The 144,179-nt window shown below is 34.6% G+C and overlaps 3 protein-coding genes across 18 annotated transcripts in view; 1 reads left to right on the forward strand and 2 right to left on the reverse strand.

Moving 5' to 3' along the window:
- Nucleotides 1–14,962: 14,962 nt before the first annotated feature.
- On the reverse strand, nucleotides 14,963–20,666 carry LOC106879035 (large ribosomal subunit protein uL1). Its single transcript, XM_014928440.3, has 5 exons — nucleotides 18,376–20,666; nucleotides 17,954–18,109; nucleotides 16,672–16,820; nucleotides 16,034–16,206; nucleotides 14,963–15,172 (listed from the first exon to the last, which is right to left on the reverse strand). The coding sequence occupies exons 1-5, from the start codon at nucleotides 18,378–18,380 to the stop codon at nucleotides 15,002–15,004; spliced, it is 654 nt and encodes a 217-aa protein (XP_014783926.1). The 5' UTR covers nucleotides 18,381–20,666; the 3' UTR covers nucleotides 14,963–15,001.
- Nucleotides 19,558–107,597, forward strand: LOC106879034 (ubiquitin carboxyl-terminal hydrolase 47). Of its 4 annotated transcripts, XM_014928438.3 has the most exons (35): nucleotides 19,558–19,718; nucleotides 20,788–21,042; nucleotides 53,226–53,438; nucleotides 63,559–63,702; nucleotides 65,761–65,956; nucleotides 67,794–67,890; nucleotides 68,035–68,113; nucleotides 69,387–69,453; nucleotides 69,656–69,795; nucleotides 70,892–70,981; nucleotides 75,279–75,374; nucleotides 75,463–75,560; nucleotides 76,330–76,493; nucleotides 77,754–77,875; nucleotides 79,296–79,375; nucleotides 79,779–79,830; nucleotides 81,861–81,937; nucleotides 82,200–82,255; nucleotides 83,495–83,607; nucleotides 84,572–84,676; nucleotides 85,457–85,664; nucleotides 86,303–86,418; nucleotides 87,564–87,680; nucleotides 88,921–89,041; nucleotides 89,149–90,024; nucleotides 93,106–93,197; nucleotides 94,576–94,656; nucleotides 95,965–96,045; nucleotides 97,254–97,369; nucleotides 99,591–99,709; nucleotides 102,191–102,321; nucleotides 102,923–102,970; nucleotides 104,106–104,236; nucleotides 105,358–105,426; nucleotides 106,345–107,597. In XM_014928438.3, the coding sequence occupies exons 2-35, from the start codon at nucleotides 21,004–21,006 to the stop codon at nucleotides 106,487–106,489; spliced, it is 4,479 nt and encodes a 1,492-aa protein (XP_014783924.1). In that variant the 5' UTR covers nucleotides 19,558–19,718; nucleotides 20,788–21,003; the 3' UTR covers nucleotides 106,490–107,597. The 4 variants fall into 4 exon arrangements, with proteins under 4 accessions (XP_014783924.1, XP_089208274.1, XP_014783925.1 ...); XM_089352148.1 differs by having other exon boundaries at nucleotides 19,558–21,042; XM_014928439.3 differs by lacking the exon at nucleotides 20,788–21,042.
- A 16,838-nt stretch (nucleotides 107,598–124,435) lies between these two features.
- LOC106879036 (uncharacterized) overlaps nucleotides 124,436–144,179 on the reverse strand; it is a 232,079-nt gene continuing 212,335 nt past the window's right edge. For 7 of the 13 annotated variants that reach the window (XM_014928443.3, XM_014928441.3, XM_014928442.3 and 4 more), the window contains one exon: nucleotides 124,436–132,363. In XM_014928443.3, coding sequence (XP_014783929.2) covers nucleotides 126,412–132,363 — 5,952 coding nt within the window. In that variant the 3' untranslated portion in view covers nucleotides 124,436–126,411. The remainder of the gene's footprint in view (nucleotides 132,364–144,179) is intronic. The other 6 variants (XM_089352240.1, XM_014928444.3, XM_089352231.1 and 3 more) reach the window with 1 other exon arrangement.

Raw genomic sequence — 144,179 nt, forward strand, 5'->3', positions numbered from 1 at the left:
AACACAGTGATTACTACAAAACTTAATTGATATTTTTAAAGTGGGCATCTAGTCAGTAAATCTATAGGAGAATGAAATTACATCACATTTATACCTTTCGTTATACAAGTTAATATCCCTTCACTATTTTTGCACTTGAACGAAAGTAATTTACGTTAGATCGAATCCTATGGGCTTTTACGGCTATCAGTATCGATCCTTTCAAGTTTATGACATTGAAGCTTGCGTTCGAAGTTAAAACTAATGGTACTTTTACTATAGATTAACAGAAATTAATTTCTAGGAAGAATAAAATTGATAAATTTACCAATTTATTTTACTGAAAAGTCATGGACTTAATAATATTCGTGGGGTATCACATCCGTATTCTGAAGGGATTATTCTAACTAGGTATTAGTCATCATGTATTAACATAATTTCAATGCCGGTTTTAGTTATGAAACAAAAGAGAGAGAAACATTTGTTCACACACATAAACACCTAATATATATGCGTGTGTGTGTGTGTGTGTCTAAGTCGTCTAAAAGTACATAAGTCAGGGAAAAATGCACTCGTATATGTCAATAGAGTGAGTATATTCTTTTCTAGTCTGGGTACAAGGCCCGAAATTTTGTGGGAGGGGGGCAGTAGTTTAGATCGATGCCAGTACGCAACTGGTACTTAATTTATCGACCCCGAAAGGATGAAAGGCAAAGTCGACCTTGGCAGAATTTGAACTCAGAACATAAAGACAGACGAAATACCGCTAAGCATTTCGCCTGGTGTGCTAACATTTCTGCTAGCTCTCCGCCTTAATAGAGTGGATATATTATCCGAAAACAGACATATAATACTGTACATTTCGGATAATATATATAAATATATCGTCAGTAGTTCTTATAACCGTAAAGAGAAGCACACTCTAGTACAAAAGAGCAGTGATACATTATATATATTTAGTAGACTGTTATGGTTGGTCAGAGGGTGACTATTGATTTTGTACCTATAGCGCTTTATAAGCGCGAAACCAATGGTCATTCTCTGACTGGACGTGACTGTGCGGTAGGAAGCTTGCTTCCCAACCGCATGGATCCAGGTTCAGTCCCACTGCATGGCACCTTGGGCAACAGCCTTCTACTATAGCCTCGGGTCGACCAAAGCCTTGTGAGTGGATTTGGCAGACGGAAACTGAAACAAAAGATTACACACTCACCACTCACATCTATATATACTATCCGAAGTGTACAATATTATATATCCACTACGGATGATTTTACCAATCGCTTTCGCGCTAGGGTTACCACGGAATGTTAGGTAACAATACGATTATATTATCGTACGCTCATCAGAGGCAGCCGATATGGAACGAAATATAACCATTCCATATAGGCTACCTTTGATGAGCATAGGGTTATATAATCGGATTGTTACATAATACTCCGTTGTATTCCTAGCTTGAAACCGATTGGTAATATTATCCGTAATAGATATGTAAAAACTAACGCTTCCTTTTTCCGAGATGAGATTCGAAACCGAATCTAAGGATTTTCGCTTGTCTGATCCACTACTAGCCAAACAGGCGCGAAAGAAATTTGTCTTGTCAAAAAGTGATGGATGGATTTCCCTTCGACCTATGACCTGAGCCGTGTCATTTAAGGTTCAAGTGGACAGGAGACGACTTACATAAGTAATCTGTCCTTCTAGCTGTCATGACCATTATAAATACAGCAATCCGTCAAGGGACTACGGAGAGAGCCATCACTAAGCAGACAGCCAGCAAGTAACTTGCGCTAGTCAAGCAGCCAACATAGAAGCACGAAAAAGGAAAGGCGATCTTTTGAAGTGAGCTTCGAATGAAGACACATGGACAGTTTTGTGACTGAACTTCTTTTGAAGTTGTAGTGAGAGGGGAGAATTGATGTGCGTGCGTATGTCTATGTGTGTGTGAGTGTGTATGTTTGATGGGGTGTGGCTAGCATTGTCTTTGAATTTGTATAGTAGAAACGTTGTGAATTTGGGAAATTTGTTGTAAGCACATTCGTCGATGTGCTGGTTGAGAGGTATTTTCCTGTTTTCTGGGATCCTAATTTGAGATTTGTGCACCACCATCCTCTGACGTAGGCTGTTTTTTGTGTGTCCACTATATTGCCGTTTGCATCCAGAGCATGTAATTAGGTAGATCAAGTTCTCCGATGCACATGTAAAATTAGTTTTTATTGTGGAATTATGGCCTTATTCTAATCGGTGTTCTGATCCTTCTATTACGTTGACACAAATTCCACAGTTGGGTCTCCCGCATTTTTTTTTATTGTTGGCTTAGTGGTTATTGTTGAGTGTAATTTGGCCTGGGTTAAAATCTTTTTCATTGATTTTGATTGCATCCTACTTTTGGTGATTGTATGTGTTTTGAGGATTTGGTTCATCTTTAGGTCTTTCTTGAGCAGAGCTGGGCTGTGGAGTATATTGTTGAAGGCCTCATTGTTATGTGGGTTGTGTGTGGAGATGTAAGGCAAGGTTTTTAATTGTTCTTCCTTCTTGGGTCTTGGTTGTCTAAGTTCTTGTGTATTTAATTTAAGTACTCTTTGGATCGTATTTTCGATTAAGGGTTGTGGATAATTTCTATTTATGAGTGTGGTTTTCAATTCCTGGAGTCGTGTATAACGGGTGCCTGCATCTGATACTATAGTGCATATTCTTTTGGCTAAACAAAATGGGATATTAATCCTGGTGTGTCTCGGGTGGCAAGAATCAAATGGCCGGTACTGTTTCGAATCAGTGGGTTTATTAATAGATATCTGTCTCTATCTTATTCCCGACTTTATGAGGATATCTAAAAACGGTAGTTGTTGATTGTTGTATTCCATCGTAAATTGGAGGTTTTCATTTATTCCATTTAGAAGTGTTTGGAATTCGTTGAGTTTTTCTATACTTTCATTCCAGAGGATGAAGCAGTCATCGAGATATCTTTTCCAGTTGTTTTGTATGTAGGTGGAAAAGGAATTTCCATATTTCTCGAGTGTTCTCTGGCATAGTTTAATCTCGAGATAGCCCATTACCAAGTTCGTAAAAGAAGGTGCAGTTCGTGTTCCCATTGCAGTCCCCGATTACTGTCGGAAGTAGTCATTGTTAAATATAAAATAATTATTTTCTAGGATAAATCTTAGTCCTTCTATTATGAGTTCTTTTTTAATGCGAGAGGGGAGTTCATAGGTGAAATTGTCTAACCAGAATGTGATGGCTACTATTCCTAGAGTGTGTGGGATGTTTGAATATAGGTTGACTACGTCGAAGGATACTAGTAGTGTTTTCTCATTGACCGTTTTTGGGCGGTGGTTTAGCATGTCCAGGTCATCCCTTATAAAGCTCTTGATGTGTTTTAGGAAGGGTTTCAGTAGAGTGTCCAAGAAGCTGCTGAGGCGGTGGGTTTCACATGCTGGACCTGCTATTATTGGTCTTAGTTTCAGGTCATCAGGTGAGGGGACCTTGATAATTATGTCTGTAGCTCCTCACAGACAAGGAATACGACTACATTACCAATTTCAAGAGTAAATCAAGTTTATTCTACGGTATCCTCAAAATCCACAAAAGTAGAATAATAAGCGATGCATGCAAAGGAGCATGTGCAGTTATTTGTACTATTATTATTTTTATGTTTATATGTATTTAGTAGAAAGTGAGTTATACATCTTTAGATTGTATACCTGACTTTCTACTATAAAATTAATGAATATAACGGAACGCTGAACTCCAGACTATCAACTTAAACAACACTTTATTCAGGTGGTAAATATATAAACATCTTTAGTTCTTGTTGTTACAGCTTCTGTGTGTATGAGTATAGTTGTTGGGACGTTGTTCTGTAGTTGTGAGCGAGCTGTCGAGTGTAAGTCCGAAAGATGTAGAGAGACAGCTTAAAATACGTCCATGCTCAATCGCTGGCCAGCGAGAAAGAGAATGAATTGAGCGGGAAACGCTTGCTTGTTTAATTCTACGCATGCGCAGGCGTTACTACAGAGCTCCCTTGCCAGTGCGGAAACGCACGATAAATTAAATCTGTTAGAACGCCTGAGGCAGGATGGCCACTGAAAAACCACCCACAAGATGTGGTACAAACACACACAAAGAAAATTCAAAGAAATGAAATGTACACTTGTGAAATACATGCATGCAACGTATAAATGAAATGACAATGACAAAACAACCGTGATGACAACTGTCCAGGAAACTGGAATCACGCGATGTAAAAGTCTGAGTGTTTGTTTTCCCTGAAAGGAAAGAAAATGTATGAGTGCACAAGTGTGTGTGTGAGAAAAAACACAGAACAAGTGAAAGTGTCTGTAGTATAGACTGCGAAAAATCCCAAAACACCGAGATAGAGTACATTGATGAAGACGTCGGCGCAGGAACTGCTATAGCTGTGTTCTGTATGTGTGGTGGTTATGATCCAGTTGAAACTTGGCGACGTCGGGGGGAATGCTTGTAGTAATTGTTGTCGTCACGGTGGTAATCTTGGTTGGCGCACGACGCTGGTGGCGAAGACTGTTTGGTGATGAGTGTTTGAAAAGGTACGCTTTTACAGACAGTCGACAGACAAATTTCTGTACAACCATTAGCGAAAACCACGAAGAAAAATTTTCTTAACCCAAGATGAAAAAACGACCGTATGAAATGAATAACAAGAGTTATTGTGTGGCATAAAAGATGTATATGTAATGTGAGAGTGTGAAATGCGACATATAAAAACATAATAAAAAGCAGGCCGTAATTCCTGTCTGTTTATCGTGAGTGGAAAAAATCTACTCTAACAGAGGCGAGAATAAAAACCGCTCTTGTTGAGTCGTGTTGACTATGGTTGGAGATGTTGGTAATGTGTAGCTCAGTCTCCATTGCCGTATTTGTTCTTTAGTCGGTGTTCACCAGTTATAGGTTGGTAGTCCAGAGTCCATGCTGCGTTTTTCTTCGTCGGGGGTCATCACTTTAGTAGAAAGTGGGTTATACATCTTTAGATTGTATACCTGACTTTCTACTATAAAATTAATGAATATAACGGAACGCTGAACTCCAGACTATCAACTTAAACAACACTTTATTCAGGTGGTAAATATATAAACATCTTTAGTTCTTGTTGTTACAGCTTCTGTGTGTATGAGTATAGTTGTTGGGACGTTGTTCTGTAGTTGTGAGCGAGCTGTCGAGTGTAAGTCCGAAAGATGTAGAGAGACAGCTTAAAATACGTCCATGCTCAATCGCTGGCCAGCGAGAAAGAGAATGAATTGAGCGGGAAACGCTTGCTTGTTTAATTCTACGCATGCGTAAGACTACGCATGCGCAGGCGTTACTACATGTATATGTATGTGTATGTGTGTGTGTTTTCTGAATGATTGTGTTGTGTGTTTTCATCTATAAAACGGTATAGTTTGGGAATGGAAACCAAGTTTAAACACATTATCAATTTGCGTTTCAAAATGCAATTTATGCCATGAAAGTAGTTTTTTTTTAAATACAGATCTGATGCTAGTGCAGTTTTGCACATAGAATAGTTTCACGTTGTAAATGTTTCACCAAAATAAATACATAGATTACACTTGTCAACCACACGAAACAGCTACACGTCACTTCCCTTTTCAGACTTTTGTTTTATGGCTCATTTACACTTCCATTTAAAAAAATATAACTTTCTGAACAAGTTTTTATTATTTTGACCTTGCGGAATTTTCCCACACTCGTAAAACTTCGGGTTTTGAAAAGTTTTCAGAATTTTGGATAAAAACTCATCATACACGCAAACATACGTAATTATAATACATACACATCTGTTTATGCATACAAATCAGGTATGGTTTGGGTTTTTAGAACATACACGTATTTCACCAAAATACCATAATAATGACATAACAGTTGTATAAACATTATGCAATCTTGCACGCCATCATATCAGTGTTCCGCAATAAATGTTTTTATTGTGGAACACTGATGAGGTGAAGTGCAAGATAGAATAATGTTTCTGCAACTGTTATGTAATTACTACTGATGAGACCTGTATATGTTCTATCAGGCATTGAATACCATACTTGATATATTATTATTAATATTACTACTACTACTACTACTACTACTACTATTGAAGGCGGCGAACTGCCAGAATCGTTAGGATGCTGGGCAAAATTCTTGGCAGTATTCCGCCTGTCTTTACGTACTGAGTTCAAATTCTGCCGAGGTGGACTTTGCCTTTCATCCTTGTGAGGTCCATAAATTAAGTACCAGTGAAACACTGGGGTCGATGTAATCGACTTATCCCCTTCCCCAAAATGGCTGTCCTTGTGACAAAATAAGAAACCATTATTATTATGGCTATTTTTCGTTTGGCTCGTTTTAACCCAGCCTACCCTGACGTTGATGTCTCGTATCGTACTACACTGGATTGGAGTCTGGAACCCACTACTGAGCCTGATTTTCGTTTTGTGCAACACTTCATATGTATACGAACACACACTCACATATATATGTAGATGTATGTGTCTGCCTGTGTATGTCTACGTATATCTTGGTTGTTATTTTTAGATTTTAAACACTCCTAGAGGGTTATTTTATCTACTAATTGCACGAATAGTCTCAGTTAATTGAAGTTTTCAACATACTATACTAGTTATGCGAGACTTTACCGTATGTGTATTTAGTACACAGATCAAAACCCTGGGGCACTTTTCGTTAGTTTTGTTGTTGATATAGATAATCAACATCACTACACTTTTTCTATTTCTATATATACTGATCATTTCTGTCTTGCCAACTGAGCTGAATGCGATTTTTTGAGGTAATGTAATAAGATCGAAATGTTCGTTATTTTCACTAGTTAACCTTAAAAATACAGTGGCCAATGGTCAGATCATTTGCTTCGCAGATTTCCAAAAGTGTTTATCTCTTTTTGTGCATCATATCCATTGCTTTCATGCACAACATGGTCTTTATAGTCTCCAGTCGTGACAATGACATTGCTGTTGTAGCGGGGATCCAAACCCTAACTGCTAGGTACTTGGTCAGGCACTACGAGTGAGCCATCACAATTTCACAAGATTGATCTCTAAATCGACCAGTCAGCGTGAGGCTGTGGCATGATAGAGTTTTCTCGAATGTTCACCAATTTAATCTCCTGTCCCCAATAAAAACTGTTTTTGGCACTAAACTAATTGTAGAGTGTTGAAGGTGGCTGGTTGATTCATGAGCCTCCTCTCTTGCCATGCAGACGGATCTGGACATTTGTGCAGACAACACCAGGTTCTTGGACTGACCATTCTGAACATTCTTACAATGTCTTACAAATAACGTCTACGGATGCAGTGCAACATTTTTTTGCTACCCCAGTCGGAAATTATTAATATTGCTCATTGTAAATAGCCAAATTATGTCCAGCAATAAATAGCAAGTTAAATGTTTGTGAGTTTGCTTCAGTTATTATTCATGCAGCCAACAATGACATCTCCATTTACACTACACCATGTTAATAAAGCCATCCAATTTGGCAATGGTGACACATACTTCTGAAGTATATCAACATACTTCATGACCCAGTCAAATGACAAGTTGACCTTGCGACACTGTCATTCATTATCAATGTGTCCCATAAGAGCATCTCACAGAAATATGTACAGCAAATGTAAACTGAGATGTAGACGGGATCCCAGGTGGACAGACAGAATTTAAGTTTCATTGATATAGATGTATCCAGCTGGTTTGCTATACAAATTTATTTAGCGGATGAATAGTGTCGCAGTTCCTTGAAAACTCATTTTGTATTTCTTTCCACTACTTTATACAGAACCCATGGAACCAAGAACTTGTAATAATACAAGGGCCAGAAATATGCTTCACACCAGCTAGACTGAAATTATTTCATCTCTCTGTTTATATGTATTTAGTAGAAAGTGAGTTATACATCTTTAGATTGTATACCTGACTTTCTACTATAAAATTAATGAATATAACGGAACGCTGAACTCCAGACTATCAACTTAAACAACACTTTATTCAGGTGGTAAATATATAAACATCTTTAGTTCTTGTTGTTACAGCTTCGTTGAATCTCCCATCCAGCTTATCTTTTGAACACATAACTCACCCATTCTACCTTCATTCTAGTGTTTCTATGATCTTTCCAGATCATATCCACATTGACAGTCACCCCTTAAGTTTTGCAACCTGATAGAAAGTGGAGTATTTCAGATGATATTTTGGCTATCTGATGTCTGTTTTCTGGATCTGAAAGGAAGAGAGGTGGTGTGATTATTTGATATCAGTCGAGGGATGTTTATAATTAGTCAGATGTTCACACTCAACCATCCCACTTGTGTAGACCTGAATACAAAATTAGTTATTATGATTATCAAGATTTTATGGTTTTATTAGCTAAAGCCACTTGCTATAATCATTACTTTACAGCCTGTAGTGTGTACATTTTATTGTACCATAAGTACTAGAAAGGTTATCCAACTAGATTAAAGTGTCCTTTATACATTGTGTCATTTTTTTTATTCACAGTTACTGCTTTCTTTAGATAGCTTACGTTTGTCATGAGTTGCAGAGTTCACTTCTCCCTTGTGAGGATTTTATTCAGAGTTTTGACTCTCCTACTCAGGCTTCTTTCATAATGGCTGAAGAGCAACGTTTCTCTGTAGCATAGTATGTCAGTAGAAAGTGAAAGAGCTTTATACGATGTGGTTGTTTGGCTCTGGGTTAACCTCCATGAGCCAGTCAAGACCACATGCATGATCGCCTAGAAATTTTCTTGACAAGCTAGTTGAATTAATGACAACAGTTATACAAGGGGGTGCTGAAAAGTTCCTGGTTTTAAGAGTGTTGCAAAAGGTCTGGTTGGAGGCCCAACCTTCTGAGTCCTTTTACAGGGCTTAGAAAAACTGAAGGACTGCTGCAATAAGTATGTGAATCTGAGCAAGGAATTTGTTGAATAAAATCATAATCAACTGACACTCCTGTATTTTCTTTTACCCAAAGCTATGAACTTTACAGCATCCCCTTGTACTTGTCATCATGAGGAGTGAGGTAGGATAGTTATGTCTGTCATTCTACTGAGCAGACGTATTTACTAAACAGGAGGGAAATAAGTGAATTTCTTAGTAGCAGCAGTAAGAAATTATTTTTCTCTTAGCTTAATTTTATATCTCTTGTTTTTTTTTGTTTTTTTTGCTGTCCATAAAACCAGTACGAAGGATCGTCCTCTATCTTGGAGTGGCACTTTAGTATTTTTCCCAGTTAGCTGTGCAGAAATATAAATAAATTAACAAATAGTTCAATATGTCTTTTGTGGAGCTTCTTCATGGAGGTAGCCAATAAGAGAAGAGAAATTTTAAAGAAAGAATCTGGTCAATTTTTATAGTGATAGTAGTAATAAATAATCATCCTTAGTTTAATTTCAGGTCTATGAATATTGATAGGAATCACTTTAGATATTGTGAGCAGGAGGCAAGACAGCTGGGAGGGTAAGTATTGCATACAGAGGATGGCAGTTAACAAAACACATAAAAAAGCTATCCAAATGGAAGGAATTTGCAGAAGAAAAGGACTGAATATTATATGGAATGAAGTGGTGCAAGTGACTCTCAGAAGACTAAATCTCACAAAAGAGATGACAAAGGGCTGCAAAACGTAGAGAGTGACACTTTGCTAGAGAGGACCTGTTTAACACATGCAAGCATAGAAAACAGGCACATGACAACAAAGGTGGCAATGCAATGGCATCAATTGTGCACACATGTGACATCAAATTGGTTGAGTCATAAGAGAATCTAATAGAATGTCTTATGGTATTTGTTCCAGCTCTCTCCACTCTGAGTTCAAATAGGTAAACTTTGCTTTTCATCCATTTAAGGTTCATCATCATCATCGTTTAACGTCCAATTTCCATGCTAGCATGGGTGGGACGATTTGACTGAGGACTGGTGAAACCGGATGGCAACACCAGGCTCCAATCTGATTTGCCAGAGTTTCTACAGCTGGATGCCCTTCCTAACACCAACCACTCAGAGAGTGTAGTGGATGCTTTTACATGTCACCCGCACGAAGGCCAGTCAGGCGGTACTGGCATGACTAACCAAAGTATCAGTCCAGGAAAGAGGACAGTCTTCAACATGATCCCAACTAAACCAAGAGCCATGCATCTAATAATTAGTTAAGCTATGTACATTTGTGCTGAAGCAGTACATTATCTAAAATATTTGAAAGGAAGATGCCATTAGTAACTGGGAGCTTTTTACCCATCTCTGCAATATCTACAATGCTACCACCACAAAAACACAGAATGTCTTCATGCACAATCTAAGAGCTTCCCTGCATTCTTAAATTCCTTGCAAAACAAGTCTTTATCTACTTGTTGGCTCTCTTAGCTGTACTCCTGCTCAAAAAGCCTTTACATTTACTACCTTTGTCTACAATTCTACACAAGTCTTGGAAAAAAAACCCTTCTTTCACTACACAGTCTCACCTCTGTGCTTGAAAATTCCTCTGATCACTCCAAATCAAGAAAGTAACCATCACTCTCAAACAATGCACTTTAGTGCAACCTCCTTCCTACAGGAATCTATTCCAATCTTTAAAAACATGTCAGTGTTTCTAATCCCTAGAAAGAGAACCTCTCTGACTTTGCTAACCACCATGTCAATCTTAATCCAAACATCTGAAAACAGTTATTTAATAATTAGTCCATGTTCAGCTCTCTTCCGTCACGTTCAGTATAGTTATGAAATTTTATGTGAAAATGCATTAGAGAAATGATTGAAGAACAATATTTGCTTGATCATTTATTATGTCGATTACAAATATTAGTTGTTTCAATATATAAGATATATGATCGTTACCAGCGTCGCCTTCCTGGCACTTGTGCCGGTGGCATGTGAAAAGTCATTCAAGCGAGATCGTTGCCTGTGCCGCTGGACTGGCTCCTGTGCAGGTGACACGTAAAATACACCATTTTGAGCGTGGCCGTTGCCAGTACTGCCTGACTGGCCTTCGTGCCGGTGGCACGTAAAAGCACTCACTACACTCTTGGAGTGGTTGGCGTTAGGAAGGGCATCCAGCTGTAGAAACTCTGCCGAGTCGGATTGGAGCCTGGTGTAGCCATCTGGTTCACCAATCCTCAGTCAAATCGTCCAACCAATGCTAGCATGGAAAGTGGACGTTAAACGATGATGATGATGATACAACTTCAAGTTGTTTGTAGATCTCTGGTCCATTCTGTATAATTAGTAGTTTCATCTGTGATGCTAGTGAGAAAGACAGAGTAAAAGGAATGCATGCAGATAGAGTTGTGTTCTCATACTCATGACAGGACATACCCGAGGTGAAGGAGTAGCCATGCTTATATTAGTAGGCACTGAATTACCAAAAGAAATCAACTGATATTTATTTTACTTATTAAAAATGGCCAACTGAGAACCACAAGGTTCTTCACTGTATCAGTTTTGACCCATAAATGCATGGAAAAATCAACTCTAATCTCTAACACTCTAGTTATGCTTTTTTAACACTACAACAGCCTTTATTCTTTTGAAAAGCAGCTGCATCCCGTCTCTGTGAACTATTTTACCCAGGTTATGTAAGAACTGCAATTTTCTTCACCTGCCATTTTTACTATCTACAAGATGAACATTTGGTTTCAGATTTTGATAGAAGGCCAGCGATTTCAAGGGAAAGGGTAAGTCAATTATATCAACTGGTACTTATTTTATTGACCCTGAAAGGATGTAAAGCCAAGTCTACCTCAGCAGCATTTGAACTCAGAACATAAAGATGGATGAAATGCCATACTTCAAGCTGAATATTAGCCACATCAATATCACCGGTCTAGGTGGGGGTTACAATGGTCATAGATAATGCCCCAATTAAAAAAAAAAAAAATCAAGACTTCATATCCTTTAATCTTTAATTCCATCGAATTGTATTTGCTTAATCTTTATACTGTTTGAAGTAAGGAGATTATCTATTTTGATCCTTCCATCAGTTACACCTCATTTATTGAAGATAGTATTTGAGCTGTCAACATTATATTTTCCAATTCTTTTATGTTTTTTTTTTAACATTAGTAATATCATGGCATGATAAAAATAATAGTGGGTATTGTTATCTCAGAAATTACTTTATTGATCTGACTGTCCAAGTATTTATTAGATTAGTTTTTGTTTCCAATAGCTCATACTCTTTATTATTATATAGATCATGGTTCCAGGTTCAGTCCCTGAGTAGCAACTTGGGCAAGTGTCTTCTACTCCAGCATTGGGCCAACCAAAGCCTTGCAAATAGATGGAAACTGAAAGAAGCCCCATTGTCTCCAACCACTGCTTGACAACTGGTTTACATCCCCGTAACTTAGTTGGTTGATAGAATAATCATAAAGCTTAAAAGAATAAGTACTGGGGTGGATTCATTCGACTAAAACCTTTCAATGTGATGCCATGGCTTTGTAAAGGCATTCTTTTTCTCATGTGATGGTGTAAAAGCAAAAGATTTCAGTTACAACACATGCTGTTGCAAACAAGTCAAAGACAAAAGGCATCCACTAACATCATCATCATTTAACATCCACTTTCCATGCTGGTATGAGTTAGACTGGAACAAGTAAGGGGAGGGTTACACTTGGTTCCAGTGCAATTTGGCACGATTTCTATGGCTGGATGTCCCTCCTAACACCAACTACTCCGAGAAGGTAACAGGTGCTATTTACCTGACACTGGCAACAGCCATGACTAATTTCATTTGGCTTGACAAGTGTAGCATATTGCAAAAATGTATTTTCTGTTGATTCCATATAACACTGAAGTCAGTCAATAGCAAATGTTTATCAGTTTTACAGAATTCCATGCCACAGCAAAGTTTTCAGGAATGCAATACCTACTTTTATGAGGAATCTTTTTCACCTAGCATTTGTTTTCTATGCTGGCATGGGTTGGACACTTTGACAGGAGCTGCCTGTCGTGGCAGAGTCATACTGTTTTAATACACACATACATGCAACAGAATTTTAAACAGCTCTGATAATGGACGGAATCAACATCTATTGACAAGGTTGCAAAAGCAATGAAAAGTTTTCTAAGACAAAAAACAAAATGGAAATTGAACCGGTGAGTGTGTTAGATGCTGACCAAAGTATTCTTGTGGAATGTAACTAAATGAAGCTTGCTTTTCAACATAGTCCCCCTTGCAGTTCACACACTTCTTCCATAATTGTAATTTTTGGATCCCATTGGTGAAGAAGCTCTCATTCTGATGGACAAAAAAAAGCCATCAGCAGTAGATACATCATCGTCACTGCGATATTGGTTCTCAGCCAAGTGATTTTCCTATATTGAGAACAGATGATAGGGCCAAATCAGTACAGAGTGAACAATTAGTCTAAAACCAGAGTCACGCACAGTAGCCATTGAAACCAAGGACCTGTGTGTTGGGGCATTGTCCTCATGAAACAAGACCCCTTTCATCAATGGATGCCTGTATGAATACATATGGTTGAAAAAAAAAAAAAACAAAGGTGAAAGAGCAACAAATAAAAAGTATTAGTTTAATACTCAGGAAAAACAGAAGTTCTTAACATTTTGAACCTACACGAGCAGAAAAAAAAAAGTCTCTAAATTAAATGGTTTCAAGGGCATGCTGAAACAAACGGAAGATGGTTTGAGGAACAGGTGGCAAGGGAGACAACAATGACCTAAAAAAAATAACTATTGTTCAAAGCTGGAAATGGATTGGATGGTTTGATAGGATCCAACAGGTTCAAAGACTGCATCATGCTCCACTGTCTATGGTATGATTTCTACTGCCATCCATTTAACAGTATGTAGTGGGTACTGAGCTGCTAAATTATTGGGATGTAAACATACGAACACCAATTGTCAAGTAGCATTGAGGGACACAAGTATAAATATATATTTGAAGTCAGTAGGTTTTTCAATCAATATATTCTGATTACCTGTTATCTTCTGCAGGAGTTTGAGGGTCCTGAGATAAGCCCTTACCACCTTCTGCAAGCTCTATTCACATGTAAGAAATTATTAGTCATGACTGTATGACCAAAAGCTTATCTCCCCTACATGGTCTCTGCACAGTACATTGGATAAATACCCCCTTCAGTCAGGAATGACAATGGGACTGCACCTAGAAACATGTCTGTGCAAAGTTGTTTATGGAACAGTTGCCCATGCATACCAATAGTTATCTACGGAAAAGGAAGGTACAACTTGGCACCAGTGATGTAAACTAGTTTCTACAGCTTTGTGAACTGGGGCAACATGAAATAAAGTATCTTGCTCAAGAACACAACACAGCCTGGTCTGGAAATGAAACTCACTACCTCTTGATTGCAAGCCCTGTACTAACCTATCTACAACACAGGTTAACCAGTCTTCTGAGTGGATTTGGTAGTTAGAAAATGGAAAGAAGTCCAGTGTGTGTATATATATATATATATATATGTGTTAGGAAGGGCATTCAGCTGTAGAAACTCTGCCAAATTAGACTGGAGCCTGGTGTTGCCATCCGGTTTCACCAGTCCTCAGTCAAATCGTCCAACCCATGCTAGCATGGAAAGCGGACGTTAAACGATGATGATGATATGTATGCATGTGCTAAGAGTGCTTCTTTCCTTGTCCAGGAATCACTATTTTCTGTGGATGGCATCTAATCAACATAGTGATTCATTAAAATTTTTCATGCTCTCAAGTTAAATGATTGTCATCAACATAGTGTAGTTTGCTGTATAAAAGAACTTTAAGAAACATACATGGATGGTAAATGATATGCTTGCAACTCTTGTCAAGGCATTGCATACTAATTGTAAATAAGCTTCAGTAGTATACAAAGTGATGCTTGTTATGCATTTGACAATAATCTGAACGCGAAAGGATTAAACAATGGAAGTGTTTGATAAAACAGCCTGCTACCATTCAACAAAAAAAAAACAAAAAAAAAAAACCCAACAGAATTTCCGGAATTAACATTTATTCATCTATCTCAAGAATACCTAATAAAGTCTCTGAGATGGACCCATTGTTGATGTGATATACAGGGCTCGAACATTTTGCCAATTCTTCTTCAGTAACGACACCAAGAAATTGATAGCAAGACTGATGTTGGAATACAGCTGATCAGGCTTCATCTTCACATGACCAACGCACACAGATAGACAGAGCACCTAGTGGAGGGAAAAAAATAAACAATCAATATAGATTCAACAAAGCCAGTCACTTAAAACTGAGCAGCACATTTAAATATTGACTCATTTCAATATACAATAGCTATGAACAATGACTATACAAAAGAATTCGAGAAGGAAATCTAATATTCTATCCATGAAGTCATAAAATGAGTGAAGACAAAGCTGTTTAAATGGCAGTGATAACAATTTAGTAAAGAAAAAAAAAAACAAAAAAAAAAAAAAAAAACTGAAAGAAATGAGATATCATCATAGGAGAGGGGCAGGTTTTTTTTTTTTGCACATCCATAATCCCTGGCATATCAAACGTAGGAGTCCGAAAAAAAAAAAAAAAAATCCAAGGAAAGGTGAGAAACTGCATTAGCCCCAATGTGTAAATTAAATAGACATTTTATGAGAAACAAACAATATTTAATAAGGGGCCCAAATGTAACCCCTCCCCCAATTTTAAATTTTTTCATCCATTCATGTCTATTTATCCCATCCCTATCGGTTTATTCATAAAATATATTTGCCAACTAAATGTGGCGGTGTTGCTTTTAGCCCTAGGAAGGCATTCATATCTATCTTTTTTTTTTTTATACACCTATCTATATGCTTATTGAATTTAAAAGCTTCAAAACGTGGTTTCATGCATATCCGGAGTCTAATAAAAAATTTCGAAAAAATCCAAAATTTTAAATGGGAGAGTGGGGAAGGGGAGTGGCGGTTAAAATTTTTTTCTTTTTGCATATTCGTAATCTGACATCTAAAACGTAGGGATATGGAAAAAAAATCCGTTGCTTTTGTAATTTTAAAACTACAGAGTAATAATGAAGTGCTTAAGAAACACAAACTCACCTTCCTCATTTGGAATTTAATAGTAGCTTTGCAATCCTCCACCTTGTTAACTATAGACTCTCCATGGGAGATTGGTGTCGGGAATTTACCAGCTTTGTTCAAACCAGGACCAAGAATTCTTGGAATTTGTTTGATGAGCGAGTCGGAAGCAAGGAAAGCATCAAATTTTTTAGCTGAAAAATGAAAAGACACTAATTAAACCTTGGGAGAGGCATTATGCCGGTAATAAACACACGCACTGGTTCAGTCCTTTATTAATTCATATAGTTTTTTGTTAATTATTTCATTGCACTCTTCAGTAACTTGTCTCTCCACTTCCACCAATCGCCCTTGCAATGAAAACCAATAAACATGCCCTTGTAATATTGACACATCAACATCTAAAACAACAAAGAACAAAACTGATATACAGCCATAACCATCTAAAAACGAAAACTTATAAGCCTTTATGCCAACTGCTACAATTCAAATGTTTACTTCACAATGTAATTCCAAGATGTTTAAGTTCCCATACAAAGGATGCCAACAATACAGATTGTTTCGAAGTGAATAGCAATATTTTTTAAGATGCATACCCTCAATCCAATAGATCGAGGTTGGTTCAGCCACCTACTCTACAAGCAATGAATAAGACATACCCAATTTTTTAACAAGTTTCTTATTCTTGTTCAGTTTCTTCAAAGCGTCGGCATCCATACATTCAATGCTGTTTGCTTTAGCTTCATCAATATGCTGCTGATCACCCAAAAGGCATACCTTCAACTTGGGTCGTGGGATATACTTCAACCTGAAACAGGAAAATATAGCATAAGTAAAACATTCCAGATTAACCGATCACATTGCATGGGCTATGATAGCCCATTGCATGAACCTCCATATCAAACTCCCTTTGAGCACTAGACCACATATGCTTGAAAACTTTTTGCCAGGTGCCACAATACTTCCAAGTGACAAACTATTTCACTTTTCCTTCAACACCGACGTCCTTTGACATGTTTGCTTTACATTTACTCGAGGTGTCTAAAAGATTAGTCACAGAAATCCTTTTTCACCACCGGCTTTTTTTTTCTCAACATATAGACCACATCTAGTTTTAGTCCTGTTAATTTCTTAATCCGCAACAAGTATGGAAGCACCATGTTCTTCAACCGTCACCGATTTAACCGCGGTTAGATTGGGGAATTAAAATATTGGAATGCCGATTTTTCTTTGCAGATTCGTTACCTCTGCAGTAATTCTTTCACCTATGTCAACACGTGGCGTCCCAGATGGCAAACAAGTCCCTAACAGGGCGAAAACTTCTGGAATTAAGGTCACTAATTAGCATAGCATCATCCAGCGCAACGTAATGAGGTAACGTTACGCACTTGAACAGGTGCACTTTGAGCCCTCCGCTCACTTAATTTTTCTCTCCCATCTCACAAACAAGTAAAATCTACCATAGAGATATACATCATAGAAAGCATAAAACAAATATCAGCAAGACCAGAGTTGGCAGAGACGACTCAATTTTATGCCAGCAATAAAAAAATAACGAACATGGAAACGATTAAAGCTAGATAATGCGTCTACTCACCACAAGTACAAGTTCTGCTATACAGAGCGGTGCTATTTTTAAAAAAAAAATAGGACCTCCCCATTTAAATTTAAGACCCTGGGTAAAGGTCCGTAAGGTTTAGAAAAACCCAACTACCTAATAAGTGACTTATAGGAGGCGATATAACGACTTAAAAAAAAAAATTGACATGGTGGTGGGCATATGAAGGATTTTGCTAGCCTATACATTTTATCATACACATCACATATATATAGGCTAGCAATTTTTCTAAGAAATCAAAAAGGATAACTAAACTGTCGTATTGCCTGCCTCCTAGGAGTCTCTTTTATAGGTCGAATAAATAAAAAGATTGCTGTCCGTACTTTACTGTACCAGAAAACCTCTTATCTTTTTGAGGATCGTAGTTCTTCAGGGCGATTTGTAGATCTACGGATTCGGTAAACCGCCTCTTCTTTCTCTTAGAGAAGGCGAGCATCGCCGCAATAGCTTCCTGCAAAGTATCCTTCGTAATTTTACTACTGTAAAATAAAATAAAATATATACGTTCAGGTAGCTGTATCATTAATCCTACGTAATATGAACACAAAACTACGACAAATCAAAACGAGAAAATGAATTATGTTTAAGTTAAATTATGAAATATAGAAAATAAATTTTTATAATAAATATATATATATCTAAATTAAGAATAGATATATGAAAACTAAGCAATGAGAATTATAAAAAAATTAAGTATTTTTTAAACAAGATGCATGAAATTGGTAGAAGCGATAAATTAACGAACCTCATGGTGATAAAATGTAGTATCGGAAAGACTGATTTATGGTAAGACCGACGCAATGATGACTTCCTGTATTTTCGACAAAACTCGGTAAATTCCGGAAGCCGAGAATTATTGAATTCTCTAGAAATTTCTCATTTTGTTTACTTCATTCAATCTCGCATTAATTGGCGTGTTTTGCAATTAGTTTTCCTGATTGTAGTTATAGAGGGATTTCTAATGGGTGTTTGTTATATATATTTATATTTTTTTTACTTATAACAAAGGCGTGATGTAATTTCAAGAAAGTATTTCTTATATCTCGAGAAAATTTAAGTAATTTATGCAATTTAAAAAATAAATTCTGATATGTATATAATTTATAACTTATTGATACGAGTTACAAGTAAATAAGATAGACAGGATTTTGGTTTAATTTTTTAAATTTTGTATTGTTTAAATTAACGAAATTGTTTATTAACTTTGTACATGTAGTTACGTCCCTTTACCTTTTGAGTTCGAATCCCCCTGAATTAAGACTTTACTTTACGCTCTACAGGGGTCAGCAAAAAAAAAAATGTGGCGATTAATTTCGAACCCCACTAAAAATTCGGGTTTTGTGCCAGTGCTAAAACTTATTTGCGTGATCGAGTGGCAGGATTAGTTGAGCACCGGACAATGATTTGCGGTATTTAGTTATGTGGCCTGCCGTTTTAAATCCCTAAACTCTGCCGGGGTCGAGTTTTCATTATCGTATTTAGCAGTCGATTTGAAATTCTATTAGTCTGGTACTTGGATCGGTAAAATCTGACTGCCCTCGCACTCAAATATATAACCTTGTGTCTATTACTGTATACTACTTTTATCGTTATTGAATGTATGAGCAGAAAGCAGGAACTCATTTTTAATAATCTAAAATTTTACGTAAACCACATGTCATTTTCATTAATTATACAAATTGAATTTTTTCTGCAAATAATCAGTTTTTGTTACAGAATTAAATTATTTTGAAAATAATTTCTCGATTCATTTTTTCAAATTAATTTCCATTCATTTTTATCGAAAACAAAATTAAGGTTTTATTAATTATATAGAAAAAGGTCGCAGATATATGTAAAACATCCTCAAATGTCACTTCCGTATGTGTAATTGTGTGTACACATAAGTGTGTGTGTATACATAAGTGTGTGTATGTGTATCCACCACGAGATCTCGTAATTTATCGTTCACTGCATTAGCAGTAGAGTTGATCAGGGACTTAAATACTACTAAAATACCATGATACCTCTGCAAATTTGTCTTCAAACCTGTTTATTCGGGGGCGTTAATTTTCCCCTTACGTTCAAAATCTGTAAAATTGATCGAAGGTAGGAAACCTAGAATCTTTAACAGCTGACATTTCCAGCTGCATGTTACTTCAACCATGCTGCTATTTGGTAGTTTGTTAACCAGCGACTTTGTTGTTATTGCTTCTGCCTGTTCGTCCCTACAGCTCTTGCCCTCTTCGGAGCCACGGCTTCTGTCTTCTCTTTCTTTGAGTCTCCACCACCACTCATTTACTTCAATAACATCTTCCGAATATAAAGCAAACACTTTCTTTGATATTTCTTTGTCTTCGTGTGGTCACAGAAACAACAATTTGGTTGTATTACGTCTCTTAGAATAGTTTTCTCTGCTTTCATCTTAACGTTTCTTAGTAATTTAGGTACCTCCCACGACGCTAGACGATGCTCCGATGTTCCTTCGTAAATGTTGGCGAGAGAATTCATAAAATATATTGCTCACTAATCAAAACAAACCATTGCCCAAAACTGATACTCCTTATGTAAAATTGAATTTATATATTCCGTAATTGTTGTTGATTTTCTACCTTTATCGTTACTAATCGTGACTATATCTTTATCATGTTATCTTGTCCTATAATTCTACGAAAAGCGCTTTCATCCTTCAGTAAATAAACTTTGAATTCTGTTCGACAAAAAAGACAAAAAAGAAAAATTGAAAAAAATGTAATTTGGAGCCTTTTCATTTTCTAAAATTCCTGTGTAATTTAGTTTTCATTATATCCTGAATTATTAAATTGATAATCATTCTGCTGTCTTATCCCCATCCCTTTTCTTTGTAATTTACCCCCACAAATTACGTTTTTGTTCATTCTGTTACTATCGATTTTCCAATTTACCCTCATCTTTATATCATTTGTGTTATATTTACTGTTTCTTCCTAATTCTCCATGAATATGTAGTAGATTGTGCCATTCTTGGTAAACTTATCCTGGTTGTGTAGTCGAGTGTAATAATATGTGTAATAACGTCACTTGTAGCTAGCTACTGGTTTATTTGCCCAACATGTAATTACGAAAATTAAAATATGAAAATTCTAGGGGGGAAAAAAAAATTGCTATTGTTGTCAAATTTCTTCTTTTATAATTCTTAGAGACATGGAAAGATCTATTTTCATCAACTGCATACATTCTGTAAATTGTTTTACTAAAATATAACTATATTAAAAAGAAAGTGAAACAATATTGTGTAAGCATCAAACTAAAATAATACTCATCAGAAAGCAATTACATTCGATAAGCAACCACCCGATTACAGTGGTTTTACAAGTACAACTAAACGGGGAGACTAAACCTGGTACTAAACAACTATGGTGACTGGAGACAACAGGCAGCTCCTTCCAGCTGACGTGAGTTTATTTTCTGTTTTGTTTTCATTCTTTACTCTTTCTAGTTAATTCTTTTACTGTTTTTTTCCTATTAATTGTCAATATGGCGATATCTTATTTGACATTCTTTAGAATTGTCTAATTCTATGAAATTATTATTTTTAATGAATTGGAAATTATACCCATTATAATGCAAGAAATATGTAAATATAAAACAGATATTCACATGCATGTGCGTAAAGTTGTAGGTTTTCTTGTGTTTTTGCTCTGAGCTCTATTAACCTACGTATCAAGCTGAAATGTCAATAATCGTGTTTATTTATTTATTACTTAACTGACAATGGCATTGCATTTTATTCAGACCGCAACCATTCTTTTTGTATTTTATCGGTATCTTACCTATATTAAACTTAGTGTTTTCTTAAAAAACACAAAAACAGCCCCTTATTCTGAATATATTGTTGACAGTTCTCTTCCATTCACATGTGGTCATATATTTTACGACATTTTAAACTCTTAAGATCATACTCAAATCATAATTGTTACTGCACTCTATCTCTTGACCTATTAGTTTTCTCATATTACAGTTGCTGTTATTGCAAAGTTAATACTAACATGGCTGTGACTAGATTTCATTATATATATATATATATATATATATATATATATATATATATATATATATATATATATATGTATGCATGTATGTATGTATATATAGGTGTGTGTGTATGTATTAGTTTCAGTTCTTATAGTCTTTATTCCACCCCTCTTTTATATCGCAAACCTTTACGTCAATATCTGCGAAAATTTATGATGATCATCTTTATTGCCATAAATGGATGCATTCGTTTTAGTAATTTTTAAAAATGTATAAATACATTCATTTTGGTACGTATCTTTGGTTAAGCGCCTAGTACAAAATTGTCTGGTTAGAAAAACGCTTATATTATTCGATTTTATTCGTTTGTAATACTTTAATTTCAGTGGTAATATAGTTCCTGTTTTTTTTTTTTCATTTTATTTTGTTATCTAAGGCTTTTCATTAGGCCAGAACAAGCAGTATATTTTTGGTTGATGATATTTTAGTCAGCCGACTTTATGGCTATTTCTGTTTTAGAGAAAGTTCTAAGACCTACGAATTCAGCTTGATATGATGCAATGCGTATTTGGAGAGGAGTTGGCTAAGTCTGCAAATACGTAAAAAATCACGTCTTGGTTCAGGAGTTTCGTGGTCTCCTAGCAACAACACAAAGTACTCTTTTTTATACTTACTAAAGTGAACTTGTACACAATTATTGTGGCACTGTACAGATTTATTTTCATCAATTTATGCTATTTAAATTTTTAAATAATTAAAATTTTTATGTATTTCATTTATTCTGTTGGAATGTATACTTAGTTTATTAATCTAGTACAACAAACGAAACGTCTGGAGAGGATAGAATTATTTTTAGCATGAGCTGGATTATGATATTTTGTTGTGTCTGGGAAGAGTCATACAGTCTTAATGCCATATTAACACACCGGTTCGATTTCCACTCAATGAAAACATCCATTGACAAGGTTGCAAAAGCAACGAAAATTTTTGAAGAAAAAATATAGGTAATAAATGAGTGGAAATCGAACCGGTGAATGTGTTCGATAATGGCATTAAGGCAGTATGGCTCTCCCCAGACACAACAAAATTTGCTTCAGCACACGAATTCACATAAAGAACTTGCAAACCAGATACAAAAACGAAGTGGATTATGATATTTTCCTTATCAATTGAAAACTTTATACTGTTTTACTGAACTGCCAAATATCTACAATAACTATAATATATTCGAGAAAAATTAACATGAAACAGTAAAAATAATCTAAATGGCAAATTGTTTTTAAAATTTAGTCAGCAAATTTTGGTTTTCAGTTAAGATCTCAGATTCTAGCTTTCAAATTCAAGCTCTATAAGTTGATTGTCCAGTATTCAATCCAGTTGATCAGGTTAATCTGGTACACACTCAGCTATTCACATGAAATATTAGACTATGTATTGGTTGTTCTTTATAATGTTAACTGTTATAGAGTATGTAATATATATTTTACAGCAAAGATATACTTTATTTCTAATGGGATAAGAAACAACTAATGTTTAACCCTTTTGTTACCATATTTTTGTTTAGATGCTCTGTGTTTCTTTCAATTGATTTTAAATATAACAAAGAATTTAGCAAAATAATTTAGTTATCATTAAGCTAGTGTTAGGAACATAAATTGTGACTAAGGTTTGGTGGAAGATTTTAATTCAGAACTTTTGAAAACAAGATGTACTACAAATCCAGGGGTGGTTTCAGGTGGGTTGGTATTAAAAGGTTTAAACCTGTCTGCTTCTCTTAACTAGATGATAACTGTTACCTTAGTTTTCAAGTGATACCAAGTTATATGGTCTTGAGTTTTGAATCTGATTGAGTTCCATTATTTTAAATCTCAACGAGGTATATCATCATCATCATCATCATCGTTTAACGTCCGCTTTCCATGCTAGCATGGGTTGGACGATTTGACTGAGGACTGGTGAAACCAGATGGCAACACCAGGCTCCAATCTAATTTGGCATCCAAGCAAGCATAATCCGATGATAATTATGATATATGTAATAAAAAAAAACTATACTTAGTAACATATTGCTTCTTTTAGTTTCAAATATTAGTGCTTTATCATGCAAAATGTCTAATTCTTTTTTTGTATGATGTAGGTCTCTTCTGTGCAGATGCCTTTGTTCTCATTACAGAACCAATTTCTGAGGGGCAGGGCAATCTTTTTTGTCCAGTAGCTTGAAGAAAACAGATGTTTGATATCTTGAAAGGGAATAGGTCAGCAATTGATATATGTACAAGCTCTACTGCAATCAATAAATATGAAAGAGTTGTAGTGGAATTTCAGGTAGACTCAGTAAATTGACATTTAAGTACACCAAATGCCTTGATCAGTTAGTAGTATTAGCTAACCATGTACTGAAAACCATTGGCTACAATAATGGGTCAAGTCTGTTAACTAGGTGATATAATACAACATGAAAGAATAATAACTGGATGAATTTTCAAGATCTATTTCTTCAAATTCCAAGTAATTAGATACAACCTGAGAGAATTTTTACAGTTGGATTTGATAATAACAACTAAAGAGATACTAATTATCTCATCTAAACCATAAAAAATTATGCAAACTTAATTATATGTCTTGCTTAAAGAAGAAATATTATGTAATCAGTATACTTAGTCTTATAATTTCCTAATTATACTAATTATTTTTGACTGGATAAATTAATAACCTTCTTGACTTCTGTATTATTAGATTTTGGGATTGAAATATTTTCTAACACACATTCATTCTAGTAATGGAAGGAAAGTTTCCTTTTCAACCAAGTTAAATATTTATGTTGAACTAATGGTCTATTTCATTTTTGGATTTGGTTTGCAAGATTCTTTATGTGAGTTCATGTGTTGAAGCATATTCTGTTGTGTCTGGGGAGAGTCATTTTCTTTTTCTGCCTTATGATTTAACACACTCACCAGTAAAATTTCCACTTATTCCTTATTTTTATTTTCCTAAAATTTTCATTGCATCTTACAACCTTTTCAATAGCCTTGACTCTCAAGACTATTGAAAAGGTTGCAAGATGCAACGATAAGTTTAGGAAAATAAAAATAAGGAATAAGTGGAAATTTTACCGGTGCGTGTGTTAAATCATAAGGCACAAAAAGAAAATGACTCTCCCCAGACACAACAGAATAATGGTATATTTTTCCAGGCTAAATAGTTTCTCACATCTAATAAAATCCTCTCCATCATAGATATTTCACCAAACTATCAGTTACTGTTAATAGATGTGTATTTTCAGAACTAAAGTGATGTACAAGGTATTTTGTATTTCAAGCTTTAATTGAATATGAAGAGCATTTATCAAAATGTATCCCATTGTACCAGAAGCTCAATTCCATGCTTATACTATTTGGCTGGCTTAGAGGCCAAAAAATTTCCTGCACACATTTTCAACCACATCCACATTGTCGAACTTCTGTCCATGCAAGAAATGAGCTCAGAAAAGGTGGAAATCTAAAGTCTAGACTGTATGTAGGGTGGGGCAACACTCCCAACCCATCAATTTCCTCAAGTTTGAGCTTGGTCACGTTGGCAGTGTGTGCTGGGACATAGTCATGCTGTAAGAGTGCATACCTTCAACTGACCAATGGCGAGTAACAAGCTTACACTCCTTTGAAATTCCACCAAACACACAATATGATTTCCTGTTCGAACTGACCCTGTTTGACAAGTTCTGAAGTCTGGCTGGAATGAAACCGTTGATTTCTCTTAGGATTATGAAAATACATTCATTTTTCATCCTCAGTTACAATTTGATGCCAAAAATGGGCATCTCTAGGATTTGCCAGCAGTTGTTTGAAAATGTTCACACATTGTTGAGCCTGGTCATAGGTCAGTTGGTGATTAGCTTCTCGTCAGCCTCATGGAAATGTCGATTGATGGTGTTTTGTGAAGGACCAAGTTCTGCCAATAATGTATGAATGCTTGTGCTTGGCTGATGTTCAGCCATTTCAAGCAAGGTCTCATCATCCTCAGAAGGTTTCTCTGACCTTGACTTGTCTTTGAGGCTGTGGTCACTTTCCTTGAAATGTCTGAACTAGTTTTGTGCCACACATTCATTGACAGTTCCTGGGCCTTCCACATAAATAATTTCTTTTGCCAATGCCCTTGCACTAATTCTTTTTTTCCATAAGCAGTGTAAAATGGCACTAATTGCAATTTTTTTCACCACTTATCAAAGCTTTAAAATACTGAAGAAACAATCAATGTTTCTTATATTTGAAAATAAAGAGTAAATAATTCAGCATCAATTGGATAACAAGTATCAAATTAATGATATAACATGGAAATACAAGTTACCAAAAATCATCAGTGAAACCTTAAAAACTTTTGACTCAACCTGGTATGTATTTGTGTCCGATCTTTGCAACATTGACTGAGAGCTTGCTAAGAAATATATTAGTTCAGTTTTCAAAAAGAAAGCACTATTATTTCCAGGTAGAAGGCTTCTATTTCTATTTACTGCTATATTTATGTAATTATACGAACAACGTTTTTTTTTCACATTATTTTGTGATTTCATGATAAACCTGAAGGTTTCTTAAAGGTTAAAAGTTGTATTGAACTTGTTCTTCATCAAAGCTGGCAGGTTTTTCCTTTTATAGCTTTTTTTTTTTCCATATTTTTGATGAGCTTTTCCTTGTTGAAGAAAGGATTTGACATTTTCTTGATCTTGATAGTTAATTGTAAATGTGTAAGTTACCAGTTGTTGCCATGGCACTAGGTTAGTACTTTGCTTTTGTAATCACAGTCGATGCTTAGTTTAATTTTGAGGGTTAGTATTTATTTTCAGTGAGATTAAACAATTTTTTATTTTTTCATACAGTTACACTACTTGTACATCTGTAGTTTTATTGATACCTCTATAGCAATAAATACTAGGAGATTTGAACATTAAAAGTTATCATAGTCCAGTGATTCCCAGTTTTATCTATAGCCCACATCCTAAGAAAATATTTAATTGATTTTCACACTCCTACAAAAATTGTCACATTTGAAAATGAGATTGTTAATTTTCCTAATAGCTGATACATTTTTTAAACTGAACAACATAAATTTCTTTGGATGAACTAACCGAACTGAGAAAAATATCTTTTGGTTGACTACATAAAACGCATATGTAAACTAAGCAATTAGAAAAAGCTTTTAGTAGTGAAGGTAGTCACAATTGTCTACATAAAATTCAATGAAGCTACTTTGTTGTTGCTTCCCATTCATGACTTTATCAAAACTTGAGACTTCCTTGTTGGTTGTGGTCTACAGGTCTGTTTGTGGATTCTAAGATTTTGTCTTGATTGACAAAAGAAAACTGAATATAGATTCATACAAGTATGTCGTTCCATATAGAATGAGGACAAAGGTTTTGGTTAAATAAATCTGCATGTATTGAGTAATGGAATTCTTAGTTGCTGACAGAATTTCAAGTTATCTATAATATAATAGGAGGAAATGTTTCCAGTTCATTCTACTGATTACCTGGTTTATCCCTTTTCACTTTTATTAGCCTTTCAGTTCAACTTTCTGACTGCTCTGTCAGTTTTTGTAAACATTTATATCCAAATTTGTATGACATTGCTATCAGCTGTATTGAACAAACCAGGGAAGAAGGATGTCATGTAACTGATAAAATTTTGAGTTTTTTGAAGGAAGTTCTGTATATGTATTGTTTCCATTTATTTTGCAGTGTGGTAGGAAGTCTCAGAGATTATTGCACATTTCAATTAATCAATGATGAAGGCTTTCCTTTTGTTGATTTCAGTTTTAACAGTTTCTTCCTGTTTGCTATTATATACTTTGTCAGTATTTGAAACACTTAGTGCTGATATAAAATGAAGGGCAACAAATAGACACCTTTACATTTATTCTTTATTTTCCACAAAGGATTCAATATTTGTCCTGTCTTAAACTTTCCACTGTCAGTTTTGTCTGATGCTAACAGAATCTCTCTGCAGACATCAACTTTCAATATGAAGTTTTTTGGAATTGTCCTGTAGTGATGTCATAGCCTAAACGCTTTAGCATTCAGATTTTTCTGTCAACTGTAATGCTTATTCATTTATACTGTTTTGAATTAATTATGCATTATTTTGTAGCTTTGAGAGTTTGAGGATATGATAATCTGTTTTTAGAATGATTTTCTAGAGTAAGTGTGAGAGGCCAGATTTGACCAGTTTGAGCATAAAACAAGTAGAATATTTTGGCCAGATATTGCTAGTTTAAATGCTAAAAGGTTAAAATGTTAACATAGATTATATATGCATAAACTTAATTTTTGGGAAAAGGAACACTCAGTAACTTCTTGCATTCCAAACAGTTTCTGACACTCTACAGTGCTTTACAATTGAGTATTGTTCTTGTACTCATGATGGTAAACTAGTTTTGATAATTCAGATCTTGTACTGCATTCACAAGGTTATCTATCATTTATCTTACTGACTTTGTAAATGAATCAAATATTTACTGTACGCTGTTGCTCTTAAAAATTATTACTACATACACAGCTCAACACTTTGTGCTACCTGTTCTGTGTTTAAGTGCTAAATTTAATCTTTTTTTGAGAACTACTTCATTATTAACCCTTTAGCATTATTCTGTCAAAAGTAATGCTTTTTTATTCACATTGTTTTGAATTAATCATTCATTTTCTTGTAGCTTTGAGATTTTGATGAAGTAACTTAATTTTTTAGAATGAGATTGTAGGGTTGGTGTAAGAAACCAGACCTGGCCAGTTTGAACATCAAACAGGTAGAATATTTTGGCTGGATATGGCTGGTTTAAATGCTAAAGGGTTAAACTTCATACTATTACAAATCTCCAATGTATGTATTAACACAGGCATTTCTTTGTCTTCAACTTTCATTAACATTAACAAATACTTCAAAAATTTTCAGTGTATATCAAATACATATACAGGCACAAATGTGGCTATGTGGTTAAGAAATTTGCTTCCCAACACTGTAATCCTGGTTTCAGACCCACTATGTGACTCTTTGGATAAGTATCTTCTACTAAAATACTGGGTCAATCAAAGCCTTGTGAGTGGATTTGGTAGATGGAAACTGAAAGAAGCCCATTGTATAATAAATATGTGTGTATGTGCATGTGTTTGAGTGTACCCTTGTCTAGACATAATTTGAGAGTTATAAATGAACATCATTGTCATACAAGTGAGACTGTTCATTTTCCCCTGTAAATAATGTCTGTCCACAGGGGAATATAAATGCATGGACACAGGTGTTGGTTGGCAAGAGGAAAGGCATCCAACTGCAGAAAATCTGACTCATGCAAGCATCAAAAAGTGGACATTAAATGATAATAATGATATATATATATATATTGCTTATGAGCCTTTCAATCATTTCATAACTTACTCTCTTTTAAAATCGGTTTTGAAAGAAAATTGTCTTTGTCAGCAGAAGTAACAACCACTTGTTTCTCATTAATTATTGATATAAAAACCAAACTTCTATTCTAATTATGTCTTTATAAATACAGTCCATTTTCATATCACAATGCAGAGTATTGTGTTCTAAGAAAACCAGGAATTTGGACGATACTGTACTGTGCAGTAGACTGATAATATATTTGTATATTGGATGCTGATTTCATCTTAACTCGGTAGAGCTTTGTCAATGTGAAAGATGTTTTGCTCAAGAAACTTATTTCAGTTTCGTTATGAAATAGTATTTCTGTGAAAGAATACAAAATCAAATGGAGTTGTATTGTTTCACAGACAACAGTGTCATTTGCTTCTAAAGTGGTAAGGTTTTTTTTTTTAAATGTTTAAGTGTCTGTGGAAAATAATTTTTTTTAGAAATATCTTTTATATTTCCAGGATGTTAAGTTTTTAAAATCTGCAGATCACTTTATCATGTTTATGCTTGTATTGTTTGACATCATCATATGTCTGTTTTCCATGGGTCAGATGGTTTGACAGGACCTGAACCATGTTCCATTGTCTGTTTCAGCATGGTTTCTGCAGTTGGATGCCACTTCTAATCCCAATCCCATTACAGAGTGTACTGGGTGCTTTTTTTTAATGTGGCCCCAACAAATTGTAATGGGTCTTCATTTAGTGGCAAGTACAAGTAATATTATATTAATGACTCACTGTAGCAATATTTGTTGGGTATGTAGTGATATCTTGAGCCAAGTTTTTTTTATTTTTATATATAACCTTGAGTTGTCCCATCCATGCCTTGTGAATGAAACTGTATGGCTGTCCATCAGCTGGACTGTACCTGTAGTTCAAGGCCTTGTCTTGCTGATTCTGCTTGAGAATTATATTGAAGATATACATGCCTGTGGAATATTCAGTCACTTACTAATTCAATCAGCCTGGTAGTTCAGTTGATCAAACAACTGATAACATACAGTCTGACGAGAGCGATTATATAAACTGTTTATAAAACACTTAAAAAATTTTTAAAGAATTTTTTCTTTAGAAAGAAGTTAGAAATCATTGAAATATTGTTTACATTATTAAACTTGAGCCACTGCTGGTTTTAATTATCACTTCTATTCAGGTATATGTTAAGATTCTTTGATTCTATTATATATCGCTCTATTTATCTGATTATAGAAGCAGTGACTTGAGGTTTAAAATAATCTCCATATAGATTTTACTTTTGTTCTTTTATGTTGTGTTGTTTTATCAAATTGTTTTGGTGTCAGATAAAACATATACGAGTAGTGCATTGGCTTGTCTAGTAAAGCTTTCATGTCTTATTATAAAGTTGGTAACATTGCTGTTTAATTGTCTTATTTTTTTTTTATTTGATATTGCAATTAGTGAACAATAACATCATTGATTACAGGTTTCCAATGGGTTAGTTGCTGGTTCACTGTTTGTCTGATGGCGAGAGATACAAGGGTTGTCTAACTCAGCAAAACAAAACTCACACAGGGTAATTTTCTTTGAAAGCACCTGTTTTTCAGGTTTCCTCACCAATGTTTACACCTTTTGACCAAAAATACATATTTGGATGTCCATATTGATATGTGTGCCCCAATATATATTTTTGTCATTAGATTATTCTTTGTTTGCATTGAGTTCCTTCACATCTAACACATGGAAATGGATACTGTGGTATATGTTTTGAATGATATTAATATACACCCCAACACATGCACACATTTGTGACAGGTTTCTACAGTGTTTCCTTGTACAGAATGTCACGTTTAAAATGTTGGTCAACCTTCAACCATGTGATTGTAAAGTGAACTTCTTAGCCACATAGCTATTAATCATTCACCAAATGGAAAAACTTATCTAGTTGGTTAACTTATTGTTGACACAGATTTTGAGATGATTGTTCTATGTTGTCTGGATTGTACCTTTATGATCATTTTGACGTCTCTTTCTATCCTGTCATGGGATGAATGCATATAATAATTTTTCTTGGTCTTTCATCATCTCTTCTATGAAGAGATCTAAGATTATCACTTCTTCCTAAGTCTTCCTTTGCACTTCTTTTTTCATTGTCCATTCACATTACATGTTCATAAGTGTAATTGGCTTGTTTGAACACATTAGCTGATGTCTGTAATGCCTAGCAACTCTGATCTCACTTCTGTTTTCTCTTTCTCATGCAGTTCACTAGATGATGCTCATTTAGCCTCTTTCAGTCCTCCACTGATTAGCAACAATCAATGCTCAGGTCCTGTTGCTATCAGCATCATGTTTCATAGATGTGCTCCACATCATCTTTCACATCATCATTCATTGTTTTCATTTACTGTTTGTTTTTCATGCTGGCTTGGGTGGAACAGTTTGATAGGAGCTGGCAAGGCCAGGAGCTGCATCAGGTTCCATTGTTTGTTTTGGCATGGTCTTTAAAGCAGGATGCCCTTCCTCATGCCAATCACTATACAGTGTACTGGGTGCTTTTTCTGTGGCACCTACACAGAGAGACAAATTCTTTGTTGTCATTTGAGGTAACTGCTTTCTAAACATACACTATTTTCTTACTCTAACAGCTATCCTTTTCATTATAGTCATCTCCAGAAGTAATTAGACCACTTTTAACTCCATCTATTGATCCATCTTAAATTTCATGGTCTTCATTGGTGCTCTTACTTTTAAATACTATTGTACATATAATATATTAGTTCTTTGAAGGTATGCCACTGATTTTAGACCACGCTTTGCATAGTCATTTTTTACCATGACTATGCAGTATCAATGCCTACCTATTCCTTTCCTACATGTTAGGCAAAATCAGTTTCTTGATGACTCCCAAAGTTTTGTACTTTTCAATGAATAGTTCTGCAGCTCAATCTATCTATTTTGCATTGAGAACCATGTCGTCATCTTATGAAAATTTTGAATGACAAACAATCCTGATCTCTTGTTACCATCCCAAGGAATATAATGAAGAGGAAGCTGAGGGAAAAGACAAGGAAGTATTAGTTCAGTAAGATCTGTACTGAACTAACTGCTAACCCTAACATTGTTTACATCACCCTGGTAATAATGGCTTACACTATCTTACAAGTCTATCTACACTAGAACTACAATTTGGAGGGCTCTGTCAAAAGTGTTCTCAAGATTGACAAATGCAAAGTTGTTGTTCTCAAGAACTTCTTTTGCAATTATCTCATTAAAATCTAGCATGTTTTGAAATTTGAATTGTATCTTATCTAAGCTAACCATATCCTGTACTAACTTTGCTAAAACTCTCTCAGCTACTACCAAAATTTGTTGATCTGTTTGAGCTTTCTGTATTTTCACCCTTCTTCTTTACATTGCTTTTGCCCTTAAGATTTTTTTTCTAAGTTTAGTCTGGAGGAAAAATCTGTTTCCATGTCCATTACAAGTCTTTGGCGACCAACACTGTTTACATACCACTTGATGGATACCAAGAGAATGAGAGAAAAAGAAACATGGAAAAGAATTTCAGAGGGTTGACATTCTGATAGGAAAAGAGTGGGAATTGTGTTTAGTGCAGAGCCTAGGATACATTATACAGGTGACAAGAGGAAGGGAGGTGAATGAGTTGGGAGTATCTGGGTGGAGGCAGTATGTGACCAGTTAAATTTGAGAAGAGGTTGTCATGATCATAGATGTACTGTTGCCAGGTATAAATGTGCTGTCACCTCTGTCAAAGACAGGTGGTAACACTCTGCAGCTGGAGTATGTTTGTAAATAACTTCCCACTAATCAATCAAGTGGCCTTTTTATGTCTAGCAACAACATTCTATTGTTGGTCTTAGCTGAACTTTGTAGAGAGTAGTTGGAGGATGAGGTATGTTCTGTCTCTGAAGAAGGCCAAGCTTTGTGATACAGTTTTAGCTACATTGATGCACCTGAATATGAAGTATAGCATTTGTGGCAACTTTGAGGGTTTTGGTTGTGTGCTGTTTAGATTTATGAGTGGGATTGGATACTCTTTTCTTGATGTCTGGTGATTGCATCTTTGTGCTGTTGAATGAGACATGATTCCATTGAAAGATGTTTTTAAGGCTTCTGTTCATGGAGCTGATGAAAATGCGGTGTGAGGTATGTGGGTAGCCTGTAGATGACACTTAGGTGAGGCAGACTACAGGGAAGTAAAGGGTGGCATTATCTGTGCACATGATGGAAGTAGCAGGAGGAAGAGATTTCCCAGTGTGGGAAAACCAGTTGACAGAATGGCACAAATTGATTAGAAATCATTGATTTAAAAGGCAAGAGACAGGTGAAGTTGATAGATAGACTGTATTGTCAGTTGATTTGTATGCTAGATATAGTTGAAAGCTTTGCTGATGTTGAGGACAACAACAATTTTCTCTAAATTTCTGGTGTGTATAGGAGGAGAGTGGGTCTGTAGTAGATTTAGCTTTATGACAGTAATATTGGTGATCATTCAACCCATTACCTACCAGTGATCTCATATGAGATCACTTAAAAATTACAAATTTCGTAATTATCTATCAATATTTACACATATCTAACCTTTTTGCTATATCTACTAGGTATATTTCTCTGATATTCAAATGAGGTTTGCTAATTTTTCACCCAATATCTCGCTTAATTCTATTTAAAATGTTATTTTGATCATTCCAGCATGTTTTTAAAGCTGTTTTATGCTAGAAATCAAAGTTTCATAAAAAAAATTCCAGTTAATAGAATAATGGGAGGTAATGGGTTAAGAGGGAGAGAGAATGGAAATATTTGTCACCTGGTTAGGGCCTTGTTCCATCATTATGACTGGCCAGTGCTTTTGAAGCTGTTATAATTCTCTCTCCCTATCAAAATAAGCACCATGTAGTGCTATTTGGAAGTTTCACCTAACCTCTCTTAACTTCCACATCTTCCTTTTGAGGTTCTTCATCTCTCAGTCTCTGCTGAGAGAAACTTTCCATTTTTGCATTTACCAGAAAACAAAACAATGTTTAGTTTTCTGCTAAGTACAAAATCAATAAAGTTCTTGGCATTTGAGTGGCTAGTGTTTGTTTGGTTGACTGGCTTTCTGAAATTAGTGTTGCATTACAGTACTCCAAGAGTCCATATCTTGTACCATGGTTATAATCTCTGTGTTCACCAGTATACCAATCTTGATATTTTCGAATATAACTATTGAAATTGGCAACCTTGATGATGGTATCACTGCTGTTTGTTCTTAAGGCTGACGGAAAAAGAATGTCTTTGTTCATCTGTCAATCCTGTTCATTTGCATAAGTTGAGGTCATAAATTCTGTCATTTTAGCTGTTACTCATCTGAAACTTTTTAATTCTATCAATACTTCAACTATGAAGGCACATGGCTCAGTGGTTAGAGCATTAGGCTCAAAATAATGAGGTGAGTTTGATTCCCGGACCAGGATACGGATTGTGTTCTTGAGCAAGACACTTTATTTCATGTTGCTCTTGTTCACTCAGCTGTAGAAATGAGTTGTGACATCACTGGTGCTCAGCTGTATTGGCCTTTGCCTTGAATAACATTGGTGATGTGTAGAGAGGAGGCTGGTATGCATAGGCGACTGCTGGTCTTCCATAAACAACCTTGCCTGGACTTGTGCCTCAGAGGGGAACTTTCTAGGTGAAATCCCATGGTCAATCATGACTGAAGTGGGTATTTACCCTTTTACTTCAATTACATTATCTACCTATTTGTAAGAGAAAGCCTGCACCACTAATACTAAATACCAAATCGTCCAACCCATGCTAGCATGGAAAGCGGACGTTAAATGATGATGATGATGGATACAGTTGTTTCCCATCAAAAAGACTTTTTACATTTTTGCCTGAGATTTGTCTAGTTGAATCCCTCCCTTATTATACACACTACATTTCCATTCTCTGCTTTAACTCTAAAACAGTTCCTGTTAATATCTTCCTTCCTTAGTTTAGTAAACATTCCACTAAATTTTTTGTCATAGTTCTGTGCTATCACTACTCCTGATGAGCTACTTATTTCATAACATAAACTTTTACTCTTAGTGCTGTCCAGTAAGTTGTCTCAGGGCTAATTGTCCTTTCTCTAATATGAACTCTTTATTGTTGTTTCCTACTCTGAATAAGTAATTACTAGTGTAATAGAGAACTAGGTGCTTGTAGATGCATTTTTCAGTTTCTGTAACTTACCTCTATTTGATATTCTTCACCTTACTTTCAAGAGATAGTCTTTGTGTACACAAGATTTTTGTTTCCCTTTCTGGTCTAGAAGAAGTTTACATAGTTTTTGTATAGTTATGCTTAATTAATGGGGAACCAGTTTATTTATTTTTTTTTTTTTGCTCCCTGATTTTATTGCAGATAAATTCATTTCCATAACAGAACTTGAAGCTTTCCTTATATTTCATTATCATCATCATCGTTTAATGTCTGGTCTCCATGCTGGCATGGGTTGGACAGTTTGACAGGGAGCTGTCCGGACTCCAAGTGTCGTTTGTGGCATAGTTACTATGGCTGTATGCCCTTCCTAATGCCAACCACTTAACAGACTGCTTAGTGCTTTTTACATGTCACTGGTATGGGTACATTTAAACAGCACTGGCTCAGGTGTATTAATGCAACACCAACACCTGAAAGGACAAGCCTGTATCTGTGGAAGACAGTGATTTTTACTTCACTTGACGTGTCTTATCAAGTACAGCAAATTGTCACATCTCCAACATTTCATTCTGTACCACAACAAATCTTGAGATGATTTTAGTAACATATCAGTTGTTTTTTGACTAGAGGTTGCTAGCCCCTCTTTTAATGATTTTCATTTCAGGAGAAGGATGTTATGAGTAGTCTTCTATGACTTATCTCACAGTTCAGTTTTTGCTTATTCCGAGAGAGAGAAAAGAATTGACTCCTGTACTTAAATGGTAGTTTATCAACCCCAGAAATTATGAAAGGAAAAGTTGTCCTTGGTGAGATTTGAACTTGGAGAGCAAAGAACTGGAAATACCGTAAATCATTCTGCCCAACACTCTGAGTCTGCCAAATTACTTTCATTATGATCTGCACAGATGTTAACATGCCCTTTTATGGCGGAATAAATTTTCACTGAAATTTTAATGTACAAGAATTTTTGTATTGTGTATAGTGTTGTGTAAAAGCTGTTTCCTAGTTTTGGAATCATCACAATATTCTTCCTTGTACTTTTTCTGATATAATATAGAAGTGAAAAAAGTTAGGTTTAAGAGACATTTTCGTGGTTATGTATATCTTTATGTTTGTATTGAATCTATTGTTATTCGCTTATGTCATTAGCTTTTAAAGAAAAGACAAACAATAACAATTCCCTTTTCATTAGCTGTGGGGAATCCTCTATTTGCAAATGATGCTGATCAAATATTTAAATGGATCACTAATTGATTTAGTTATATATTTTATTTATTTATTATTTTTACATTTGAATTCGTCTACTTGAGAGAATTAACAACTTAGCGATCTTAGACTGAAATTAAAAAGTTTTGTTGATTAGGTGCTGTGAGCTACAACTACTGTATTTTCTCATATTTGAAATGATAGTGGATATTCAAACTACTGTTTATTTCACTTTCTCTCCTCCCTTGTCAAAAAACAAACAAACAAACAAACAAAACAATACAAATAACCTTGTAATATTCTATTATGGTAGAATTGGAGAACTCTGGTTATCAGATGGTTTTTGCTGTTATGCAAGTAATTTCACAAATGAACACTTTTTAACTTTAAGAATAGTTTTTAAAAAATTTTTAAACTTGGTTTTCATTTTGATAGTTAATGCAAATTTCTTGAATATATTTAGATTAACTTTATGACCTAATTTTCTCAATACTTTTAAATTCAGTTAACTTTGAGTGGACAGTGGCAATCAAACACTTGGAGATGACCCACATAACCAAATACACAAGAAGTATTTTAAGCTATGCAACAGTTGGTCATTTTATTGATTTTTAAATAATTTGATTGTCAAGTCAACACTAGCTACATCTGTACTCAAAATTGTAAGTTACTGGGATGATAACTATATTGCCCATGTTGATGCTTTATGACTGGATCACCATTCTTTTGATAGCTTCACCATTGCACATCATCATCATCATCCATATCATTTTATGTGTTTTTCCATGTTGGGTTGGGTCGGATGAACTTTTTCCAACGTGATGTTTTGCTACTTGTTGCTGTCCTTTGTCACCTTCTTCATGAAATTCAGCCTTCTCTGTTTTTACCTTCGTTTTTTGTTAATCTTCTTCAGGTTCCTTCCACTCAGATAACTTAGTGATTATTTATTCAACTATCATACTCTCTATATACATGTCTCTATCAGTTCATTCTTTTAGCACACTATATCTGGTTTTTGTTTTCTCTTAACTCATTTCTACCTTGTCATTCATGGAAATCCTTAGAGGTAGTAGGTAGTTTTTATTATCTAGGTGACCAAATTAGCAGTGGATGAGGTTGCTCTGAATGAGAACTGGCTGGACTAAGTTCTGAGTGTTGTTACCTTTGTTAGTAATAAAGAACCTCTTCCTCAGAGTGAAAGACAAATTGTATGATGCCTGTATATGAACAGTTATACTACATGGCAGTGAAACATGGGCTGTGACTACAGAGGACTTGAGAGGTCTTGAAAGAAAGGAAGCCAGCGTACTCTGCTGGTTATGCTAGGTCAGTGTGGATGTACAATAAAGTGTAAATGTTTTGAGAAAAAAATTGGGTATTAGAGGCATCATTTGTAGTGTGCAAGAGAAAAAATTGTGTAGGTATGGTCATATGATGCATATGAATGAGGACTATTATATGAAGAAGTGCTGATCTCTAAATGTAGAGGGAAGCTTTGGGAGGGGAAGACCCAAAAAGACATGGAATGTAATGGCAAGAAATAATCTTCAGATGTGGACTCTCCCAGAAGAGATGACAAAGGATCAAGACAGTTGGTGATTTGCTGTCTCCTCTCCCTCACAACACATCTACCTGACACTTCCCCCATGCACACCTCTGCTGTACTCCTCTCCATCTCCCTCATGTACCTACATGCACACAATATGTCCCTGTTGAATCCCTCCCCACAACATACCCTCCTAGTGCCCATTCATTACATCCCTCCATCAATTCCCACTCTCCTTTTGCAATCTTGTGAATTCACCCACCCACTCATCCTCTTCAATCCTCAGTCCGCTTCACAATTTCACTATATACATCTCCCTGTAACTTGGGTGTATAGCCCCTGTCCTTCCTTGTCACATATTTACCAGCTTCTCTCTGTCCATCTGAGGTAGCCATGCTACCTCAATACTCCCCAACTTCCTAGTTGAGGGGTTTTGTCCGGCAAGTTACTTGGTGACCTCACTGCTGCTGGTGCCATGTAAAAAGTCACCCAGTACACTCTGTAAAGTGGTTGGCATTAAGAAGGGCATCTAGCCATAGAAACCATACCAACGCAGACAGCAGAATTTGGTGCAGTATTCTAACTCATGCCAACATAGAAGATGGACGTTAAATAATAATGAGATACATACATACATATATATATTATAAAAGTATATGGCTGAAGGAGTGTTACTAAAATGTGCTTGAACAATATTATTATAATTATTTTGAGATAAGCATAATCCATATATTTGTATTCTTGTTATCTGCAATAATAATTAGTGAGATTATTCACAGACTAAAATTAAACACTATTTCCACATCTATTATACATGAAATTAGAACAACATTTGTGAATATTTACTTTTTCCCAAATATTCTAATATTTTTCGACATACTTGTTTAATTAGCTACAGGCTGGTCTTTTATTAACACCCTAAATTTCAGTCTAAAAATATAAATTCAAGGCTATAAACTTATTTTCTAAGAAATGTTTTAAGCTTATTGAAACTTTTAGCTTACACTGGTCTTTGTCTATCAGCTCTGCTTAGTTTTTCATCTCTTACAATTCTATTATAACATCTGGCCATGCATTTGTGTTGACTAAAAGTTAATACTTGAGAAGCCCACTTACTGGGCCCAGCATTTAGAAACCATGTAGAAAAAAAGATTCTAGAATACATATAGTGATTAATATAGTTTTTCTTTTTTCACACTAATAATTAATTAGATGACTGTTTTGAGTATAAAAACTGGTTTGCAGGTGAAACAGGTGGAGATGAATTTTGAGACAAAACACTGACTACATTTCAAATGTAGATTAAAAAAAAAAAAGAAAGACAAATTTTGAAAATAGATAAGACCCTCATATGTTGAGATCTCTGTAAAATTGAATTATTTATGCAAACATAAATAAGCAGGCTTTACTTAGAGAACAGGAACTGCAGTAAATGTGTAAATGTCTGAGATGAGTTGTTAATAAGATTAGAGTGTTTTGGATTATTAATCTCAAATATAGAGATAAAAACTTGGGAAGTTATTTACATCGACACTGTTTCATGTATCGGTTGCTTAGTGGATAAGAAAGAGCATTACTGTCCTTAGTTTAAATTTAAAAGTTTCTACTTCAAATTCAACCTATTACTACATACACATCCAGGCATAAGAAACTGGAAGATAATTGGTGATCAAACTAAAGATGAGGTTTAATAATAATTGCTTAGTTTTTTTTTTTTTCATACATAGGCTATTACTTACATTGCTATAAAATAAAATGTCTCCATATTCTCTTTTTTAGGGGATATAGTTACATTTTATATTTTATAATAAAATACTTTTCCTGTTTATAAAAAGAAATGAAATCTTAGATTTCAACTTTTTTTTGTTTGAAAGTTAGTTTCCTCCATTTTGAGATAATTTTTTTTGAATATATATTTTATTGAAGCAGATTTTTTTTTGTAATTTGATCTACTTCCCAATACATCTCACTGAATTCTTATAGCTTTGAGATTGTTAGAATAACACTGTTATACCTTGTTCAGGAATGTAGCAGAAATTCAACACATGGCCTCATTGGTCAGGAATCTATAATTATAATTAGTTCATATGAACATCCTGAATATATGTTTATTTATTACTCCTAAACACTAACCAAATTTTGGTGTCCAATGCAATCTATGAATGCCGATTTCAAAATTGACTTTGTTCAGTTTGAAATGGCAAATTCATAACATTTTTAACCCTATAACATTCCGATTACTCTTGTCAAATGTAATGCATATTATTTCTCATTTTGAATTAATCATGCATTATCTCATAACTTCGATATTTCAATGATGTTATTGTTTATTCTTAGAATAACATTACAGGGGAGGTGAAAGAGGCCATATCTGGCTGCTTTGAATATAAAACAGAATATCTGGGCCAGATATGGCCAGTTTGAATGCTAAAGGGCTAAAAGTTTCTTAAAAAAACAAAGTGCCTGATTCTTCAGAACTCAAAAGCATAATAATAATATTGTTTCCATACTAAGGTACAAGATCCATTGTTTCTTGGAATATGGTTTGTAGATAGGCAAAATTATTAGTATTGGGCAAAACTCCTTTTGGTATTTGTTCTGGATCTTCATATTCTGAGTTCAAATCCAGGCAAAGTCAACTTTGCCTCTCATCCTCTCAGGGTTAATAAAATAAAGTCAAGCTTTCAGGTTAGTTGTGTTGGGTACCCACTTCCCCCAAATTTCAGACGTAGTGCCTATGCTTGAAAAAACTTTATATTATTGGTCTGGGAAGGATGGGAAATAATGCAGACTCGGACAACTTAGGTCATCATCATCGTTGTTTAATGTCCACTTTTCATGCTGGCATGGTTTAGACAGTTTGACTGAGAACTGGCAGGCTGGGGGGATGCACCAGGCTCCAATCTGATTTGGTAAGGTTTCTACACTTGTATGCCTGCCCTTCCTAACGCCACCCACTCCGAGAGTGTAGTGGGTGCTTTTTACATGCCACCGGCATGGGAGCCAGTCAGATGGAACTGGCATTGGCCAAGCTCGAATGGTGCTATTTACATGCCACCGGCATGGGAGCCAGTCAGGCAGCACTGGCATTAACCACACTCAAATGGTGCTTTTTACGTTCCAGTGGCACAGGTGCCAGTCAGGCGGCACTGGCATTGGCCACAACTACAGTTTCATTCGGTTCAACAGGTCTTCACAAGCATGACCTGTTGGCCAACGATTGAAGAGTTCTTTTAAACAGGCCAGTTATGCAACACTGGCATCGGCTATGGCTATGATCTCACTTTGGCATGCCAGGTCTTCTCAAGCATGGCATATCTCCAGAGGTTTCTGTTGTGTATCATTGCCTCTGTGAACCCAGTGTTTGAAGGCTGTGCTTCACCACCTCATCCCATGTTTTCCTGGGTTTACCTCTTCCACAGGTTCCATTCACTGTTAGTGTGTGACGCTTCTTCACACAGTTGTCCTCATCCATGTGCATCACATGATCGTACAAGCACAGTCGTCTCTCCTGCATACCACATCTGATGCTTCTTATGTCCAACTTTTCTCTCATGATGAACAAGAGGGGCTGAGGACTGATCCTTGGTGAACCCCCTACTTCTACCCTGAATTCTTTGCTATACTCATTGCCAACCCTCACCTTACTGACAGCAACTCTGTATGTGGCTTGTACATCTCTCACCAACTACTCGTCTATCGCTAGTTTCCACATTGGCCACCAGATAAGGGATCAGGGTCCCTGTCAAAGGCTTTCTCTTTGTCAAAAGCCAAGTACAGGGGTTTATCTTTGGCTAGAAATGTCTCCTGCAGCTGTCTTACCAGAAATATAGCATCAGTGGTGCTTTTCACTGGCCTTAGAGTGAATCGAGCAAAAACCAAAGTTTTAATAAGTAGGAAGGCAGACAAATCACAAATCCCTTCAGGTAGATGGCCTTGCTTGATCTGCTGCAAAGGTGTAAGTAGAAACTCCATAAAATGTACCTGGTGTAAGCTATGGACACATAAGAGGAAGGTTAACTGGGAAGATAGATTTTATGCGTGGCAAATGCTCAGGGGTAATAAACACTGAAAATGTGCAGAAAACAGCTTCTGTAATATGCCAGGGGGAAAAACTAGAAGTAGTTGATAGCTTCCATTACCTACATGACCAAGTCAATAGTGATGTTGGATGCTTTGAGAGTGTAGCTGCTAAAATAAGAATCACCTAGACAAAGTTCAGAGAGCTCCTAACTCTGCTGGTGACAAAGGGCCTCTCACTCAGAGTAGACTGTATCATGCATGTTTGCTAACAGACATGCTACATGGCAGTGAAACATGAGCCGTGACTGCTGAGGACATGCGTAAGCTTGCAAGGAATGAAGCCAGTATGCTCCGCTGGATGTGTAATGTCAGTGTGCATACACGACAGTGTGTAAGTGCCCTGACAGAAAAGTTGGACGTGAGAAGCATCAGATGTGGTGTGCAAGAGACGACTGCACTGGTATGGTCATGTGTTGTGTATGGATGAGGACAGCTGTGTGAAAAAGTGTCACCCTAGTAGTAGAGGGAACCTGTGGAAGAGATAGACCCAGGAAGACCTGGGATGAGGTGGTGAAGCACGACCTTCGAACGTTGGGCCTCATGGAGGCGATGACAAGTGACTGAGACCTTTGGAGATATGCAAGCCAAGTGAGACTGTAACCATTGCATATGCCAGTGCAGCATAACCAGCCCATTTAAGAGTACCTGTCAATCATTGGGCCATAAACTGCGCTTGCGAAGACCTGTTGAGCCTGTTGTAACTGATGACAGTACTGCCTGCTTATCTCCCACACTAGTGGTATGTAAAAAGCATCATTCAAGCGTTGTTGATGCCAGTGCCACCTGATTGGTCCCCTGCCTGTGGCATGTAAAAAGCACCATTTGAGCGTGGTCGATACCAGCTCCGCCTGACTGGCTCCCGTGCTGGTAGCACATAAAAATCACCATTCAAGTGTGGTCAATGCCAGTACTGCCTTAATGGCCCTAGTGCCAGTGGCATGTAAAAAGCATCCACTACACTCTTGGAGTGGTTGGTGTTAGGAAGGGCATCCAGCTGTAGGAAATTTGCCAGATCAGTTTGGAGCCTGTTGCAGCCTTCTGGCTTGCCAGCCCACAGTCAAACCGTCCAACCCATATCAGCATGGAAAGTGGACGTTAAATGACGATGATAATGATGATGATATCCTCTTTTTCGTCAAAACTTCAAGTAATATGTCTCTAAATCCCTTTCCATTCAGATGATCCTTAAGCTTCCAGACCCTTCTTTTCCACACTTGTCATCTTCCAGGAAGCCATTTAGCCCTGATCCTGAAGTTGCTAACTACTAACTTATGTTGTGGGGTGCATTCTTCACCTGGGAAAGTTTTGGCATTTATAAGTAACCATCCTTCTTGTTTCCTGGTGAGAATGTAACCAATCTGACTAGTTTACCCACCAGACTGGTAGGTGAACAGGTGACTGGCAGGTTTCCTGAAGTTAGTATTACAGATCGTAAGAGTCAATATATATAAATATTGGTGCTTTATTATTTTTTTGTGTGGCTGTCTTCAATACTTTTATAATACTGAAATTAATATTGGTTTAAAATATTGGCAAATTTGGTGGGTGGGAGGGAGTAAGTTGATTACATCGGCCCCAGTACTTGTTTTATCTACCCCGAAAGGATGAAGGGCAAAGTTAACCTTGGCAACTTCTAATTAGTATTAAAGTGGTTATAGTGTATAAATAGTTAGATGTAAATTACTAGGTGCACCAGTTATAGTGTCTGTGTTAGTAAAATTAGTTTCAAATTTTGGCACAAGGCCAGCAATTATAGGAGGGGAGTAAGTCAATTATTTTATTAGCACTGAAGGGATGAAAGGCAAAATTGACCTCATCAGAATTTGAACTCAGAATGTGAAGGCAGAGGAAATGCCACTAAGCATTTTGCTTGGCATGCTAGTGATTCTGCCAGCTCACCACCTTGTAATAGTCAGTAGTAATATTACCACAGTAAAATAAATTGTAATAATGCTATAGTAAGAGTGGTGGATTAGCAGACTTAGACTAGCAAGCAAAAATGCAATGCAGCTTTTAGCTACACCTCTATGATTATAAATCTCATCAAGTTCATTTTAGTTTTTCGTCCTGCTGAGGTTGATGAAAGAAGTATCAGTAATTTACTAAGATTGATGTAATCAATGAAATCTTCTCTAACATGTCAATTTGTAGCATTTTGCTTGTATTAGAAATCGATATTGTTATAGTGAATAAATGTTCTTTGTCAAGATAAGTTATTGACTTGGAAGGATTTGATAATGTTTTTTCTTTTTTCCTTATTTTGGAACAATAATGACCATTCTGTTATATGACAATGGTTAGTTTAAAACTTTCTGTTTTAAAGTGGCATAAATTAAAACCTTCCATCAAAATTGCATGTTAATTTATGTCTAATTTATGTTCCTGACACCAGCTTATTAAAGACAATTATTTTACTAAATTCTTTATTATTTTCAAAATTAACTTGGCAGAAACGTGGTAACAGAAAGATTAAACTCCTCATTTTAGTATTTTCCCCCGTTACATTTGGTTGATTTAGAATTGGTTCCTGGATACCATTTATAGTTACTTCTATCTGTTCATTTTCATTTTTTTTGTTTATGGGCAACTGTTCTCCTTGCGGTTACATTAAAATAATTACTACTAACTGTAATGTTACAGCTGGTTTGTCATATATAAAATATTAATTTTCTTATTTTATTACTTTCTTCATCTAAAGATGTTAGGTAGCGTTGTGCTTGAAGTGTGAACTCTTGGATTTTTTTTATTAATTTCACCTAATTTCAGAAGCTTTAATATACTAATCTTTAAATATTTAATATTGCTAAAATATGTCAGCAGAAGTAAATATATTTGAAAAATAGTTCCCATTTCAGTTATTATCCCTTTAGTGTTTAAACTAGCCATATCTGGCCCAAATAATCTACCTGTTTTATGTTAAAACTGCCCAGATTTGGTATCTCACACCAACCTATAATGTCATTCTAAAAATAGGTGATAACATCATCGAAATCTTGAAGCTACGAAATAATGCATGATTAGCTTAAAACAATATGGACGAATAAGTATTATATTTGATAGAATAATATGAATGCTAAAGGGTTATATTTGAAAAATTTATTGTAAAAGCTAACCCTGAAAAAGTTTTTTTTTTTTTGATACATTTAATTTCAGCGAGTTTTAATTTATAACTTTGAAGATTGGCAAAAAAAACCAAAACAAAACAAAAAAAAAAAACCCCCACTATTTCTTTTTTGAAAATCTGTTTGATTGTAAATGACAAAATAATGCATTAAATTTAATTCATTAATGATGTGTGTGACTGGGACTGTTATTATGTTGACTATACATTGTCACTGAATGCAAATATCTGCATAAGGGGACATAGCTGCTACAGATGTGACAGTCTTGACAGAAAACATTTCTATTAGGTCTTATGTGATTTAACTTGTAAACTTTTCAGTGTAGGCTTGGGTAGAGTTTAGAAATGTTTGTTTTTGTTTTTAATATGTATTTAACTTGTTTATTTTTCTGAAGTAAATTCATTGGATATTTTAACAAATTTAACCTTTTAGTTAAGGAAATGAAGCTATATGTTGTGAGCAAAAATTATTTTGATAATTTGGAAGTAACTAAGATTCAAGAGAGTTGCATTTTTGAATTGTTCATTATCATAGTTTGTCTTAGAAGGCTACAAAATTCCAAATTAGTGATGAAGATTGTCAAAGGCTAACACGTGATCGTATTGTTGAAATATTTTTTATGTACAACTGCTGCTGTAGGCAGTTCAATAAAGTCACTTTGTGGTTCTGTAAGTTGGTGGAACCTATTATTCAGCTAAGTTGGGCAACGTCCAGCAGAACATAATTCTCCAGCAGATACAAGTGTTCAATAATAAATGAATGAAATAAACTAATTTTTCCACTTTATTTAGTATACCTTTGCAATGAAATTAGTTAAGTCATTTTGTCTTGAGATTTTCATTCCATAACAGCTTCATTTTTACTTGATCTTGTTTAACCACTTAACATTCAGATTGTTCTGTCAAATTTGATGCTTTTTCATTCACATTGTTTTTGATTAATCATGCATTATTTTGTAGCTTTGAAATTTACAATTACATCATCATAAGATGATGTAATTGTAAATTTTATAATAGCATAGAAGGGTAGATGTGGATAGGCTAGACCTGGCCAGCCAGAAGATAAAACAGATAGCATATTTGGGTTGGATATGACCGGTTTAAATGCTAAAGGGTTAAAGTTTAGGTTTTGTAGCTGAAAAGTTAATTTTACAACTTTTCAACTTCCTGAGTATTGTACATTTGGATATAAAAGGGAATATGAAATTTCATTTGTTTTTCTTTCATGAGAATTAGTTTCTACGTTTGTAAAATTAAACCTAAGTAAATGCAGTTGTACCAGGTTCTATGAGGTAGAACTATATTATTTACAATAGAAAACTATTATTTACAATAGAAAACTATTTCTTTAACCAATTAGTATTTAAACCGGCCACATCTGGCCCAAATATTCTTATAGCTTTGTGCTGAAACCAGCCAGATCTGACCTCTTAAAAATGCCCTAGAATGTTTTTCTAAAAATAAACAATCACATCATCAAAATCTCAAAGCTACGAGATAATGCTTGATTAATTCAAAGCAATATTGATAAATAAGTGTTACATTTGACAGACTAGTCTGAATACTAAAGGGTTAAGTGAAAGAGGAAATATTTTAAGTCCACTTCATATCACAAATAACATAAATATCAGTTAAAAATCTATGATGTTCATGTTAGAATTTTTTGTTCATCAAAATTGCATGGTATATTTCACAACCTTGATTAGTTCAACACTTTGCAAAATGTATTATAAATTCTGTGCATTTTATTAAGTAAATTAAAATTGCAAATTATTTACATTGTTGTGTAAGAAATATCAATTTAAAGTTCTCAGTTATGAATCTCTGAATGCTGGTGGTTATTCTCACAACTTATTTAAGTAATTATTAAACTTGAGCTTTATCTGTGCTTTTTATCAGGATGGCATTCATATTCATCAATTAGTTTGATGCTATGTGACTGAACATTAAAATATAACTGGATATACAAGTGTCTTGTTCAGCATTGTATCTGTTTGGTCATTGCAGCACTGATACATTTCCTAAGTAAATATGTATAAAGTAATATATGCAAATTCAGTCAAATGTATGCTCCGTCATTTGAGTATTTGACACATCTAAATACTTGGTGCTGCTTTGTTTGCATTTGTTTCTCTCAGTATTGACTATATCCTTCATTCCATTATTTCTCTGCAGTAGTCTAGCAACATTGGTAACAGTGTCAGTTTGTCTTCATCATTTAATATCTATCATGTCCAAGTTCTAATTAAGTTTTTAGTATGCTTTAGTATCGTTTTTTGCCATTCATCTTTACTTTTATTCAATATCATGATATTTTCCCTTTCCATTTCTGATTCCAACATTCCAGCCAGGTTCATATATTTTCTTATGACAATCTGTAAGTTTACCTCTGAATATGTTGCTCATTTTTAAGATGGTATATGTCAGTTTAGGGACCTTCCAAAAAAGCTGCTCCCATCATGTGGATATGCAATGGTTATAGTTTGTTAATTCAGCAAGATCCAGCATGCATGGCATCTGCACTGTGTGTATTATCACTCCAGAATATTCACTACTACACCATCATCTGAAGAACATTCTGCCTTTGCATACAACAAATAGCAACAGCATCTATAACATTATTATCTCCAAACAATGTGCTGGCATGTACACTACTGGAGATAAGTGCTGGCAACTGTTGCATTCCAACTGAATTGACTATGACTGCCTCTGCTCTGGCCACTACCAGATCCTGCAGTCATAGAGAAACAGACTGAATAGTGGAGAAAATGCAGCATACCAGACTGCACCCCATCTTCAAGGTTAAACAACCTAACATCAGTGATAACCTAACAAGGTTGATAAACATTATATCAAGTGTACTTGATGTGCGTATTATACCTAGTTGTTTTACTTACTACTTGTATGCTATTGGTTTGTTCAATGGGAGCTTTAGAATTATAAAAATTTAACCTGTTTCATTAATGACATATAATAAGCTTGATATACTGTATTATATTGGCATATTAGAAGTCGATGTTATCACCAAAAATAGTGTTTCTAATTTTTTTTTACAAAGATGCAGCTTCAAGGGCAAAGATTTGAAAATGTTTATAGAATTTTAATTTGGAGGGATTCATTACTTTGCTAATTTATATTAAATGAGAATCTATATTGGGTATTTTTGTATGGTTTTGTGTGTAATTCTTGGTACCTCTAATATTTTGGGCTTAATGGATTGGTTGGAAAACATGACTGGGAAAGGGATTTTAGCTTCTCAATTCAGAGTATGTCTAACTTAACAGAGCCTGATTATGAATATTAAGATTCATCACATTCATCGTCGTTTAATGTCCACTTTCCATGCTGGCATGGGTTGGATGGCTTGACTGAGAACCGGCAAGCTGGGAGGCTGCACCAGGCTCTAATCTGATTTGGCAAGATTTCTACTGCTAGATGCCCTTCCTAATGCCAACCACTCTGAGAGTGTAGTGGGTGCTTCTTAGATGCCACCAGTACGGGAGCACTGACATTGGCACTGGCCACGCTCGAATGGTGCTGTTTATGTGCCACCAGCATGAGTACCAGTCAGGCAGTACTAGCATTGACCTCACTTGAATGATGCTTCTTATGTCCCACTGGACTGGGTGCCAGTGAGGTGGCACTGGCATCGGCTACAACTACAATTTCACTCAGTTCAACAAGTCTTCACAAGCATGGCCTTTTGTCTGACAAGTGAAGGGGCTAGTTATGTGACACTGACATCGGCCACGACTACGATCTCACTTGGCTTGCCAGGTCTTCTCAAGCACAGCATACCTAGTTTTTTTTTTGTTTTGATTGAAGCATATTAAAATCATGCACTTTTAGATGTAGATTTAAGAATGTGAATATCAAATCTAACTCACATATAAATTCTTTATTAGGCACATGTCAAATTTTGTTTTTGTTGTAAAGGGAAAACGTATTCTTGAGTAACTGTAAACTGTTAGTGTTATGTCCGTAAGTAGCTCTACTGAAAATCACAGGCCTCTTGAAATTCTGTGTTTGCTGTGACATCAGTTTTAAATTGGATTAGAAAAGAAAATGGAATTATGCATTAGCCGACAGGGTAGCTTCCTAAAATGTTTGCCACAAACCCAAGATTTCTCCCGCTGTGGGCCTTCTGACTAACTGTAGCACTATGCAAGAGAAAGTGCAGCATGTAAAAGTTATCATTCAACTAATGGTTCATTCCACATGTTTGTAGAAAGCATGAACTCTACTAAAGACATCCAAGGTCAACACTATAGGAGTTAAGTCAAAATGCTTGTTAACCATACCACCCATTAAAAAAAAAAAAAGCTTCAAAATATACCGTTTCTGCTTATCTGACTACAATAATAAGTGTTTCTCATAGAGGTACAAAGCCTGAAATTTGTGAGTGACTCTTATTGTTCCTATCTCTGCTTAATTAAAAGTAAGCCAATATTTAGAAATACGACATGTCTATTAGGTGTCTTCTACACTGGACACTAGTATTAACCTTAATGTTTTATCAGTGTATATTTTGACTTTAAATCTTTCTAGATGTTGATTTTACTTTTCATACATCTGAGTGAGGTTGATAAAATAATTTTATCATTTAGGTGTACCATCTCTATGTATTTGATGCTGCTAGTCTGTCGTATAGGTTTCTTTATATTCACAATAGGCTGTATTTTAGCCTGCAGAAATAGCAAACTTAATTTTGAAGTATTTAAAAAAAATTTTTGCTGACAAACACAATATTAAGTTTTTTGTGTTTTAAGACTGAATCAATTTGGTTGTTGAAGGAATATATTTTTGCTTGTCTATTTTCTTATATAGATTCCATTTTCTTATATAGATTCCATTTTCTTATATAGATTCATATATAGATTCCATTTGGAGCAGTTTTATGATGGCTTTTGTAATTTTCCTGGGTTTAACATTTTGCAACTATTGATTGAATGTCTCATATTCACCAATTTCTCTTCATGAAGTTGACATTTGCCAGTTCCTTAGATGTCTGTTCTAAATGTTGATTTGGAGCAACTATTAGCAGCTTTCTTTTATGTTTTCCAAATCTTGTGCTTAAACTGTTTCATTATATATTTATTTATTTTGCTCCTATCTAATAATAACAAAGCATAAATGTTTGTTTTTAACCTTTTTTTCTTAATTTTATGGGTGATATGCCTATTAAACTACTTGGTTTAACACCATACTATTGACCTTGGGTATCTAGCATACTTTTCTATGCTGTAAGCATTTAGAACAGATTTCTTAGTTTGATAATATTCGGCTGCCATTCTTTTGTGTATTGCTACGGTTTATCAGGGGTTACAGGTGGAAAAAGTTTCTGAGTAAAGGCCTACTGCTAGATATCACAAATCGAAGCCCTTGTGTAATATCTTGGGAGAATTCTCAATCAGCTGGTGTATAAATCTGTACCCTCTTCTCAAGCTTGCAACTAGTGCTCTCAATAAGTACAGGCTTTCAAAGGGCTTTCCTGCATTCCATCTAGGCTACCTAAAAGGAGTGAAGTGATGATTTACAGCAGCATGAATTGTGTTCTCTTAGAAAATGAAGTTGAAATGTATCAGGAATGAAAACAAATCTCCTGGAAGATTCTTCCTTGTTAACCTCTAGGGAGCTTAAGGTAACCTAGATTCCCCTCCCCCCACTTACTAAATACACAAACCACTCATTCTGTTTTTCTCTAACATAAATCTCTACTCCAACTCTGCTGTTCAGGCTACACTCTACTCTAAATTTGCTTGAAAAAGTCATGTCTGCATGTAGATAGAATTCACTTTCCCCAACAACCTACCTTTCTCAACTTGATTTCAGCAGCAATGATTTCCAGTTACTCTAGTTCAGCCTTTCTTTTCTATTCTAAATTTATCTGTTATTTCTATCATTCTCAAAACTCAACATCACCTCTTTGACTATCTCACTTCTTGTTGCATCTTACCTCAATCTGAAATCATCATTCTTAGTGACTCGGTATACACAGCTCATGGCTTTCACACGTCTTCCATTGCAACATTGCTGGCATAGGGAGCAAATCATTTGTCATCTTTTGCCTGCTCCAATTCCTTCTTGTACCTCTGAGAGACACACCAAGCATCTTTTGATCTGTTTCTCAAATGGAAACCCAACCTTTACACAGCCATGACAATGTCTGCATCAATTGGAATGTCTGATCACTGCCTAATCAAAGCAACAGTGTCTGTACACCCTTTTACCCAACAACGCTTTCATTTTCTGAGCTAGATAGCCTTGCCATTTCCATGCCAACTACTGGCAGTAAATGTGTTTGATTGCTACCCTTCTGAGTGACTGAAATCATCCCCTTGACATGTTCTTTCACATCCTTCACACAAGCAAAGCCTATAAACCCTCAAACCCCAGAAGTGATTTACTTGTGGCAGTGTGAGTACAAAACTGCTTACAAACTCTAGAGGTCACCAACCACTGTAACTGATGCAAAATTGCCATCAGAAGAGCAAAAGATTATTGTGTAGTTTGTAAGCTTTCCTGGATCCTAAATACCAGTATCTTCTCATCTCTTGCCAAGAGTGTCTTCACCAGCTTTTGTGGAATCTTCCTATCCATCATTTCTTGGCTGTTAGTAGTACCTCCGTTGAGAAAAACACTCCACATTTGCTGTCTTTGTTTCTGACTCAGTACCACACTCTCAACAAAAGTTCTCCTTTGTGCATGATCCCAGTCTCATCTTCACATACTCATTTTCCTTTAGATGTTGCCTAGGATATATAATTCAACTGATTGGCAATAATTCACTTAACATCACATTTCAACTATTGAGATCTCAGCTTTGGAGTTCTTTCTTTTTGCATCTTCATTGACCTTAACTTTTCTGAACTAGCTTTTTGCATGCCCTCTTCACTTAGGTCCACCCAACCTATGCATCTCTTTTCCTCCCCATATCCTTTACTCTGTTTCATGTCTCTGATCCTCACATTAAACACTTTAATCAGTCCTTATTCCTCAGGATTGCTACTTTTTTCACACTCACCTAGCTCATGCTCTTTCATCATCATCATTTAACATTTGTTATCCATGGTGGCATGGGTTGGATGGTTTGACCAGGGCTGGCAAACTGGAAGGCTACACCAGACTCCAGTCTGATTTGGCATGGTTTCCATAGTTGGAGGCCCTTCCTAACTCCAACCACTCTGAGAGTGTCTGGTGTTAGGATGAGACATTGACCTATAAATGTTTAAATTGAAACATTCATTGCATCAGTCTAGTTTGACTCATTGGATCAAAATGCTAAATTAAATTGCCTTTCTGTATTTAGTTATCCCTCTCAATGTTCTAAGTTCAAATCTTGCCATGATCAGCTGCACCTATCTCTGTTAATACAAATTTTATTCAGTTGTAATATTTCAATGAGAAGAAAGTATGGGTTAAGTTTCAGAAAACATTAGCATTAATGGTTTAGGATTTATGCTTATTTCAATCATAGTTCTCTATAGTGATAAATGCCTTTAATATCTCACTGTGAATATCATTTACTCACTTATTTCTATTAAAAAGCTTTCAATCAATTTAAAATATTCATTATTTATACACTCTCTGAGTGGTTGGCGTTAGGAAGGGCATCCAGCTGTAGAAACTCTGCCAAATCAGACTGGAGCCTGGTGTTGCCATCCGGTTTCACCAGTCCTCAGTCAAATCGTCCAACCCATGCTAGCATGGAAAGCGGACGTTAAACGATGATGATGATGATGATGATGATGAAGGTGGCAAGCTGACAATCATTTGTGTGTTGGTCAGAAAGCTTAGCAGTATTTCTTTTTGACTGAATTCTGTATCCAAATTTTTTTGAGGTTGACTTTGCCTTTCATCCTTTTGTTGTCAATAAAATTGCATCAGATGAATACTGGGGTTCATGTAATCAATTTGCTCTTTTCTCTAAAAGTGCCGAATTTATGCTGAAATATTTATTCATTATTTGTATTCATGATTTTGTTTTTAAATTCACAAATGTTATATTTCATCATTATTTCTAATTTCGTTGCCACTTAAAACAAAATGTTCATTGTTTTTTATAGGATGTGTGTATGGCTACCAATAATACAATAGTGTGCATCATTAGAGATTTGGTAGATAAGAAGAATCCAAGGAAGAAACGCAAATTTTACCTGCCAGCTTCTAAAAAGGTAGCAGATATGATCCAAGAGGTAGCAGATACTTGTGGCTACAATGCCAATACTATATCTATGAATTATGAAAAACCATCAGTATCTGGGTATTACGATGTAAAGGTATTGTTCTTTTTCCTTTTATCTCATGTTCATTTTCCCCTTGTATTTTTCAAGAAATGAATTCTTGTAAAATATTTAAAAATTTAACCTTTTAGCATTTAAACCAGCCATATCTGGCCAAAATATTTGGTTTTATGTTTAAGCTGGCCTGATCCTGCCTCTCACACCCATCCTACAGTGTCAATGTAAGAATAAACAAACACATCATTGAAGTCTTGAAGTTATAATATAATACATGCTTAATTCAAAAGTATGAATAAATAAAACATTAGACTTGACAGAGAAATCTGAATGCTAAAGGGTTAATGTTAATAATGATTTAAAAAAAAAATTGTTTTTCTATTGTTTAGTAGTAACTTTAGGCCATTGTATATTGTTGTATGAATTATTTTTGCATTTTGCTGCTTTTCCTGCCATTACTTATTCAACCCTGAGCAATCTGATGCTGAAGAAAATTGAGATGCATGCAAAGAAACAACACAATGGTTACATATAGTTATATTTTACATGTAGTAATGTCTGAACTCTGGAATTTGTAGTTAGTGGTCCAGCATCATAGTCCTGCAGCCATTGTAGTGTGGTATAGTCTACTATTTTGTTGAGTTTTCCTCACAGACTGTTCAGCAATATTCAAGGCAGTAGTGGATAAGCCAACAAACGTCTTGATGGAATACAGTATATACTTTTATCTTACCAGCATTCTGAGTTCAAATCTTATTGAGCTCAGCATTACCTGTTCCTGTTAATAAACATTAATCAGTATGTTACATTGTTAGTGAAATTTACTTTATTTCAAGCAACTTTTGTATGTTATAGTACACAGGCAAATATTAAATGTATACTTATCAAGTTTCATGGTTGTGTGATAGAGATACTAAATTAGAAAAAAAAAAATGTTTTATGCTTTTAGGTTTTAAATTGGTCGAATTAAATAATCTAAGAAGGATAGGTGTATGCATAACTTTAGGCACAGGGGTGGCTGTGTGGTGAGAAGTTTGCTTCCTAAACACATGGTTTCAGGTTCAGCCTCAGTATGTGGCACCTTGGCCAAGTGTCTTCTACTATAGCCCCAGGTCAATCAAAGCCTTGTGAGTGGATTTGGTAGACAGAAACTGAAAAAGAAGCTGGTCACATGTGTGTGTGTGTGTGAGACTGTCTCTTTGCCTTAACATTGCATGACAGTTGTGTCACTGTCGTGCAAGCAGTGTTCTTTGTTCCCAATCTTCTGAGACATGTCTGGTTGTGGGTAAACAAGTGAGGGTTGGCAACAAGAAGAGCATTTGGTCATTGAAAATCTGCTTCCTTAAATTCTTGTCCAACCCATGTTAGCATAGGAAAAATGGACGCCAAAATGATGATACTTGGGTAATGTATGTAGACATGAAATATTTGGGGTAACAAAAATGGTGTGTATCAAATGATTAGTTGTCATAGATTGATAAAAACTTGTCTCTATGCTCAGTAGCTATGAAGACAGTGTCATAAAGATAAAATTTGAATGTAAATAGTCAGCTTAAAGATTCATGTATGCATCATGCTTTGATAGATTTTCTCCTATACCAAATAAAACCTTCAAAAATGCCAGTTAACACATTTAAACTGGCCATATCCAGCCCAAACATTCTACATGTTTTATATTCAAACAGACCAGTTCTTGCCTCTCACACCTACCCTACAGTGTCATTCTCAAAAATTAACAAATCACATCATCAAAATTCCAAAGCTACAAGAGAAGGCATGATTAATTTAAAACAACATGGATTTAAACGATAATGTTGTAAATTACGCTTCATTCCTTACTGAGTAACCCCATGAATTTAGTCGATCATCATTATCATATAAAAATGCTTGTTGTAAATCGCTTGCAGGGTTCATTTTTATTTTGCTAATTTCGAAGTGTATTTATTATTATTATTTTCTTTTCGTGATTTTTAAAAAAATGTTTATCACTAGACTTGAAACTAGGTAGACTCTGGTGTACCTTTTTAATCATGAGTGCAATTAGAATCAGATGCTTAATGACAAACGTGTTAATGCACCAATTTTGAAGATAGAAATGTTATTCTTTAGTTATTGTCAAAGTTAATTTAAGATGAAGAAGTGCACATATATGCAGTCATGCTCATTTACTGGCTAACAGATTCAAGAACAATCAGTATACTCTCAGTAAGAAAGTTTCTGAATTAGACAATTCTTATTGGTTCTTTATTTTACCTTACCTCTCTCTAATCTGGAATTATTCACCCCAAGCTTATTCAGAGGTTTGAAACAAATAATGGATTTCTTTTCATTGATAAACTGTTGGTAAACTTTTAAAGTATTTTAACATTGTTAAAATACTGAATAGACATATCATTAAATCACTAAAGACAATTTTGTATTAGTTATATATTTCTGTGATCATGCAATTTTATAACCGAAGTTGTTAAAGCATAGTTATTCAGCTTTCTGTGATCTAATTCTTTGATGCATTCTTTTGAATTTTCTAATGACCAATTCTGAAAGGTTTCTAGTTTTACATTCAAAGTGTGTGTATGTGTTTGTGTGTGTGTATAATAAACTTGTACTTATGTGTAATAAACTCTTACATGTGTATTACACATTCATTTGTCTATGTTTAATGAGTACATACAACCTATGTCTTCATAGCATGGTTTTGCAATGTATTGCATATATATATTTTTTTTGTGCTGTGTTTCGTAGTTACGTAGCCATTGCAGTATTCTCAGTTTAGAGGTTAGTAGTACTTATTTACTGCTTGGCAGACCATGATGTGTACTATTCTGTCTTGCTGGAGGTTTTACAAGAGTGTTTGAGATGATAACCTTTATGTTTAACCACCACAAATTAATTTTTAGCAGTGGATTAGTATAATTATCAAGTTCGTTTGTTGATCTACTGCCAGATTTTAGTGCTTATATTAATTAGCTAATTTTAAGAAATGTTCCCAAATTAAATTTTTAATGAATTCAGTTTTCTGAAATTAGAAACTTTAATTTAATTGTTGTAACATTCAAAGCCTTCCTGTATCATGATTTTTTTTATGATGTTACTGTGTATTTTAACCTACAGTTATCCTTGAAATTTGCTAACAGAAGTAAGAACCAAAATGCTAATTACTACTGGAAGGAGGCAATTACCTGCCAATTAAATTAGTGATTAGTGGTAGATCTCAATATAAGCTTGGTTGTATTGATGATTTTATACAATTAACTATGAATGGTAGTTTTTCTCACATTGAAAATTATTTTACTTCCAGCTTAATGAATGGTGTTTATTTAAAAAAAAAAACTTCTAACTCCTCTATATACTACTAGATTAGCCTTGTATGTACTGTATATTTATGTGTGTGTGTGTGTACGTATATATATTTCTCTTTTGTCAGTATATTTATATATGGTAAATGATTCTTTTCATTAGTTTTGAAGTTATATAAAAATATATAGCATTTTCCCCATGTTCTTGTATGGGTAGAAAAACTGATTTGACAATTGATGCCCTTTTTGATGTTAACCATATAATATAGTTATGAAGTAGGAGTAGAGGCTTGGTTTTTTTAAAATTTTTTATTTAACTCTTTTGTTGTTCTGGAAACTGAAGCAGATATTTATTAGCTTTACTTAGAAGCACAATACAATGGCTGCAGTAAGAGCCAAACTTTAAGCATTTTGGTCCATAGTCTTGTATTCTAACCTTACAGCTATATTGAACAGAATCAAGATAATGGCGGTAGTAGTGTCACAATGCTTTGTAGCTTTTGAAAACTGGCCTTTGTATGCAGGAAGATTTTAGGCTGGCAGCTAATGTTGCTTTGTCAGTGTAATGAATGAATTAGCAAAACTTTCTAGTTTCTAGGTAACTGAAAAGAAACCAGAACTTATATATTTTTTTTAGTTGGCTAGTTTGATGAAAAGGGAGTGTGACTCAACTTTTTAAAAGCTCTCTTATAAGTGCATATTTAAAAATAAATAGTTCTGGTTACGCATGGCATGGTCACTGAAAGTCAGCGCAATGTGTGTGTGTATGTGTGTGTGTATGGTGCTCCAGCATGACTGCTGCTGTAAGGCTGAAATGAATAAAAGAAATACCCTCTCTCTCTCTCTCCCTCCGTCTCTCTCTATATTATAGATGATGGACTCTCCCGTCAAAGACGACATATGAACATTCAGCTTTTGACAAACGACCTACACAAATAATTTGTTTATAGTGATCCTTCCATCAAATTGATGTTGCCTGAACAGGTGCATCAGGTGTTGAAGCAATCACAGAGCAATGCAAGATGAAGTGTTTTGCTCAAGAACATAATGCACCACCCATCCTAGGAATTTGAAACCATGATCTCATGATTGTGAGTGCAATGTGTGTGTGTGCATGAGTGGTCTTTATAAATCAGTGCCATTGATTTTGGAGAATAGAAATGTCTCTCAGTTTTGTGGTGTTACAGTTCAATTAAGTACTCTTGGGCAGAAGACAGTCTCTTGCCTGGTTTAACACCACCACATGACCCGTGAACTTTGGAAGTTTTTAATAAAGTTCAATCTATTGCAAACATTCAGACTGGGTCTCTGGTTTGAGAAAGGATGTCTTTCTCTCTTTCACTCTCCTACCAGTCTCAAATGTCTTGAAAGAGGCCCTCACTCTTGACTAAATTGTGAATTTTTGTTCAGCAGCTAGCAATAGTCTAGAAAACAGCTCACATAATGAAATACGGCCGCCGAGGAACCACTGTGTGATTGCTCAATCCTTGTAAATAATAGTCAGATCTTGTTTGTCATACTTCACCACCTTAAAAATAAGTCAAGCACACTTTAGATAATGTGGCCCTAGATATACCGTGTCTGAAAAGGGGGAAAATATCCACATTTTCTTTGGACATCAACCCGCAGAAGTTGTAACTAAACGTCACTTACATTGACCTCATTTAGGTGTGAGTCAGAAGGTCTAGGTCCTCTATCCTTTCTCTGAAGCAAAAACAATGTAAGTAGAATGGTTTTGAAGGAGCTTGAGCTAGTGGCTTGAGTTCCCTGTAAGTTATCTAGAACAACTTTATCTTTACAGTAGTTCACATACTTGTCATTATTTTTAGAACCTTCTATACTTGTCATTGGAGATACAATCTTCTTACACAATCTGATTAGCCAGTGTGTTTGCTATGAACCCAGCTCAATGACATTGGGAACGCAGATATATTAGCAATAAGCATGGTAGATACAGACCTAAGGACAGGTAGAAAGAGAAAAGAGTTTAGTAATAGTTTCACACTTGTTTCAAAACTTACAACAAATTGCAGACTTCCAAATGTTTGTGAATTTGGATTAAGAAACCAACTAAACATTGACATATTAAAGCTTCCTTGTGTATCAAAAACATTAATTTGAACAAATATTACTTTTTAGAGCTTACAAGTAATAGCATTTGATATTTATGGTTTTGTGCAACTTTTATGTATTTTTTGGTTTTTACAAGATCCTCTTTTTCCTTAAAATAAACCTATTTTGGCTTGTCTTCTATTTCCCCCACTTTTTTCTCACTTGTTTAATGTAATATGTAATGGCTCAAAGATGTAGGTGTTAGACTCCCGATTTATAATTGTAAATTCAGATTTGTCACATGTATTGGATTGTCTTCATAGCTTGCTTGCAGCCCAACCTGTGCTAGATATATATCTGTGCAGTGGCAAATCTGAAAAGAGAACTCTTGCAGCTTAAACCTTTTAACAAACCAATGTATCCAAATCAATGTGCTCCATTTTGAACCAAGAAATAGATGATTGTGTTAAATGTATAGGCCTATGTACACAGGCAAAATTAAAAAAACAAAGCTCTATCACAATGGAATTCATCCACTTTTGCATGCTTTATAAGTGTGTGTGTGTATGGGGATTTTTGAGTGTATATGTACAGAAAAATCAATATTCAGTTAAATAATTTATCAAGTTCTGAATTTGGAATTAGAATGGATTGTGATAGGCTTCAGAGCATTGATATAATAGCTGAAAAGTTGTTGGGAAGAAGTTCAATATTGTTGCAATGTAATCTCTTTCATTCTAAATTTCAAACTCACCTTCCTGTTCACATATTTTGTGAACCATTTTTGTGCATATGCAAGCATATGCGTGCACACACACACACACACACACACACACACACACACACACACACACACACACACACACACACACACACACACATTCTTTCTTGCACACACACTCACAAACGCACATTCTTTTTTGCATGCACACACATACTCTCTCTCTCTCTTGTGCACACGTACTTTCCACTGTGTACACGTACACACACTCTCTCCTGTGTACATGTACACACACTCTCTTGTGTACATGTACACACACTCTCTTGAGTACATGTACACACTCTCTTGAGTACATGTACACACTCTCTTGAGTACATGTACACACTCTCTTGAGTATACGTACACATTCTGTTGTGCACACATACACACACTCTCTCTCTTGTGCACACATACACACACTCTCCCTCTTGTGCACACATACACACACTCTCTCCTGTGTACACATCACACTCTCTCAGCTGTGTACACGTACACACACTCTTTCCTGTGTACACGTACACACACTCTCTTGTGTATACATACACACTCTCTCTTGTGCACACATACACACTCTCTTGTGCACACACACTCTCTCTTTCTTGCACACACACACACATTCTCTCTCTCTCTCTTGCACATACATTCTCGCATGCATTCTCACAATCTCACTCTATCCCTCACAGACACACACACTCTGACTCTCTTACACATACATTGTCTCTCTTACACATACATTGTCTCTCTTACACATACATTGTCTCTCTTACACACACACACTCTCTCTCTCTTACACTCACACACGCACTCTCTCTTACACTCACATACGTACTCTCTCTCTTACACTCACACACACACTCTCTCTCTCTCTCGCACATACATTCTCGCATGCATTCTCACACTCTCACTCTATCCCTCACAGACACACACACTCTGACTCTCTTACACTCACATTGTCTCTCTTACACATACATTGTCTCTCTTACACACACACACTCTCTCTTACACACACTCTCTCTCTCTTACACTCACACACGTACTCTCTTACACTCACACACGCACTCTCTCTTACACTCACATACGTACTCTCTCTCTTACACTCACACACGCACTCTCTCTTACACTCACATACATACTCTCTCTTACACTCACACACTCTCTCTTACACTTATACACCCTCTCTCATATACTCACACACACCTTCTCTTACACGCACACACACTCTCTCTCTTACACTCACACACACACTCTCTCTTACACTCACACTCTCTCTTACACTCACACTCTATCTTACACTCACACTCTCTCTTACACTCACACTCTCTCTTACACTCACACTCTCTCTCTTACACTCATACACACTCTCTCTCACACTCATACACACTCTTTCTCTCACACTCACACACTCTTTCTCTCACACTCACACTTACACACTCTCTCACACTCACACTCTCTCTCTCTCTCTCTCTCTCTCTCTCTCTTACACTCACACACTCTCTCTCTCTTACACTCACACACTCACACACACAATCCTATAGCTGGTGTGATCTTCAGTTGCTTACTTGCAATTTAGTGCAATGGTTTTTGCTATTGTTTCAGCTGTTCATATACTAACCATTCTAAATCTATTAATTTTATTGGTTTAGTTTAATTTATAATGAGAATTAAAAAAACAAATCAAAAAGCAAAGTTTTGTACTTTATTTGTATAGAGAAGGGTAAAAAAGGGGAGCTTCCTGCTCATCATTCCTGTCATCATCATCACCATCATCATCATCCTTTAATGTCTGCTTTTCGTGAAGTCCATAGTGATATCTGTATTTGCTTTTTCTACTGTGCCATTCTTTTATTTGTTTCAGTCATTTGACTGTGACCATGCTGGAGCACCGCCTTTAGTCGAACAAATCAACTCCAGGACTTATTCTTTGCAAGCCTAGTACTTATTCTATTGGTCTCTTTTGCCGAACCACTAAGTTATGGGGACATAAACACACCAGCATCGGTTGTCAAGCGATGGTGGGGAATACGCATGCACACACACAAACACACACACATATATATGACAGGCTTCTTTCAGTTTCCATCCATCAAATCCACTCACAAGGCTTTGGTTCGCCTGAAGCTATAGTAGAAGACACTTGCTCAAGGTACCACACAGTGAAACTGAACCTAGAACCATGTGGTTGGTAAGCAAGCTATTTACCACACAGCCACACCTGTGCCATTGGTTATTTTGTGCAATTAGTTCTTTTATGGTATGGGTGATTGCTAATTTATCACGCAAAGAAAACTATTTGCCTATTATTAGGCTGGAATCTTTTATCTTTTACTTGTGTCAATCATTGGGCTATGGCCATGCTGCCTTGAAGGGTTGAACTGAACAAATTGAACCCCAGTACTTATTCTTTTTTTTTTATATTCTATCAATCTCTTTTTGCTGAGCTGCTAAAGACATAAACGAAACAACACTGGTTGTCAAGTGGTGGTGGGGGCAGACACACACACACACACATAATGTGTATAAGTGTGTGTGTGTGTGCATGTATATATATATATATATATATATATATATATACTACACTCTCGGATGGGTTGGCGTTAGGAAAGGCATTGAGCTGTATAAACTTTGCCAGATCAGATTGGAGCCTTGTGCAGCCTTCTGGCTTGCCAGCCCTCAGTCAAACCATCCAACCCATGCTAGCATGGAAAGTGGACGTTAAATGACAACGATGATGTTGATGATGATGATACATACATAAACATACATCATCATCATTAAAATCTGTTATCCATGCTGGCATGGGTTGGATGGTTTGACCAGAGCTGGCAAGCTCACGAGCTGCACCAGGTACCAGTCTGATTTGGCATGGTTTCTACAGATGGATGCCCTTCCTAATGCCAGCCACTTTACAGTGTGTGCTGGGTGCTTTTATGTGGCATCGCATGGGTACTTTTATGTGGCACTGCCATGAGTGGAACTCGTATAGGACTCTTGTTGGTCAATCCTCTCCATCAGTGGGACTGGACTTAGCACATCTACTGTAGAACATGGGTAGTCTTGAGTACAGCATGGCACCAGGCATCCTCATCCTTTGTCATCTTGCCTGAAACATTCAGCATCCTGAGGTTATTCTTCAGTACTTTTCCCTATGTCTTCCTGGGTCTCCCACTTTTACATGTTCCATCTACTTTGAGAGATCAACACTTTATGAAGCTGTCGACATCCATCTGCATCAAATGACCAAATTAACACAGTCTTCTCTCTTGCACACAGCGTCTAATTCCTCTTATGCCTAACTTCTCTCCCAATACACTAGCACTCTGTTGAACATGAACACTTACATTACAAATCCAGTAGAGCGTACTAGCCTCATTCTTCTTTAACATTTGCATGTCCTCTGCATTCAGGTCCCACAGCTCACTATCATATAGAATTGATGTCTATATACATGTATCATACAATCTTTCTGTTGCTTGAAGAGAGAAACGTTTTGTAGCCAATAGAGGTAAAAGCTCTCTGAATTTCCTCCATCCAATTCTTATTCTAGCTATCACTCTCTCTCTCTGTGCAACCTCCCCCATTACTAATTTGGTTCCCTAGGTAGCAGAAATTATCTATTACCTCTAATGAGCCACCAGGGCATTTGAGAGAATCAATTTCCCGAGTTTCTATAGTTTTTATGGATCCTGTGCATCTTCCACATACAAACACTACCTTCTCTGATAGTCCTCCTATTAATCCACTGTACCTCTTGTGTGTCCATAGCTTACACTGTGTATGCCATATGGAGTTCCTGCCTACATCTTTCGTACAAATCGAACAGGGCCACCTACTTGAGTTGGGTAGTGTCCTGTCTGCTTTCTTGCTTACTAGGACCTTAGTCTTGCTATATATACATACGTGTGTGTGTGTCTATATATATATATATATATATATATATATATACATATATATATATATATATATATATATACACACACACACATATATGTGTGTGGTGTAACATCTATTTGCATTATTTACTTTAAATTACATTTTTCCTTATTTATTTCAGGGAGTTTTGGATAAGAATAGTACCCAGACTTTGGGAAGTCTTTATAACGAGGATCTCTGTAATGATGACTTTTGCAATGATGACATTCAGATTCTTAATTTTACCATCTATAAATCTGAAAAGCAAACAGCCATGCAGGCGACAGTAAGTTGATTTCATTTTATTTTTGTCTGTTTTAATATTAAAAATGTTAGTGGCATGAATTAAAAAAAAAAAAATTGTTAAAATTTTATAGATTTACAATTGGATACTCATTACCTCTTATTGTTTTAAGTCTGAAGTCTTTTTCTTAGTTTTTGCTTAGATAGACTTATTCAGTGTAATTTAGATTTCTCAGTATGAAACCGATTAACTCAAACTGAGTGTGGAAAAGAAAAAAAAGTTTTGAGTTTCAGGTTAAAATTTTATTTTACTGTCTAAATCATTCATTTTATAAGTAGATTTCACATTCATACCATGCTTTTCTTTTGTCTTATATCACGCATTTTCTAAAACAGTGTTGTTGGTTGTAGGCTTACAACTGGCTAATCAGTGGTTGAGTGTATTTCTGATAGTGAGGGTGAGAAGGGCATGTCTGTACAACTATGATGATTAAATACTTCAAGGTATTTTTGTTGCACCGGTTTATTGTCACTTTTCTTATATATATATATATAACCATCTGTGTAGCATCTCTTATATTCCTTCCCATGACTTTCATCTCTTATGTTCCTGCTGTAAGGCTTCACTTCCACACACGCCAGCTTAATTTAATTTGTCCTTAATCGAAAGACACCTGTTGTTAATGTCCTGTTGTTTGTATTTGTAATTCTGTACCATTTCTCCGTTTTTCTTTTTGTCCTTGTTTTCTTATACATTCGCTTGCTTTCTTCCAAAGAATCTAGTGCTCTTAGCTTAGATTTTCTTGGGGCTGGCCAGATTGGAGCAGTCTTGAGTGTAACTGGCCAGAACTGCGATGACGATCTGGTACTCGATTGACGAAAGAAAGCTCTGAATGACCCGTCCTTGTTTTTCCCTGTCCTTTTTTTGTATTTTCTAACTGTCTGGATGTTTTGTTGTCACCTGTATGTTCTTGTTCCATTTTTTGTTTTGTTTTTTTCTATATCTACATATAGTGGCATATGTACACTTTTGGTCTCCTGTATGTATGTATATATATATATATATATATATATATATATATATATATATATATATATATATATATATATATATATATACACACACATATATATATATATATATATATATATATATATATATATACACACATATATATATATATATATATATATATATATATATATATATATATATATACATACACACATACACACTCACATACATGACATGCTTTTTCGAATTTTTGTCTACAAAATTTCTCTCAAAACAACAGAATTTGAGGCCCTTATGAAAAATACTGGCCCAAACTACTGCACTGGAATTAAACTCAGAACTGTGCACTTGCAAACCGAAGATCTTAACTACAGAGCCATACCTGTGTCCATTTTTGCACAACTTATTTTCTAAGAGATATTTACCTTTTTTTTTTTTTTTTTACATCTGTTTTCATGGACATCAAAACTGAAATTAAGTAAGTAATGTTAATAAAATATATTCTAAGTGCTGCTATACTTTAAGGTGATATTATTGTGGTGTTACTACTTATTTATTTATTTCAATGACCAATTTTTGATTTCATCCATTCCATCATTATATTCGTTAAATATAATGAGTTGTTGATGAATTGATTAAAGTACCAAATTCATGCCTGGTAAATAAAATCCAGTGAAATGTACAGGTTTGTTTATGAAGGCACAGTACTTAGCTTAACCCGTTTGACTGAAAAATACTTACTCTTTCAAATAATGTAACTTTAGACTTTTTTCTCACTTCAGCAAAGAAAACTTTATAAAATATATGTAACAGTTGTGATCAACGTAGATATTAGGCAGTTAATTGTTCCAGATTTGTTTGATACTAAACTTGTATCCAGTTAATGAGTTCATTTACAATTTCTGTTGGCAACTAGTTGATGTTAAACAACTTTGGCTATTGTGTAAAACTTGATCGGTTACTTCTCTATTTTTAGTATTGTTATGTTGTTTTGTATAACTGACTAGTTTAGGATTTGTCGAGAATCATTAATTCTAAGCAGTGAAGTTTTTCTTTTTTTTCTTTTACTATTTTCTATTTCTCTAGACTGAAGGTTGTTCTAATATATCATTAATCATCCAAAAACAAGAAACTTCTGATGTACCAACCAGTCATGGATGTGAAACCCAGGATCATGTTGGTTCTGAAGTATCACCAAATTACAGTTGTGAAGTTAAAGAGGAAATACAAGCCAGCTCTATAGACCACGGTTACTATTTGAGTCATCACAAATCAGAAACTGGTGAGCTATGCCGCATCAAAACGTATTGGGTTTTCTTTTAAATATGTGCTACTTGATGATAATTAAAAAAAAAAAGTTCTGAAGAGTAGACACTGTTTTAGTTGGATTAGAAGTAGTGAATCATGACTTGTAACATACGTAGTGATTTGGAATTTTCAAGTTGATCTAACAAGTGGAGCTTGACATGGTTCTATCTTGAAATAATGTTTGCATTTAGTTTTGTTTCAAATGGGGACCTTTTGGTTTTGTTTCATTATTTTCAAAAGGTAATGTGAATGTTTTAGTCTGATTACAACAGGTGGATACTTGAGTTTGATTACTACTGTAGAAATTGATTAAAACCAAAAAATCTGAGTAGATGAAACCATCTCATTTTTTGTGCCACTAAAATTGGTGGACTGGGTGGGATTTGATGATAAAACTTTTAATCCTGATGATTATTATTGAAGCTGATCCATAGGAAAGAAATTTGTGTGTTGCACTTTGTCATAAACTTTGCTAGTATTGATTTCTAACTTTGGCACAGATTTCACTGTTTGGAGAAGGGTACAGATTGATCACTAGTAATGATTGGTACTTCAACACTGCAAAGATGAAAGGCAAAACTGAATTCAATGGGATTTGAATTCAGAACATTAAGTGCGGAAACTAAGTGCTGTAAGGTGTATTGCCAGACATCTTACAACCAGTCCATCACCTTTTATAAACTTTACTTATATTGAATGCAATCATCTTGATTTTACTATGTAACTAACCACATCATAAAGGGATTGAATTTAAAGAACCCTTATAGATGGTGTAAATTTTTTCCATTTGAGAAGGGGCAGACTATGAAAGGATTTCAAATATTCTTTTCTACTGTAGGCACAAGGCCTGAAATTTTGGGGAAGGAGCCAGTCAATTAGATCGATTCTAGTATGCAGCTGATACTTAAATTATTGACCCTGAAAGGGTGAAAGGCAAAGTCGACCTGGGAATTTGAACACAGAACGTAAAGACAGATGAAATATTGCTAAGCATTTTGCCCGGTGTGCTAATGTTTCTGCTAGCTCGCTGCCTTAAAAGGATTTCAAATATTGATAAAAGATGGAAGTTGATATTTAGGTTTTAAAAGCTATATCCTGTTGTGTAGTAATGTATTTCTTGGTAAACCATTGTATAGGGCAGAATGTCATTCTGTGGATATCTAAAGGGATGTGAATAGATATAGCCCATAATGTTATAGACATATCTTCATTGTTATTTCAGTATAAAGATAGTCATATTTGATATAAAATGTTTAAAATAGTGATTTAAAACCTTTATAGATTTTAAATTAGCATTAAATTCACATTTATTGATATTTATTGATATTTTCTTTTTAGTATGGTTTAATGACAAATTCCTGATTTTATCTGTGTGGAATTTATTACTGTTTATATTTGCAAGTTTGTTGGATAAAGGATGTATAAAATATAAGTTAGAAATGAGAACTACAACAGACTGTTGATAGGAATTACATGCATTTTATGTATACTAGCATATAGGACATAGTGTCAGTATGATTTAATAAGATACTGCATTAAATTTTAACAAAATACTTCATTAAAAATAATTTTCTTTTTTCTTTAGACATCATTATATTGTTGAGACTAAACATTAAGTTTTGTCACTTATCTCTTTTATTCTAACAGATAAAATGGTTTCTTGTACTTTTTATCTTGATCTTCAGTAACCATTATTTGAGATTTTGAGTTGTGAATTTTATAAACTGAATTAAACTGTTTAATTGACTAACTTGATGTGTTTTAGGTCTTTGTTTACATTCTTACATTTGGTGCATGTTATTATTTTCTAGGGTTTGTTGGTCTTGTAAACCAAGCTATGACCTGTTACCTTAATAGCCTGTTGCAGACTTTATTCATGACTCCAGAATTTAGAAATGCCCTGTACAGGTATCAGCTCTTTTAGTCATTTGATACTCTTTGTTCTACAAGCTTATGTTTACTAATTTATGTATTAACAGTGTTTTGTGTATCTCTGGATCTATTATGTTCTAAGCATATAAATAAATGACATTTTTTTTTTTTAAATACCAGATGGGAATTTACTGGCAGCAAAGAAGAAGCTGTAAAGAGTATTCCCTATCAGCTTCAGAAACTATTTTTGACTTTACAGGTGAGTTTGTTATTATTGCTTAGTTTTTAATTTATTTTAGATTTATTTATTTAAAAAATTCACTTTTAGTTTATTGCTCATTGACAAATATGACCTACTGCTAATTACTCTTATTGTATTACTGCTGTTGTAATTCATCTAGGTTTGAGAGTTTGTTCTTGGTATGTTTCTGAAACATTTGTTCAAAATAACATTTTTCCACTTAGGTAGGCATGGCTGTGTGGTTAAGGAGGTTGCTTCGCAACCATATGGTTTTAGGTTCAGTCCTATTGCCCGACACTTACAGTGCAGACCTGTGGAATAAAGAAAACCCTTTATTTGTAAAACAGTAAAGATAACAACAGGAGAGGCATCTAGCTGTAAAATCCCTCCTCAAATAAGTCCTCATTTAACCTATGTCAACATAGAAAAATGGATGTTTGATAAAAGAGAAAATGAATATTTTTCATCCTTACATTTTCAACAAATGATCTCCTAAATCATACATCTTAATTACTCAGTATTTATGCAGTATTTGTAGACATGTTTCGGTGCTGGATGCCATTTCAGATACTAACAACTAAATTTTAATTTTATTAATCAAAACTCACATAAAAGGCAATCACAATTTTTTGTAACATATTTTAAGGTTGGACTTTATTTCAATAAAATTGCTTTTGAAAAATCTTTCGATCTCAAAAGTAGTAACTATCAATCAATCATTATTATCATCATCATTTTAATGTTTGTTTCCTATGTGTGCATGGGTCAGGTGAGATATGTTGAAGCAGCCCTTCCTCTTAACTGCTTTCAAGTAATATAGTATTCCCCCTCTAGTCTGGACATACTTTCCTGGAAAATTGCAAGCTAACCCCTCTGCCTGTTTGGTGGTGATGTTTGTTTACAATTCATGCATGATGTCAAAACAAGGCAACAGGAAAACACACACACGCAGAGCTTCTTTCAGTTTCCCTTTACCAAATCTACTCAAAGGCTTTGGTTGGCTTGGGGCTATAGTAAAAGATCCTATAATAAGGTGCCATGCATTAGGACTGAACTTAAAACCACATGGTTGTAAAGTGAACTTCTCAACCTCACAGCCTTTCCTGCACCTTTTAAGTGTAAATAATAGAGAAATCTAGTTTACTTATTTGACTTTAAACTGGATATAATGTGAAAATTGCTAATTTTACTGGCTTATAGTGAAAATCATTTAAAAATTCTGTGTAGTTTGTTTTATATATCATTCAGTGTTGTATTTACTAATATGAATGTTTTTCTGTTACCCTTGCAGACTAGTTGTAAAAGAGCCATTGAAACCACTGATTTGACTCTCAGTTTTGGTTGGGATAGCAGTGAAGGTATTAAATCATATAACATATTTTTCTTGTTGGATTTAAAATAAAAATAGACATTTTAATGTGCAATTTCTGAGCTCTGTAACTTCATAGGTTATATTGATAACAGATATAGTATTTTGTAACTTTATATCTGAGTTGGAATATTTTATACGAAAGATTTTTCTTTTTTCTTTTCATTATCTATCCTGTTTGGTTTTATTAGTGTGGCATCAGCATGACGTGCAAGAATTATGTCGGGTGATGTTTGATGCTCTTGAGCAGAATTGGAAACAGACTGACCAAGCACATCTAATTAACCACTTATACCAAGGCAAACTGAAAGATTATGTCAAATGTCTACAGGTAGATAACTTCACATTCTCCTTTCTCTTTTTTTTGTTTTTGTGGAATGAAGTAGGGGTGAATGTGTGGGGAGGGTGGGTAAAAAAAAATGAAATTTATTCTAATAAATAAGTAGTACACAACTTTAATGTAGTGTTATTGATAGTTCTCACTTATCTAGCTCTGGATGCAGTGTTACCTGTCAGTCTACTCAAAGTCTTTCTACATTCACTTATGTACCCAATACATTGCAATATAGCTTGTTGTGTATATATATCATCGTTCGTTTAACGTCCGCTTTCCATGCTAGCATGGGTTGGACGATTTGACTGAGGACTGGTGAAACCGGATGGCAACACCAGGCTCCAGTCTGATTTGGCAGAGTTTCTACAGCTGGATGCCCTTCCTAACGCCAACCACTCAGAGAGTGTAGTGGGTGCTTTTACATGTCACCCGCACGAAAACGGCCACGCTCGAAATGGTGTCTTTTATGTGCCACCCGCACAAGCCAGTCCAGGGGCACTGGCAACGATCTCGCTCGAAAATCCTACAGGAGCCAGTCAGGCGGTACTGGCAACGGCCACGCTCAAAATGGTGCATCTCATGTGCCAACCGCACAAGAACCAGTCCAGGGGCACTGGCAACGATCTTACTTGGCTTGCCGGGTCTTCTCACGCACAGCCCATTTCCAAAGGTCTCGGTCCGTAGTCATCACCTCGGTGAGGCCCAATGTACGAAGGTCTTGCCTCACCACCTCAGCCCAGGTCTTCCTGGAAATGACTTTAACCATATTTTATAGAAAAAGGAGAACATTTCTTTTTAGTTTATGTTTATGTTGCATGTTTGACAAGTTGTTTTGGTCATAAACAATTTATAGGCAGAATTTTTAATAAAAGAATTTGAGTAGATTGTATAAATATTCTGATTAAAAAATAAAATTTTCAATTTGAGTATCTGTTTTCTAAAACTATTGAAATACCTCCATGATATCACTAATACATATCAGTTAACCATTGTTATGTTTTTATTTATTTATTTTTTTAATTTCAAATATATTTCACAACTTAAATATTTTTAGAGTTAATCTGTTAACTAATGAAGTGTATTTCTGTTGTAGTGCTCTCATGAGAGTGCTCGAATAGATGCTTATCTGGATATACCACTTGTTATTCGCCCATTTGGTGGCAGTCAGGTGTATGGCAGTGTGGTGAGTATTTTCTTCTTTCATGTATCTCCTTCAATGTTTTCTTGGTCAGGTGTGTTTGAAATAAATTTGTGCATCTCTGAATTACTCTTTCCTTACCAAATGTTTTCTCTGGAACTGGGTTGAGTATCTATTTCCTTAGATAGGTTTTTGTATGTAAAACTCAGTCTAAAATTCTTCAAATGATGTTTATCAAATTATTGCACTGCGCCTTCCTGGCACTTGTGCCGGTGGCACGTGAGAAGTCATTCGAGCAAGATCGTTGCCAGTGTCGCTGGACTGGCTCCTGTGCAGGTGGCACATAACATACACCATTTTGAACGTGGCCGTTGCCAGTACCACCTGACTGGCCTTCATGCCGGTGGCACGTAAAAACACCCACTACACTCTTGGAGTGGTTGGCATTAGGAAGGGCATCCAGCTGTAGAAACTCTGCCAATTCAGAATGGAGCCTGGTGTAGCCATCTGGTTCACCAGTCCTCAGTCAAATCGTCCAACCCATGCTAGCATGGAAAGCGGGCGTTAAACGATGATGATGATGATGATTACAGAGAAATCAGTACAATGACCTGATAACTATGATCCCATCAAACTTCCTTTATATATAATAATGTTATTATGAGGCTTCCTGACTTTTGCTGCTGCTAAATTCCTTACTACCCTCATGTTGTCTTTCAAGACTTTTGAATCAGGCAATTTTAAATTTTTTTTGTCAAATGCATAAGTTTCTATGTGTATTTAGCATTAAAATAGTGGGATTGTTTCAAGAACAAACATGTAAAGAGAGTGAAGGACTGAACATTGTCGAGCACTTATAGAACTTCTCCTTTACCATTTGTCTAAGTAGGCCTATATAAGATAGTTATTTGTATTCACAATTGTTGCCTGCCTCCTCTCCCTTCACCCACTCCCTATTTCTTACTTCTCTGTATACGCTTGCAAACCCCTACCCATCCATGCTCCTTGTTTCTCGGTTCCCATTCACTTCTACTTGTACTATTAGGGGCCACTCAGACACCTCATCATCATAATTTTATCTTTTCAGTTCCACCCAATCAGTCTCACTCTCTCTTCTAAATGTGACTAGCCATATAACTCCTCTACATCTAGAAACCCACTCTACTCCCTGCTCTCATAATTGAGTTCCTGCATCTCTTAGCATAAAGCCCCCACTCTGAGTTCATAGTCTTGCAAGCTACGTTGTGACTCACTTGTGCTAGAGGCATGAAGAGAGCACCTAATACATACTGGATGGTGATTGTCATTGGAAAGAGGATCCAGTCATAAAAAACTCAAATCAGACATTAGAGCATGATGCAGTCCTTCAACCCATTGGATCCTCTTGAACTGTCCAACCCATGCCAGCATGGAACACGAATGTTAAACGATGATATATCATTTAATATTCATGTATGTATGTGTGTATATATATGTATTTCAAAAATTTAACAAAAACACAACAAATGGAAAATTTTACAAAAACATAACACAGAAAATTTGTAGCTAATTTCTCATCAGTCAACATCCAAAAGGTCCTTACAATTTCATGCCTTTAGTGTTGATATTGTTTACTATTGGTGGTGTCAGTAGCTTTTTGCCACTGACACTACCAAGTGTCAGTATTCCCACTGACATATTGGGAATAGCTAACGAACATGCAGGACAATGTCGGAAACAAACACAACAACATAAAATATACATATACAACAAAAAAAAAAGCTGTGTGGCCACAAGACTCATAGATATGGGGTAATGCAAAGTAAAATGAAAATGTCCTGTAGGACTGGAGACAAAAGAAGGACATATATATAGTTGAGTCTGTACACTAGTAGAAAAGTTCTACTCCATTGGTAAAAAAATTTACGAAAAGGTTGGGTATCTGAATTTTTGATAAAAGGCAATCTGGTGAGCTCTCATAGTAATTCTTGTGAGAGTTTGATCACATCCTTGTAAATTGGAAGTTTGATTGTTAAAATGGTAGCTGTTTTGTGTGGTAACATCTAGGTTGTTGGTAGAAGCTGTATCTGAGTTGATGATTTCATAGCTGGACAGTTAATGGACTGCAGATTTTTCTGTCAGATGTAATACTTGTTCATTCACATTGTTTTAAATTAATTTTGCATCATCTTGTGGCTTCAAAATTTTGATGTAATTGTTTATTTTTAGAATGACATTATAAGGTAGGTGTGAGAAGCCAGACCTGGCTGGTTTGAGCATAAAAGATAAAAAATATTTTGACCAGATATGGCCAGTTTAAATGCTAAAGTGTTAATACTATGTCTGTTGTTTGCTCTGAAGACAACCAGGAAATGGTGACTACAAGTCTCGGCTGTGTCAGCTGGTATACTGTGACTTGATACCATGTCTCTCAGTTGTCGACTGGCTTTGCCATTCTAGCTTGGGCTGAATGTCTGACAGTTAACCATTCCAGTTTGGTAGCCCCACCACTTACTCTTAGTATCAAAGTTGCCCATTAATATAGCATTGGTCTAAATTGCTGATCTGTCCAATAGTCATGAGAAATTGGTTTATTAACTGGTTGGTTTGAAATTTGATGATGATGGCATGTCTGTTACCACTAGTTTGTTTGAATTGGGGAACAGGCTTTGCGCCAGTTGATTGACTCAAAAAGTGATGATGTAGGCATGTAGTAACGCCGTGCGCATGCGTAGTCTCACGCATGCATGGAATTCAACATCCAAGCGTTCCCGCTTCATTCTTTCTCTTTCTCGACTGGCCGGCGATTGAGCATGGACGTGTCTAGCCTTCTCTCTATCTTTCGAACTCACGCCAGACAGCTCACATCTACATTCCGGCGTCTCAGCAACCATGTTCTCACACACAGAAGGCGTCTCAACAACCAAGAGTAAAGCTGTCTATTTACCTCCTTAAATAAATATTGTTGTGTTGATAGTTTGGAGTTCTGCGTTCCGTTCATTCTAATTTAATATAGGAAAGTAGGTGCACACCTAATGGTGTGTAACCACTATTCCTATAGTGGTGACCCTCCGACGTGATTCAAACACGCAGCCCGCTGAGCTATTTAACGTATTCCTATAACTGGTGACCCCGAGTACGAACAACTGCAGCCACGAAATCTGAACTAACCAGCATCATCATCGCCATGAGCAACACGAGTCTACTACCACATACCGCCGTCGCATCAACAGCCACTACCAACTACGAGCATCGCCCCCCCCCCCCGACGTCGCCAACAGCTTCAACAGGACATCATTACCACCGTCAACACCTTTACCACCACACATACAGAACACAGCTACAGCTATAAACCAGTTCCTGCGCCGACGTCTTCACCACCAATGTACTGTCTACCACAATGTCGTGCGCCAACAACCCCACCACCAGGGACACACCAGATCAACACACTCTGTTTTATCTTCACTGTATGAGTGGAATATCCACAGGTAACAGGTCGCAACTCGCATCGACGCTCAACTACAGCTCTGCCAACTGACCACAACTTCCTGAGTACAGACATTCAACTTGTGTAACTCTTATACGAACTGGATTTTTTCTCTACAGACACTTTTACTATGTTCTGTGTTTTTTTTCTCTCTCACACACACACTTGTGCACTCATATATTTTCTTTCCTTTCAGAAACATTGCATGCATGTATCTCACAAGTGTACATTCATTTCTTTGATTTTTCTTTGTGTGTGTTTGTGCCACATCTTGTGGGTGGTTTTCAGTGGCCATCCTGCCTCAGGCGTTCCTCCAAAAATTATATTATCGTGCGTTCCACACTGGCAAGGGGAGCCCTGTAGTAACGCCGTGCGCATGCGTAGACTCACGCATGCGTGGAATTCAACATCTAAGCGTTCCCGCTATTTTCTCTCTCTTTCTCGCCTGGCCGGCATGGAGCATGGACGTGTCAAGCTGTCTCCCTCCATCTTTCGAACTCACGCCAGACAGCTCACATTTACATTCCGACGTCTCAGCAACCATGCTCTCACACACAGAAGGCGTCTCAACAACCAAGATTAAAGCTGCATATTTTCCACCATGAATAAATATTGTTGTGTTGATAGTTTGGAGTTCTGCGTTCCGTTCATTCTAATTTAATATAGGAAAGTAGGTGCACACCTAATGGTGTGTAGCCACTATTCCTATAGGCATATCTGTTGTTAAATGATTGCTGATAAAAGAAAACTGCCAATTTGTGGATCTATGTTTCATTTACTGGGATACTACAAGTATAGTAACGTGAGGGATTTGCTGTACCGGGAAATAATTTGTTTTGTCTTTTATAGTTCTTTCTTTTCATATTCTATTTATAGGAAGATGCTTTGGCAGCTTTTGTACAACCAGAGACATTGGCAGGATCTAATCAGTACTTCTGTGAGAAATGTGGCCGGAAGTGTGATGCTCACAAGGTAAAAAGTCTCATTGAGTTATGTTTTATTGTTTTCTTATAAAATACTATGGAGATCAATATTGTCATAATTTATTTTCTCTTTTTAGGGCCTCAAATTTGTTTCTTTCCCTTATCTGCTCACCTTGCAACTGAAACGGTTTGACTTTGACTGCAATACAATGCATCGGATTAAATTAAATCATCGGTAGGTATAGAAATCTTAGAAAAAAATTTGCTTCACCATTACATTTTGTAATTAGGTATTAAACCTTTTGCTTAGTTTATGATCAATATTAATCATAAAGTAAAGACAAACATAATATGTATAGGGGATGACAGTGGTGTAAAGTGTCAAGCCATCCAAATGAAAGGATCTTGTTGAAGATGATACTGAAACAGTTATGATGTCCAACCCATGCATGCAGAAAAGCAAATTGTGCTGGTTTCTTGCACCTTCTGTTTGTTCCCTCCACTTCTCAACTCCATTTTAAACTGCAGCTTGAATTCATAATTCGGCTTGGCCTCAAAAAGTTTTCTTTGTCATTTTCATATACTTGACTCATGTTAATTAAGCTAGTTAATTTGCTATGTTGTGCATCAATTGTCAGCAGCAAAATTGAAATACTGTGTACATGTATTCAACTCAAGAAAATTAACTTGTTTGCAAAAAAAAAAAAAAAAAGCCAAATTTGATGGAAAGTGCTGAAATCTTTTGGCTGATGACTATTTTTATCTTCAGTCTGTTCATCAATTAATTAATTATAATTATTTAATTCATAATTAGGTATGTTACCTCAATTGATTTATAATTAGGTATGTTAAGTTTCATGGAGAAGGCATGAGACAAGAGAAAATGCTGGAGTGTGTGATAGAGTGGGTTAATAAAATTATTTTGGCATGAAAATTTGGTGACTTGAAAAAAAAAAAAAAGAGTATAATGTCTATAACTATTGAATATGTCTTGTTTTTAACAGGATGACATTCCCTGAAGTCTTGGATATTAATCACATGATAGAAGAGGTTGACTGTAATCTTAGTCATTCTGAAGGGCCCTTAGTTGAGGATATTAGACATCAGGCCATCAAAACCATGGAAACTAATGAACACAGCCAATTGGGTGGAGATATGTCAGATGAAGGTTTGTGTGTTGTCTTCAATTTATATCAATTATAAAATGTGCTTTACTTAAATTAGAAAACAAAACCTGTATATATATTCCTTTTACTTTTTGAGATAACATGGTTTAGATTTGCATAGTTTATTTCTGACAAATTTGGAAAATATAAAAAGGCTTTATGAACTTTACAATATCATTTCTGTTGACTTGAATTTCTTTTGAAAAATGTACTGAAACTTACTTCCATTAATTAATTTTATCAAAGTAAATAATGAACTTAAGTTTTAAATTTCCTTTCAACCAGTTCTTCACACTTTACAATTCCAAACTCATCAGATATTATAAACATTTATCACTGTTGGTAATTTCCTGTTGGCTTCATGGAAATTCTTGCAAATTTGTTATGTCTTTACAAGTACTTTCTCTCATTGCTCATATTTCAGTGACTTAGTTTTATTTCTAACATCAAAAGAATTTCTTCTGGTGACTATAAACTCAAGTTACAATGCTGTCACTCATATTTGCAGTAACTAGAAGAATATTCTTGATTTATGGTTATGGACAGAATCCTCTCATTTAGCAACAGGTGATGAGATAAACAAGATTGATTTTTATGTTTTGTTTATTAGAATGCATATGCACACATTTTGTATATAATCTTCTCTTCAAAAACTGGAAACAAAAATTAATACTAATTACCTAAACTTATTCTATTCACCTGCTGTTTTCTGAGTGTCTCTGATCAGTCATCATTTATTACCAATAGTTTCTTTCTGCCTATATTTGTACTTTGAAGTATTTCTAAGATCTAATTCTAATGAGAAGCATCATCATCATCATCATCATCATCGTTTAACGTCCGCTTAAACGATGATGATGATGATGATGATGCTTCTCATTAGAATTAGATCTTAGAAATACTTCAAAGTACAAATATAGGCAGAAAGAAACTATTGGTAATAAATGATGACTGCAATAAAATTTTATTTGTTACACATATTCATACTTGCTTTATTTTTCTCAGAATGAATTACCTGTTTTATTTTTGAATAATGATCAGCAAAAGAAAACTTTCAGACAACATTTGCGTTAGAGTATATATTTTTTATTCATTAAGATCATATCTCTTGCAGCAGAGATTAATTAACTAATATAAATGAAGTAATTTGAAGATTCGTTATATTAATCTGTTGTTAATTAGCAAAATAAAGCTTAGTGTTGCAAGCCCATTTAAGGAAAGACAATGTCATTTTTCATTCATTTTTAAAAATTGATTTTTAGCTATTGATGAAGGGATAGAAATTGAAACCAGCACGACTGCCACCTTAACCAACAGTGAGTCCTCTAGTCTAAGCAGTGAGTCTGCCACTAATGACAGGAATAGTAAAGAATCTGATGCCAAGGTTTGTTGCTTTTAATTTTAAATAAATTTATTTGATATATTTAAAGAAGTTTTATCATCATCATCATCATTTAATATCCATTTGCCATTCAGGCATGGGTTGGACAGTGTAACAGGAGCTAGCAAGCCAAAGAGCTGTACCACATGCCAATTGTCTGTCTGTTGGCATGGTTTCAACAGCTAAATGCCCAGCACAGGTGCTTTTTGTATGGCACCAGCACCAGTACGGTTGCCAAGTAGCTTGCAAGATAGAGACCTCTCAGCTGAGTGAGGGAGTGGAGCTGATAGAAGTAGATGTGTGCTAGGTGAGAGGTATAACAGGGGGACAGAGATAATGTTCTTACTATAGAGGAGATACTTGGGTATCCCAGCAGGACAAAGGAGAAAAGTGGGAGAGAGTTAGAAGAGAAACAGATGTTGTTGGAGATGTACTGGAGTCTACCCACAGGGAACGGTGGTGGGGAGTGTAAGGAGGACAGAGGGGGATAGAGATGGATGTTCCATAAGACTGTGAAGAAATGTTTAGAGGTGGGGAAGACATGACTAGCAAGTGATGCTCTTCATACACACTTCACAGAGTGTACTGGGTTCTTTTATTTTTTTTTCATGGCATCAACACTAGTGAGGTTGTCTTGTAACTTGCAAGGTTAAAGATCACCGATGGTTGAAAGAGGGAAAGAGAAAGTGATGAGTTTAGATGAAGTGTGAGGAAAGTTAAAGTATGATGGGGTGAAACACACACACATACACATACCAAAGCTTAGTAAACCTCACATTAAAATATTATACACATATCTGGAACAGTGTCTTTACACCCAAGCAGTCTAGGTTTCATCAAAAAAGCCATGTTACTGAAAGGCACTGAATCATTTCTCACAGGTGCTTCAACCATGAGCTTGCTTGCTTGCTTACATACATACATACAATCATACATATGTGCATGCATGTATGTTGTTTTCCCTCTCTACCTTTTCTGTTACTATTACAAAGATATCTACTCGTTCAAACTAGCTATTTGCATTCTATCCATGTAAGCCACTCATCTGTCTTACCTTCTATGTTTTCTCTGCAGACAGTGACTTGACAGGTTCACTTTGAATGTTAATCACATCAGTCTCACTAATCTGAGAATGCTTGCTAATGTCCTGGGTGTTGATCTACCTAGCTTGAGGGTTAAGCAAACAGATTCTTGTTTTATCTTCAGAAAAAAATTGAGAGATGAATCCTATCTGATTTCTCAACACAATAAGAATCAATATATTCTTGAGATTGCTGTGCATTGATTTAGCTGTGGGTTTCTTTTTTAAACTTCATCGAAAAATTTTACAATTTATTAATTTGAGTAAAATGTAATATTTGTTTATTTACAATATCAACAAGATATAGACCATTTTAAAAATGTACAAAATCTTTCTTTGTAGGGACCATATGTTTATGAATTATTCTCCATTATGATACATTCTGGAAGTGCTGCTGGTGGCCATTATTATGCTTACATAAAGTAAGTTTCAAGGAGTTAAATGTCTCCGTATAATCTTCTTCCAAATATGATTAGCTTTTCATAGGACATGAATTCTGATGTTATATTAACCAGCTTTGAGAAAATAGATGAGTGTTGAAATACTTGTGGAAAAAAAAAATGTTCTTGTTAATGATAAGAAGTTTTATTATTTTCCAAAGACAACTGTAATTTGGATTTTGATCCTTGAAGTTTGAGTGAAGATCGTTTATAGCTTAAAATTTCATTGTTAAAATGTTGAGCTACTTTATAAAATTTCTTTCAAAATATTAATTCAGAAATGAAATAGGCTGAATTAAAAACAATTTCTTTTCTTTGAACATTGAATGTAATGAAAGTTTAATTGAATATTTATAACTTGAACACAAATCTTCATGACTTTCAGATCCTTTAAAGATGGCCAATGGTACAGTTTCAATGACCAGCATGTTTCGAAAGTAAGTTGCACCTAAACCATTTGTATATTTATGCATTTACATGACTGATTTTTAATTATTTTTATAATCATACTAAAGAGTATGGAATGCTATTGTCAAAACATGTCCATGGCAGTAACATTTGTGGATGTCACAGCATTTGACTCTATAAACTGGGCAGTCACATTAGTTATCCTGTGCTACTGTAGAGTACCTGCAAAAATTAACAATCAAAATTATCTATCACAGATGGAAAAGTAGCAGGTCAACTGTAGTTTAAGACTAGCTATCATGCAAGAACTGATACTATTTTTATTTACTCAGTGTTGTATTGTCTTAACCCTTTAGCATTGAGATTACTTGGCCGAATGTAATGCTTGTTTATTCACATTGTTTTGAATTAATCATGCATTATTTTGTAGCCTTGAGATTTTGATATTATTTATTTATGACATTGTAAGATAGGTTTGAGAGAGGCCAGATCTGGCAAAGCAGATTGAATATTTGGGCTGGATATAGTCAGTTTAACTACTAAAGCATTAAGTAAAGTTTGGTTGAAATACAGAATCAGAAACAGTGTTACCCTCTTAAAAGACTCACTAACATTAGCTGTTGGACACAATATGACTATTCAAGGCCTCAGAATTTAGTACAAGACATTAGTCATGAGCATTAGTGACTGATTGGATGAAAGTTAAACTGGATCACTTAGTGGTAAGAGAATAGAGTTGGATCAATATATGGTTTCAGATAGCATCTTCTGAAGAATATTTGTTATTCATCTGAAGAAAAATTACAACTTAATTTTGTTTTCCTCCTTAAACATGATAAGGTCTATTAAAAAAATGTTTAATTGAAAGAGATGGAAATGATTGAGAAAACACTGTAGTTTGTAGTCCTGAGGTTGATGATAAATAGTAGAAATTTAAAGCAAAAAAAAATTTTTACAAGAAAAAAAATATTTACAATCAATAAAAGTAAGTATCTAAATATTCAGTTCAAGTCGTATGACATCAGTAGTGCTTTACCATTAAACAAATGTTAAACTTCTCTGATTTGATAGCAAATCAAACATTTTTATTTATATTGAAGAAAATAGATTCACAGATTCTCTGTTTTTTAGCATTGAGAATTGGTAAATTTTTGACATATTTTGAAGTGGAAAATACTGAAATTGTATAATGGCTTTGACTTGCCAAAATGATTTATGTAGTTATGCCCCTTTCAAGTTCTGAGTTATCTTATGGGGAATCATCATTATCGTTTAATATTTGTTTTCTATGCTGGCATGGGTTGGATGGTTTGACAGGTGTTGCAAGGCTGGAAGCCTCATCAAGTTCCATTGTCTGTTTTGGCATAGTTTCTACAGTTGATGCCTTTCCTAATGCCAACCACTCTATAAAGTGTACTGGGTGCTTTTTACATGGCACCAGCACCAGTTCTTTTTACGCAGTACTGTCACCATTGCTTTTTATATGGCACTATCAACTGTGCTGTTTATGTGGTACCATCAACAGTGCTGTTTACATGGTACTGCTGCCAGTGCTTTTTACATGACACAAACACCAGTGCTTAAGTGTGGCCATGTTCCAGATTTTTTGTTTTAAAGATAATATGTAATTAAATTAATCTTCAGGTGTTTTTACATCAGTCCATATCAATAAAATACTGTTTTATATTAATGTTTTTTTTTGTTTTTGTTTTTTGTTTTAATACTTATGTATGTTTGCTTGGTTTATTTCTAACAGTTGCTTTAGAAACTTGGTAATTAGTTGGTCAGAAGTGTTGTGTTATCTTTATCATGGAAAATATAACCTGACAAGACTTCATATATATTTGTTAGTTGTTTTGCATCAAGGATCTTGTTGCTAAATTCTTTGTTCTTAGATATATTTTGTTGTTAAAGAATTAATTTATGAATATATATATATATATATAAATAATTCTGTTGGGTCTGGAGTGAGACATTACTTTCAAAGATTCCTTGATTAACTAGTTTTTTTTTTTTTAAAAGCCATTGGAGGATGATGATAGTTTTATTTTCATTGTAGATCACTTATGATGATATCCGGAAAACCTATGGAGGTTCAAATACAGGTCGTACTTACTATTCAGCTTCTTACACTAGGTAAATTACTTTTCAAATGTCTTCTGGTTTTCCTTTATTTTTTTTAAATGGTACTAAAACAATTCATATTAATTTCAAACTTTTGAAACTTAATATCAAATTCGATTATATACAAAAATATTAGGTCCATGTCTTGAAATAATACATTTGTAAACATATTTTATACTTAGATCTTAATATATTACATTAATTTTTTTAAGTACTGCAAATGTTTTTGGTGAATTATTCTATCATATACTTAAATTCAATATATTTTTTCCAGCTCTACCAATGCCTACATGTTAATGTACCGGCAAATCGATAAAGAAAGAAATGCAGGTAAATTGATGGAGTTTCTTTGAATTTATATCTAGAAATGTGGAACAAACATATTTTAGATATCTTTTACATCAGTTCAGTTTTTTCTTTATTTTGTTTTAATTCTCTGCAAGTGGAGTGCCCTTTTTTCATTTTAGTATTTTAAAAATGAATATTGCTTATTTTCTTAAGTTAAAAAAAAATATTTCCATTTTTTGGATAGTTCTCTAAATGAGATATTTTGAGCAGATATTCAATAGCTACATGTAGTCACTGACCAGGCAATTCTTTCTTGATTGCTCTGTTTTTTTTTTCCATCTTGGCCCATATTGTTTAACTAGATCAACTTCACATCATTGTGTAGGTCTTCTGAGAGGCTTTTTCAGATCTCTTGGATATTACTCAGCAATTACATAGGTCCACTTATTGTCTGTAATCTTTGCAATGTGTCTGACCCAGTGGAACTTATGCTTTTGGTATTCTGTAATCACATTGTTAACACCACTTCATTCTTAATTACCTCATTTTGAATATGCTCTTGGAATGATATTTCTTGCATAGGGATCTTACCATGACCCTTTGTGTTGTTGCCTGTGTCTTACTTGCATATAAGAGGCACAGATAGGATGGTGCTACTGAAAAACTAACCTGTAGAATCTTGTCCAGTTTTGCTTTGAGCACATCTTTTATTCCATCCTGCTCCCTATTCTTGAGATTTCAGTATCCATGTCTTGATGCATCTTCACTGTGTGTCCCAAGTAGACATACTCCTTTACCTCCTTGATTTCATTGCTTCCCACTTCTCTTTGGCTATGTGCTGTGTTTTTGGACTGTATATATTTCGTTTTCAAGTGGGTTTTTCTAGCTGCATGAAAGCTAGATGTTGTATCTTGCTTTAATATATCACTCCAAGCTGTTTATTAGATATTGCCCTTATCATTTACTCAAGTGCAATAAAATTTAGAAACATGGTATATGTATAATTAGTTGGTCAGAGGTGTTGTGCTATCTCTATCATGGAATATATAACCAGACATGACTTCAGAATCAAGAGTGCCAAATATTGGAGAGTTTTTCTTGCATAATCGCTAGTTGTTTTGTATAAGGAATCTTGTTGCTAAATTCCTTGTTCTTAGGTATAGTTTGTTTAAAATTATACATAACAGAACTTGATAGAAGTCTCATTTATCATCTTTTAATATCAGTCCAGCCCTTATCTAGTGTAAGCTCTATTAAATTATTGTTTTTGTTATCTTGCAGATTTTGTTTCTCCAGAAGATTTCCCACCACATATGAAAGCTCAATTAGAAGAGTTAAGATCAAGAGAAGAAAATGAAAGGAAGCAGCAAGAAATTGATAAATGTACTTGCAAGGTAAGGTGAAAGTAAAACAAATTGAATTTATTTTGGCTGAACAATTGAAAACATGTTTTGTATTTAATAGGTGCACATACCGCCTGACTGGCCTTCGTGCGGGTGACACATAAAAGCACCCACTTACACTCTCTGAGTGGTTGGCGTTAGGAAGAGCATCCAGCTGTAGAAACTCTGCCAAATCAGATTGGAGCTTGGTGTTGCCATCCGGTTTCATCAGTCCTCAGTCAAATCGTCCAACCCATGCTAGCATGGAAAGCGGACGTTAAATGATGATGATGATGATGATCATGTTGAAAAGTTCACTTTGTATTCAAATGGTTCTGGCTTTCATCTCACTCAATAGCTTCTTTGCTTATAGCCTTGGGTTAACCTATACCTTATGATTGGAATTTTATTAACAAAAACCATGCAGAATTGCATCTCTCTCTCTCTCATGTATGTTTGTGTGTGTGTGTGTGTGTGTGTGTGTGTGTGTGTGTGTGTGTGTGTGTGTGTGTGTCTGATTTACTTTATTCCAGTTTAAAATCAGTTATTGTTTGTTTTGTTCTGTAACTTAAGAGTTTGACAAATAGAGATTTATAAAACAAGTGTAAGACTGCAATATACTGGAGTTGGCATGATTGGCTACATCCATGAAGGCAATGCCCTACTAGTGTCTGAAAGGAAGGAAAGAATATATTGTTTATATGTAAACTACTCAGTAGGCAGATGGTGTTTATACATAGTCTCTACAATTAGTGCACATAAACAGATATTTAGACACCTCTTTATGCATTGATGATATTAATTGAATCCATAATAAAATAATAATTCGTTTTGATCAAGCTTTCATGTGCATTACAAAATGATATCTTTCTTCATGACTAGAAATATTTTTTGTAGATTGTTTTATTGTTGCCTTTTTTGAATGTGAGTGAATTCTGTAATGCACCCTGAAGAATATTTACTTGTTTTGTTCTAGATAAAAGTCTTTTGTTACAAACCAGGCACTCAAGTGAAAATGGAAAATAAACTTGAGGTGCACAAGGATAAAACCTTACGAGAGACAACAGAAATTGCTTATAATGTAAGTTTTTTTTGAGTTTTGAGACCAATTTTTTCCATTTATCATTTATACTGATTGTAATATTTTGGAAGAAAGAATTATTGCTGGAAGGAGAACATTCTCTTAATTGTTATGTTTCCACTAACAGCTCCAGAAATGGTGAATTTTTTTTCTTCTTTTTTTGTCACTTTAGTATTTTGTTTTGACTCTTTGAAAACTGATTGTTGATATGGAGTCTTTCCTAAAAGTAGGCTGTATCTAAGGTGGTGAGCTGGCAGAAACATCAGCATGCTGGATGAAATGCTTAGCGGTATTTTGTCTGTCTTTACGTTCTGAGTTCAAATTCTGCTGAGGTTGACGTTGCCTTTCACCCTTTCGGGGTCGATAAATTAAGTACCAGTTGTATACTGGGGTGAATCTAATCGACTGCCCCTCCCTCCCCAACAATTTCGAGCCTTGTGCCGAGAGTAGAAAAGAATATACTCTGTATCTGAGGCAGTGAACTAGCAGAATCATTAGCACAGTAGGCAAAATGCTAAGCAGCATTTTGTCTGTCTTTACATTCTGAGTTCATATTCCACCAAAGTTGATTTCACTTATCTTCCTTTCAGGATTGATAAAATAGGTACGAGTTGAGCACTGGGGGTCGATGTAATCGACTTGCTCCCTCTCCTGAACTTGCTGACCTTGTGCTAAAATTTGAGGACAATATACTATATATCTGGATTTTAACAGTGTGTTTGAGATCCACATGTAAGGATATCTTTACATTTTATATGATTCATGTCAACTCTTTTGTAGTTGTTTCAGTTGAAGGATGTGGCTTCTCTGGACTGTTGTCGATTAGTCAAATATGATGACTATTGTGAGGCTCTAGAGAAATCATTTGAAAACGAAGAAAACAGCCCCATTGAAAAGCTACTGGGAGGAGTCAAGTCAACTTACACATTTGATCTACTATTAGAGATACGGCGCCCTGACCAAACATTTCAAGAGTATAAACCAGGTGGTAAGTAAAATTTTATAAATTTGAGATACATTTCGCAAATTTTAGATTGCTGAAGAAAAGGAAAATATTAATACGCCCAACAAGTTAATTATTTTTATTTATCCATCAATTTATACTTCAAGAAATATAAAAATCTCATGAGCTTCTACTTCTGAATTGGTTGATATGAGAATGAGATGTTTACCCTGTGTCTGGATTTAACACAAGCACCTAGCTATTTGGTGCATTTAGTGGGATCTACTAGGATTTAATTCAAACCAGTCTTTAGTTTGAGGTGACTCCATTTTCTCCCTTCTTCATACCAGGTTTGAAGATCCTGCAAAAGATCATCAGTACTGTACTTCCTCTTTAAGCCAAAAAGCAAATACAGAACAGAACATGTGCAAATGTACTACATGCATATATGTTTGGTGGTTAAGGTGCTTGTAAGATATTACACAAATGAATATCTGACATAGATATAGACTGATCATTGTAGTTCTTGCTGGTTTTGTACAGACCATGTTACATGTGTCATCAATGAATATTCTTCACCTATGTTAACATGGAAAAGGGATGTTGATGATGATGAAGGATAATGAATTGCATTATTTCAATTTTTATTTTTTATAAATCTGCTACTCTATTTGTCTCCTTAGGTGTGACAATAAAGGTTCATTTGGTAGATCTTGAATCTGAAATCATCCACTCACCAGTCACAGTGCGAGCTTGTAATAGCAATACAGTAGCTGAGTTCAAAGAACTTGTTGCAAAAGTAAGTAATCTTGATATTGTCACTTTTTTTAAAAATTGTATTTTGTATTATTAGCTAAAAAAAACATTGTATATGCAAGGATAAAATAATCGATTTTTTTGACATAACTTACTAAATTATCTATGAATATTAATGAAACGTGCTTATTAGGCAGTAAAACTCAAGGAAGATCCATATTAATTGGGATTTATAACCAAAGGAAGTCAAATAAAAAAACGAAAAAAAAAAAAACTTCACTTCATGAATCAAGTCAATATTATTATAAGAACATTAAAGTTTAAATACCCTTCTAATATGCTGAAAGGACTTTAAAATGCACTGGCATTTTTATGCTAATAGGCAAGCATTAAAATTATATTTACTTTTGCATTTTCACAGATGATACATAACTTTCTAAATTCCATTATCTTACCTCTGTTTTTGCTATCATTTAATCTATCATTTACTCACAATACTGTTACTTTATCATGCTTAAGCAAGTTCCTTATGTTTTTCCTAAATAAAAGTACTTGACCTCTCTAAAGCTTTATCAGTTCAATAGACATTATCGTCCAAGCTAGTTTTACATCATCTGGGTCTTATAACTGCCAATTATTATTGCTTTCTTCCCCACCACTTTCTCTCTACTTTCCATATTGCATTCTTTCTTACAGGCTTAATTTTCTTACTTTCTTGTCTCTCTACCGTTTCACATTTCCTTCTTTGATACTTTCATCACTTTCTCCTCTCTGAACTCCTCACCCTCTCCTCCATTTATTTCACTTTTCCTCAACTCTTACTACTCCTCTCCTTCCTAGCTCAACTTTTGCTATTTCTCCCTCTCCCTTGCTCAGCTTCTGCTAGTCCTCCTTTGCTTAGCTTCTACTGCTCCTCTCTCTTGCTCAACAATTATTCTTTCATTCTCTTGCTCAACAATTATTCTTTCTTTCTCTTGTGCTACTACTGCTTATCTCCTTCTCTTTTGGTCAACTGCTGGCTGTCTTTTGCTCTCTCTCTCTCTCTCTCCTGTTGATTGTCTTTCTCCCTAGCTCAACTACTGCTTCTCTCTCTCAACTTCTTTTTCTCTTTATTTTCTTTCCTTCCTCTTCTAACAGTCTTTGTATATTTGTTGTATGTCTTACTGTAATGTAACTATTCTTTTGTAGACATTAAATGTTCCTGTGACCCATATGCGCTGCTGTCTGGAACTTTACTCAGATCTTCGATTGCTTACCTCACCTGAAGAAACTCTGAAGTCAGAAAATTTTTTCCGTTGCAATAAAGTAATTTCTTGAAGATAATTTTAAATGCTGCCACTTTATAGTAATTTATTGTTACTGAACAATATAAATATCAACTTTTGATTTAATTAGTATGAAGATTTGTTCAAAATTTTCATGCTAATTAGATTTGTATGTAATTTAAATTCATCATCATCATCATTTAACATCTGTTTTCCATGCTGGCATGGGTTGGAAGGTTTGACTGGGGACTGGCAAGCCTGGAGGCCACACCAGGCTCCAATCTGATCTGGCAGTGTTTCTACAGCTGCATGCCCTTCCTAACGCCAACCACTCCAAGAGTGTAGTGGATACTTTTTATGTGTCACTGGCGTGGGAGCCAGTCTGGTGGCACTGGCATTGGTCTCATTCAGATGGTGCTTTTTACGTGCCACCAGCACAGGAGCCAGTCGGGGCAGTGGGGGCTGGCATCAACCATGTTCGGATGGTGCTTTTTACGTGTCACTGGCATGGGGAGCCAGTCAGGTAGCTCTGGCAACAACCTGCGCATGAATAGTGCTTATTGCATGCCACCAGCACTGTTATCAGCCACAACTGCAATTTCCATTTGATTTACTTGACTCAATAGGTCTCCTCAAGCACAGTATGTCGCCCAATGCTTCAAAGGTACTTTTTAAATGGCTGGTTATGCAACACTGGGGTTGGCTACAACTGTGATCTCACTTTCTTTGCCGGGTCTTCTCAATCACAGCATATCTCCAGAGGTCTTAGTCTTTTGTCATTGCCTCTGTGAAGCCCAATGTTCAAATGTCATGCTTCACCACTTCATCCCATGTCTTCCTAGGTCTCTTTCTTCCATGGATTCCTTCCACTTTTAGGGAGTTACACTTCTTCACACAGCTCTCCTCATCCATACGTAGCACATGACCATACCAGCACAGTCGTCTTTCTTGCACACCACATTTGATACTTCTTATGTCCAACATTTCTCTCAGGGCACTTACACTCTGTTGTGTGTGCACACTGACATTCAGTGGATCATACTAGCTTCATTTCTTTTGAGCCTACGCATGTCTTCAGCAGTCATGGCCCATGTTTCGCTACCATGTAGCATGGCAGTTCACACACGTGCATCATACAATCTACCTTAAATTGTTGGTTTATTATCGATTGATTTAATAATTTCATTGATTTAAAATTTATTTGACTATTTTAAACTTCTTTTTCTTACACAAGGGCAATACTATAAAATATTGTTTTTATTTTATTTTTGTGGCAATAGGTTTTCATAGAATATTCAGGTAGTGAAGATTCTGATGTGACTTTTACAAGAAGTAAATTCTACAAGTTACTAGATAGACATCAAAACACCATTCGAATTTACATGAATATACCATCCAAAAGTGAGTATTTAACTATTAAGAATGTTCATCACTACTTGTTTTTAACAAATTTTATTTTTTATGATTCTTATTTAATTTTTCCTTTTTTTTTTTTATTTGTTTTTAAGTGCAAGTTGGAGACTATAAGAACTATGCCAACTATTTGCCATTCTCAAAAAATAATTCTGCTACCAGCAACGGTGATGATTCTCCTGGATCTCCTGTAAAGAACTTCAAGAACGATTATAGAAAAGAAGAGTATACAAGAGACGTAATTTCTTGCTGTGATGACAATTCGGCTTATCCTGCTGCTGTGATTGGTGCTGATGGAGCGTCTGGCCCTCATGAAATTGATGGCACCACTCCAATCATCAGATCAAATACCTCTTCTACAACGAAATCAAAGACATATTTACCATTAACTACAGGAAGCAATATAATACACACAAAAATGCAGCAATTAAACTTCCGTCTTTCGAAAACAGGTTACACACAAAGTGATAGTGGTAATGTTGTGTCTTATTGTACTGATGACATTGCTAGTCCTTCCACAGGCCGGGAATCAATGGATGAAAGTCCATTAAATTCCCCGATAGTTGATAGCATGCCAGTTATTAGTCCATTAACTCCAAATTACAGAGATGATAACTCTGAGGACATAAATAATTGCAATAAGTTTTCTTCTGATATTACTGGATGGTGCACAATACCCATCCCTCTGGGAAACATGATTATGGATGACTGGGCCAGTGAAATTAGCCAAAGCAATATTGATGTTATAGGCCCTGATAGAGCCAGCAGGGGTGGTAAAGAAGACTTAGTTACCAATGATGCTTTAAATTTAGAGTCACTAGAAGAGAATTGTGAACTGAACACATCAATTCAATGTGAAAAAGATACTGATAGCATTTGTAACCATGAATGTATTGATAAAGAATTGGACAATGAGGAATACAGACACTATTTTGAAGCAACAGAAAATACAGATGCTCTTGGTCAAAGAAGTAAGTAACTATGTTTTAACTCCTTTGTAATTTATGATTGATTAATTTAAATTTAAATTTATTTTACTTTGATAAATATGGCTAAATTATCACTACTTTGTTTCTGTTTGTTCTAATCTAATGCGGTGTTCTCTTTTCTTTGTCTATATAATTGAGCAGGATTCATTTCATTAACATATAAAAACTTACCATGACAGGTGTAGCTGACATCAGTTTAGAAACTTGAAACCATGGTAGTTTGGGGTTAAGGCCTAAATTAAAGAGTGTATATGATTAATAGTCACTTCAGTTGCATGTGCAAAAAATATGCATGTGTTGAAAATTTTAAGTGGAAGTTATATGTAAAAACAACAAAAAACAAAACAAAACAAATTGTTAACTATGACTATGTAGATTAATTATTGCAAAATAAAAAAAAAAACAGGAGTGCAATCTGTATAAAAGTGAATGGTGGTTATTATGTATTTTGACTGTAGGACTCACATGTATATTATTTGTCATGATTAATTCATCAACATTAGCCTTAAAATTTCTTGAGTTGACTTTTATTGAATTTTGATTAGTAAAATTAACATTCAGAGTAGTTGATTTAAATGCCAAAGAAGTGATGCATTATTTTAGATAAATATTTCATTATGTAAAAAAAAAAAAAAAAAGCAGATCGGTTCATAGCTTTTGACAGTCTTAAAAAGATATGATCTTTCCTTGAATTTTGTTGGATATATTGAGATTTCTGTTTCCTTTCTAAGACTATCAAGCTTTGCATAGTTCAGGTTTGTATGTCTGATACGAGTGGACTAAATGTTTTCTTTTTACTACTTCAGATTTACTCACAATGACTGAAAGCTGATTTTTTAATCAACTCAGTTGAAGGTCAGATTGAAGTGTTAACCATGTTCATGAATTTAAAATTTGTTCTAGTGATTGTGTTGAATCCCTGAGGAAAGCATAAAATTGCTTGTGTGATTTTGTCTTTATGAAGCCTTGATTTCATTCTGACTTAGTCATTATGTGATTAATGTTAAGAAAGCACATTTGTAAAAAATAATTTTTTTATAGAAAATAAAAAACAACACTACCATTCTATAGATGAAGATATATGTAAACTGCAGAGCAGAAATTATGACTTCAAACTATGCTATTTTTGAATATAAATGTTATCTTTGTCTCATGTGTAGTAATAATTTTTTTGAACTCAATGCATGATCTGGTCTTGTTTTACAATTGAATTGTTTTATAAATCTTTCATCATTTTTGGGAAAACAAAACTGTTACAACTTCCTGAATTCCTCTTCCTATAAATGTCATGTTTACCTCTGTTTTGCATAATGGCATTAACTGAGCTGGTCTTTTCCAGCACAGTGTTTTACTGTTGCACTTCTTTCTCATCTCCTTAAATTTTAACTTCTTTAGATAAGCTTTCACTATTACTTCTTTGATCTTCCTCTTCTGCAGGTTTATTCCACTTAAATCACTTGGTACTACTGTTATCCTCCATATATATCAATTATCCATACCTGTGGAGCCTTCTTTATTGCATGCTACATCTAATTCTTAATACATCCAGTTTTTCTTTCAGTTCATTTCTCTTCCAGCATTCATATGCACTTAACATTACACATTCAATGGAGTGTGCTTGTTTTATTTCTTTTGAGCCTTTGTAGATCTTGTTCATTTAATGTTCATTGCACTTCATACCTGAACATCATACCATATTTCCATCACTCAAAGAGTGAATCTCTTTGTTGCTAACAGAAGTTATAGCCAGTGCACTCCCTGCTCTTGCGCTCGCAACTAGGCATACCTGCTTCTGCTACTAAGTAGGTTAATGAGGTAAGAGAAGCTATCAACTTCTTCTCAGGCTCTTGAAAGAATAATTTATTTTATGGGTGTGTTTACTGCTAAATATTCTTGTGCATTTGCTGCAGGTGAATTCTTTCTTTTGTCAGCTTGCCTGTGAAGTTATTGTGTGCATACAGTTTTCATGAATATGACATTCCTACATATTCTTTCTCTGCATATTGAGCATGGCCATCTCCATGACAGTAGCATGTCTTCTTTCCCGTTAGGTTTACTTTGAAGCTTTTGATTCTAGACTTTTTGCCTCACATTTGGAATTTCTTCTCTAATTCTTTTACATATTCAACAATGAGAACTAAACCATCAAAATAGAGGCGTTCCCATGAGCAATCAGTTTTAAACTCCTCTGTTTTGACCTGAAAAACTATGTAATAAATATGCAGAAGCTGATAAATGAACCCTGTTTTACAACTACCTTCATTGACAACTATCATTGAACTTGTTGCTAACTCTCACCTTGCTGATAGCTTGTCAGTATTTGCTTTCACAAGTCAATCAGTGGAAGTTTAACTACCAAACATGGTTGACAAATGCTAATGGCTTACTTTAAGCTAAGAATGTCAGTAGTTTTTCATTATTAAGAACATTTGTCTTAGAACAGACTTAATTTGTATCTCCTTCAAATCAATTTTCTTTCTTACTGGTTGTGCTATAAGTTTATCATGTTCCTTTTATAACTGAGTTTACCAGTTTGATAGATTGGTTGTTTCTTCCTTCTAGAGCACCTCCTTTGCCTGTGTTGTAGTTGCTAATACTGCTAGGCTAGTTATTGGGTATGGTATATCTCTTTACAATTTGATTGTCTATGTGAGTGACACACGTCCTATGTTGCTGAATATTTTCAACATCTCACACTATCCCTGGTGGTCCAATTGTTTTCCCCATCTTCATATCCTCCCTCAGTCAATCACATTTTCAATTATAACTATCAAATTCAGTGGCTGTTCTCTCTATTGTGTCTGTGTAATAGTTCTCTCACTCTCTCTACCCAACTCATTCAGTAACCCTTTGAAGTATTTCTATGCCTCTTTCTTTGCATCAGTAAATGCAAATGTACTATAGATAGGGCCATTTTGCTCATCTGTAAGTACTGATTGTGTTATATACGTAGACATTGTTGCTGTCCTGTTGCCTATGACTAGTCCATATTTCAAATTTTATATCTTTGGTAAAAATGCATATACAACAATAATTTATATGTATTTGTTTTTATGTCTCAAGCTTTGATTGTGAATGTCGATAAAAGAATAACTCTGGAGGATTTCAAGAAAGAATTGGAACCATACATTGGATTATCTTCTGAAAATTTTAAAGTAAGTATTATAACTTTTTATATTCTTATATTAAGTATTTTGTAGTTTTTACGACTATATTTTTAAAACACATAACTTTGTTTTGAAATTCTGATATTAAATTCTGCAATTTCCATCTACTAAATTCAATCACAAGTCTGTGGTTGGCCTAGGGCTATAGTAGAAATCGCTTGCCCAAGGTACTATGCAGAGGGACTGAACGTGGAACCATGTGGTTGGGAAGCATACTTTTCAACCACAGTCAGTCTTGCACCTAGTGTGTGTGTGTGTGTGTGTGTTTACATTTGTTGTTAAATCGATTATTGTGTCCCACTATGTTTCAAAGTTAGCAGATCATCAAGCAGAGATCTATAAAATAAATGTCAGATCTATAAAATAAATGTCAGATTGAAATATGTACTGAGGTCAGTATGATCAATTAAATTTTTGAAGGTGATACCCCTTCAAAGACTTAATGGTTCCAAATTTAAGGTACTGGATTACTAACCACAAGATAATGAGTTCAGAACTTCGTATTGAACTTCCACTCTATATGATAACAGTATATGTACATCTCAATCTATTTCCAACAATTAACAATGGTTAGCAGTAAGAAAGATGTCCACATCTCTTAAAAAATTGTGCAAAATATTCTGAGAAAAAGTATTTTTTACATCACAACAAAAACGCACGCACACACACACACACACACACACACACACACACACACACACACACACACACACACACGCATGCACACACACACACACCACACACACATACACACTCACACACACACACAGAAGTATGTCTGTGGTAACTTAAGCTATTGCAAATAACAACCAAATCTCTCTTAAAACACTCTCTTTCATCGAAAGAATGACACATTTACAGTATTTCAGGAAGAAAAAACCCCCCAAAAAACTATGCAATGAGTCTGCAAGTCTGAGTTAAACAAAACACAGACAAACACACTTCACATTAAAAGATTATCTACTAAACAATACTAACAAAGTTGATGGTATATCTTTGAAGTTTCATTTCCTGGTAAAACTCTACCTAGATTGTTCAGGCAGAGTTGCCTCCTTTAGTTAATGACCTCAAAATCGTGTGACTTGACCTCATTTTTGAGGTTATTTTTGTAGTAAAAAAGAGTTGTGCTAAAAACATACTTTATTCGGTAGCTGAAAGATTACCGAATCTTTTTATTTCTCATACATCAAAATCAGCAACTCAGTTTTTAAATCCATAAGGAACATATGTGTGTGCACACATGCACATGCACACAAACTTACATGTTGTTCTGAAAGTAGATTTATTTTAATATTAAGATTGCTGAAAGTATTTTTGCTCTAGTTTATTGTTCTAAAGTAACATCTTATGTTTTTCATTTCAATAGGTTTTCAAAGTTTACTCTAACAATCAAGAATTTGAAAGTACGCAACTGAATGAGAATTTGTCATTTCTTGAAGATGGAAAGGTTTATTTATTTATTTATTTAAAAATATTTCTTTGATATTCAGATGTATTGTAGTGTTTGTGAATAATATAGATTTCAGCATTATTTTCATGTTAAAGAAATAATGTTAACTTTTCAAAATTGCAAATCAAATGTTTAAAGTTGTTTTATAAAAAAAAAAATAAATGCAGAAGTTAAAATTTAGTAATAAGAAGGTGACTATTAAAGGTTAAATGATTTTGATTCTGGAATCAGTTGCTATTACAACTTATACTGAAAGTTTTATCTTTTTGTTTTTGAAATTACCAGAACAAGATTTAAGATAATTGGGGAAATAGTACTTAGCTTGGAAATAGGGAAAGGACATCTGGCTGTAGAAAATCTACCTCAATAAATTCTGTCTGACCCATGCAAGCATGGGAAAAGTGGGAATTAAAATGATGTTTTTTCTATGGCCCTGCTTGATCTGTCGAAATGGTGTAGGTAGAAACTCCATAAAATGCACCCAGTGTAAGCTTTGGACACATTGGAGGTGCAGCAATATCAGAGGAAGGTTAATAGGGAAACTAGCTTTTGTATGTGGAAGATGCACAGGTACAATAAACACTGAAAATGTACAGAAAATAGACTCCATCAACTGCCAGGCAGGTAAGCTAGAGGTAGTAGATAGCTTCTGTTGTCTAGGTGACCAAATTAGTGGCAGAGGTGGATGCTCCGAGAGTATGGCTGTGAGAATGAGATTAGGCTGGGCAAAGTTCAGAGAGCTCCTACTTCTGCTGGCAACAAAGAGTCTCTCCCTCAGAGTGGAAGGCAGATTGTATGATGCCTGTGTGTGAATACCTATGCTATATGGCAGTGAAACATGGGCTGTGACAGCCAAGGACATGTGTAGGGTTGAAAGAAATGAAGCTAGTATGCTTTGCTGGATGTGCAATGTCAGTGTGCATGTTCGTCAGTGTGCATGCTATTCCAAATGTATGAGCAGTATTTTGATGTAGCCCTTATTTGAGCTGATAGTGTTTGAAATATTTTTGTATCTAAACAGGAAGGCTAATTCCAAGGTTTTAGCATTATCTCTCTCTCTCTTTCTCTCTCTTTCTCTGTATATATATATATATATATATATATATATATGTGTGTGTGTGTGTGTGTTACACACAGATTGTCAGGCTTAGGGATCACAGTTACTTTGAGGATCTTAGTAATATAGGCAACTATTCAAAGTCATAGAAGGTCAAAAGTATTTTGAATTTTAACTTCACGAGCATTTTTGTTTGCATTTTTTTAAATATCTAGAATATTTAAAATGTCTTTTTAATTTCATTATAGCTGAATATCAAATTAGGTCGTGCCTTACGGCCTGGCGAGTATCGTGTAAAAGTTTATCAGTTATTGGTAGATGAACCTGAGGTAAGTTATTATATATATATATATATATATATAATATATATCACTTCACTATCTTTGAAAAAGGAATTTCCTGTTTATTTCATTTATATATATCAGATTTTTACTTCGATTTGATATTGCAATTTATTTAGACAGAATATTAATTTTAAAAATTAAAAATTTAACTATTGTTTTTAGAAAGACATCTTATTAATGCTATTCATCTTGAATAAATTCTTATCTGTAAATTCTGTTGTAAATGGATAGCACTTCTCAGAAGTGCAAAAAAAGACTCTTAGAGTGAGTTGCAAGCTCTTAAACTAATTCCTATATCTGAATTTTAATATAATAAAAATAAAGATATTTGAATCAGATTATTTTGGAAATTAGTATTATTAACTCTCTTGGGACACTCAGGCCAATTGATTGGCCCTAGTGATACAAGCTGAAAAGACTTTGGGGCCAATTTATCAGCCTGATGAAACAAATGTGTTGTGTATAGCCAATCAGAGATTGTCTTTCAGTTGATATAATATAAAACTATATAATATATATAGTTTTACATACTAATAAAATAGTTTCAGGCACTTTATCCTTTATTTTCTACATGCATGCATCAATTTCAATCTCAACAGAAAAAATATTTTGGTCTTTTTGGCTACACATACCAAAACACTGTATCTCAAAAGGGTTAAAGATTTTGTCATATAACTTTATATTGCCACTTTTAGTTCCCTATGTAAACAGTAATACACTTGCATACAATTAATGATATGTACTCTGTAATGTTATGAATCAATTGAAGGTATGACTAGACTGTAGGCTAAAAGGTTATTTGTTTAAACTATTGCCCATTACTCTGCTATATTAAATCTGTCTTGCTGAAATAGGTGACGTTTCTGTTTCATTTTTATACCATTATTTGTTTCACAAGAAGATGTAAAAATACTCGATCCAAAAATGCAGCTATTCAAAAACTTAGCCCACGCTTTTTAACTTTAAAAAAAAAGAAAATTATTGTACAAAGAATTAAAATGTGTAATTCATTGGAAGCCACTTGTTGAGATAAGCAACAGATAACTTTAGGCAAAGGATGTAACAATATTCTGAGTGTATTTAATCCCTGCTAACTTTGATAACAATAGCCATTCTAATAAGAGGTTTTTACTATATATCAGTTATTTATTTATTTTCCCAAGTAAAAATAATATTGTTATTCTCTTCATTAGCCTTGTAAATTTCTCATTGAAACAATATTTGCTAAGCGGATGAGTGTCCTTGAATCTAAGAAGCAAATATTAGCTGAACTTAAAGAGCAGTGCAATTTAGACATACCTCTTTCAAGGTAAGACATTTATTTTGTGAGTTCTTCAAAAACTATTTAAGTCAATGCCAAGTGCTGAACTTTATGTTCAAATAATCATTAATATTTGTGTAAAGTATAACATTACTTTTGTTCTAATATTGGTAGGCTAGACATAAGCCATTAAATGTTTATTTCCTAAAATTTTTTGAATGCTTAGTTTTGCAATATTATTCAACTTGCAAAAATGTGAGGGTTAATGTGACAAAATTTTCCTCAATATATATCCAGCCCATGCAAGCATGGAAAGTGGACATTAAGATGGGGATTATGATACGTTTATAATATCATTTCTAGAAACTTATGTTTAAATCTTATATTTTTCTTTTATAATATATCTTCATCTCATATATATCTTCCTTATTAGTCATAGAAGTTTTCCATTGAAACAATATTAAGCTTAAGTAATTAAAATCTGTCTATAGATTGGGTAATTTTAGAATCTAGCATGATAATATCAGCCTACTAGTTGACATGTTACGATTGATGAAACCCCATGGAAAATTTAAATATGTGAAAATCTCAAAATTATTTGTAAAAATATAGAAAGTTTTTCAGAACTAGCAGTCACTATTAATCATGACAAGTGACTTTCAAAAGAACTCAATTATGAAGCATTTGAATTGTTAATGAAAGACAAAGCCATTATCTAACTTGAAAGTAACTCATTTTTCATTTTGTTTTAGTTTCACTAATTTTTCATCTTTGTATTTGTCAACTTTTACTTTCAATACTGTTCATCTACAAAATGTTCTCTGGTGTTTCATTATTTGTAACTATTCATTGAGAACGTGAAAGTGTTGACGCTGTTGTGTCCCTTGGATTGGTCTAGCTTATTCCAAAATTTTCTCTTGCAAATACAGCAGCGAATTGGTCGGCTTTTTCCTAATCAACTATGTTACTTCGATTCATTGTTCTTTTGATAATTGATGAATCACATGATGAATAGATGCTCCACCTTATTTTATGCCAGATGTTGAAACCTAGCATTATTAAACGATGATTTACAATTTATTTGATGAATCAAATATGGAATGTTCAGTGCCCTGAAACTCTCAGCACAATTTCTTTATTGGTATTGCTCTCTTCAGTATTCAAACATTGGTTTGAAAGTTTTCTTGCTACATTCCTAATGGCAACAGACTATATGCCCTTCAAAGCATTGTGTCTTACAAAATAATTAAATTTACTGCAGTTTGTGACAATTATGAAGATACAATAAATTAAGTTGTGAATGAGGTTTTTGTGAGACTTCAACTTGTGCCTTTCAAATACCAGCCAACTAAATCCCTTAAAACTCCTGAGGAATGTTACTTCAAGGAAGTCACATTCTTTGACTAGAAATTTCAAGGTCTGAAAGAAAAGTTTGATAATGACTCTTTTATTTTTGAAATAACATTGAATAGTATAAGATTCATTCTCAGAAACAAAACAATGGGTTTGGAATCAGCTGTTTTACAACAAGGACATTGGACTTTAGCTCTAAAGAATGTTTGTATAACCTTGTAAAATACTACTGCCGTTATGAAAGAGAATGCTCAGTAGATACTTTGGAAACTTTTTGTGTTGGGATGTGGGAAACATAGATACAACTGCAGAAACTTTCCAGCTGGAGATGCTGTATGTTGTTAGTGTGAAAAAAATGGTAATTTTTCTCAGATGCAAAAATCATTTGTTATGATGACTAGCATCTCCAGGTGAAATAGTTAACTGAGTGGAGTTGGATTTATCAGTTGCTGGCTCAGTCTCATATTTCAGTAGCACTTCTTTAGCTGTCATCCTTCATTCCAAGACAATGCTATTTCTCAAGATGAGGACGCTTTGAATAAAAGAGATAGTGATATTAATTCATATCTATATCTAAAATCAGTGTGACTGGGCAGATGAAATGTTTATAAATCCAAATATAAAATAGTATAGGACAGTGGTAAATATGCTCCGTTGCTTTTTGTTAAACTTTGGGATTTTATAAAATTTTGGCAATCAAGGTTTCTCTGTGAACAGTTTTGAATGTTCTTATTTTTGATTAATCTTTTCTTCTGTTTTTGCTTCTTCTGTCATAGTGGACTAATTTATTTCAAGTAGGATTTTCTTATCTCTAAGATATGTATTTATTTTCAAATGTTCATTGAAAAATTTACTTATGCATAAATTTGAACAATTCCTTTCACCAATAATTTTATTCACCATTTGCTATAATCAGATGCCGTTTACGAAAGAAATCTTGGAAAAATCCTGGTGCAGTTTATTTAGACAATCAATTATATGATGATGACATTTCATTATATACTCACTGGGAAATTTTTCTGGAAGTTTTGGAAGGTAACTTCATAAGCTTAATTCATTCTATTATTCAAAATTGCCTTTCTGTTGCCAACCCTTATCTGTTTCTAAGCAAAGTAATATTTTCCAATGGCCAGACATGCTTTACATGGAAGACTGGAAACAAATGATGTTGTTTGTATGACAGTGATGGTTGTTTACAATTATCACAGGTTATTAAGACAAGGGCATATATACACACACACTCACTCTGGCTTTTTTCAGTTTCCATTAACCAAGTTCACTCACTTTGGTTTGTCTGGGGTTATAGTAGAAGTCATTTGCCCAAGGTACCTTGTAATGAGATTGAACTCAAGACTACATGGTTTGCAAACAACCACATAGCCATGCTTGTGCCAATAAGTTCTATATATTAGACAAGCATGGCTGAGTGCGAGTCTCAACAAAATGTAGAGCCTCGAATGACATGCTCGTCTATAAATGCCTAATGTACGCCCAGGCCCTATTATTTATTTATATGAACTAACTCATGTAATAGTCCAATTTGTATTTTTTAAATTTTATTTTTAATTCATTAATTAAAATTTTGTTTGCGTTTTCGTGTCCTTGTCATTTTCTGACTTTCTTTCAGCCACTCAAACCTAATACGCTCTTTTGTGTTATGTGAGAGGTCTATCGATTTTCATTGTTATTACTGTGGCCCAGCCCACCGCAGGTCATAATTAATATTAATATAATAAAAACTAACATAGAAACCCTGACACTGCCATAAATAAAAACTAAGACAGAAACCCCGACACTACCATAAACGTTTTTTGGAATGTCTTTTAAGCGCAAATTTAAAAAATTTTTTTAAGAAGTAATTTATATTGGATTAAATATCAGATGATTTTTACTTTTAATAGTTCTAAATGTATTTTTTTGAAATTATATTGTTTCTTTTAGAATTTGCATTTAAAATTATTTCATTTATAAAATTTTTTATCGAATGGCAAAAAATTGGCGATTTTTGAAAAATCAAAATTTAAATTTTTACTTCCATTAATTTTATCGCAATTTCATTCAAACATAATAATACATATTTTTTAAAGATATAAATATTTTTGCAAATTCAAGACATTTGCCATGCTAATTGACATTTGGAAGAATGCTTGCAAATACTCCACCCACCAACATTTTTCCATAAGTGCCAAGTAATCTTATTTTTTAAGCCATGTAACGATTTACTAGATACTGTAGTCAGCTCAGCCTTTTCCAATCAAGACAGGAGCGTTTCACGTCAACTTGGAATGGCTGAAACTGACACGTCAGCAACTTTTCGATTTTCACATTCCTTCATTTTCCGCTCTCTTTTCTTGCAATGATAATAAATTATTACCTCCGCTAACGAAGGAGGTTCTGTTTCCATTGGTTTGTCTGTCCCTCTGTGTGCAAAATAACTCAAAAGCCATTAAACCCAACCATCACCCCACCACGGTATGTAGGTGTAAACCGTATGATAACGGGCTAACGATGGTACTGGTACTTGCTTTTTTTTTATGAAAATTTAATGCTTAAAAAATATGATTTAAAAAAGGAAGAAATTTTATGGGAAAAAAATTTCTTGAAAAACAAAAAAAATGAATTCAACAAAATGCTCTTTTGAAAAAATATCAACCAATATTAAACTTTGAAAAGAAAGAAACAAGTAAGAAGGGAAAACACACACACACACACACACACACAGAGATTTCTTTCAATTTCCATCTATCAAGACCACTCATAAGGCTTTCATTGGCTTGGGTCTATAATGGAAGACACTTACTCAAGGTGACATGCAGCGGGACTAAACCCAAACACTCTAAGTGCTTTGCTGGCAACTTTGTACTTCATGTTGCATAAGATTGTGTTGCATGGCTTACAACCTAATATATTTATGAAGGGTTAAACAATTGTCCAACTTATTTAAAACCACACTCTTTTGTTATCTCAAATATTTATTTTTAAAAAAATGCATCATCCTTATGAGAAAGTTTCTCCTGTAAAGCTTATGAAAATGAATATCTGTTGAGTTGGCTATTAAATATTTAAGCATGCTCCACAGATTATGTGATTTTCATAGTTACCCATTTTTACTTGATTTAAGATGCTGCAATTAACATCTGTTTTCATTTTCTTTTCACTTTTGTTTGAATAAAAACAAATTGATAAAGCTCTGCAGGAAGAAAAATATTTTAACATATAATTGTTTTAATAAAGATGATTTGCATATTTATTTTTAATACACACTCTGTGAAATTTGAATGCAGCTATGTGAATCACTATTGTCTTTGTCGTAGGAGAACAACAATTCCCATGTGCAACAATGTGTTTAATGATGAAGTTGTTCTCCTGTGATGTACACGACAGCAACTAACATATTTTCATTCAAATCTGCTGGAATGTTGTAAAAAATGATTTGCACTGTACACAGTGCAAATAATGATTTTTAATTTGTTTTAATATATATAATTTTAACTATTTTTTAAAATTGAATAATAGGCCCCGATCAAGTTAAATCTGCTAATGAACTATCACTATTTGCACGGCGATGGCGGACATCTACTTATCGGTTGGATCTCTTCCAAGAAGTTGTTTTATCACAACATACAACAGACCATCTACGAGAGAAAGTAAGCCACTGAAGAATAATTTTTATTGTTTCTAGTTAGGAAATATTTTTCTTTGTAACATCTTTCATTTAATCTGTTAACTCTGATTTCTTAACATTTCTGAATGCAATATTTATTTTGGTTGTATAATGTCGGCTTCAGTATTTGCTTTTACATTACAAAGATAAAAATATTTAAAATCCAAATGGAGACTGTGAAATGTATACTTTGATGAATAATATTAAATGCAATAACCTGATTTTGTACAGTTTACGTAAGGACAATTACCAAAAGCTAACTCTACATGTGGTATTAATTCAAATATATTTTTGACTTAAAGAATAGAGTTTCTTATTAACATATCACATTTTTCACTATGACTGGATAAATCTTTCATTTTTCTTATTCTGTTATATTCACTGGAATATGGGTTGATAGAACTTAGGAAGGAAAAAAAAAAAAGATGAGTACATTTAGTACACATAAAAGAAAGTGTTAACTAAATTTTCTTTTATATATTTCAGCCTTGAGGCTTGAAAGCAACTCGGGGTTTTGTTCCTTTGTTTGACAATTATTTACTTACTAAATGTTTTATAAAACAAATTTTCTTTCCTACTTTCAGTTACATGAAATTAGTGGTATAGAGAAAGAAAATATTGAATTTGCCAAGGTCAGTAATTTTTCATTTTAATAGTTTTATTTTTTTTATAACCGACATGCTATCATTAAAAAAAGTTTTAGTTTCAAAGTTAATTAGTGATTACAATGGTTAAAATAATTTTCATTTTTGTATTATCTTTGCCTTATCTATAGCCAAATCCCCTGAGGTCAGTTAATCCTTTAGCATTCAGATTTATTTATCCAATGTATTCACGTGGGTTTGAGTTAATCACGCATCATCTTGTAGCTTCAACGTTCCAATGGTATGTTTCTATATTTTTAGAATGACATTGTAAGGTAGGTGCAAGAGGTTGGATCTGGTCAGTTTCAACACAAATCGGGTACAATATTTGGGCCAGATATGGCCAGATTAAATGCTAAAGGGTTAAACAATTTGGACATGGATTTATAAATAACTTTCTTCATGCTTGAAAGCAGCTAAGGGTTTGTGCCTTTGTTTGAAGAATTCTCATCATCAGTACCACCTTTTCTGTCTTCACAACCTCCTTGCCTTCTTCAATGTCATTTCAATTGTTGTTGCTGCTGCCATCTGCATCTCTGAATGTTAGTATGGATTGGTGCTTTTATATGAATGTGTCATTCTTCCTAAACAATGTGGAGGAAATATATCTTAAATATTGTCCTTCAGAAGGGAAAGCTCTGAAAGAAAAGAGATATAGCACAGTGCAATGAGATATCCCTAATAGTAGATTGATAATAATGATCAAGATGACATTGCCAAATATTGGTGAATATTGGTATTATGTAAAATAGTTTTAATTGCATTAATTCAATTTATAAAACTTCAAAATATTTCTTTAATTGTTAAATTATGTGTAGAAGCTTTTCAATTTTTGCTTACTGATACAAAAATTATAAATACTTAAATGCTTACTTTTTGGAAGTCATTAAATGTTTTTGATTGTGATAGTCATAATAATAAGTGAAAACATACAGACATGCTTATTTCATTTTGTAATAGTGTTATATTCTATTATAATGTTAAAAATGTTCAACATTTATGATCTACTCACTGTGTCTGCATGGAATATTTGTTACACATACAGAATCTTATTGCTTATTTTTCTTAGTATTTGTAAAATATTGTTAGAAATTGAAGATTTTTCTTTTATTTCTGTGGGCAGGCACGTGGCACATTCCCTTGTGATATTCCTGTGTTGGGGATTCAAACTGAATTGGACTGGAATCCTCAGGTTACCTCCTTTAATATGTGGCCCCAAGCAATGTGTGAACCAGGAAGTGTAATATATTACAGGTTAGTGTCTCTGTTCGTTAACTCAAATTATAAATAAGGAAATGGCAAATGTTTTTATTTCAGGTGGGATCAGGCATGGGTGTAAAGTTAAGAAGTTTCACAATCATGTAGTTTCAACTTTGATCCTGTTGCATGGCATTTTGGGCAAGTGTCTTCTTTTAACTTCAGGTTGAGCAAGGCTTTGTGAGTGGAATTTTGTAAGTGGAAACTGATAGAAGCTTGCCTAATGTGCTTGCACTTGTCTTCATGTGTCTTTGCATTGACACAGCTTAGGCAGTAGAGACATTGTTTATGTCCTCCATAAACTAAACATCTTACAGCTGTTTGATGTGCAAAGACATGGAGTAAAGGTATCTTATCTGAAAACAAATAGGAATGGCACCAAGAAGGACATACATCTGTTGAAAACAGCCCAGAGAAATCTCATTCAACACATCAGTATAGAAAAAGCAGGTATAAAAAAAACAATGATAAATTGCTTTTCTATACGAAATAATGGAATTTGTTCAAAGCAAAGGAAGTTCGGTATTTTCTGTTTTGTCTAGTTAGATATTTTATTAGCAAGTGCAAGTTCTTGTTGAATGAAATTTGTACAGATTATTATGTAAAATGCATGAATAGAGAATTACTTAGCATAATGATTTTTTACTGCTCTTTAATCAGACATAAGTACTACAGTACTGAATTGGATAAAGTCAATGTTGTAATGTTTATTGCGAATGCTAAGTTAGTATTTGGAAGTTAAAACCTGGATAGGAAGTTGTAATTCTAAGAAGTAGAAGAAGAAATAATCAAAATGTTTATACTGGATTAAAGATCCAATATGAACATTTAATTACTTTAATGTTCTTGTATTACCTTAATTTTTCATTAATGTTTTCATGCAACTCTGTAAACACATTTGGAAAAGTTTCAGTATTTTGTAAAGCCATACCATAAGACCACATGGTCAGATGTTTATGGTTTGACTCGTGGACATTGTTTCGCATAGCAGCTGTTTGGTTGGTATTTGTTATGAACATTTCTATTTTTATTTTTTAAAGTTAAGTTTCATATAACTTGATTCATTAACAACTTTTATAAATTTGGTGTATGAAATTTGAGATTTCTTTTAAATTCAGAGATAAAACAGAAGATTTAATGGAACTGTCCAAAGAAAAAAAGGAGGAACTATCTCAGAAAGAAAACAGGTGAGTTAAAAAAAATTTTTTTTATCATATTCTATTTGCTGATTATATCCTAAAAATAATTGAACTTTTAAAAATGTATGTATAGTGGCTGAAAAAGGTTAGTTGATGTCTCTATTAAACTTGTGAAAATAATTGGTAGAAAATCTGGGATAGTATTCCAGACAAAGTTCCAAATAGTTCTGGGAAAGATGGTGGTAAATCCAAATAGTTTTGGGAAAGTTTGAATTATGTATTATCTCATAACTTTGAGATTTCACTGTTGTAATTGTTTATTTTCAGAATAACATGGTAGGGCAGGTATGAGAGGCTAGGACTGGCCAGTTTGAATATAAAACAGAATATTTGGGCCTGATATGTAGTAATATTGACAATATATAATATAAAAATCAAATTGATTTTCTAGAGAAAAATATAATTGTGAGATTTCTACAATGTTGACCTTATTCAACAAATGCACTTTTATATATACAGCAATTATAATAAATCTGGCTAAACTGTTACCAAGCATCATAATATTATATATATATATATATATATATATATATATATATATATACACACACACATTCAGCATTTCATTGCCTTTAATTAGTGTTCTACATGAATGCATATTATATGCAAATAAATATAGTATGCTTTTTAAGGAAAAAAAAAATTTACCAAGTAATGCATGAAGAGGGTTTTTTCAGATTTCAAAAGAGTTCTTTCCATTTAAGAGTTTGAATGAAATATGTGAATCGGTTTTCAAAACTAAATTTGCCTGGGAATGGACCTTCTAAGGAAAATATTCTTGAGTTAATGTGAATTTCATTAAGTTTAAAAGTATTTTTTTAACATTTTAAATTAAAAAGTTTTTTTTTAATATAGAAAAAGATTGACTGCTAACTTATATAACATTATTCTATTTGTTTTTGACAGGGTAACCAACCTGGTGCATAAGATCTCCAATTCTCCCAGGAAAGAACGAGCTTTGAAAATTTACACTGAAGATTTAAAATCGACCAGACTTTTGCCATCTCCTGTAGTTCCCTCTGCTGCTGGTGCAGCTTCTGGGCTAGACTAGTATAATAATAATATCAATAATAATAATGAGTTGCTGATCTTCATCTGTCTGTCTTCTCTTGTGATGTAAATAGAAACAGAATGAGAAGCAAAAAATGACAGTGTTATAAACTGTTAAAAAGAACATGTTCTGGTTGTTGTGCAATGACTATATTTCCTTCCTTAGCTTTTGAATGGATGTTTCTGCTTCATTTTAAAGAGATTTCTGCCCTTTTGATCTTTCCTTGATTCTTTTCTCTCCTTTTACTTGCAGGGAATGACAATACAACTTTATGAAGCAGTTGCTGTTTTTACAGCAATAATCCAGTAGTTTATTGTTATATTATAAAGGAAATATCTCTGATGTTTTCGTATCTTTTCCATTGCAAATCCTAATGTACATAGGTTCTATGTGCATTTGAAATTTACTACTAATGAATAGCTTTTATTTGTGAAATCCCATGCCATAATTGAACTCTCAGTGAAACAACAAAATAGCAATATTTTAAATGCATGCATACATAATGTGCTTATGTATATGCACACACACACATACTTATGCATATGCATAACATTCTTACATCAAACAAGCAAATATTAATTTTGACCAATAGAAATAGTTTTTTTTTTTTCACTTTCTTTTTCTGTTGGAACAAACGAGAGGTTGTAAAGAAGTCTGTCCAAATATCGATGCCTAATTCTTCCCCCACAATTATTTATTTTATTTTTCATTAAAAAAAAAAAGTTGTCTGTGATTGATTGTTTATTAAGAAGCAGGCAGATTAACTTTGAGATCATTAGACTCACAGTCGCTTAGCATATTTTAATAATTTGCAAGGTACAATTGCTTTACAAACCAACTGGTTAATCTGTTATTTAGTAACTGGATTGTGTGATCTTACCTTACAGGTATGTTTTAGATTGTCTATTGCGAAAAAAAAAGCATAGTAGCTGCTACAGACATTTCAGCTTGATTGTTAATCTGTACAGATGATATTGAATTGCTTTTCCTTTATACTGTATATTTTGTTTTGGTTGCTTTAGCAATGACTGTTGTTGTACTTTTGTTGTTATTAGTTTTACAGTATGTGTTTTTAAAGTAAATAAAAATCCACTATTTGAGTACTGCTGCCATTAGTCTAGAAAATTAGACAAATTTATTATTGTTAAATTTTGAGGTGATAGCAACTTTAATATATATTATATATATATATATATATATATATATATATCATTATTTCACCCTCACTTTTTCAACCCGTTCACTTCTCTCTTTCAAATCTGTGTATGTGTACATATATATATATATATATATATATATATATATATGCAAATACACATGCAATATGAATTACTGGTGTGTTAAGTGTTCCATTATTTTGTTGCAATAATGCACTGTAGAACATGTAGGTTTTTCAGTCAGCACTGCATGTAATGACAACTGTAAACAACCTGCCTGTACAATGTGTGTGCAGACAAAACTGTATATCCCTATCCATTGAAAGCACTTGTGTACATATCTATCTAAACATAATCTCTTGTATAACTATTTACATAATGCAAAAACAAAGTTCTTACTCAGTTAAATATTTACTGGTGGATGTGCCTGTTAAGCAGCTGTGTGTAACGTTTATGAAATCTTCTAGAAGATAAAAAGTATGGAATTGATTGCTAGATTGTTGTGAAACGTTGAACTCAATTCGGGATAGACAAATAAATAGGTGAAAAAAAAATCCCTCCAGTGAATAAAAAGGGTTAAATGACATGTTTTACTTATACATTTGTTTTGAGTCTCTTGTGCCTGTTAGTGTATATCTTGAATACAACATGACTGTATTACAGAACTGAGATATTGTTATGATTAATGGAGAAAGTAAGATCATTACAGTGGATATAATTTGGTTCAAATGTGTTAACAGCTTTGCCAATTACACTATTGTCTAGTAAATATTATTTGAACTAGTAGAGTTTTGTTGTTGTTTTTTTTTTCCGTCATTTCAACTGCTGTAATCCCAATCATCCTCATGCTATATATTATGTTGTATAGTCTCTTGTATTCTAGTTTAATTCCAAAATAAATAAAATGAAATATATAGTAAAAATAAAAATGAAAAAAGCCCTTATAAACCCAAGACTATTAGGATAAATTTTTATACAAACTTGAGGATAATTGTAAATTGCTTCAGCTGAAATTTGTAACAAAAAAACAACAATAAAAGTTAAGTTCACTAATCTGAATATTTTCATGCTTTGTTTTAAAAATTATACAAATGCAACTCTCTGTTGCCTTAATCTTAGTATAACAACCTTGGCTTTTTCTACAAGGAACTGTTTTTAATTGATATACAAAATGTTTATGATCAAATTACTATTCACACACTTGATTGGTTAAGAAGACCTCATTGCTTGGCTTTTTTCATATTTCATTGCATAACTTCCTTTCAGAAGAGATTGTGCTCATTGACTGGCATGTATTATTTTGGTCATCTCTGGAAATCGATAGATGCTGAACACTTATCTAGAGGAACAATGAAGGTGTTGCAAAGGTTTTACAAGTTCAATTCTTGGATATAGTTATTTAAGTGTATATAAAAATATGGCATCTGAAGATGCTCTGATAGACTTATTGCTACATTTGTGTAAATAAAAATACAAAATATCCACGTAATATGCTGTATTAAACTTTATTTAATGTATTGTAAAAATTTCTATAACAAACACAAACTAATGCTCAGATCTTAGCAATATTTAAAAGTTGCTTTTTTCCTCACCATATTAATTCTGTGATTTTGTTATTTGGATGATGGAATCATTTATTATTTCTTTTACATACTGTGTTTCCATCTTCTCTCTCTTGTGTGTGTGTGTGCGATATAATTTTCCAGAGATTTTGTGACGATCAAGTGGACTGGGATGTGGAATTTCACCTATTAATTTATTCAAATATTTTAGGATTAATTATACCTTTTTAATCACCCTGTGTATGATGCAACTTGTGTGAATTTTATTGTGTATGATACTCTTCTTGAAGTAAAACCAACAGAGGGAGTGGCCATTCAAGTTGTCAGCAATAAGTCGATAGGGTGATTGAGGATATAAATACAAGGAAAATAGCTGACCCATCAGAAATTGTCATTGTGATGCTTAGAATATCTGAAGTAGGATATGGGTTAGTTGCAGAAATAGTCAATACCAACATGGAAGGTGGATGTTAAACGATGATAATGTAATACAGAAAGTTATTATATTCAATGACTTATGAGGGAATGCTGGAAAGTTTTGGGTATCACGAAAGGCCTGGTTGGAGGTGCAACCATCCAAGTTCTTTTACAAGGCTTAGGAAAACTGCAAGACCACTGCAATAAATGTGTGAATCTGTGAGGGGAATATGTTGAATAAGATCATAATTAACTGATCCTCCTGTATTTTCTCTTATCCAAAGCCAGGAACTTTTCAGCACCCACTTGTATATAGCAGTATTATTGTAAACTGTTACAAAGGTAAAGGAGATACACTAGAGAGGGAGAACTACAGGAACATCAAAGTGTTGGACCATGTCATGAAAGTTACAGAAAGATATTGCAAAATTGATTCAGTTAATATGCTGTTTGGCTTTATACCAAGAAGAGGTACTACCAATGCCATCTTCCTTGTAATCTAAAAGTAAGAGAAATACTTAGCTAGTATCCATAGATTTGTTAAAAACCTTTAGTAAAAACGTTTAGTAAAAAGGTTAAAACCCTTTAGTAAAGGCTCACACTCTGTCATCTGGTATGTGTGAATGGCTAGTGAGGGCTGTACAAGCTATGTACAGAAATACAGTCAGCAACAGAATGAGTTAACAATACATACAGTGATGACTTTGAGCAATGTGAGTGGAGGGGCATCAGTGCTTTGTCCTCAACTTTCTGCTTATTGTAGTCCTTCAAGCCATAACATGAGTTTAAGGCTAACTGTCTGGGAACAGATGTATGTTGGTAACCTTGTTTTTATACCAGAATCTGAGGAAGATTTAGAGAAATTCTAGACATGAAAGCTTCAACTGGAATTGAAAGGCTTTGAAGTAAACTTGGCCAAGATTAAAAGTTATGCTGAGTAGAAAAGATGGTTTTGCTGCTATCAGGGAAAGGGATGTGCTCAGTATGCAGTAAAGGAGTAGAAAGAAACAACATACAGCATGCCCAGTATAGACAATGGACTCACGAGGTGCTGTGGGATTACAGACAGACTAAAAGCAAAGGTATCCTTCACAAATACATTAAGCATGATGAATACTTGATGAATTGATTCCCTCAACTGCTCAGAAGGATCCCTAGAAGTAGTTAGTTACTTAGGTAACTAACTGATAGTAGGGATGGGTGCTTTGAAAGCATACTAGCCATAGTAAGAATGAGATAGAAAAAGTGTAGAGAACTATAAACCACTGCTGGCAAAGAAAGGTTTCTCTTCAGAGTGAAAGACAAAGTGTATGATATTTGTTTGCAAAAGGCAGTACTTCATGGTAGTGGAATGTGGATGCTGTATTTGTGGAGGTTAGAAAGAAATGAGGTAAGTTTGTTTTGCTGGATGTGTAATGTCAGTGCATGAACAACATTGTACAAATGACCTGAGAGAAAAGTTATTATAAGAAGGATGAAATATAGTTTGTAAGAGAGAAGACTATTGGTGTGGGCATGTGATGCATGTGATTGACAACAAGCTGCATCAAAGGGGATGAAACTTAAGCTAACACAGCACCTAGAAAGAAATAGAATGAAGTGGTGAAAACTGATTTTGTGATGCTGGACCTCAGAAAAGAGATGTCAGTTGGTGATAAGCAAACATGGTAGAGAGAAAACTAGCCAAGAGAGTGCTGATGGTCGGGATGCTCTCATTTCCCTGCCTTTCTTTCTCTCACTTCATATCCTCTTTGCTTGGTGTGCTTTCACAGCATTCCATCCTCTTTTCTTCCCCTCTACTTCTATGGTACTTTATAGCCTCTTTTTCTCTCACTGTCATCTTGCAGCTTCTCTCCCACTTGAACAGCCACACACTTCTCCTTTATGGCCAATCTCCATGACTCCCCCTACATCTCCCTTTCCTTCAGTGGTCCTCTCCCCACATCTCTGCAGATCCACATTGCTCATTTCTTTTATGCCCCTCTCCCCAACTTCCTGCCCATGATCACCCTACTCAGCCAACCCCATCACCCTTACTAATCTGTCCCTTTCTCACCCTGCCACATATCCCTCCTGTTTCTTATATACCCACACCTCAACAGAATCTATTCTGTTACCACCCTCTCACAGCACTAAATATGTTCCTCAATACTTTAACCTCTCATAACCTTACCTCACCTGCTGCTATTCTCATTTTGATAATGGTGGTTCTTTAGTCTTGTAATTGACGAAATGACCTTGCTAGTACTGGTTCCATGGAAAAAGTTTCTAGTACACTCTGTAAAGTGGTTGGCATTAGGAAGGACCTTCAACCATAGAAAGCCTGACAAAATTGAGATATTGGAGCAAGCTAGGGTCCTCTAACCTGTTGGATCCTGCTGGACAATCTAACCCATGCCAACATGGGAAATGGTTGAAAAATGATGATGAAGATATATACGTAGGTATGGAAACTTCGGTCAAAAATCAGTGCAACTAGAAATGCAAATGAAGTTCAATAAAAGCTATATAGATGACTGCAGAGTGAATAGTTATATTTTACAGATAAAGCTTTAGCTATGAATTATTGCTATTAATAATTCCAAAAGCTTTTTGGAAACTGCTGAAACTATAAATCTGTTATAGGATAATTTAAGTAAGACAAATGCAAGATCTGTCAAGAGGATAAATCCAGTGTAGGGACAACTATCTAGCAACTGTGTATGGGACATAGAAATACTTAAGACTGTGAGTGAATGCACTGTAAGATGACTAGGGGTAGTGATAGACCATTGGAAGAAGGAAAACCCTGAATTGAAACCCTTGCTATATTGTGGGACTCTTTGAAGGAGTTGGAGTACTCTGGCATAAATCTTGAAATGTTGGTATATGGTTGTTTCATCTTTGTGGCATAAGAAACTCCTTGCCTTACTCAAAAAGTGGATTACATGTAGTACAATCTCAGTTCACTATAAGAAAACTTGTGCCCAAGTACCTTTTTGGAATGTGTCATGCTCATGTGATTTCCAACTCTAGTGTGATATTTTTTTCTCAAGCCCTTTGGCAACAGGGTGGTTTTGATGGTGTGTTTAAATTTAACTGACTAGAAGTATGTAATGAAAACACTGCTCATGGGTGGGTTTGAGAGGTCACCATGCTGTTCATGAATTGAGGGTGTTCACATTTGAAAATGAATAGACAATCATCACATTTATGTATGTATAAATATATATATATATATGTGTGTGTATGGTGATGGAAATCAACTCAATAAATAGTATGACCATTGCTTGTTAATGAGCTGCAAAATGAAGATGGCATTTTAGTTCAGTTGATGATATACAGCGTTTACCATGACTATTAAATAAATATTTCTTTGTGAAGTACAATATAGAATTATGACATTTGGCATTGTGTACAAACAATTGTCTTGTCAGACAAACAATAGGAAGATAATGTTTATTATATGATTGGCTGATATGCATTCCTTCAGGTGGGAAAGATTTATTATTAACTTGCTTTTGTTCATGTTCCCTTGAGCTGTTAATAAGACCAGCCTTAGGTAGACAAATCTGGTTACAAATTGAACATTTTAGATTTTTTTTTTTTTTAATATCTATGAGGCTGCATTTTCTTGCATCCTGTTTTAATTTTCAGTGTTGAATGTGATTCTCTTCAAAATACATGGATGCATTGAGTATAGTTTTTCTTCATGCTGCCTCTTCAATTGCAGTTATTTCCCAACTCTGTGTGGATGTTGCCTTTTATTTTTTTTTTGTTCAGATCAGATTCAAGACGGTCTTTGTAGCTTAACTTTGGTTTGTAAAGAAGTTTTTTTTCCCAGAACATAGTTTTCCATAGAGTTGACTCTAAGAATTCTTTCATCTTCCATACAGACTACACGTAAGCAAAAGATCTCTGCTTACGATATTGGTTTACCACAAGACCTTGACATCATTCGTATCTTTCCAAGACATATGCAAAAATTTGCCAAAGACACTTTTGCAGAAAACACTCCCACTGTTTAACATGGGTTGAATATAACGTCCATGTTCCCCAGTCATACTACAAAACATGCTTTGAAAATACATATTTGAGTGTCATTTTTTAAAAATATTGATATCATTGAAAATTAATATCTTTACTAAGGTCTCGACAAATATGAAAGATACACTATCTATTTATCTATCTACTTACCTATCTACTCTCCTGTCCATCCAACCATCCATCAATCTGTTGAGTTTCATTATAATGAATATTGACATAATCCCCTCTCTCTTCGGAGAGGCACAAGCACATACACAGACATATACACACACGGCAGTAACTTCCGCCTACCAAATCCACTCACAAAGTTTTGGTCGGCCTGGGGCTATAGCAGAAGACACTTGCCCAAGGTGCCACGCTGTGGGACACCAATTGTTCAGAGTGGGCAGTGTGGAGCAGGATGTTTATTGTATCACTATTTTAGTAATATCAAATGTTACCAAATTGTTTGAGGGCATTTGAAATTAGTGATGTGAAGAATATTGGATTGGACTTGCTGTCACATCTAACAATGCCTCTACTCTTCATAATTAGCTAACTGTACACCATTTTTTTTTTTACCTGCTCACATCTGCTTTTGTCACTTCTATCTCTCCACTATTCACTTTTTCAGATTCTTCCAACCTAGAATGTCAACCCTCTCTTTTTCCCCATATTATTTCTCCAGACATCAGTGTTCAGATGTTCAAACAAACAGTTACAGTTTCAATCTTACTTATTAAAAAAACAAAATGAGGGCCTGAAAAGTCTGGTTGATGAGTATAAGGTCATCAAAATTGAGTGCCTCTTTACATTTATATCATTTACATAAGTATTGCTTATAATACTTTAAAAAAGAAGAGTTGGGATTCATCCAAAGTTAGTGATATTAATGTTTCCTACTAGGAATTGACATTTGGCTATGTATTCAGTTTACATAATCTTACTGTGCAAGAATAGACAAATAGGTGTTCATGAATAAAAAAAATCATTGCTCTTAACTCACTCCATCTCAAAGTAAACAGATTCAAATCTGATGGGCATCAGATAAAAAAGAAAAAGAGCCCACATTTTTGTTCTCATCAATGCCAAGTGTCATTTGATTCTTCTTCCATCACTTCCATCTATTTCTTCTTATTACACTATATTACACTTACTATGCGACAAAGAATTTTAACAATATATTTCAGTTGTTTTAACCCTTTCGTTACCAACTCAGCTGAAACCGGCTCTGGTTCTAAGTACAAATGTCTTGTTTTCATAAGTTTTGAATAAAAATCTACCAAACCTTAGCCACAATTTATGTTCCTAACACTAACTGAATGATAATTCAGTTATTTTACTAAATCCTTTGTTATATTTAGATTAATTGAAAGAAACACAGAGCATCTCAAAATAATATGGTAATGAAAGGGTTTAGGCAGTAAGCTGGCAGAATTGTTAGCATGCTAGACAAAATGCTTAGTGGTATTTTGACTGTCTTTACATTCTGAGTTCAAATTCTGCTGAGGTCGACTTTGTCTGTCATCCTTTCAGGGGAAATGAAATAAAGTACTCGTGGAGCACTGGGGTTGATGTAATCAATTAACACCCTCCTCCAAATTTCAGGCCTTGTGCCTATAATAGTATATTTTAGTTGCTGTGACTGTTTTAGGATTTGATAGTGAAGCAAATGATTTCTGAATGAAGATAAGTAGTTTAATGAGTGAGAGATTTTTACTACTATATCATCAGTAAATGAAGTAATTCATAAATTACAGCAAGTTATGAACTAATTATTAAAGAGATTCATGTCATTCTTTGACAATCACCAAAACAATTTTCTAAGTTTGAATTAAAACCTTGGGAAAGTATCTACTTAGTGCCAAAAGGCATAATTCAACACTCATGTTCAATATCAATGATATGAGATACCAATGTTCAGTTGCTGAATAAATAAAATCACCACTCCAGTATGTGATCTAATACATCTAAAAATTATATAACATTAATCCTGATGAAAAGATCCTGGCTTTGGGTAAGAGAAAATACAGCAGGATCAGTTAATTATGATTTTATTCAACATATTCTCCTCTTAGATTCACACACTATTGCAGTGGTCCTTCAGTTTCTTTAAGCCCCGTGAAAGAACTCAGAAGGTTGGGCCTGCAACCAGGCATTTCATGATACCTTTAAAGTCAGGAACTTTTCAGCAGCCCTTCATATATGATATTCATGAAATGTATATTAAGTTCATGCATGGTGCAGACATAGTTGTGTGGTTGAGAAACTTGCTTCCGAACCATGTGGTTTCTGGTTCAGTCACACTGTGTGGCATCTTGGGTGTCTTCTTCAAAAGTCCTGAGCTGACAAATGAAAGTTTTGTAACAGGATTTAGTGGACAGAAATTCTGTGTGTTTCAATTCCCTGGTCTTGATATTGCACGAGAGATGTTAACAAACATTACCATTATACAAGTAGTGCCTTTTTTTTTTGCAGTCTTCTTTGAAAACATGTCCTACTATTATGCTGCTCATGTTCAAAGGACAAGGAGAAATATTACCTCACTTTTAAACTAGTGAGGGTTGGCAACAGTGAGGGCATCTGGCTTAGGAAATCTGCCTCACTGAATACTGTTTGACCCATGCAAGCATGGAAAAGTTGGCATTAAAACGATGATAATGTTGCTACCAGTATTTGAAATATATTTCATTTGTAACTTTTACTGTTAATTCCCACAAGTTAGATTTAGTACTAGAAATGAGTTACTGTGATTTTTAATGTCTTCATAAAAGAATTGAAAAATGTATGATTTTAATATTCTTTCCTCAATAACGAGGGAAAGAAACAAGGCTGCGATGTCTGAAAGTTGAAAAAAGAAACAATTAACAGCTGTCTGGTATCTATCCAAGAATTATAAATATAACATTTCTGTCTCTCTACCACTTCATGTGAGTTGGCATCAATTATGAATGTACACATAAATACACACATAAAAAATAGATGTATTTAAATATGTGTGATTTCATTTCTAAGTTTAAAGAGAGAAATCGACTGATTAGTTAACTCCAGTGTGATTATTCAGCATTGAAAAGTTTATATGATATTAAACCTGAAAAAATTTTTTATTAGGTGTCAATAAAAGCAATTTTATGTCATCAAAAAGATCAACCAAAACAGAAACCAAAATTGTTTTTTCTAAGGCAATTTCTAATAATTTAATGTATTTAATTTTCATATTTTAGACCAAAAGAAGCATTAAAATTTTCTTATTTCAGACATTCTTTAGGATTCACCAATGAAGAAAATCATCATCATCATCATCATCATCATCATCAACAGCAGCAGCAGCTGGGTAGTGAGCTAGCTGAATTGTTAGCACATCAGACAAAATGCTTAGTAACATTTCTTTTGGCTCTTTACATTCTGAGTTCAAAAATAACTGCAGCTAACTCATCCCCCTCCCCCCGTCCGCCAGACTGCTGCCCTTGTGGCAAAATTTGAAACCATCATTATTATTCTGCCAGTTCGTTTCCCTAATGGGCAGCGAACTGGCAAAATTGCCAGCATGCTGGATAAAATGCTTCATGGCATTTCGTCTTTCTGTACATTCTTAGTTCAAATACCACCGAGGTTGACTTTACCTTTCATCATTTTGGGGTTGATAAAATAAGTAGCAATCGAGTACTGGGGTTGATGTGATCAACTTACCCTCTCCCCATAACCACTGGCCCTCTACCAAAATTTGAAACCATCACTATTATTATTATTGTTTGATGCAACCACTCAGCCTATTTTACTGGATATGATAGAAAGTGTCAGCTATCCACATCCAGCAGACTAAGGTAACATGTTTACTGACCATGCTACAAGAGGTTTGATTTTTGTAGGCGTTCCATCTATACCTGGTAACTGAGTGCTGATGCTTCCAAACATGCCTATTACTATTGGTATCAAATTTATCACTCAAACAAAAAAAATTATTATCATTATTATTATTATTATTATTAAGAGAGTATTATAGTTGACTTGAAGCATTGTGTATTGTTTGTAAAGAATAAAATATTTTGAATGACACAACAATGCACTATAATACAAACAATGGACTATAATAACTGTTGTAATTTAATCATCCATAGTCTGATATATTTCAGAATAAAATTCCTTCTTCAGATATCCCCCTAGGAATTGATGGAGTCGCTACTATAATCAGTTTTTCCAACAACTTTGGAAAACCAATTATAGCAGCGGCTCCATCAATTCCTAGGGATATCTGTGGGAAAACCGATTATAGTAGTGACTCCATCAATTCTTAGGGATATATGAAGAAGGAATTTTATTCCGAAATATATCAGATTGAGCGAAATCGTTGCCAGTGCCCCTGGACTGGCTCTTGTGCGGGTGGCACATAAAAGACACCATTTCGAGCATGGCTGTTTTCGTGCGGGTGACACGTAAAAGCACCCACTACACTCTCTGAGTGGTTGGCGTTAGGAAGGGCATCTAGCTGTAAAAACTCTGCCAAATTAGATTGGAGCCTGGTGTTGCCATCCGGTTTCACCAGTCCTCAGTCAAATCGGCCAACCCATGCTAGCATGGAAGGCGGACGTTAAACGATGATGATGGATGATTAAATTACAACAGTTATTATAGTCTATTGTTTGTATTATAGTGCATTGTTGTGTCATTCAAAATATTTTATTATTATTATTATTATTATTATTATTCAGTAGTCTTATTTTTATCATGTGCTTTCACTGCATTACCAAGCACAGCTCTGTGTGCCTTGGGTATCTGCTGTGGTTTGTTGTGGTGCTCTTATTTTCACTGTATTGAAAGTGCTTTACACAGGATGTGTGTGGTACCTGATAGTGCTATTTTGTGTATGTTATATACATTTGTAAGAAAAGGTGTTTTGGTTATGTATTTGTCTGAATGTTTTTTAATCATACCTAATGCATCAATCATCATAGGGATTGTTTCTGCTTATAGGCTCCACATTCAGGTTACCTCTATTTGCAGATCTTTGTATTTTGAGAGTTTCTCCGTTTCTTTTAGAGATACATTGTCATCTGTTGTTATTGATAAATTGATTAGAAGGCATTTTTTTCTTGGTAATCTCTGACAGCTATATCCGGCCTATTAGCCTTGTTTTTGTTTGTTCTTTTCCAAATAACTTTATCAAATACATTACCATCATCAGTAACTCTGTGTTTCTAACTTGGTGCCATTAGTTGAAAAATCGGTAGAGAATGTATTTCTCTTGCTTTTTTTGTTCACTCTTTTCAATTGTTCTATAAAGTTTCTTAGACTAGATACAGTTACTACATTCCTAAGCTAACTGTCTGCTACTTTAGTTTCACAACACAGATCCAAGAAATACTTTATTTTACCAGTAATAAAGATCATGTGCCAAACCATTGTGAAATTTATCTATAGAAAAACCTGTTATCAAAAGAAGAGATTATTCTTAGAAGAAAAACACCAGTCATATCATCTGGTTGCTAACACCATTCATACCTTTACAGCAGTCAAAAGAATCTTATCTAATACTGAATGAGAAGTCTATCTCGTTGCATAGCATGAATGGTAATTACGTAATTTCTTTCTTAAGATGTATATTTCCCTAAAAAGTACATGTATTTGTGTGTATTTCAAAATATAGCTAACTGGAATATTCTACAGGGAGATTATTTGAAATTAAGAATACAAGGGATGAGATAATATATATATATATATATAATGTAGTATCTGGTGCTGGTGTCACATAAAAAGCACTGGTGCTGGTGCCACATAAAAATCACTCAGTACACTTTGTAAAGTTGTTGGCATTAGGAAGAGCATCCAGCCATAGAAATCATGCCACAACTGACAATGGAGCCTGGTGTGGCCTCCAGCCTTACTGCCTCCTGTCAGATCATTCAACCAAAGCCAGCATGGAAAATGGATGTTAAATGATGGTAATTATATGTGTGTGTGTGTGTGTTTGTGTATGTATATATGTATATATATATATATATATATATATATATATATATATGTATATGCATGTATGTATATATCATCATCGTTTAACAACCAATTTCCATGCTAGCATGGGTTGGACAATTTGACTGAGGACTGGCGAACCAGATGGCTACGCTAGGCTCCAATCTGATTTGGCAGAGTTTCTACAGCTGGATGCCCTTCCTAATGGCAACCACTCTGAGAGTGTAGTGGGTGCTTTTACGTGCCACTGGCACGAAGGCCAGTCAGGCGGTACTGGCAACGGCCATGCTCAAAATGGTGTATTTTATGTGCCACCTGTGCAGGAGCCAGTCCGGTGGCACTGGCAATGACCTTGCTCAAATGTCTTTTCACGTGCCACTAGCACAAGTGCCAGGAAGGCGACGCTGGTAACGTTTACGTTCAAATGGTGCTATTTACGTGCCACTGGCGTGGAAGCCAGACAGCTACTCTGGCAACGATCATGCTCAGATGGTGCTCTTAGCGCTCCACTGGTACAGGTGCCATCATGATTTCGCTTTCGCTTGCCCCAACAGGTCTTCGCAAGCCAAGTTTAGTGTCCAATGAAGGAGATGTTGGCATGGGTGCCACATGATATATATATATATATATATATATATATATCATAGGGTGTGGTGGGTAAATTATCACCATTTTATATTTTTCATTTCATGCATGCACATTGTTTGTTTTTGATTTTGTCGGCTACACAGTATATTAAGGTCAGCTGGGCCCGAGCACCTTGTGGTTGGGAGGCAAACTTTTCACCATACAACCATACCTGTATATACATTCACATACCTCTGCCTCCACCACACACATATAAAACCATAAAATCAGGAAGTATGAGAGGGGATATGGTTAATTTCTTCTGCCGCAAGACTTTTTAGGAGATTCATATGCCTTGCAGTCCATATAAGATGTTCTTTGAAATGAAAATGAGATACAGTATAAAAATTCAATGCAGAATGGAGCTGATACTGAAATACTTGTTACAAATTATCATCATCATCATTATGTTATATGTTTCTTTTTAAAATTCCATTCTTGTAGTGTTAGATTTGGGTGGGTCTAGCATCCATTTATGCTGGCAACATGATAGCTTGCATTTAGTGAGTTACTCTCACATTCCAAATAGAGTTACTATACTTACCTGCTGCTTGAAAAATTGATTCTCCTAGACAGGTGACAACAGTATTATTATCATCATTATCATCATTATCACTTAATATCAATCTTACATGCTAGCATGGCTTGGATGATTTGACAGGATCTGATATTCTGGAGGATTGTGTTGAGCCCCAGTGTCTGTTTTGGCATGGTTTTTTTTTATAGTTGGATGCTCTTCTCAATATCTTTATAGGTGCTTTTTTAGTGGTATTCATAATAATCATTATCATTTAACGTTTATTGTTCATACTGGCATGGGTTGGATGGTATGACCAGAGTTGGCAAGCTGAGAAGCTGCACAAGACTCCAGTCTGATTTGGCATGGTTTCTACAGATGGATGCCCTTCCTAATTCCAACCACTATAGAGTGTGTTGGAAGATTTTACGTTGTACCACATGGGTGCTTTTATGTGGTACCACCACGAGTGCTTTACATCACCATAAGGATTGGTCTTAACACTTCTGCTGAAAGGTATGGGTCTTCTTGAGCACGGCCAGGCACCAGGTATCTCAGTTCTTTGCCATCTCACCTGAAAGGTTCAGCTTCCTGATGTTGTTCTCCAGTACTTCATCCCATGTCTTCCTGGGTCTTTCATTTCCACATATTCTATCCACTTTAAAAGATCAGCACTTCTTCATTAACTAGCACTGTAAATTGGTGGGATTAGGAAAGGTATCCAACCCCAGCTGCAGAAGCCATGCCAAAACATAAATTGGTAAACGATGTCTCTGTACTCATTGGATTCTGTCAAACTATCCAACCCATGCCGGCATGATGGATAGTCATTAAATGATGTTGATGATGATGATATATAACATTGATTATGATGTTCTAATATAAAACAATTAATATGCTTTTTACTTGACTTTTTACATAAGTTCTGTCAGTATGTTTTCATTTCCTTGTATTTCATTTCTTCAGTAAAAACAATGAGTTCAATTATTTAGTAAGAGATTTTGTGTTTGAGAAAATAACTTAGTGAAATAATGAGACGAAATTTGAAAAAAAAAACAAGGTTTCACAAGACAAAAATTTCTCTTTCTTTTTTATTTGTTTCAGTCATTGGACTGTGGTCATGCTGGGGCACCACATTGAAGAGTTTAGTCAAATAAATTGGCCCCTAGTACTTACTATCTTTTAAGTCTAGTACTTATTCAAATGGTCTTTTTACACCAAACCTCTAAGTTACAGAGATGTAAACAAACCAACATTGGTTGTCAAGTGATGGTGAGGGGCCAAACACAGACATAAACACAGACAAACAGATAGACACATACATACACATACACATGCACTCACTCTCTCTCTCACACGCACACGCGCGCGCGCACACACACACACACACACACACACACACACACTCTCTCTCTCTCTCTCACACCCACACACACACACACACACACATGACTGGCTTCCACACAGGTTCACTTGCAAGGTATTAGTTGACTGGGGCTATAGTAGAAGGTACTTGCTCATGGTGGTGTGCAGTGGGACAGAATCCAAAACCTTGTAATTGCAAAGTGAGATTCTTAACTGCATAGCCATAGCTGCATCTACAGAAATAAAGATGTACTTGGCATCACAAACCTGTAGGTTACAATGGAATGTGACCACTGGTAATCAATCGGAGGCTCTTTTTTAATAGTTCAAAGACAAGTGAAAAATATGTTTCATTACACAACTTGCTTTGATTCCAATTTTCAGGCCGTCTTAGTCTCAAGATAATGTAATATTAAAATGAAATTTTGCAAAGAACAAATAAAACATAATTTTCTTTTTGTAGTATATGGAAATTTCAACAAATAATTTAACAAAAACACTAGATTACTTTTTATATTAAGTATGATTTTACCATTAATGCAAATATATATTTAGTATTGATCTGGGGTCACAGACTTGAGATTTCTCACCAACTGAAGAAAGCCAGATATTAGGACTTGGTTTATTGGGTCTTGTCAAAGGATGGCACACAGCTTTATTCCCTGTTGAAGTTAACTGCTGTGTTTTTTTTTAGCAAGAGTGGCACACTATTTCCTGTTGAGAAGATTAATTTGGAACACAAGCAATTGAAGAAAGCCATCAAGGAGACAGCCATAGTAGCCGAAACTAATTCAAGGTGGTTGTTGTTGATGAGAGTCCATGCTAACATCTGTTCTATAGGCAAAGGCTAATTTAGTCATCACTGCCCAACTCAGGGGAAGCATACAGACTAAGAAGCAAAATGCTTGTGATACTGAGGCACTTACTTGTACATATATAGATGGGTTTTAAATGTTGCAAAAAGCTTAGTGCCAGAAAAGCCTGCAATATTGTAAATTAGCTCCTACAGTTTGTGCGTGGGGCAAAGCATCTCTGGTGTTTATTTCACTTTATTTCTCCTTTAATATGAGCATTATTTGCATAAAGATTAGAGAGATGAGCTAAGTGATCTCAGAGGTTATTCTGGTTTGTCTTAAATATGCAAATTCATTATCCCCCTAAGATAATCAGTACTGAGATCATTTAATTACATAAGAATGATAATCTCTCTTATCTCATGGTGCACCCTGTCTAGTTTCTGTGGACAAAGAGGAGATAACCCCTCTGAAATGCTTACATCCCACAGTCTTGGTAGGTGGTGCTGAGAGGTGATTTTGGTGTATTTACACCATTTGTCTTCAGTAAGAAATTGGTTTCATAACAAAACACTGTGAATGGCTTTCTTATGGGTTTGAATATGCCCCAAGCATATTTCAACCAGTATTTAATTAACTATATTCTTTTTTTAGAGTATAATCAATAAATAGTCTTATCAGCCTTTTCAAAAGAAACTAATATGAATATAATTCCACATATGGATATAATTTATATTTTTATTGGCTGTGACTTATACAATGTAATTATTGTTGTTGTTGGCACTCTGTCGCTTACGATGTCGAGGGTTCCAGTTGATCCAATCAACGGAACAGCTTGCTCGTGAAATTAACGGGCAAGTGGCTGAGCACTCCACAGACATGTGTACCCTTAACGTAATTCTCGGGGATATTTAGCGTGACACAGTGTGACAAGGCTGGCCCTTTGAAATACGGGTACAACATAAACCGAAAGAAAGAGTGAGAGAAAGTTGTGGTGGAAGAGTACAGCAGGGTTCGCCACCATCCCTGCCAGAGCCTCGTGGAGCTTTAGGTGTTTTTGCTCAATAAACACTCACAACGCCTGGTCTGGGAATCGAAATCGCGATCCTATGACCGCGAGTCCGCTGCCCTAACCACTGGGCCATTGTGCCTCCACACAATGTAACTATATATTGGACTGAATATATAGACACTAGGGTAAGAAAATTGTCAATTATAAGTTAAATTATTACATCATTTACACACAAAAGGGAGTAATTTATTTAATGTTTTATCAGTCAAGCTCTCTCACAACTACTGATCTTTTTTATTACCACTCATTCAATTTTTAGGTCTTTCAATATATAATATAATTACAACATTAGCAATTATTATGCTATTAGAAATGCTGGAAAATAGAAAAAATAGAAAAATAGAAAAAGGACCCTGTAATAACACAAAATTTCAAGCTGAATAGTCATAAATGTAACTGAATTTTAAAAATATTCATATCTCAAAGCATTTGTTTTCCAACAATAACAACAACAACAACTACATTCTGTAATTAACAACATATTTAATTGATCACAGTTTAATGGATTCTATTGAAAAACTGTCATTTTGGGCCTTTTAAAAGCACTACAAAAGAGGAAGATGCCTTCTCTAAAAATATTTCAATGAGCATAACTAAAGATGCTAGTCAATATTATACATTGGTGAGCTGGCCAGAAAATTTACATAACAGTCCTTGTAATGTTTAAAAATTGTTTGAATGTGACGTATTGTAGTTTCAGATTTAAATGAAGGGCTTCCTTTTATGACAGTAAAATTTGTGAAGTTTATCATGACAGGCATGTAATTCTCAATTAAGCAACAATAAATTCATGCAGACGAAATGTAAAGTAAAAGGGTGTAGGAAAATCCATTTGTCATCTTGTGTGCTCTTGTAAAACTGTTGCTTACTTAATTTCTGCCAATTTCTGTAAACGAAATATAGTTTGAGCATTATACATTATATTTTATACATGCTATCATATAGCATTTTGTTTTTTTCCAAAACATTTTTCAATTTTTATAAAAAATAGTCCATTAGCAAATATTATTTTGCTATAGTATATATTATGAGTTATAGCTACCTTACATACCTGTGTATATATATCATTCTTAATTACAGCTTTTTTTTATTTCAACAATAAACTACTTAATTGTATTTAGATTTATGAAAATTATATAAATATTTTCTTTAAGCATGTTTGAAATTTGTGCGCTTCTATTTTTATGTACGTGTGCGTGTTTATATGCATGTGTGTGTGTATATATATATATAAATATATATGTATATATATAAAAATTCAGGATTCAAGTAAATCAGGTCCTTAAATAGTAAAGCACCAAGGTCAGGCCAGTCAAATTGCTATTGCGTACAAACAGTATCTGAGGAACAAATATGTACTTACTAAAGTAAACACGCATTTATATTCCAGTTGTATGTACAATCACAAATGGCTGACTGAATATACTATGAGTCTCAAGGCTGTACATAGGTACAAACACTGCACCAATTGTACTGCACTCAATAGACTCCAAATCCATGTGAACTGCAGGTTTCAAGTAAGGTGAATAATAAGCAAATAACAACAGATGGATTGTGGTTCACTGACTACAACTGTTTCGGACATGTTTTTTTATTGATGAATAGAATTATGTCATGCAAAAAAAAAAAAAAGATGCTTTCATCAGGTGAATATATGTATGAATTAAACATTTCAAAACATCTTAAATTCCAAAGCAAATGCCATTTCATGACACTCTGACCAAAATTTAGAGAGTCACAAAATAGCATTTGCTTTGGAATTTAAGATGCTTTGAAATGCTTAATTCGTACATATATTCACCTGATGAAAACGGGTTTCTCTTTTGCATGATGTAATAATTCTTTTCAATAAATACACATCTGAAACAACTGTAGTGAGTGAAACACAACCCATCTGTTATTTGTTTATCTATCTATCTATCTATCTATCTATCTATCTATCTACCTACCTATCTATCTATCTATATATATATAGGTATAGTAGAACAAATGAGAAATAGAATTCAATACCTGAATGTATATACTTATTTTATTTTTAATTGGCAGAAAATCACGAAAGTAACTCAAGGGTCAAGAGTTTCATGCATGGCACTTGGCACTTATCAAATTAGGTTTGATAAGTGCTATGAATGTAACTATCAGCCCTTGAGTCACTTTTGTAACTTTCTCATGATTAAAAGTAATGAAAGTATATATACACACATGCATATATTTATATATATACACACAGACACACACATATATATGCATGCAAATTTTTGTGTTTATCTAGTCATTTATTTCTACATATAAAATACAAAGAATCAACTAAACTAACAAGCTTCCACTTTCTTCCTTTTTGTTACTTAAATAGTTAAAAAAACTCTCAAAATTATTCACAACCTGCTGCAAAAGAACTTTCCTATCCCTTAATTGTTATCCTTAAAAAGAGGATTAGGATTAGTCAAATCTTTTGTTGCCTTTATTTATACTATCACGTAAGTCTGGTTCTGAATGAAAAGTATGCATTTTACCATTTTCTTCCTCAGCTGCTTCTTCTGAAGCTGATTTTTGTAGTTGCTTCAGTTTGTCAATACGCTTTCGATCTGGTTCGAAAGAAGCAAAAAGTTCATGAAAACTATGACATCTTTCAGCATGATCATTGACTTCATTTTCAGCAACTTTTTCAAATGATATTGGACTGTCAGTAGCATTGACAAATTCTCTTGCAGATGATATACTCCAGCGACTCCTACTTTTATTTGATGAAGCTGGTGATGACTTTTCTCTCTGTTTTTCATTATTAGAAGATTCATTTGGTGTTTCTCCACCTTGTTCATCTCTCACATTATCATCAGACGAAGAGAGGCACTTCTCAGAGCTTTGTGACCGTTGTCTAGGTATGGGTAAAGGAGGTTTAGAAGCAGTGGAACTATCTTCTGTAGCTAAATTTTCATCAGAGAGTAATGGCTGAGGACTCTCATTTTCTTGCATCATCATTTGTTGAGCTATTACTATTTTTTGTCTTGCTTTTGCTTCATGTCGCTGTTTTACATTTCGTGGAGTCATAACTTTAGAAGATGATTGACTTTTTGGAGAAGATTTTGAGCTTTGTGAATCATCAGAAAACTTATTTCCTTGTTCTTCACTAATTTCACTGATTGGTCGTCTTTCATGTCTCGACCTGGTCCTAACTTTACGATGACGATCTTCATCACTTGAGCTGAAAAGATCCAACATTTTGGCTATACCTTTTGAAACTGGTCGTTTTTTCTGTTGTACCATTTCAGCCGAACTGTCACTTGAACATGACTGTTCTTGCCTTAATTGTTGCTGGAAGTTTTGTTTTGAAATATTTCCATTTTCCTGAATTTCTCTATTTCCATTACTACTCTGGGATTGACTACTAGAAGTAGTGTGTTTCATATCAAAATCAGGTGGTGTTGACTTTCTATGATTTCTTTCGTCATCTCGTCCTGATTTACGATGTAGACTAGAAGATCGTGGCGGAGGTTTGGGTCGAGGTGTACCATTAATTAGTCTTGAACTACCGTCTGAAGTGTCAGATCGTGCAGAAGATTTTGACCGTGATCCTTTTTCTACTGTTATTGAGGACAAATATACACTTGGACCATCATTACCTTCTTTACCACTATTTCTACTCTGGAATTTCTTACTTTCTTGGTTCATTTCATTTGCTAGTGACCTCCTTTGGCGTCTTGTTCTTGCACGCCGTGTAGGAACATCAGAAGTAGACAATACTGAATCTCCTGATGCATCTTCAGTTTTGATTAAAGGTGATTCAGTAACTGAAGGAGAATTTGATGTCTGAGATTCAGTTTTTATTGGGTATTTGCTACCAATATCTTTCACTGGAACTTGCATTAATTCTCGATATCTTTGACTAGTGGTTAATCCATGGTCAGATGTTGACAAGTAGCGCATGTCAGAATGAAATGAGTCTGAACTGACATGTCCAGTTGTATTATCATACAGCTGGGAAAATGAAGAAGATAATCTAAAACAATGGCTTTCTTGGCTTGAATATGGAGAAGAAAAATTGCTTGGTTTGTTGCAGTCCAATAAGGTTTCATTGCCGATATTAAGTTGGGTGTAAATTTTTTCCAATTCATTAAGTGCTTCACTAAGTTTAGCTTTCCTGTTTACAAAATGTTCTGTATTAGATTTTTTGCTGCTTGAAGATTTAACATCAGCTGAAAGCATTGCACTTGTTGCAGGAGAGAATTTCTTGAGAGTGTTGAGAATTCTGTCAAGATTTGATTCATCTGCTTTGAGTATCTTTGATTTAATTTCTGAAAGCTTATCTTCGACTTGACTTGCAAGAACTTTAAGTTCCTCTATATTTTCTTCTGGTTGAGCAGGTGTGTAGGTAGTTGGCTTTTCATTGTCTCTAAAAGCAAACATGACATTATTATTTCCTTCCTGGATATTCTTAATTAGAAAGGCTAAATCATCACCAGATGGAGAACGTTCAACCAAACCTGTGTTGATGAGTTTCTCTTTCAGCACAGAGGGATCTAGTTGATAGTTACCATTGACAACATTTTCATACTGTTTCTCTCCTAGTTTAGTCATAGATTGGTACATCAAATTTCCATGGTTGCCTTCTTGAAGTTGTAAAAGATTTTGTTGGGAAGAAAACTCAGGACGTTCTGCAGAGGGACCGCTATTACAAGCAGCCTTTAACATTTGAGAATGAACTTCTAATTGATCTCCATGGTAAGACCCTGAATGATAAGACAGGGGCCTTTTTGGTGAACTTGATTTGTGAGACATGTCCGAATGGCTGCCAAATATCTTTCTTTGACTATTTGACATTCTGTTACCAAGGACTGGCTGTAGATCCAAAAGAACTTCATCTAATGCATTCATATTAGCAATCTTGTTTGAAGATTTGAGACTTGAAGTTGAATATGGTTTGGATTGAGGTTTATTATCAGCATTAGATGCTGGAAAAGAAGGTAAGGAAAAAGGTTTCATATGCTGAGTAGATGCTGCATCCATTTGACAAGAAGTAAATGCTTTTGTAGAATCAATTTCAGTTGAGTTCTTTCTTTCTGAAGGACTTTCTTTCATAAGATGATCAAAGTTTGTTAATTCCTCAATTTCTTTCCAAAAAGGGTCTTCAGAAAAGGGGATTGTTTCTAGAGTTCTGGCTGTAACTCGTTCAATACTAACTGGTCCTTGATGACTGTCCATTTGAGGTGACCATATCTCTGAATCTTTGAGTTTTTCTTGCATTCCACCAATCAAATTTTTCCAGTTACCATGTTCTGCATTTCTTCTGTTTGATACCATTTGACTAATGCTATGGTCAGATGTTATATCACTTTTCCTTCTGAGGAAATTTCCAGTTGGTATGTTGGTATTGTTTATATCCTGAGGATACAATACAGTTTTCTTCTCATTTGTTTTCAATTCCAAAGTAGTAGATCCACTATTTGGTGCAGAAGCAGCTGTATGATGCTTTGGAATAAAAAACTGATAATCTTTGTTTGTCAGTGGGCTGGAGGCTGGTATAAGTGTATCACCTGTGTTATTACTTGAAAAATTTCTTACTGGAAGGAAAAGAGGGCTGTCTATTGTTGGTGATTTATTTATTCCTTCATGATAGCTATGGCTGAGACCATTTGCAGTTGTGTTATTTACATCTGGTGATATTTGGAGAAGACTTTTGTTTATATCGACCATAATTTTTGAATGGGTTTTACCTTTAAATAAGTCACCATCAGATATAGACCCAGTTTGTGAAAGACTTCTGGTCATATTGCTTTTACTCATATTTTTATTTACATTAACTGGTTTGGTAGGTACATCTGAAGAATAAGGCTTTGTCGCTACAGAATCTTCATCGATAACAGCTAAATATTTTGACCACTCACTCGCCATATGTTTTACTGTTGTTGGCAAATGGTTCTCCCCAATGTCAGGAATTTCTCCTGTTTTACTGTCTACTGGTGGATTTTTGAGTGACGTTTTCATTTTAGTTTCCCACTTTTTCACTCTTTCAGCTACTTCAATGTCATATTCTACATCAGAAAACATTCCAGTATCTTTAATTGGTAAGGCTAACTCATTTTCTGGAGTTTCACTTTTACTACTAATATTAGCTTTAGTTGAGCTTACTATAGAGGGTGCAGAACAGCTTAAAGATTTTTTAATTACCTCAGGAGAGCTTTTTATTTTGTTAGATTCTGACACCAAAATACTTTCTGAAATAGTTATAAGTGGTTTATACTGGGTCATAGTTTCAGCATTTTCCAATGGCTTTGATGGCTGATTATCTCTCTGGTTTTGGTTAGCTGCTGGTTGGGCATTATCATGAGATTTTAGCCAAGACATACAAGATTGGAATGCACTACTCTCACAGACAGGGGACTGTGTAATTAAAACTGGCTCTGAAATTCTAATTGGGGTTGGGCGAAGAATTGGCTGTCTATCTTCAGTATAAATTTGTGAAGATGTAATGGGTTGTTTGTTTCTAGGAGTAACAGGAAGTAGTTTTGAACCTGTACACTGTTGTGACATTAAGACTGGTTCAGAGGACATTTTTAGTAGAACTGGTTTTGAAGTTGTTACTAATTCTGGAATTTTAGGCATAACTGGCTGTAACATTGGAATTGGTTCTGAGACCTTTGGTAAACCAGATGCTTCTGATGCTGATATAGGTTTCTCATTTTGTGAGTTTGAATGCTGTGTTAATTGAAGAGTATTATTGACACTTGTTGGTTCTATGTATTGCTTATTTGATTCTAACAGCTCATCAAGTGAATCTCCATCACTGTAAGATTTTGATGAATAATTTGTTGTATGTTTTATATTTGATTCTTTGGAATTTGAATCTATGCCTGTTTTAGATCTACGATTTTTTTGTTTTTGCTCAGCTTTGGATTTTTCCTTTTTTTGTTCTTGGAAAGGATGTTGATCCACTTTGGCGGGTAATTGAGGTGATTTTGGTTGTGTTGGAACATATGGCTGAAAACTCAATGGGCGAGTGTTCAATTGAGGATTATGCCCATTAGATAAGAGAAAAGCATTTTGCAAGGAACTATTTGTTTCAAAGTTTCTGTTTTGATTAATGAAATTTTCAGGTTGTTGTTGCTGAAATGTTTGTTGCTGAAATATTTGTTGTTGTTGTTGCTGCTGCTGCTGAGGAGGAGGAGGAGGAGGAGGACTGATACATTGGATATTGTTCCCAAAAGCAAAGGCTGTGGAATTTCTGTTTGGATTGCTTGCAGCTGCCTTCCTGTTTTCACACTGAAAATTTGTATTTATTATTTGAGAATCTGTTCCATTTCTATTTTCTTTCTGTAAAGAATTGTTGAAATTATTTGATAACCCAATATTTTGGTTATTTTTGCGAGGATATTCAACAACAACCATTCTTGGTTTTGGTTTTTCTGGTTGGCTTGGAGGTTTGTTATCTCTTTTGAATGTAAGAGGTGGAGACAAGCTTCCACTTGCAGTAAATCCTAGAGACATAGGTCGGTAGCAAGGAAAAGAAGCTGTCATTTGAGCTGGCTTTGAAACTTCTGTCTTTAGTTTTGGTTCTAGAACAATTTGATCACCTGAAATATTAAGATAATTTGTGTATTCTTGACCAGATCTAGCGGTTACACCTTCATATTCCCCTATGGAGGCTTTTCTACCTTTTCCACGGCCTGCTTGAACTTGGGAAAGTCTCTGACGAATTTGGTTTGAAATTTCAGAGTGTGGGTTGGTTTCTTCATCAGATGTGGGATAATTTTCCATTCTCTGTTGTCTCATTTCTTCTAACCGCTGAAACTTAGCTTTTTGAGGAATGGCTGCATTAACTCTGTTAGGATTACTCCATGTATTTTGATGGTCCTGCTTATTTCCACTTGAAGGTGATGGAATACCTGCATGTGGTCGATTGATTGAATTTGGCATGGTTTGGCTTTTGTTTTCTTGTTGTTGTTGTTGTTGTTGTTGTGGTGGTGGTGGTGGTGGAGTGATTAGTTTCCATTCTGTTGCTTTGGTTTTATCATGCCGTTTTGTCTTTTTTATCAAAAGTGGATTCCGTGTCCATCGCTTTGGTCCACTATCTCCTGAATCAGTGTCACTGTCCGATAGATTAATGTTAACGATATCATCTTCGGAGAACTGGCGCAAACATAATGGACGAGGACTTTTGCGTGGTTCATGACTAATAGCCCATTGTGGTCCAGATGTATCTTGTCTACTAGGGCTTAGATGTCGTCGAGGACCTTCACTTCTTGAACGATGACGTGCTTTGGTTTGACTATCACTAGGCACAGCAACTCTTCTTCCTTGTCTTTCATGTCTTTCCATCAAAGGGTCATCTGTTGCTTGACTGGTTGCTCTTGACCCTTGACCTCTAGACAGACTTTTCAGTTTCTCATCTGCACTCTGAAATTATATAAAAAGTAATACTTAAAGAAAATGACTAAATGTGAAAGAAATCATGTCATATATCTTTCAATTAAAAAAAATTACAAAAATATAACATTTGAAAACATAATTCTTGAAAGTATTAAAAGTCGCATGCAATCTTGAGATCATGGCTGTTGGAAAATGATTAATGTGGTGTATCTAAAATTATTACATCAAATTATAAAGAATTCAACTGTTGTAGTATTTGCACAGAATATGCAACATTACTTCTTTCTAACAAATTGAACATGTCTGTGTGATTAAGAAATTTCCCTATTATAGCCCTGGGTTGATCAGTGCCTTGTGAATGAATCTGGCAGATAGAAACTTTTGTATGTTATTGTCATTGTCATTGTTGTTGTTGGTACTGCTGTGTAACCATTGCCATCATTGTTGTCATCCTCTTGTCCTCATTGTTCTTGTCATTGTTACCACCATCACCAACACCACCACCACCACCACCACCACCACTGCCACTGCTGCTCCTCCCACCACTACCCTCATTTTAATGTCACATGGGTTAGATGGAATTTGTTGATGTGCATTTTCAATCAATGGATACACTTGTTGTTGCCAACCCTCATCTGTTTCCAAGTGAAGTAATATTTTCCCATGACCAGACACTGCTTGCATGACAGTAACGTTTATTTACAACAATTACATGATATCAAGGCAAGGAATCTGTAACACGTATACACACAAACACACACACACACATGTATATTCACACACACACACACACACACACATATATATATACATACATTTATATATATGTATTTACATACATATACACACACACACACACATATAAATTAAAGTAGACAGCAGTTTGTTGCAATGTTTCACCAAAAATTGGAAACTATAATCGTCACTAAATGTGACTTTGGTGTTAGAAACATCTACAATGCTAGAAATAAGAGCTAAAATGCTCTAATGCTGTAGTCAAAGCACATAATTGTATACATATGCACTGATAGGATTGTAATCGTCTGAAAACACTGTTCAAGAATTCTTTATACTGACCGTCAGTTTTGGAAATTTCTGTTGTCTCATTAGTAAGGATTGGCTCCACTTTGGCAGATTGTGGACTTAATTCTCTATCAGTATATATGTTTTTATCATAGAAGTGTATGGAGGATGTAGCAAATTGGTAATGTGTATACAGAAAATTAATGTAGACATCAGTTTGCAATGTTTCACCAAAAAGGAAAACTATAATCGTCACTAAATATGACTAGGGTGTTAGAAATACCTACATTGCTAGAAATAGGAGCCAAAATGCTCTAATGCATTTTAGCAGTTTTTATGTGTTTTGATTACAGCATTAGAGTATTTTAGCCCTCATTTCTTGCAATGTATGTGTTTCTAGCACCCTATTCACATTTATATATACATACATACATATATATATATATATATATATATATATATATATATATTTTCATTATTATATTAAGGGCATTATTACATGTACACATATACATGTACACACATATACACACATGAAAAAAACAAGATGAAAGTGCTGAAAATGTGCTAAATTCTTATACATATATTTGTTTGAATAAAACAAGTTTTATTTTTTAACATAGGAGATAAATATTTTTATTACACACACACACACACACACACACACACACACACACACACACACACACACACACACACACACACACACACATCAAGTAAAAATGCAAAAAATGCAAAGATATGTTTTCACATAGCAAAAGTTTTCATATACCAGTTTTACAGTTAAATTACTAGTGTATATTTTCAGAATGTGAGTTTTACATACACAACATGAAAAAAGAGAGAGTAAAAAAAAGAAATCACATATTACTGAAAAGTTTTTGTAGAACAGAAGTTTTACTGAATAAAGTTTAGTGCATGTTGTCACCCAGAGGCATTTTGCAGAGAAAGAAAATCCTATTGTACTAAGAAAAATCATATTTCACTGACTGGAGCTGTTTTTACTGTTGTTCAGCTTTGATCCTAAAATGCATTGACAAAACACACTTTGAACTTTGATAAGCTGAATGACAGTGAACAAAAAAATTTACAAACAAACCAGAAGCATTATAATCACTGGTTTATCAGGAACTTTAAAACAAACCATACATATTTTGTAATATTGTGGAAATAATGGAAAGAGCTATATTATTTTGGATAAAAAAGGAAAACCAATAACACAACAGCATTTGTATGATGTTTGTGTTAGAACTGCAATACTGGATGATAGTGAGATATGTGCCTTGAATATAGAGGACTTAAAATGACTGGAAAGGAATGAAGCAAGCATGTTCAACTGGATGTGTAATGTAAGTGTGCCTGAATGACAGTATAAGTTGGCTGAGAGAAAACTGGGCATAAGAGGAATCATATGTAGTGTACAAGGGAAAGATTGCATTGGTATGATCTTGTTATGCATATGAATGAGGACAGCTGTATAAAGAAGTGCCAGTCACTTAATGTGGTTGGAGCTCACATAAAAGTGTTCCAGAACAATCTGGGATGAAATAGTGAAGGCTGAACTCAGGACCTTGAACCTCACAGTGATGTTGACAAAGGACCACACCAGGTGATGATGACAAAGGACTGGGAAGGCTGGTGATATGCTGTTTTTTGAGAAGATCTGCCCATCTTGGAAGCAGTGTGTATGTGTATGTATATATATATAAATGCATAATCAATGTGTATGAATATATATATAAATGCACAATCTTCTTCAAATACCCCACTCCACTAATCATCTCTCTCTTGATACCACTTTATTTTTCTTGCTACCTGGAACCATTTCATTTGTTAGTTATTCTTCATGCATTAATATTGCTCCTTCTGTTCTTATGTTAAATTGGTTGACTCACCCACACCACTGAGCCACAAAATTAATCCTCCTCATGCACTATGGTTCTCTCTCTCTCTCTCTCTCTCTACTTCTCCAGACTACCCAACCATGTGTCAACTCTCTCTCTCTCTCATCTTCCTCTTGTCTGCTATATCATCACTGTTATCCTGCTACTCTCCCCACTACTCTCTTCTGTATCCTTCTACCTTCTCCAACTCATGCATCATTGGTCATCTCCACTCTTTATTCTCTACTCCCTACATCTACTCTTCAACCCTACCTAATCTTTACAGTTTTGTCTACCTCCCCTCACCTCTCCCATTCTTCCATCTTTTGCTCCCTCATACACTCTTGAAAACCCCCACCCCTACTCCTGTACCTTGAGGGGTCACATAGACACCTCATTACCACTATTTATTTCTTTGTAGCTCCTACACACCAGTACAGCCCTTTCTTCTAAATGTTAGTAGCCATGTAGCCTCTCTACAACAAAAACCTGCATGCTTGCATGGGTCAGATGGAATTTGTTGAAGAAAAGTTTCTACAGTTGGATACCCTTCCAATTGCCAATGCTCACCTGTTTCCAAGTAAGTTAATACTCCCCATGACCAGATATGTTTTTCACAGAAGAATGGAATGGAAATGAAGGACACTGCTGGCATGATGGTGACATTTGTTTACGCTGTCACATGCAGTCTAAGTAAAGAGACATTAACACACGCACACACACACACACACACATATGCATGCATGCATGTATGTGTGTATGTGTAAGGCTTTGGTCATCCCTGGTCTGTAGTAGAAGACACTTGCCCAAGGTACCATGCTGTGGGACTGAACTCAAGGTCATGTAGTTGGGAAGCAAACTTCTTACCACATAGCCATGCATGTGCCTAGTAATTGCATGTAGTATTATAAAATAGTGTAAAATGATAGTGTAGAATGAGGTAACCATATAATAATACAACTATATAGATGAGGAAATAATAACTTTCAAGATAGGAAAGTGATATGATTATAAGTATAAAGAGATTATGACGTAAATATCATTACAATATGGATGAAGTAAAAATAACTTTCTTTTCACGAGATGTTAATGCAAATGACAGTATAAAGTTTTAATATAGTATGAAATGACAAAACAATGTAAAATGATGGTGCTAATGTTAAATTTTAAAGTAAAATAAAAGAATATGTGATGTGATATTATGGGTACTACCCTGATAAAATAGAGATATATATAAAAAAGTAAAAATACTATAAAAAGTAAAAGATATATAGGTTAAGAGTAGGGGAAGAATATATGAGAAGGAAAATACTAAATAGAATGATTCCAGGTGGAAGGGTCCACTCTACCATATGTTGGTTTATTGTTACTTTGGTTCTAAGAAGGGTGTGTTGTTCATGTACAACATATATGCTAAATTCCAGCATGTGATAACCATCTGGATATTATTTAGAAATGGTGTGTTCATGAAGAAGATATGAGTTGTGTCCTTGGTATATACATTGCACTGTGTTCTATTGCCTTAGACAAAATCTTCCACCATATGTTGTATCCTTCAAATACCAAAAATAAGTTTAGAGAGCTGTTATGTTTCTCCTAGAAGGGTATCTGAATGAATGGAGATGTTAATGATATTTGAACTTGAAATCATTTGCAGTGAGATCAATATATACTTTTGAGAAAGAGCTGGTCATAACATTGCATTAATAAATAACACTTCTTATAGGTAGTTTTATTTAATAGTCTGGGAAAAGTACAATTATAACCTGATCCATGTCCTGTTTACATTACTGATATTGTTACTGGATCTTTTAGTTCTATATCTATTCAACTTAGGTAAATTAGAATAAGCAATACTTTGAGAAGTGCTGTTATCTACGTCGCAGTTGAATATTTATAAAGTATAAAGTGGGTGTATGTGTATACATCTAAATGACTCTCTCTCTCTCTCTCTCTCTCTCTCTTTCTCTTTGTATGAGTGTATATATATATATATATATATATATATATATATATATGGGAGAATTTACGAAAAAAACAACAACAGACGAGGACAGGTGGTGTAAACAACAAAAGGATGTATTAGTTTAACGCTCGGGAATACAGAAAATCTTTAACGTTTCAAGCTACGCTCCTTAACAGAAAGAATACGGAGAAAACAAGGAGAAAAACACGGAGAAAAAAAAATTGAATGTTTTGTCAGCAATCAATCATGGCGAATGCCTGACAGGAAGTTGCCGGACAGGAAGTTCACACAGGAGAGCTAAGAAAAAGGGGAGATAACAAAAGAGGAAAGAAATGGTATATATGTAAATTGTGTATGGCAGAAAAATATATAATCCTTATGAACTCACATGAACCAGGAGGCTACCTGAACTCCAGGACTGAAGCTGTGAGAAGTTGTCCACATTTTCGGAAATTTTTACTTAAAAATTGGAAAACCTAGCTATCAAGCGAAGGAAGACAACTCACTCGGCCATAATTTTTTCAGAGGAATATTTCTTCAATTATCACCAGCCTTCTTGTGTTTTTTAAAAAAACATTCTTTGCAGAGAACAGTTATTGTTTAGAGAAACTGAAGATATGTCTAGTTCACACTAGATATGAAACCAATGGTTTTTTTTCTAAAACTGTTACTTTACACATACAGAAATATATATATATATATATATATATATATATATATGTATATATGCCAGTATGGATCATGAATGTTAAATGAGGGTGATACTACTACTACTACTACTACTACTACTACTACTACTACTACTACTACTACTACTACTAATAATAATAATAATAATAATAATAATAACAATAATAATATATTTTAAAAAAGGATTGACATAACTCTTCTTCTAATAATAATAATAATAATAATAATAATAATTATTATATATAATACATATAAAAACAAAAAAGTGGGTGAAAATGCACAATAATTTAAAAGATCTCTAGAGTTTAGAAATGGAGTGAAATGTCTTCAAGACTCCTTCACTGCAATGGGCTGTTGGATGTCACTAAAAGTCCATTTCCTTGATTCACATCTGGACTTTTTTGCAGAGAACCTTAGAGCAGTGTCTGATGAGCAAGTGGAACGCTTTCATCAAGATATTGCATCGATGGAACAACGATATCAAGGATTTTGGAATGCAGGAATGTAAGCTGACTACCGTTGGATGTTATACAGGGATGAACCTGAGACAAAATACCATAGAAAGTCCAAATCCCAAAGATTTTAAGTTGTTATGCATTTGAGTGTATTCTAACTTATTTGTACACAATAATTTTAATTTTGTACAATAAAAAGCCATGAAATTATCATATCTTGTATTCAATATACTTTATATAGACATGCTTTATGTATCCTATAAGTTAAAACAGCAGGTATTATTAACAGGAAAATGTGGCCTGATAGAGGAAATTGGAATTCAGATTTGTAATCAGCATCAAAAATTAACTCAGAATTGTCAATCAGTAACTCTGATGATTAAAAAAAGTTTCATTTTGTTGACCAGTGTTATTGGTTTTCTATCTGAAATTCGCTTATATAGTCAAAAGTTTTAGATTTCAAACATTTAAAACATTTATTCAATAAAATCAAATATCCCGTTACCTTTCATTGTTTATGAAGATTATTATTTTCAATCATTACAACAGCACTATTTAATTGCAATTTTAGTATCTTTTTATAGATTAACTAGATTTTGCCATTTGTGTTTTGAAATATTTGACATTATATTCCTATTTTATTTTTCAGTTGAATAGAAAAATTTACAATGTGTTCCTCGAAAGTACCAAGGGCTTTATTCTTTCCTTTCTTTGGATAAAATTTGCTTTTATTCTTTACAAGTGATTCATCTTTATTATTATATTCTCTTAAAAAAAACGTATTTAGCTAGTCTAAGTTTTCAGCTGAATCCTGTGATGTTATGATTTTTTATTTCAGTGAAGTTGAACTTTTGGGGAGTGGGTTCATTCTAAAAAACAACTGCTCTTTTTACTCATGTTTTGCATTAATAGTTCTAGTTTGAGTTGATTCATCAAATCTATCAGTATAGAACTTGTGTTTAAAATACTAGAAAATAATAACTATTAAGAAAAGATTGACAACTATAAACTAATAAGAAATCTGACCTTTATTGAATAAATATTGAAAATGTTTGACACCTAAAGAATTTCAAATGCAAAAGCAGCAATTCCTATGGGCTACCCAAAATACACAACAATAAGACTATAAGTGATGATTGTAAAAATATAAATCCAAACATATCAGAGTACCATCTGAAGACAATTTGAAACTCAGAGTAATCATAGCAGCACCTGCATATGAAACAGAGACTAAGCAACAGGACATCTTACCAAAACCTTTCTTAAAGCACATACAAAGTTTTATTCAAGATGATCTGGATTTACCTGATCACTTATCAAACATAGTGAATCAAAATAAAATTATTATTTCTTTTTACATTATTAATCTAAATACCAATATTCCCCATGACTATAGAACAAATGCTATAAAATACTGGTTAGAAAGCAAGTTAAAAAGACTTCATACATCAAAATGAAATGTTACAATTTCTTTTTGTCTCTTAATATTTCTAAAAAGATTACAAGAATTCTTTTAATGTTATTGTGAATTTTCATTCATTTTTTGCTTTTATATGCATCTTGTATGGAAAGCACTATTCATTATATATAAATGTATATATATTCATATATATGTATGTATGTTCATGCATTCATGAAAAGCTATAACACTACACAAGACCAAGCTAGACAAAAGTGTTTGCTGATAAGACAAGTTACCTTATATAGAATTCTTCAATATAACTTGACTACAGAACCTATATTTATAACAAAATATAGCACAGAAGACATTGCCTCATTCCTCAGATCCCACACTTTTTTTTTTTGAAACTGCTATCTTCTGAAGATCCTTTTCTAAATCTTCATTTTCCTGCAGTTATAGACTTAGAGAAACGTTTATTATCCCAATCTCACTAGTTGAACAAAAAAACAGAACATACACGCATGCATGAGTAAATGGTTTAGGAATTAAATTATACACGAGAAATGTAAGAATTGAAAAATGTGTTTTTACTCTTTGTCTCCTAGATCATAATAAGTGATAACAAATACGATCAAAAGAAAGGTATGTTGCTTCAACTAATGAGATTAAATTCTCTATGAACAGAAGCAGAAGAGTAATTTTTGAGATTAGCTTGCATTACAATGTGTGTGTGTGTGTGTGTGTGTGTGTGTGTGTGTGTGTGTGTGTGTGTGTGTGTGTGTGTGTGTGTGTGTGTGTGTGTGTGTGTGTATGCCATGCATGTCTGCATGCATGTCTGCATGCATGTGTATGTGGGTTTGTATCTGCATGCCTTCATATGTATACTGCTTTGGCAATGGTGACACTTGTTTATGTTTACCGTAAACAATATGTCATGTAGCTAGGCAATTTGTTGTGTGAATTCTGCTCAAAGTACAATTTTTGTTTGACTACTATATTGTTGTATATATCAAAGGTACTCATTATCCCAAACCCAGCTAAATATAGTATACACAAAGGTGTGGTTATGTTGCCCATATTCTTCCTTCTCACATTAATTATCTATTCACAAGTATTTTTAACCATAGTAAAATGACAAAACAACACAATCTCTATGGTAAAATGACAAAACAACACAATCTCTATGGTAAAATGATAAAACAACACAAAGAAAATTTGTGCATATACATCCCTCAGCTTTGTAGCACTGGACTCTGCCTACACATGAATGATACAAAATCAAAATCTTTGGAATTACTACAAAGCCAACCCTTACACTCACTGAAGATTTGTTGTGATGATATAACATTATGATATATATAATATTATGATATCTGCATCCAAAAGACTGTATTTGCTTTTCAGTTTGAAAAAATATTTAGATCTCTAATAAGTTCCTGACTATTCACAAATCAAAAATGCAATCCATATTGGAATAATGTTCACATATATGGAGTGTTGCAACAGTCGTATTCATAAGTAACCTAAGTTACATGTAAATATAAAGATATTTGTTTATTTGTCAAAGATTCCATTACCAATGCACTACACCTATCTCTTTGAAAAATCTACAGTTTTTTTCCTTTGCCTCTTTTATCATTGTCACATGGGGTGCTATGTGTCAATGTCAAAACATCTACATGGTAAACTGACCTGATAGAATTAACAGCCAAATCATCTTTAAAAATCACACTATATTGTCTTTAAAATAAATCACAATGGAAAGTGCAGCCTTGGATACATTGTATCAGAAAAGATGACAGGATGACCACTACTAGAAAATTAGTCAAACAACAAAAACTCAACTAAGAAAAATACAAATCAACATGCATATCAATAGCAAATATAACAGAATTCAGAGGTGTAACTGTACAAAACTTGCAAAAAGAAAGTTGAAAAGGTATGGAGACTTTAAGCAGTAAGATTAGCATGGAGGCCCTTGTTCCAGACATGAATGAAAGTTTTATGATGTCAAGGGAAATCACATATGTTTAGTAAGCCAAATATTAGGAAATACAGCTATTAAAGCTGAATAAGTTGGTTGTATGAATCTACAAGCTCTGTTCTAAGTTACTAATCATGATACATGTGCTACCATATTCTTTCCATTATTTCCTCTTGTTATTTTGCCAAAAGAATTCTTCAGTCATGAATCAGAAGTAATGCACACCCAGATAGTATTCTTTCTTGCATGTGAACTGAAAGTATAAGTAATTGTTTTGGCTGTTTTTTTCCTTTTGCTACCTTATTCCATCATAACATGGAAAATTTAAAAGAAAAGCATTTTTCTAGGCTTAAACCTAAATAAATTTGAATTAAGCATTCCTTCTCCTAGTCTACAAGAATGTTCATAGCAATAAAAAAAAAAAATTAAAAAAAATTTTAAATGCTTATATCGACAGTGGCAGCTGCTTCTTATGCTCACTTTTAGATGGAGTCTTTTATATAACAATAAGCAGCTGATAACATTAAGCTGCAGATATAACATTACCTGAGCTTTGATTCTAATAAAGGGATACTTTTAAATTTATTTTAAATAATGTCTAAAGTATACTAATTTTGATAACAATAGCTGTTTAATAGCAGTAGTCATGATTATAGATCATGGATAATGTTATCAAACATACAAAATAAGTAGCTCTCATGGAACAGTACAATAGATATATAGGGAGAATTCACAAAAAAACTAAAGACGAAGACAGGTGGTGTAGAAAACAAACAGATGTATTAGTATAACACTCAGGAATTCAAAACAGTCTTCAACATTTCGAGCCTATGCTCTTCCACAGAAAGGAACCCAGAAAGAAACAAGGAGAGAAAAAATATGTGTGTAGTGGTTAGCGATTTAGCATGGCGAATGTGATGATGATGATATATATGTATATATAGTTTTATTAATATTTAGCAGAATCAACAGGGTGACTCAAGGTCCAAGAGTTTTGTGCACTGGCACTTATCAAACTGTTTGCACCAACATACCTGTATATATGTATATATATAAATATAAATTTTCTATCATATATTATGCAAACCTGAAATGCATGTATTAAATGATTTCAAAATATCACTAATTGGTTTGACTTCATTATTACGACTCATATGACTCAGTACCAGCACAAACTAGCCAATCTTGACTCCACTCATGTGGATACTCTAACAAATATTTGGAGTAGTTTGTTATGTTTCATTTGAGCTGAAAATTCTGGTACTGTGCACCACTTTTTCATGTAACATGAAATAACTACACACACACACATGCACACGCACACATGTGCTCACACACACACACATGCACACACACACACACATACACACACAAACACACAAACACACACAAACACACAAACACACACACAAAGATTGATATATATACATAAACAGATACAAACATACATACATACATACATGCTTGCATACATACATACATACATGCATGCATGCATACATACATACATGCGTGCATATATATACATACATACATACATACGTACATACATACACACATACATACATGCATGCATGCATACATACATACATGCATGCATACATACATACATACATACATACATATGTCCTGAAATAAACTTAGAAAATCCCTCTGTTATGGAATACATTCATAAACACCAACTCAAGGAATACTGGTGGAATATTCCCATCAAAACTTCCGTCAAATGTAAACATAACAGGCTGGAATATTGTTGTTTGAGACAGAGGAGTAAAGGTATGTACCATCATAGAGGTGAGCTGCCCTGCAAATATAAATATCTCTTTGAAAATCAAAGAAAAAGAGGATGTCTATGGACAACTGCTTCGAAACCTCCAGCTTCTATATCCAGACTATGAATTCATATTCATACCAATAACAATTGGAGCACTTGGTTTTGTTAGTAAATGCTTAAAGGAGAATCTGGATAAACTGGGATTTTCAGAAAAAGAAATCAACTGGCTAATTCGTACATTACAAGTGCAATCTGTGAGTGGAACAGTAAAAATATGCAAGACTTTTCTCAAGTTCCAAATGTGAATTTGTCTGTGTTAACTACATCCCAAAGATGGAGTCTTGTATCTTTGTTGGAAACCAGCTCCCTTCTTAGTGGAAAATTTATAATAATTAAATGATAGAAGAGACATACATACATGCATACATACATGCATGCATACATACATGCATGCATACATAACATGCATATATAAAAAGTAAACACAGATGGCATTTTAAGTTTATGACAGCTGTTTTGGTAGAATTTTATTTATTTAATGCAGTCATAAAAGACTACATGATAATATATAATCCGCTCTCATCAGGTAAAGGTTTACCTGATGGTGGCAGATTATCGTGTAGTCTTTTACGAATGCATTACATAAATAAAATTCTACCAAAACAG

Source organism: Octopus bimaculoides, chromosome 1 (genome assembly GCF_046866305.1).
Source record: "Octopus bimaculoides isolate indiv1 chromosome 1, ASM4686630v1, whole genome shotgun sequence".
Classification (NCBI taxonomy): Eukaryota; Metazoa; Mollusca; class Cephalopoda; order Octopoda; family Octopodidae; genus Octopus; species Octopus bimaculoides.

Bases quoted from the DNA above. Each gene is read 5' to 3' on its own strand.
- LOC106879035 (XM_014928440.3), bottom strand. The intron at 16,821-17,953 runs GTACGGACAGCA...TTCCTGTTTCAG, and splicing joins AGGTTTTCTGGTACAGTAAA to GTTGAAGTATATCCCACGAC. The intron at 16,207-16,671 runs GTATGTCTTATT...TTCATTTTTCAG, and splicing joins GAAACTTGTTAAAAAATTGG to CTAAAAAATTTGATGCTTTC.
- LOC106879034 (XM_089352148.1), top strand. From the start codon at position 21,004: ATGGTGACTGGAGACAACAGGCAGCTCCTTCCAGCTGAC. The intron at 87,681-88,920 runs GTAATTTCTTGA...TTGTGGCAATAG, and splicing joins ATTTTTTCCGTTGCAATAAA to GTTTTCATAGAATATTCAGG. The intron at 104,237-105,357 runs GTTAGTGTCTCT...TTTTAAATTCAG, and splicing joins GGAAGTGTAATATATTACAG to AGATAAAACAGAAGATTTAA.